Genomic DNA, 121,896 nt, shown 5'->3' with positions numbered 1-121,896 from the left:
GTGTTGTGAGCTTAGTGACTGAAAAAGGCAAATACTGCCCCCACATAAGAGGGCCATTGTCTGTGGGGATGCACATGAAGAACGGGTTGACAACAACAGTCAGCATAGATTTACCATCATCATGCCTGATCAGTCTGATTGCCTTAATGCCACCTATAAACTTTGTGTTCTTACTGTCTACCTCGTCTTCTGCTCTTTCAGGGAAAGGTTGAACACTGGGGGTGCTGGAACAGATTGCAGCAAGGTTTCACATATGGTGCCACTCCACTATCAACTGGTCATTCTTGCTGACGTCTCGCTTCTGGTTTTGAATCAGCAGTGTGCAGGTATGAAGAACTTGCCTCTCTTTCTATGTCAATTTAGTGTTTTAAAGAACTTTGGATGAGGGACCTAAATTACAAACATTTAGGAAATACCAGATCACACTCTTTTCCCTTGACTAGGTTCTTGCCCTTTTTTGTGAGAACTACCAATAGATTTCTGAAGCTTGCCTTCAAAACAACCGTCTTCCTTTTTCTGCAGGACATCGTATTTATCATGTAGCATTTATTTATCTACCCACAGATTCTCTTCTTGAGAACAGAAGTGATAGCTATACAAGCCAGATACTGGCTACCACTTAGTTCTGTCATAGCGAGGAGCTTTTGAGAGACCTGTGTGCCAGAGTTCAGTCATGCTCCTCTGTGTTTGAACACGGTCAGTTCCTGGGCATTCACTTCTATCAATTTTATCTGTAGCTTCCGTAATTTCATCTGCTGACACTTCCTTTCATCAAGGCTCTTGAGCCACTTTCTGTGCCAGTTCTATTTTAGGATGAATGGAGTCTGATCACCCTGCTAAGGTATGTCCTGATTTTGATGTATTCTGAGAAAATTGAAATGTATATGCCAGGGAAGAGAAAGCAAGAATGCAAATTGTTGCAAAATCTGCATGGATGATGAATTTTCAACGCATTTTTTATTAACCATAATCCTTTATTAGACCTCACAGAGGTGTAAACTATACATACAAATACATTAGAAAGATACCCTCTTAACAGTAATGCTTCACATTTTGGACCTGATACCAAGAGGGTTGCAAACATTTCAGTACATTCTACAAACCAAAGGGTGCATTAGCCTTTATGTATACAGAGTGACAAAGCCCTTTACTGAAATCAAAGTAGATAAAAGTGAAAATCAGTCAACTACCTCTTCCAACCTTTACCTACCATAAATGCATATAAAAGCCTTTAAAAGCATGAATACACTATTATTTATGGAGCAAAGTTTACTGTTCTAGACAGCTCATAGAGAGAGGGGAAGAGAATGGTTGAGATGGCATTACATGAAATGCAAACTAGCAAAACTTCTTGAATTTTTTTTATATTTGTACATATCAAGAGCTCCATTTTTTGATTTATTGGTTGTTACTAGAAAAGCTTGTAAGTGCTAAATGGGGAAAATAGCGCAACAAAGACATTGTTGAGGTATTTGGGGGATTCTGCAACACAATGATGTTACATACACAGTATGAAATATTATTTGTCATCAAGTAGTGACATTGTATTATGAGTAAGCACGAGAAAATAAAAAAGAAAGAATAAATCCAGTTAGAACTTTAATAGATATTTAAATGGTTTCTAGTAAATGAATACTTAACACTTGTCACTGTTTGGTTTTAATGACTTGAAATGTTAATAATAGGATTGTTCAGTAGTGAAATCAGAAACTCATGTATCCACATTCATGCTTTTGCATCATGGAAACCCCAGTTTTAGTCAGGATACCAATTGAGATCCAACACTGACGAAAGAGAGGACAGTTACTCTTTATGGAAAGGCTGTCCTGAAAACTAAGTGCTATTAATCTCTTTTGTTTAGCATTCTGGAAGGCTTTGCAGTAATTTGGAAGAAAAGAAAGCTTATACACAATTTGATTATCAGCAGCAGGTGGTGCTGCTTCTTCTACTTTCATTTTGTTTTCTGAAATCCTTAGTCTTGATAAACATATTCAATATTCAACCCTAAAGCTCCAAGGATTAAGAAACTGTGAAACAGAACCATCACATTCTGATAAAAGCAGCAAGAGGTGTCAGACTACAGGTGCAGCTGTTCAGAACATTATGAAGTACCAGTGTGCTTTCAGCAGAGCATTTTATGACTCATGTCTGATGAGACTTAGTTTCATCAGACAACTATTATCATTATATACTTTTGAGAATAATTTTTTCACCTTGCTCAGGATTTCTATAGAATTCTGTTGGACTAATTCCTTAGAAATGGTAATAAATGAAAAGATATGATTTATACACTGTATCATGCACATGTCACTTGCATGTGCTGTATTATATTCAGTTACCTCTAAGTGGAAATAATGAAGAGAACCATAATTCTTATGCAGTATTTATATCAATTGCATTTGGAATTCTAGTGTAAAAAAAATAGGATAGAATTCATTGCTGTGCACAAAATAAGGACATTTCACCTCTTTATTGGTAACACTTTAGTCTTTTGGGTTTGGATTTTTTGTCTTTGATCATTGTTAAAGTGAGGGTTTTCTCTCATCATAAGTCAGATTAATGCCAGCAAACCAGGAAGAGTGGAACATTCATTTAATTTTTGAATTTATGAAGTTAAATACTTCACTGCAAAATATGAGTTTCATTTAATCAGCTGTTTATCTAGTTATCTGGCTAAACTTTTTTCTTTAACATGAGTACGTGAAGCACGATTGCATTTGTCAGGATAGTGTTCTTTCTGTTCTGTAGGTATTTTGTTGCTGCTTTTGAGGAATGAAATTATACTAATGAATGGAAAATACAATAAAATGCCATGCCTTCGATTTAGTTTAAAAACGGTGGGGAAAATTATCTCTCAACTGCATTTTGTTTTGTTTCTTCAGAACTTCAATGAGGTGTGAATACGTAGGTATGTTGTATGTTAAATACTCGTGGGAAAGAAGGTTTAGCAGCAGAAGTATCACATTGGTGCTGTTTATGACTTTTGTGAGTCAAGCAAAATAAAAAGTTACTGAAGAACACAGAGAAATCAAGAATTATTATAAATAATTTAGGATATAGGAATTTGCTAAGCCTTTTCCACTTCTGATATAGTTAAGAGTGCTGTAGAGAGGGATGAATTATTCTTGCAAAAAACATATAAATGACAAATTAAAAGTTGAGGTGATGACAGAAATTATCGATCTTCTGTTTATCTTACCCATTATTCTTACTTCGAAGAGATGCTTATACTTAAAAAAAAATCACACTTAATAGAAGTTTTATGGAGAAAAATGAAATAAAAGACAAAATTTTAATAAAGATTTTTATAACATGGCCCTCAGAGTTAGTATTTTATATCTGTATCTAGACAGATATTTGCCTGATGACAATGAAGAGGGGTTTTCTGGTTTAAATACCTGGTCATTTCTTTAGATATGAAAAACAAAGACAGGATCTAAATTGTGACATCCATATTACACAATGTTCTTCTAAAATTAGATTCCAGTTGGATTACTGAATATAATCCATAAGATTTTAAGAGAAAAAAGCAAGCATTTCAAATTTTACTTGACAAGAAAAAGAAAAGCATAATATACACGTGCACAAACACATGCACATTGACATGCACACTCTGTAGCATTGCCTATATATACACATACATATGTACATGTGCTTATATATGTGTATATATATTCTCAGCTACACTCTTTATGCGACTAGTGTAAGATTTCCTAATGTAGCCATCAGGGAGGTCCTTCCTATTTTGGCCTCTGCCAGAATGGCATCTCTATACTGCGTGATGTGTGATCAAATTTTAGACATTCCCATAACAACCTTTGTGTAAAAAAAAAAAAAAAGCCAAAGAAGATTTCTGTATATCAGATACTGCGTGTTTGGGCATTTATAATCCAGTAGGATATTCCAATGCTGTCAGCAGCAAAATGTTTAGTGTAAGAGTATAATGGGTAACAACTTCGTGTTGCAATCTTTCTTTCCTTCTTTCAAGACAAATTTAATCTAGTTGCTTTACTGAATGCCACTTCCACACATGAACTGGATAATTAGTAATCTCATTAAGAAAAAATCTTTATTTTATGTGGAGAAAAAATAGCACTCAAAAGCCTCATCTCCTCCTCCTTATCCTTTGCCCCCAGAATCAAAACAAAACGAAACAAAGCAAAACAACCCTCCCAAACAAACAGACAAACAGTAAAATTATCTTGCAATAGTGTTCTAACTAAGTTTGCTGGGAGGAGCAAGAGGGAGGGATAAACGTTGGTTTTGATTAGAAGTTGGGTGTTTGGAAGACTAACTTCCACTGACCAGTATCCTAAAAAAAGGGACCAGTATATATAGATCCCCCACAAATAAATTATTACTATTCCTTTTCAAACTAAAAATAAAACATTTTAAATATATAGTGATTATACCTTAATCAGAACAACATCAGTATTCTATCTGGCCTACAGGTTTGAAGAATCTCTTTTTGGGCTTAATTTAGCATAGTTTCAAAACAAAAAAAGGAAATGTGAAATTTTGCACATAAGGATGTTCATAGTGACCCCATAAAGTAATAAGAAAAATAATTCACAGACTATTAGCCATATATTTCAACTTTTTCTCACAATTTGGAACTGGTGAGAATTTAAGAAACTCGACAATTTCCTGTTAGGACTAATTTATTTTATCCCTTGTTAAATTCAGATATGCTTGAGTTTTTAGGAATTTTAAGAACATTAAGTTTTGGATTATATGCCATGAGTGAGAAAGTAATCAGGTAAAACTAAAAATGAGTGTTCAGTAAAAATCTCGATCATATCATGCCACTGACCAAGCCAGACTCTACACTGATTTCATAATAGAATGTGGCTTAAAAATCTCTGGAATTATATAGGACTTGCATAATCTGAAAGGCTTTCAGTTCCCTGACTTCTAACAGTTTTCTTCTGTTCTGAATTTCTGACTTGGAGTAAAGATTCAGAATTTAATTTAAAGTGTATGAATTTTTTGTGGCATTTTGACTCTTATTCCTGCCCCACCCACATTGATATAAGATTTCTTTGCTGCTTTTTGAGTGACAAAAAGTTGAAAAGTTATGGCTAGTTTTATTTCTACTTTAATAACCATACCTATGTACTTGTCATTTTCATACATTAAAAAAATATTTATGCTTTCTTTTATATTTTAGTCAAGTACTTTCTTAAACAAAACAATAGCACCACTTTGGCATTGTTGGGCCAAATGAGTAACAGGTAAAGCAAATATGCAAATACACTTTTCTGATCTTGTCATATCACGCATTTGCTTGTTGAATGGAGAGCCAAGAGGACACAGTGCTCAGCCTAAGCTCTTCCTTAATCAGTTTTAACCATTGGTACTGGGAGAACAAGGTGCTCAGGGGGCAACGGAGCAGGGCTCCTAGTTGTGTATGGAATTCACTTCTGTAAAGAAAGCTTACCACTAATTCACCCTTCAGTCTTACCAAAGGAATCGACACAGTAAGCTGCCTTGGGAAAAAAAGGGGGCCTATTTTCATGCATCTAACAGGACTGAATGCAATATCCCAGGCTTTGATTCTCCTGTCTCTCTTGGCTGAATGGTGCAAACGAGCTCATACAAGTCCTTCATGGAAATGGAAGTGTGGGTTTATATCTGCATTTTGAGCAGAATCAAGAATTAATTAATTTTCCATTTGAATTCGTAATGGCTAATTCGTAATACTATGGAGATGAGACTTAAATTTTTCTACCTTGATGAAAGAGAGGTACTAACTTCAGTGGGTTTAGATCTGCAGTGCTTTTTGGACTGAATAAAAATAATGAGACTTAATTCAATTTTTAATTATGCATTTCACTAATATTCTGTGTAATAGTTGGAGTTTTAAGTCTGTTCTAGAAAGCAAAGATCTGTGATCTCTGTCATGTGGTTTACACAATAGGGAAGGTTGAGAAATGAGCTTTTCTTTACCATTTCAGTGATTTATGAGAATCAATAGCATCTGGTAGGAGCCCTGTTCCTAAATATCTGGAGTGCTTTTTAAAATCCATCTGAACCTTTTAATTTTTCTAATTAGAAGTTTTTCAAGACAGTCTGCTTTGTACTTCTGGGAGGGAGATGCTTTGGCTCATGCTTCAACTCCTTTAAGTAGCGGATTTATTGCGATTATTAAGCTAATGCAGCCCTTCATCTTTCACACTAACTGGTTTATCATGTGCTCCCTGCCATATGACTGGAGATTTCTTATAAAAAATGCATTTCCCCACCCATGCATTTCTCACCTCTGTGGGGCTGGAGCTTTCTTACTTTTTTTACTTTCCATTTTGTGATATCATTTATTCTCTAGTAAAGCAAAGTGTTGCCTTTGAAGTTTGCAGCTATTTAGTATTTATTTTAGTTGCCTTCAAGAATTATTCTCATTTGTTTAGACAGTTGTCAAATTATGATGAATGTTGCTGTCTCTGAGTGACATTTTCTAATGTTTTTTTCAACAGGAAAAATACGGTGGCATGAATGTGAGTATGTGAATCCCAAGATAAGATCAAAATTTTGAATTAATTTACAGGAATTAATGCAAAATGATGTATAGTTATTCAGTTAAAAGTGCATCAGTAAAGAAGTTATCTACAAAGAAACTTGCAGCCACAGATGTCTGCAAATTTCTTTTTACACTCACACCTTTCTTCCTTCTTCCCCTTAGAACTTCAGAAGAGACAGGAGACAGAAAGGGTCATGGGGCATGAAATGGAAATATGTGTTATGTCCATGACATCAAAATAATGGCTTGTTCTTAGATTGCGTTGCAGAATTCTTACAGCCATTAAAGAAAAGTCCTTCCCTCTCCATCCCCCCTGCTGAAAAAAGGCCTGTAGGAGCTGTGACAGGTATCAGAATTGCTAACTCTGTTTATTGAAATTGGTGGTAAATAATTTAGGTTAGTTTCCACATCTGTTTCTCTTTACTTCCTTTTTAAACATAACTATCTCAGTCAGTGTGAGCTGTGACATACTCTTTTTATTCATTTACTGTTCTACTTTTACATTGCTATGGCAGCTTATTGTGCATAGAAACATCCATCTCACAGAAAGCAGAGGGTTTAGAGAGTTGTATAGGAATACATTGCACTTGTTAAAAATACAAATCACAAATTTTCTGTGGGAATAGAAAAGGAACTACAATAATTTGTTTGACTTTTACGACCTTTACTGCTTGTTTCCCAAGGGACTATTGAGGAGCTGTACGTATGCAGTCTGGAGAGAACTTTCTCTTGTGTTTAAGTCAATAATTATCGACTCCCTTGGTTGCAGTAGAAAGTAAGGCAGATTTGAGCAGCCTTCAAAAGGAGATACTTCCTTTATAGATATAATCTACCACTTCCCTAACTGCTCCCTTTATACGCTGTTTTCCAGGCCCCCTTTGGAGCTGACCAAGAGATGCTTCATCCCTTGCCTGAGCCTACCACACGCAGCATGGTGTGGGGAAGAAGTTGAATGGGACCACATTGGAGTTCTTGGACAGGGTGGAACAGTACGTTCTCCTCTGCCTTCTCTTCTCTCACAGTCACAGTTTAGCGCTCACCTCGGGACACTGTTGGCTGCTTTTCCCCCTTCTGCTTGTCTCACCTACACTGGGCTGATTTATAAAAATGCAGCAGAGGACACGGTGTTATTCAAGGTGGAACCACTGCAGGGTCTATCAAAATTACATGGCAGGGATTATCTGGTGATCTCTGTCTCCCACAAGAGCACACGAATGGCAGTTGTAATAAGGGTGTAAGGATGCTATAGTTAATCTCTCCTCAAGGACTCATTCGACACTACTAATTTGGTGATTAGCTTTTCTGATTTACAGAGGGATGCAGCAACCCAGCTTACAGTCAGGTAAACCACACCTGATTGTGGGAAGAATTAAAATGGAGGGGAATTTGAGTACCCCTTTATGGCTGAACAGAATGCTGATATTTTGGGAACATTTAGGTGGACTACTCTAAATTCACTTGAGGGTTGTTTTTTAAATTGTCTTCTCTGGGCCTAGACACCTATAACTTTGTGTTCCACATAATCAGATATCAAAACACCACCCTTCAAATGTCTAAAAGGAAACATGTATCTGAATTTTCTTTTGAAAATGGTAAAGTTATTTTCATGTTGAAATCTGAAGCCATTTTAGTTGATTTAAGCTGAATATCTTTGAAAATATTTTTTTAGTCTTTGGCTTGGTCTTTCCATATTTGCTTTTACCTATTACCATTTTGGCCAGACCCTTTCATGTAACAAACTATAAAATAGCACCGTTGTACTATAAAACAGATTTTTTTACATACTGTTTGATATATGTGTATTGTTGATATGCTAAATTTTACATACTGCATTATATGGAGGAATAAAGAAGTTACCTATACTGTTGCAAAATAATTACCTGAAAGAATTATTACTGGTTTGAGAGCCTATGTATGCTTTAACTGCTTTTAAAAATCTTTTGTCTCACAAATTGCAAAAAAATTGCATGTTTGCAAGAGAAGTAAGAATAAAACTGTCTTAAAACAAATGCATCTATAACCCATATTTTGTCGAAATGCCACAGATGGAATTAATCGATGTTTAAAACTGTATATGTTACCTTACTGCTGCTGTTACTGGGAATGTCAAACTGTGCAAATATGAAGGGATAGACAAACAATGTTTTCAGACACTGTAAAACAAACAGCCTGTTGCTTGTAAAGAAGTGCAAATAAAAAAACACCACTTAGACAAGGCTGATGAATGACTCCAGCAGCCAGTGTTCATAGGTTAATTTAGTGCAATTGGATCCATCAAAGGCCCATAAATTTGTAGGCTTTTGAGGGGCACAAGACTTTTAGAGTTTTCGTGCAGGACATTTAAAACAGGTTAACAAACAGCAATATATCAACCACAGATTTTTGTAGCTCTGGGCTGCTTAAAATGCTCCGTTCTCTAAAGACTTAATATTGGAATGTTTAGTTGCATTGTTCACTGGGAGAATGCCCATTGGTTGAAATTGCATCAAGCTTTTTAAAACAAAGGGTTTTTTTAAGTCTTCCAATGTTTAACAAATAATTTATTTACAGCAAAGTATCCTGCAGATGGCACATTCATTCTTCATTCTTGTGGACGGCATGTTCTTACATTCTGTAGTTTCTGTTTCCTGTGTTTCCTCTACTTGTGTTCTTCAAATGCACTTCCTGAAAGTTTAGAAAGAAACATTTATTACAGGTAGGTTTAAATACATTGTATGATCACAAAACTTTTAAGCGCGGGAAAACAGTTGTCTAGAGTGCTGGAACTGCTGGATAATTGTGCTTTAATCAATAATTCCATTATCTACAGAAAACTTAACTATGCAGAACTTCTGAACCTTAAATTCCATGTTCTCCCAGACATACACACTTTGACTCTCGTCATTCTTGATCTTGGTAGAGGAGATGTGTGCTTCTGGAACCTGGATGGGCTTAGGTATCAAAGATTTCTTTTCTTTCCCAAAGACATTTGCAAAAGCAGGATGTATAGGGGCCAGGGAACTTTCAAGTTGTAACCGCAGGATTTATGGAATCTCTTGGGCTTTGGTACCAGGTATTTTCAAAATTGCCCTAACTACATACTGCATAGCTGGCATATCAGATGTGTTGGATTAGGCCTTGAGGAGGAAAACAGTTGTGGGTTCACTGTAGGAGCTGCAGCTATATAATTTGTGTTTTCAAAACAGACAAGGTGATGTGCCAGGCAAATTAAGAGAGCTTTGGAACGAATAACTCCCTCCGTTCCCTGTTATCCCACGCACAGGCCAGTCTTCTTCAGCAGCAGTGATGGGGGTGGTATATACATTTCAATCTGATTTCCTTGTTTGCCACTCTAGTAAGTATTAGCCAGGCCCAGGACTAAAGCCAGATTTTTAAAGTTGACTCTTTGTGTTTATAATACTCATCAGAAGTGAAATTCTTAGTTAAGTGAAATTATGGGTGTTTTTCCAAGAAAAGCCAGAAATTAAAAAAAAAATCTCTGTAAAAGTTGAAGCCATATGTACAAAGCTCTACCACTGCATTAGCTGTTATTTAAGCCCAAAGAATAAGGAGCCTCTAAAATCTAAAAAGTAATAACATTTTCTTGCTCTATTCAACAGAAATAAAATGGAAGCTGATTTGCTGCATTAGTTTTGTGGGGGTTTTTAGTGATTTCCCATAGGAAATACTATTCTACATATAATGTTTCCATTTCTCTTCAGTACCTAGTAAAAATAAAATCAGAAATTAAATTAAAAATAAAAGAAATCAGAAACTTTCAAAGGATCATAAAACTTGAACTCATAGAGAGCTTATTAATTTTCACTGGATTTGTATTGGCTTCTGATGTGTATGAGAGGAATTATTATTTAAGTATGTAAAAAAATAAGGCAGTACTAGTAATTGCTAAATTAATTATGCCACCACCAAGTATAAAACATTGAGCCTAACTAGGATTTATTTGACAAGCCAAAGTTTCTAACAGCAAAATAGTCATAAAGGAGAAATGTTTTTGTTAGGAATATGCCATTGTAGACTAGATTGATCATCTGGTCACTTTGAACTGTTCAGAAGGATACTGGCTTGTCCTTATCCCATTTTGCTAATATTGTTGTAGAATAGCATCTATCAAATACAGAATCAGAAATGTCAACAAAATTCTGCTTATCCTTAAATTAAAATATATTTTGCTTGTCCTTATCAGTTTCTCTTCCAGCTTTAACAAAATGACTTTTGCTGTCTTTACTTTTTCCTAAGTAACACCTTAGTTTTCACCCTGAAGACACACTTTGAGTGAACGCTTAAATTTTCACTGATTTTCATTAAAATCATCATTGCAGCATTTCACAGGAGTCTGCCAACACTAAGGATCCTGCCTTCTTCTACAAGTGCTTATATTGGTAACAGTGAGCTAAGAAAATAGGAATTTCTTTAATCATTTGCCCAGGTTTTGGGGTTTGGTTTTTGGGTTTTTTTTTTCCTACACAGCAGCAAAACAAAATATTCTCCTCAGTGCTGAACCTAGGTGCTTTTCCTTGAAGAGAGTTTACCAGCATACAGGAAAAGCTATATGCTTCATTTTATTTGCCAAAAGTCATATATTCTTGAAGATTACAAACTCTTGATCTATAAAATGGACAGTGAGAGCCTTAAAATATAACAACAGCCATTTTGCATTGCAATGACTTTCAAAGTATATTTAGCTTAAAATTAACTACATGTTTCCCAAATGATAATATAAATTCTCTCCGCTACTGTTGTCTCACTTTAAAACGGCTTTACCATTCAAATAAAGCAGGTACTAAGGTGCAGGAGTGTTTCATTTACAGATTTTAATACTGACGTGTAGGTGGAAAAAGAGTTGTCATGATACAGACTAGATTTGAAATTGAAGGAAGATGGCAGGTTGCTTTTAGAACACTTTCTTCTCCAGAATCAGCATTTTGTAGCATGCATGCCAGAAAATGCTTTGACCAACATAACACTTTTTTTTTTTTTTCAAGTATGGAGTGCTGGGACCACTGGGCGAAAAACCACAAACCCCAAAACCAGGTGTGAATGCCTGAATTAGGTTCTCAGACCTTAATTTGTACTGGTATAGAAAAGTTTGGTTTGTTTCTAAAGTCTTTGAGAAGCAGGTAATCAGAAATAAAACTGCTCTGAGCTGATATTCAGACCCAGACAAAGACAATCACACTTTTAAGATTAGAGATGCAAAATGTGAGCAATATATAAGTCAGCTAAAGAGCAGGGAAGCAGACTTCTAGCCCATCACCTTCACCATGGATCTTTGGAGATAAGGCATCATTACCAGTAGGATAACAACTGCCTCGGTGCTGGTAATGGTCATTTGACTGAGGTGGAAGGGTATTGGGAAGCATGCAGCAGCATTTTTATCCTGTTAGGGCAGACATTCAAACCTCATATTGGTATTGAAAGTTCCCTTGCTCGACTGGTAATAAATGGAAATTCTAATGTTTGTAGTAACAGGCATGATACCTTAGCTGTGAATTCCCTGGAGTCTCTTTGAAAGCTTTCTAGTTCTGTGGGCAGTGTGATCACTGACATAAAAACAGGGCTGCAAAGCAAGCAATGGGAGAAAATAATTCTCCCATTATTTTCCAAGGCCAAGTCCTTCTATCTGTTACACCTAAAAGTTCACTCGTTGGCTTGGTAATGTGGCATGGCTTCAACAGAAATTAGGATTGGTGCCATGTTTTGGCTGATGAGTGTATCTGAGTTAATACTGAGCCAATTGCAAAAGAATCTGCCAGTCTTAGAAAAATTAATGAGAAATAATGCAATACTTTTTTTGTTTTCTTAATGGCATTTTGTTAAACTAAAAATACTAATGTCTTTTCCCTTTCTCTCTTAGTCCCACTCAGTATTTATTTAAATTTTGAAGATTAGATAAAATCTGAACAGTATTTTTGAGAAAATCCACTTCCTATTCATGCTTTTTGGTGTGTTTATATTTATATGTATTTTTCACATATGAGGCCTAAAGAAGAAAAAGTTCTGTGAATCTGAGGAAGAGAAAAATTATTATCTAGATATGTATCTCTCTTGTCCTTTTGCTCAGGTTGCAAGGGGGTGGCATGGCACTATGTTCATGAACAAGTTCAGGTTGTGCCAAGATTGGTGTAGATTGGATGGCAGGAAAACTTTTTTCACAGAAAACATTGGCAAGCACTGAAAAAGGCAGTTGTGGAGTCATTATCCCTGTAGTTATTTAAAATATATGTAGATGTGGCACTTATGGACAGGGTTTACTGTTGGACTTAGCAGTGCAGAGTAAATGGCTAGATTCAATGTTCTTAGAGTTCTTTTCCAACCTGAATGATTGTGAGATTCTTTTTTACTGGATTTTAAAATCAGCCTTACCAGCCTTCATATTCAGAACATTGTTACATTGTTTGTGACACTGCTTCATTTGAAAAGGCCACAATCTTCCCTCGTGTGTATGTGGAAATTGCACAATTGCTTCCTTTGGTAAGGCAGTTGTTTTTCAAAGAGCTACTCAACAGTTTTCCAAATTGCTGTTAAAATTTAATTCACTTAAGGTTAATTGACTAATTTTTATGACACCATGACACTGAAGACAGGACTTAAACTCCCCTTCTTGCTCTTGTTTTGCACTTCAGAACTCTAAATACAGTGTAAAACTAGGAGAAAACGTTACTTTGCTTTCCAGCAGAAATACTAGAACTGTAAATAAGAAAAGATCCCTACTCCACTGAACTGAGACCATCTACCAGATTGTGCCTAGTAGGAACCATCTGCCCAAAGAACTGGGGAAATAGACCACTTACTTAAGCACTAGAAATACTGAAACAGACCCCCAAATCCTGGATTTGTCATTTTAACAGATTACAAGGAGATGCTGAACAAAGACTGTCAGATGTATGGAAACTGATTCTTTATGAAATCAGAGAGGAACAGATCTGTTCAGCATCTTTTATATTGCACTTCATTCTCACCTTTACATCTTGCATCTAAATATGAAAATTTTGGTGAGATTGTATATATATATATAATCATAGATGTGTGTGTATATATATATTCACTTTCTATGAATAAAATATAGATCTTGTATATAACATATATTGAGATAAACAAATTGTTTAACAGAAAAATAATTTTACTTAAGTGTATTTATTATTTTAGTTAAAACCAGCAGCATATCAACGATATGAACTATCTAAATACATTAATCTTGGGAGAGTTTGTCCAAAAAAAGTTTGAGCATAGTTTCTTTCCTTAATGGTGGCATGTACAACTGATTGCAAAAAGAAAAGAGAAAGAAAAAAACTAAATATGTACCAGTTTTTCCTACTGAATTCCACTTTTCTTCCCTCCCGTGTACTTTCCTTTTATCTATCATAAATGTGAATAGCAGTTTTTCCTACCTGTTCTGTATTTTAATTTCCTCAGTCTAATTTTCTCCATCCACAGATAAAAATGAAAATTTGTTCGTATTTAACATCAGATTTGTTATTTTATTGCCAAGTTCCTATTGAGAAGCGTTTTTGATTTCTTTTATTCTGTTCAACATGCTCCCTTTCACATAGAATTTCTTTAAAGGTGCTTTCTTTAATATTAATTTGTCATTAATTTAATTTTCTCTCCCATTTTCTAAAAACTCCATCCTTTATTTGTGATGCAGTACAAAACATTATCTCAACCTCTTTGATCTTATTACCCCACTTTTTTTTTTTTTTTTTTTTTTTCCCTCCTCCTTGTCCTTTTACTGCCCTTCTCACCCATGATTTTTTCCCTTTTTAATTTCTGGTATGATTTCTTCAGCAGCTATGCTCTCTCAATTACATACTCCCTCTATTTTTTCCCTTCTTACAGTACCCCTCTTGAGTGCTACCTCCCCCGATGCTGCAGAAAGATACAAGGTCTTTCCTGTCTGCAAAAAACAGTGCTCTCCTGCCTATGATTTGAACTGGGAAGAGGAGAGCTGCCTAAAATGACATCATTCCTTAATCCTCCAAGGAAAGTGGTGTGGAGATCCATCAAAGAGCTGGCAGGTATCTTGTCTCCTTTACTCCAATGTTTAATCCATCACCTTAGCAACAAGCATGGGAAGGAGCGCACGGATTCCTGGCCAAGCCTGTTTTCTTCTTTTCCAGCAAGCCTTAAGTTTGTGTGCCCAGATAGGAATAAGCCCAGAACAGCAGTTTCTTGTCTGCAGTTGAGCTCCACCTGAAGAAGTCTTCACTTGTTGCCCTGTGTGCCCTTTGAGGTCTCTAGGTGATACTTCCCAGGAAAGATCATACAGACAAGAGTTTTTGGAAAACTCTTGAGGAAGAAGGGGGGAAGGATTCCATTCTATGGATTGACTTATGGAAAAGAATGGATGCTGGAATGATTACAATAGTTCTTTTCATAAAGTTGATATTAAGGATTTTAATATACAGCACTGGTTTCCTGACTTCCTATGAAATCTTAGGTTCCAGGTCTTGTAAGCAAAAATTCTCAGATAACGGCAGGAGTGGTGCCAACATGTGTGTAGGACAGACAGGGTCAACAGCAATAAAATAAATCATGGGAGACTTACAGCAGAAGACAGAGAATAGGTAAAACAGATGTTCAGACCTCAAACAGGAGAGACAATTGAACATGAGCTTAATTGTAGCCTAGTCTGAGACAGGTTTTCTGAACTATAGGCTCTGCTGATACGTTTATGTACAGTTTATCTGGCATCAGAGGAACAAAAATCTGGATACTCAGAACTCCGTAACTATATAAATAATATCAATCAATATTGGAAGTGGCTTGGAGAATATACATATTGAACTTTAAATAGTTAAAATGAAGTATGCGATGATTTTAGTGACTATCATTTAATTTAGTTCTGATGAAAAAAGACAAAAATAATGAAGAAAAATTATTTCTTCATTTAAATGTAAAATTAATAGCAGAATGTCTGATCTTCTATTTGAGCACTCTATCTCTACTTAAAACGGGAGGATGAGTAAAGGATTCTGGATAGATGACTTGTTAAACATTCAGTGTTTAATTTTTCTTTTGAAAGAAGTCTTGGATGGTATTTATGATTGGATGATGTGCCTATTTGTCGCTTCCAACCCTATGGCAGGATAAGACCTCACAACTACTAGTTTAGCAATTCCATGTTTTATTCAGTGTTCTAAAAGATGAGATGGAACACAACCACTTCCTACTTATTTCCCACCTTGACAAGTATTTTCCAAAGTTCTGCTAAATGTAGTAGGCAGAACACATCAATTGTTTTCTATGTTACCAGCCTTGACAGAATTTTCCTTCCCTAAAATACTTAGGTGTTTTTTAGTTGTTTCTTTTTTTGTCAGTCTGGTTTGGTTGTTCGTTGGTTGTTGTGAATCCCAGCCTGGCTTACCTTTTGTGCTTTTGGCATGTCGGTGTGGCGCTGGGCGCGTACGGACCGTGCGGATTTAGGCGGTTTTATTGGAGCACAATACATCTCCAGCCTCCTCAGATCGCAGCTCTGGAAGCAGCATTCATCCACTATTCCCTTGTGGTGTAAGCGTCTACTGCTGGATCCATACCCCGTGGGCTTACCTTTCGTAACACAAAGGGAAAGTTTTTATGTTAGAAAGGAAATGCAAAGATCTCAGTAGTAGTCATATTATTAAGATGTATTATGTTAACTGAATCACCAGCTGCAGAGGCTGCCTGTGTGTATCTGTTCTAAGATACTCCTCTCAGATATATCTTTGTGTATTCCTTTCCAGATATTCCTGGAAATGGACAGTTTTGGTTTCTGTCTTTGTGTGGTTGCTATTTAAGCATTTGAGCAAATCTATGCCATCTTAGAAAAGTATTATTAAAATATTTTCCTGAAGTGCATTAGCCTCAAAAATGGAGAGAGAGGAAGTTGAAATCTGACATTTAGACACCTTACGAAGGAAATTTGCCGTTTAGCTTTTGTACAAAAACTGATTGTTGGTCTAACTGAGGTAGCTTGAGTATAAAAAGTATAGATCACAACTGTATTGTAGAGAAGTATTTCCTAATAAAAAAGGCTACACCAAGGTACTGTGTGAAGTCAGAGCGTGTTCCAAAGGGGAAATAAATACTGTGTACCACTGCACAGGCTGTAAGATCTGCAAGCTCAAAGTGGGAAGCAGGAATAGAAGTAACAAAGTAACTGATGAAATAGGAAGGTTAACGGAACAGATAAAAGCATAAGAGTTCTATATTCCATAGATTTGCACAAGATAAGAAATGAGACTGATATAGCATGGCTCTCATATGCTTTGCATTTACACCAGGCATCTACAGAAAATACTTAATTGGCAAATATTTTGCAACTTTCACTCAGCTCCAGTAAAGGTCAACATTTTCATTCATACAGTTCTTACACACTTGTATTTTTCTGTCTTCCCCCCCACCTCTGGTTTATGACTTCCTTAGTAACTGCTGACTTCTCTGCTGTCCTACGCAGAGATTAAAGGCCCATTATTTCCTGGGATTATTTGTACACAACCAAGTCAGATGTGCAGTTGCTCTGTCGTGACTACCGAGAAATGAAGGAACAGTAAATTCACAAAATTTAAGTAGTTGCTTACTTAGTACATCCATTTTAAAATTCTGGTAGAATTTTATTTTAGACAGTAAAATTCTGAAAAGATTAAGTGTTTTGTTTTGACATTTTCAGCATTAAATGTTTCCATTTACAGAATGATCCACATTGGTTCAGAACTGAAAATATGGGGAAAAAAAAACAAAACCCAAGCATGCCAAGAGCCAAAAAATGAAGTAACTCAATTCAGTCAGCTCTACCAATTTCTCTTCTTGCTTTTTTTTTCTTTCCTTTTCTCCTTCTCAGTTATATCACTGAGACCAAAAATATGTTATTCATAGAGTTTGGCATGAGTTTACATTTTAAGAAATAATCAAGTTAAATGAAGGGTAAGGATAGCAAAAAAGTTGAATATTCAGTTTCTCTTTGGGAAATTATTGCCCCTTATGCTTTTACAGCAAGTCTAGGTTGATATCCATGTGTTTGTCCTGCAGCTGTCAATTTGAAAAGACATCACTACGTTTTGCTGTTCCCTGTGATTAAAACATGTATCCAGTGATGAAAAAGCCTTGAGGCCTTAGAACACCAGTAAATTAAAAGACCCCTAGTGGTACAGTATGTCTCACATTTTAGCCAGCAATTCAGCCAGTTAAGAATTAACTATTCCTTTGTAAACTCAGAAAACAGGTTTTTCAGATACCCTTTTTTTTTTTTTTTCCCCCCCCTCAGGGACCATAAATTAAACAAAAAGAAAAAAGAAAGCTTACTTTGCCTATTGCAATCCACTGAGGGCCTCTATATTGCCTGGTAAATTATTTGTTTCATAGGGCTAAGCAGTATAACAAGCTAGCAGTAGATTACAGTAATATTTTGGTTTCTCTGTGTGTGTTATGTATATCACTGAAAAGTATTACAATACTAAGATGTGGAGTTTGGTTTGTTTTTATTTTCCCCAGACTATTTCCCCTCATTGAGCTATAATATGAAATGCAAGTTTTCCTTGGAGATTTTTCCTGAAATCTGTTAATCTGGTTGGTTTTACCTAATACTTTTGAAACTTAGCACTCCTGAGAGAGTGTGGAATGTCATTACTTTGCAGTATACCCACAGCTGTGCCACATTTTGTCTTGCTCCCATTTAAAGCATGGAAGGGCAAATTCTGTTCCTTGATATGCAGGTGTAACTCTTCCTAAAAGATCCAGCTGAACTGTAGATACAAGTACTGATTAGTTAACCTTCTCTTTCTTTTATCAGTTTGTCAATTTTTCTTAAACAAGCATACCCTAAAAGCTTCTGTTAATTTTACCCTCCAGTATCCAAATTTAATAATTTATAAAGTTGATAAAATACCTTTACTCACCTATGTCTGCTGCCTGCTTTATTCAGTAATCAGAAGCAACATTTTTCAATGCTGTCATAAACGTGTGTATACAATTAATATAAATCTGAATCCTGGAATCTTTCTGGTGAAAATCTCAGGGTACTTCAAAATAATTTTCAGTGTAGCCAGACCAAAGATATCCATGTGTTATTTTTCTTTCTTACAGAATAATAGTTTTATGAAGGATTATATAATGCCTAATAGCTCTTTAAAAAGCCTGCATGGTACATGTAACGAGATGGGAATGGAATCTATCACATCAGTGATGGTGTCAGCTATGAAATGTGACATTAACTTATTTGTAGGCTTAAATATTCATGCATCATGTGGCATAATCTTTATATGAAGATAACATTAGTATTGAGAAGTCAGACTTTTTTCTTTCAAGAAATGTTTTCCCAAGGCTTTCAAAAAGACCTAAGCAATCAAGTATACTTAAAATTTGTGTGATGTAGAAATTGATATTGCTGAAAGTGCTTTACAACAGAGAGAGCAAGTTAACAGAAAAAAAAAAATATATTCCTTTTCAGGAACCATGACCACAGTCATGATTGAGAAGTATCTGATGACTGAAGTAATTTTAAAGCAATAGATTTTAAATTGCTGCTGACTTCTTAAGTGCTGCAGTATACAAAGAGGCTATCACAGAGAAAGATGAGATAAATAATTACAAGGAGATACCACCACTTCTACAGATGTTATCACTGTTTGGCCCATCTGTTCTGGCAGGACTGCAGGATCAGATGGTCCCAGTTCATCAAGTTACCAAAGTATGCGCTTAGATCTAGGCAAATGTTCAAGCTCCTACATGGTGTGTTGGATTAAATTATATATTAAACACACAGCGCATGCCTGAGTGCTCTCCTCCATAGGGACTGATATAACTAAGCACTTCAGTTACTTTCTAGACATAAATTCATATTGTTAAATTAATGGCTGATAGTTCTGCATTTTTAATATAATTTGTCTTTTTTTTTTTTTTTTTAATGGTATTGCCTTCAGTATGGACTGCACTTTCTGTGTCTCTACACTGGGAACCCATATCATTCTTTCTGACATAATTTGAGTGCTGCCTTCCAGCTGTTATCAAAAGTTTCTTATATTTACTCAATCTTCAAAGTGCTGCCTGTGCGCACACAACAGTCTAAGGCATTCCTTTTTGCTGATGTACACTGAATTCCTTGGAGATTTCTTTCCTTTTTTGTCAGTTGATAGCTCAAAAGAATTTCATATCATTTTGGTCAAATTTTACTTAATAGAATATTTGGCGCTTATTTAATCTATCAAATCTGTGGATGTTTCTTTCAGTGTGCGACAAGCAGGTATAAAGTCAGGTCACAGTGATGTCCCCTGGAAGCAGGCTGAGGTATAGGATTCCAATAGCTGAACAGCTGGCTTCTGCACTAACAGCACTTCCCCTTAAATAGTGCAAAGTCAGTGGAGTAATTCAGCAGGACTTGTTTACCCTTGGTTTCTTTCTGTTCTTCCTCATGCCTCCAAAATATCCTACTGCCACTGGTTCTTCTCTACCAGTGGTTTCAGTGTGGGAAGAACTGGTGTATACGGACTACGGAAGTTTCAGATATCAAGTTATCTAGGCATTGTGTGTAGAATCATAGCCCACTGTTGTAGTATCAAAATTAGATATTACATGAAAAATAGCCCAGGATAAATCGAAAGCTAATCTACTCTAGGAAGGAACTGGGGTTATGTGTTCTGGGACTTTAATGTGACTTTTTGTCTTTGCTGTTGTCTTTTTTAGCGAAGCAGTAGAACTCAATAGTGCCATGTAGACTCTAATTCAGATATCTATCATAAATCTGAAAAACAGTGGACTTGATCCTAATGTAGTTTGGCTGCAACTGCAGCTTTTAAAGTATGATGAAAGGCCATTGACCTATTAGAGTGCTGTAGTCTTGTAGCAAGAAACTCAAAATGTTTCCATCAAAACATTGGGATAAGGTACAATTTGGAAGCACTGACAGCAGCCTGCAGTATCAGGATGTATGGGAGCATCCTGTAAAGCAGCAGGTCAGTCAGACAGGGTTTTCCTGTGGCCTGCACAACAGGCTTAGAGTTTGTGGTGCTATATTACAGCGCAGTAGTTGAACAAGCGCATCCTGTGTGCTAGATCCAGACTGGGAGCCGGTGGTTGGAGAGGTTTTGAGTTGCACGTGCTGTGTGCCTTATGGTGGCACAGAAGGCTAGGGATGCTGAGTTTGAGATTCATCTTGCTCATCTCTGTTCTCTGAAAATTAGGGATCTAGTTTAAGATAGTGAAATCAACAGGCAGGTGTGTATGGAGAATGAATTGTTCCTGTATTGAATGCTTTGCATGAAGTTATATTTATTCTTGTCCTCTTAGGGAAACAGTGGTCAACTACAGATAAAGCTAATTGATCTAGTCTTAGCATATATGCACAGCTGCTCCTAGGAAACTGAACTCAAGGAAAATCAATTAAATTAAAAATTATTTGTCCTAGATTACAGAATATATGCCCCTGGTGGAGTATAAAGCCATTCTCTTTCATTCCAAATTTAACAATTAAATATAATGATAAATTGTTCTAAAGAACATGCCAGCCAGTGTGCTGCTTAATTATGTATCTCCATACCTCTGACTACATTCTGTATGTTAGTCTAGTACTGTCTATTTTTGTATTATAAATGCCTGCATATGCAAAATAAGAGACAGTTGATATCACTTTTCATCTCCTTGTAATCAAAGAAATGGATTAATGTTATATTGATAATACTTTGTGAGGGTGGTCTGGAATTTCTTATCTGTATTTGAAAAATTATGAGTCAATGTTCTATCAGCAGGAAATAAGTGGGTTTTGATACTTCCATGAAGTGTTAAAACAAACAAACAAGCAAATAAACAAACAAACAGATAAGTCTTGGGGATTGTTGTAAAGACCCTTACCAGAAATACCTCAAGGTTTAAATGTGCAAAGCAGGCAATCTGATTTTCATGTAAATAAGTTGCATGCATTTTGAAGTGACAATATTTAATATTTAGTTTCCATTTTCCTTCAATGTTTTGGTAATGCAAAAAATTTATTATGCTTAGACTGTTTTTTGTTTGTATTCATCAAAATGAGCATATATTAGCATTTATAAATGCTCAATGAATGGATGCCCTAGCTCTGAAATCTAATTTAATATGCATGAGAACGGAGGATAAGATTTCTCAGTATGCACAAGTAAAATCTTTATGAAAGCATCTGCATTTGTTAATATTGAGATACTGCACTACTGTTACTGCTTTGTGGAATACTAGATTGTATTAATTACTGAGTCCAATGCAAGAAGATGTTTGCTCTTGGCTCTGAAATCCTAGGCAAGTAAGACTGGGAAAACATGGAGTTAGTATTGATCTGTAAGAGAAATCTATCAAGACTCCACAGAGGGCTTTGCCTGAATAAGTGAGATTTATAAACTTCACTTTTTGAAAAGAAGATAGCTCTGTGATATTTCAAATGTAGAGTAAAATAAATATTTCACTTTAAAAAAGTCAGTGAAACAAGTGTAGCTTTATTCCTGAAGATCTTAATTTGTAATTTGTATGACTATATTCATTTAGTCTGTCACGTAGTTGAATATTTCTTTTTCATTTAGAAACTTTTTTTCCTTCATTGTAGAATTGGGAAGGAATTCTTCTCTTCCCGTAAACTTATTTCCAAAGATCAGCACTTGTAACATTTTCCTCTCACATACAGGACTGCTGTACTCTGTCCTTGCTATGGAATAGCTGTTTTGGAGGCTGTCAAGTGTATTAAGCATGTGATAGAGCCATTATGCTTCACACAGTAATTTTCAAGCCATTTGCAATGTGTGAAGAGAAGGCACTATGGTTTTGAACGTTGTGCTGGGATATGAAGCGGGAAATTCAGTGTTTAGATATTTTTGAAGAAAAAATTTAAAAACTGGAAAAAGAATGGGAAACAATATAAAGTCTTATTTTCACACCAATTCAGTGCTCTAGAGGGTGAAAACCTTGTCGACCTAGCACAATTTGCAAGCCTACATCAGATTCCAGGGCTGGAAAGTGCCAGATGCTGCCAAAAATATATATACTTTGGCAAGGGAAATGCTTTGCTGAAGAAAAATTCACTATTGCAAGAAGAGCCAGGTTGATCAGGGTTTGGGACAAGACAATTAGAAGTCAGTAGGTCATTGTTACATCTCAGTATTGCCCCTTAAAATCCATTGAGTAGGGCAATGATTATACAGACACCCATACATAATGAAAATACATCCTCTCCCCTTCTTATACATGCTCTCACAGGAAATAATTACTGCTTACTCTTGTGGGTGATGGAAGTAGGCATAGTCATGATAGAACTTTTCATACCCTTCTTATCCCAAGCCAGTGTAAAACTGCATTTTATTTGGGTTACCAAACTAATAACAATGAAACCCTATAACTGGGTGAAATTGTAACATTGCTGAAGTCACTGGTAAATATTTTAGTGCAGTCAGGGTTATGTCTTGATGAATCAGATGCTAGCAGTTACTTATATGTAACCTGATCCAAGGTCTACTAAAATCAATGGAAAGGTTTCCATTGTCCTTTTTCAACATGCTGGTGTTGAATGCTTGCTTTTTCTTCCAGCCTTACAGTTCAATGAGTAAATATTGTCTTAGAGACTTCTAGAGATTGCATGGAATGGATGTGATGAGATTCCTTGAAGGAGGTAGGAAGAGGATACTGGTGTACAGTGTGAAGCAGAATGACTGATATGTGGTTAATGCCACTGACCAAATAACAAGCTGTACTTTGCTTTGCACTTTGTAATCAGAAATTTCAGCTGTATGCTGAGAAATGAAAACAAATAGCAAATGACAAACATGGTGCTCTTGCATTTTGGTATCACCATCTGATGAGAAGCAGAAAGTGGGAATGGCTGTTCCAAGTCCTGTCTAATGCGTTTGCCATTGTCCAGGAGTGCACATATTGACACACATTACAATTTTAATTTTTATTGTTACAGAATAGTCCTTACAGGAGGATAAGTAGGTGGGCACAGGCCAATGTCACCTACCAGAGAGGTAGACAGTTTTCATTCCCTTATTAGAAACAAGTACTGGTTGACAGCAGCTGAACTTGTGCCAACAGTGGGCCCAGGTGGCCAAGAAGGTCAGTGACATCCTGGCTTGTATCAGCAACAGTGTGGCCAGCAGGACCAGGGCAGTGATGGTCCCTCTCTTCTTGGTTCTGGTGAGGTCACACTTTGAGGCTGTGTTCAGTTTGGGCCCCTCACTACGAGAGAGACATTGAGGTGGTGTCCAGAGAAGGGCGCCGGAGCTGGTGGAGGGTCTGGAGCACAAGTCTGGTGAGGAGCAGCTGAGGGAGCTGGGAATGTTTCACCTGGTGAAAATCAGGCTTAGGGGAGACCTTATGATTCTCTACAACCACCTGAAAGGAAGCTGTCATGAGATGAGTGTTGGTGGATTTTTACTTTTTCCAAGTAAAAAGTGATTGGAAAGGGGGAGATGGCCTCAAGTAGTGTCAAGGGAGGTTCAGGTGGGATATGAGGAAAAATTTCTTCACTAAAAGGGTGGTCAAGTGTTGAAACAAGCTGATCAGGGGAGTGGAGGAGTCACCACCCCTGGAAGTGCTCAAAAAACCTGTAGGTACTTTCTGATATGGTTTAGTGGGCAAGGTGGTATTCAGTCAAAGGCTGGACTTGATGATCTAGAAGGTCTTTTCCAACCTTAATGGTTCTGTAGGTGTGGCAATAGAAGAGGAAGTAGAAGGGGGAAAGAGGGTAAGGCCACTAAGGGGCTGGCTCACTCCTTACTGACACCATTAACTTTAGTGGGTTTGCTCTAATGTGCTCTAAGCTCTGTCTAGTAAGATCTTATATCATTGCCAAGGGCTTTGCCTGTGAAAAGCATCCAATGTTGTAAAATGATGCAGCAACAGAGCCTAAGGAATAAACAAGATTCAGTTTTGTACTTGTGAAGTCCTGAATCTTCTTTAGACTTTCAGTTTTTGAACTTTCTGTACAATGACATTAATTACTCTAGAAGTTACTTTAAGCATAGTCAGATGACTTAATGCTTTTGGTGAAAGTCCAGCATGTAGTTTTCCTCTACAGCCAACACTTTAGATGTGAATCATTTCCCAGAAAAATTATTTTTATTGTCTGCTACTTTTGCCATATTAGGATGCTTTAGGATGCTTTTACTTGTGAAGATTGACTTGCAAGATTCCTGATTAGAAAGTACAAATTAACTGCTACATTCAGAAGGGAAATTAAGACAGAAAGATTAAGAGGCAGATTCTTTTATCTTCTCTGATGCTAAACAGTACTTTATCCTAAATTATAAGAGCTATTTTGCAGAGAAAGGTAAGAACTTAAATTGAGTAATATTTATGGAATCAATTATTTGCACAGGAGAAGGCCATGTTGGTGCCAGGAACTGAACCTACATCAGCATAAGCACCAGGCTGTAACTATATACCCATCTTTCTTTAACTATATTTCTGAGTCAGTAGAACGTGTAAAAATACAATCTTGAAATCAAGCATTCATTTGAGGTCATGATGCTCCTGTTAAATTTGTCAAAGGAGATAAAAGAAAAGTGAAACTTTCCAGAGGAGTACATAGTCATTAAGGAGTAAGGATGAGGTCATTGGGATGAGAAAGGGATGGTGCATTGTGGCTGGAAACAAAACCAGAACTAAAACTAGCTAAAATAATTGTTTTGTTTGATTCATCTCACACTGGTTTTCTACCAGTTGTAGCTCCACCCTTAGTAATTTAATTTTGCAAGTAGGCACTAGGAAAATCAGTTCTAGTGAAAGGAACATAAAGGAAAAAGAAGTCAGTGCTGAACAACAGATGAAACTATGCTTGCTCTCCTTGTCCTTCCAGCTCACCTTGTTATTGCTGAAGACATGCAGGGAGATTATAAGGGAATACTGGTATAGTGCAGGGAGAAATTAGCTCCAATATAACACCTTAAATACCAAACTACAGTTTCTGCAGGATCCTTGAAAATAGAAGAGCTTGTAAGCAGTAAAGCTGTTTCATGAAACAAAGAGGATGCAATCCTTCTTTTACGGGGCTGACAATGCCCTCTGCAGTCACAGGTTTTAAAAGAGATAGTAGTTTGAGTAAAATTTTTTTTCAGTTCTCACTTGCTAAGTTTCAGTGGTCTTTTCAGGGAAGTTCAAAGGTTTTAAAAGTTAATTTCCATTAAAAGAGAAGTTTTTCTATGTAACTAGGATTATTCCTTCCTTTTATTATTTTCTTTCCAACCTATTTAAATTTGATTAATGATTGAAACTTTTGCTTCAGTTAGATGTTTTTGAATGGCTTCTCTTATTTTGCAGCCTTGCTGTCCTTTTGCTTTATAAGGCTTCTGCTCTGAGCCATATGGGAATACTCTAAACTTTAAAAGGGCTGTGGCAATTTTGATCTGACCTTTAAATTTTAGGTACTCACTGACTTTTTTGAGCCACAACATCCACAATTATTTAAGCAAGTGAATCCGGTTCAGCAGAAAAACAGTAGGGTGAATAAGCATTCTCAAAATTGTGTAGATTTTTAAATTTTTCTTATAAGTGCCATAATGTGTAAGCTTCATTGTGACTATAAATCCTAACTGTTAGATGCACTTTGCAAAATCATTTTTCCCAGTGCTGGGTCAATGTTTTTCACATCATGTCATCCACTTCATCAGTTTGAGCCTAGCCCTGCTCAGGATGTATGGTGGTTATTAAAAAAAAAAAAAAAAAAAAGTGTTGTGGAAAAAAATAATTGTCTTAGGCATCATTGGCCAGTGGAGGGCTTACATGGTATCAGAGCAAATGAGAAAGTAGAACCAAATAATTCCTATAAAATTCATTTCTAAAAGATCTCTTTTATTGCCATGTTGGTTATTAAAAATCACAGCCCTTTTTAATTCTCAGCTCTTTGACACTTATCACTCATTTTTTGTCCCTTTACATGCTAATAAATGTCAAAATCTAGAGGACTTTGAAGAAATCTTTTGATCATCTGAAAGCAGAGATTCTTGGTTTTGTCTTGGACATAGGCATCAGTATGAATATCTATGGTGTGAGCCTTTAGTTCTGTGGTTATGAGTTACTTAGCTGTATTTTAGATTAAGAACCCAGTATTCCAACTAAGAGTTAAGATGTACAAAGGAAAACTTCAGGCATATCCTGTTGATACCCAGAATTTGACTTAATAAGATCATAAATATTTTCAAATAACTAGGCTTAAGTAGTTAATCCTATAATTAAATCTGGTACCGTTATACATAAACTGAATCAAATAGCATAGAAAACAAAGTGTCCACACAAGAAAGTCACCTAAACACCAGAATCCTAGTGATTTTTCGTCTTCTTCTGATTTAGTACAACTAAAGGAGTTGGAGAATGTCCAGATGAGGTTAAATAATTTTTCAGATGTGCAGTTGAAGTGATTTTCATTTAATAACGTATCCAAATCAACTTTGTCATTATCCACTCAAATGTCATTGAAAAAATAATACTTGCAACCTCCTGGACTATTAGTATTTATGCAGTTTTAGTGAGGATATAGATGCCAGCAGTACAATGTTTCTTTCTTTTAGGTCTTCTGTAGCAAAACCTTTTCGAGTTCTTTCCATTGAGAGTGATTTTTTTAGATAAAATATGACCAATGCTCTCACTGAAACTTCGGGCAAAAGGAACCCCAAATTAAATAGAATTTTTTGTGGTTTGGGAAAGTTGGATTAATTTTTCCCCTTTTGTTGTTGTTGTTTTTTAATTCCTCTAAACTTCTCATTGCTTGCCAGAAAAGGAGGTGCAAAAATAACCCAAGGAGGCTGTGCAGCCGCTCCAGAAGTGAGAAGTACAGCAAGTTTAGTGAGAGTGGCTGTTCACTCTTTTTCCCCATTTGTGAAATTTAGAAAAGTTTCATGTCTGCATCCAGGATAAAATCCAAAATGGAAGCACAGTGAAGTCACTTTCACAATTCTTCTTGTCTAAAATGGGTCTGAGTTTTCCCTTATTTTACCTAAATGATTGCCTAATGTGAATCTTTTGCGATTTGGCTTAATTATTTGCAATTTCTCATCATCTGTTAGTTGCTTATGTCTCTCACTGTTCCTTCTTGACTTCTTCTGATACCACTTCATAACTTTCTAATGAATTTCCTAAACTCATTCTAGCATTCTAGGTGTTATTTGTTTATCCCTCTAGCAGTTAGACAGCAGGGCATTAAATACATTGCAATCAATTTAAACTTCATAGTTGTTTTGACTTTCCATTCAGCACCATAAAACTGCAATGCAATCAACTGTGAACACTCTAAACCCACAAAAAACCCAAACTATTACATATTGTTTTCTCTATGCAGCTTCAGAACAGTATTGCTTTAAACTAGATACATTTAATGTATGTCTCATTTAGAATTGGTGACGATAAAATAAACAACATCCTTACTTGGGTTTTTTGGGTTGTTTTTTTTTTTTCCCCCTAATCTTAGTGATACAAAGCATAACCCAAAAGGTTTTTATGCAGAAATAGCTGCGTATTTTGGACCTGTGTGGGACTGAATACCTTTCTTTATGTGTCTGTCTCTCTCTCTACTTGCATGGCTGTGGTCTTTTGCCATACTACCACTTGCAAATAGATCTGAGCACTGGAATCTCCTGGATGTGGTTATATTATAGAGCAAACTCACTATGTCTCTGGAAGATTTGAATGATTCTGTGATAACTGATAAATTTTATCCTAGTACATAAGGTTTATGAAAAGGCTTTCTGTCCTTTAAATGGTTCGTATCATTTGTTCTTAAGGTCACGGTCTGTTGAAAAATTTAATCAAAATGTTTATCTGACAGGGGCTGAAGTTTATTTCTACATTATTCTCAAGTTTTTGGATCCTTTTTTCAATTAAGTCTGTCTTTATGGTAAGTCATACATTAGCCCTGAAATCACATTATGACATATATGCGTGTTTGTTTGTTTGTTTGTTTGTCTTTGGGGCTGAGATTCAGGAGGCTTTGTAATTGTTGAATCTCGTGGGCAGTGTGTGCTGTTGAAATGCCTGAAGACTGGCAGCGGCATTGTTTGTAGCCATTGTTCTCCTGTGTTATTTGTGTGCAAATTATGGGCTTTATGTCCATTTCTTATTCACACTAGAGGGCTCCTTCACACTTGCTTAGTAGTGTGGCAGCATCGACAAGTCAGAGCAGGGGAAACACCCTGCAGTGCAAGGGCTTGCCTGCATTTCAGGACATAACAGGGTCCTGTGTCTTTCTCGCAGAAATTGCTTCTACATATTGTAACACTGTCGCCTCATGAGCAGTGTCTGTGATAATTTTCTCTGCTTCTTCCACATAAGGTGGGAAGAACAGAAACACTACAGAATTATTTCTGAACAAAGAGAAGTTAAGATTTGCTCCCTGTTGAGCTTAAAGGTACTCATGAGAATAATGTCACAATCCAGCCAGCTGATAAACTGGAAATCTTACCTTGAATGTTTCCTAAAATTAGGTAAGATTGTTGGAGACTATTGAAAATCACGTGAACGTGTCCTCCTGCCTTTGGAGTAAAGGAGTTGATTTAATTTCAGTACTGGGGACCAGTGTTTTTACTTTACAGGTTGAGGAAAACGCTTGTGCTAACTCTGCATGTAGCAGTAGTCTTTCCTGTCAGTATTTGTATCTTGGACTACAGTAGGTCAAATAACAGAAAAAACTAGAAAATTAGAAGAAAGCTTTAGTGTTGGAAGAAGGTACCCCCATGTGGTAGCTACTCTTGACCTTCTTTTAGAGTAGAATTTCAAATCATTTTGGCCTGTAAATACAGCTCTGAAATTTGAAAACTAACTTGGTAGAGAAGATGTGTAAATAGGGAAGTAACATATTTCTCGAATAACTGTTCTCTTTTCTGTTATCTCTCCTCCTTTTCACAATATTAATAGTTTTCTTAATTTTCTATACAGAAATTTCTTAGTGTTAATCAGATTGGGCCTTTTTAATGTCTAATTTAAATGAAGTATGGAAGAAAAACCTGAAATTTACTGACAAAATAGCTGTGTGCTATAGTTCAGTAACCTTTTAATTTTCTAAAATAACTGAATTCTCTTCAGTGTGAGAAGCTGTGTAATAAACAGCATCTATTCAAGTAAAATATTGGAAATTGTTCCCGAAACACTGAGTTGTGTTGGTATTTTAAAACATTGCTACTGTTTTCCACAGCTTCAGCACTTAAGCTGTGCCCTGCTCTTTGTCAGTTTCATGCTTGGGAAATGTCACTGGAGTGACAGCTGGTGGAGTGAAGGCAAAGAGGGGAGAAGAAACGCTGAAAAAGGCAAAGGGTAGAGACAAAGCACTGAAAAAATGCTTGGAACATGTTCCTGTATTGTAGGGAGAAAGGATGCCAGAAATAAAGAAAACAGCACGTGGGTTTTAATATGCACAGTGTGTTCCATCCTATGTAAAAGACTGTTCAGTGCTGGTTGCATCCATGCAGCACATTTGTCAGGACTCCTTGCTATTCTTCAATAATGCAACAACTAGGAAGATTATCTTTCTCCTACTCCAGGATGACGTCACTGCACTGATAAGTAGGACTTAGAAAAGGTTTATGTTCTTAGCACTAGATTTAAAGAATATAATGCTTCTTTTAATATAGTAATATCTAGCCCTACTAAGTTTCAATGCTTATCTTGCAAGATAATTAGGAAATTCAGAAATCATTTCTCTGGTTGGAAAGGAAAAGGGTGGGGTGATCTAAGGATAAATAAGCTCTCTGCTGTAGAGTTCCTCTGCCACTGTATCATATCTGGCAGGTCTTTCAAAGTGGTATGTTGTAAAAATTGCTAAAAATGAAGTCTTTAAAAACTCAAAATATTGTTAAAATTTTGTGTTGAAGTTGGTAGTAGTTATTGAGTACTTGTTTCCTAATAGAACAGACATTTTTAATTTATTATTTCACATTTTAAACTTTCGCATTAGACACCATACTGGATCAAGAGAAAGTATCTGTGACATGACACTTGCTCTTTCCTTTTAATCAAAAGAAAATAGATATTATTTTACCATATCATGCATCTTGCTCAGGTTAATTTTGACTCATTTACTTATAGAAATTTCTGAAAACTCTCCGGATCTCTTCATGGACAATTCATTCATTACTGTCTCATTGCTCTTGCACAATTATATTAAGTTGTATTTTGTGGATAAATAAAAAGAAAGATGAAGAGTTAGCTCTTCTGGATGGGCTATACAGCATCTGCTAAGGCTCAAACTGGAGTCAGTGGGGGGCAGCCCAATCCCTAAAGAAAAATTCATCCTGACTTATTGCACAAAGTGCATATAAGTGTTTGAGAATTAAATACTTCTGCAAAAGCAAACTAAATATCCAGTATCATCAACTGAGCAACAGAACACAGTTTGGTAATCATACACACGAATTCTGATTGGTTGGCACGGTAATATTGCCACTAATTGTTGGAGCAGGTAATGACACGTAATCTTCAGATTGCCTGACATTTTCTGGTTTAGTCTCTGCCTTAATGCTGTTACAACTTAACCAAATTTTAACAGTCTGGGTTTCAGGTTTTGTGAATTGTGCATGTTCTATAGGTTCATGAGGTGTTTTGTTTTCTTCTTGTAGAGGAGTTAGAAAGAAAAAGATGCAGCTAAAACCATAGAGTCATTTCTGACTGTAAGATTGGAAGGCATACAGTTTTGCCCCTGTTAAAATATAACCCGCTCTTCCCTGAAGTGTAGGCCTGTTTTACTGAATAACCTTTGTGCTTCCACCACGTGAAGGTGGAATCTGGGGAAGAGGCAAAAAGGAATCATGTTTTGAGTTGGAAGGGACCTTAAAGATTATCTAGTTCCAACCCCCCTGGAGATTACTTTGGTTTAGATGTTTTACTTGTTATACTCCTCTCTGTGATAATTTCAAGGAATTGTCATCTAGCAACTTTCCTGCTGTTTAGAGTGGCTGCTGTCATTTGTTACTGCTGCCATAGGTGAACCTGCTGTCTGATATTGACATTTCCCCATCTAAACATTGACATGAGGTTTCTCTTAAAGACATTTTTCTTGGAATCTACTGGTATTGAAGTTAAACAAGGTGTGGCTGCTTTGTTGTCAGGTGGGTTGGTGTCGGTGTTTCTGTAGAAATGCTTCACAATCTGCACTAACCAGGACTGCAAAATCGATATTTATGTATCTGTCCACTGACATGCAATGGCTACTACATGGAGCTGTCACTGCCCAACTCAAATCTGGTGAGAAAAATGTGACAAGGTTGCATGTGCTGCACGTTTGTGAGAGAACTGTCCTTGAAACCTGGTTCAAACATGATTCACCCTCAGAGGAGTCAAAGTCCTAGTTCAGGTAAGGTAGCTGCCAAACACAGAACTTTGTTAGCAACTTTTAAAGGCTCCTCTGTCTTAAATTATATTTTCTTCTGATTCATCGTTTTCACCTCTTTCTGGATGAGATTTTTCTGCCTTTTCTGTAACACCTTTCTCTTATTGCTAATTCTCACCTTCTTTTCTCCTTGATGCAATTCTGTTGTATAATGAATGCTTTTAAAGGAATTGTACCAGAGTATCGACTCCTTTAAATTCATGATGGATATCTCAAAATTCAGACTAAGGATGTTTTTCCTATTCTTTCTACATTAAGAATACTGGAAACTTTTGACCAGGGTTTCTATTAAATTTGAAAGAGTAAAACTTTTCTCAAGTGATTTTTCCAAGTCAAAATTACTTAACAATTCTGAAAAATCATGCCTTCACAGCTTATCAGCACAGTATTGACCCAGAACTGACACATGTCCTAGCTACAGGGAAGTCACTGACCTGAGAAAATTAACCTCACGGGAATATTGATAGAAATGGGACTAGGAAAAGAGCATGCAAGGCAAGTGTGCTCTTCTCTGAGGTAGTTCTTTTGATTTATTGGCAGAATGTTGTGGAAAATAAAAGAAATTGCTTACTAGGCTCTACCACTTTATTGAGAGGATGCGAAGGAAGTGTGAAAAGTGGAATGTGGGGAATTAGAGTGAGAGCACAGTATTTTGCTGCTGGCAGATGTGTGCTAGGCTTCACCATTTTACTGGTGTGGTACAATTTAGTTGTTATGACACATTCAGGAAGAAAAACAGAAAACACGAGCTGGAGGCTTGGAGAAAATTAAATGATGATGACTCAGAACTTACACCCTAAAGTAAAATGAAATTGAAACACTGCACCAATTTGTTCAGAAGAGAAATCTGATGCAAACGTGAAAAAATGAGCTTCTTTCAAGTTATTGAAGCTTTTCACTGATCTTCAGATGAGGAGGGTAATATTAGAAAGTTAGCATCAAGGTGAAAGGCAAGGATGATTAAACAGATAAACTGCAAACTGAGCTTATGGTTTTTGCTGTCATTTTGTTTTCAAAGTATTCTTTTTGTTCTTTGTGCAGTCAGCCCCACATCTGCTTCTGCTGGAAACCAAGGAAAAGTGTTTCAGTGCCTAAAAGTGTTATTGTTTGACTTGTTTGGCTGGAGTCTCAAGTAACCTATGAACTCTGTGCCATATTCCTGCAGTAAGCAGAGGGCCTGCTGGGGTGATCTACTTAACTTGCCTTTAAGTTTTATGTAAACTGTTATAACATTGTTTAAAAACGGTTTGCAGGATTCTCTGCAGTAATATGGCACATATTAACTTCTAGACTTAAAGTAGTAGCCAATTTGTATCCCTTAAGTAAACAGATTTTTTTTTTTTTGTATTTACTGAAATGTCTTCCTAAGTTTGATAGCCTATTACCTATAATTTATCATCAGTACTGCAGTGTGACACTTTGCTTAAAACTTTAACCCTTGCAGTATTTAGATTATATGGGAGGTTCTAAAAAGTAGTATTTTGTTGGACCTGAATTGTTACCTGACTCTGGAGATTTCAAAAGCAGTTTTAAAAGGTGAATAAACATAATTGCCTCATTTTCACACATGGTGAAAGCAAGACAAATACAGATAAAATTAGTTGGTTCAAGGTTATGTAAACCAGATAGTCCCATAGCCAGAAATAGTCCTAGCCCTCCCATCTGCTCACTCTTTATCTGTTTTCTATCTAAAGAAACACTTTGTCTGTTCTCTGAAATATAGAAGATAGGAGACGGTTTACACCGATTAGGCTTCTCATATTAGAAAGTCTAATTTCTGAATTCCTAGAATGCACTGAATGGGACTAATAATTTCGTAGTGCTGGACTCCTACATCTGAACATCTCATAATTTCTTTTTTATGGTTGCAAAATTTCTAATTAAATTTTCTATATATGTGAGAAATTGGCTAGCAACAAGATCATCTCATGCAGCATATCAATCAAGTGACTGTGGGTTTGATTCTGTAAGTAATCTGTGTCCAGAAGTCATGTGCACTTCAAGTAGAATTTATAATTGCCTGATGTTGAACGGCAAGATTGTGGTCTGGTTACCAGAGAAATTCAGTATTTTTATTTTTGCCAAAGAAGCTGTAATTCTGTCTACTCCAGATGATGATGTTGCATGGAGCACATCATCCCTTATCTTCTGAAAGCATATCCTCAAATCTCACTGAATGCAGGACAGCCTAAAGGGCACAGTGAACTTTTATTTCATATTTTTTCTGCATCATAAAGACGGTGCTAGTGTTCTGCTTGATTATCAGGAGGGCAAAGGCTACATTATACCACTGCTGCTGTGATCACAGAAAGGCACAATCAGACCAGCTAGTTCCTCTGGCTTATAGCTCCAACATGCTGATATTCTAAAAGGACAGATAATAGATAACCCCAGCTACTCTGCACCACATGTCACCAGAGGCAAAGGGTACGTGTCATTCCCTTTACTAGTACCTGGCAATGCTGAGCTCTGTTTATCACCAGCCACTTGGCAACAAGGACTATTCTTGGTCAGGACTTTGCTGTTGCCCTGCAGAGCAGCTACTCTGGAATTTCTGCAGCTCACAGGAGCGAGGAAATTTCTGTTGTTTCAGTGAGAGTAGGAATAGGCTAACGATTCCCTGGAAGGGCACTTAAGGTTGAAATAAAGGAGAGGAGGATTACATTGCCGATTTCTGTTACATGTTATTCTGTATTTCTTGTAGTTGTTGAATCAAACCTGTATTAAATTCACTTGGGCTGATATGTGTGCCATTTACTTAGCAATTCAAGTGTGTGGGGGGGGTTGTGTGTTTTTTGTTTTTGTTTGTTTGGGGTTTTGGTTTTTTGGTGGGGGAGGTGTGGGTTTTTTGTGGGTTTTTTTTTTTTGGTTTTTTGTGTTTTTTTTTTTTTTTTTTTTTTTTTTTTTACTGCATACATTTTGGTGCATTTTGGCCCAATTTTAATGTTAAAGCCCAAGTGTATTGCTGTCCATTAAAATGATCACCATTAGCTCTCTTTCTAGACTATATCATTGTGAGTTAGGTTGGTGATGAAACATGTTCTTACTGTGTCTGTTGTCTGAATCCAAACTTCCAGAGTTAATATTGGCTTAACAAGCTTTATATTTTCTCTTTCCTTTATTAAAAAAAAAATACAAAGAGCTCATATTTCAAAATAAATCTGAACTCTACTTTCTTTAACAGCTGACACAGCTGAGATTTGAAGCAGCTGAATGCACATATAATGCATTTTAAGAAGTGACATTGCTATGGTTATGAGTTACACAACAATATGATGTCAGCCCTCTGATTGGTGCCATGGTATTTAGCAATGCCACTTGGACAGGAAAGTTCACACACAGAAGCCTGTCCAACAGTTCTAAGAATTTTATATCTTTTGAAGTATTCAATATATTTCTTTATGTGTTGAAGCACTGGCCTTCCAAAACCCTTGTTTTCATTTTCCAGCAAACTCAGTGAACTTGGGGTCATTGGATTGTTTGCTTTCTCACTGGCTGCACTGAAATCAAGCAGCCATCAGCTAAATTACTATAGCTTGAATGTGTCTAAAAAGAATTCAAAGCAGACCTTTAAGACAGTGTTATGACTGTGCTTTTAACTTAGCATGAGGATATAATACAAACTTAAGAGATTGAGGTCGTTCAAAGGAAAGATGGATTTTTAGTACTGGCTCAAAACTATGGCACTTTCAGATTTCAGCTACATGCTTCAGTTTTCTGTGATTCTAGTTATTCCTGCAAGAAAACAATCCGCTTTTGCTACAAATTAAGTTTTAGTTTTCCAAGCCATCTCTACATCTCCTGAGACTATAGGAAAACACAAAAATGAAAATTTTAGCAAGATATTATCACTCTATACTGGCATTTTAGCGATGATAAATTATCAATTCATTGGTCTGGAGGTAAAATAAAAAGACAAATTTAGGCCTATTAAGATGAATTTGACCAAAAAAATCATATTTATCTGTTTAGGTTGTTCAGAACCACCAGTTTTCCTAGCAGAATTGTTGTTGTGAGTTGTGTAGAGTTGTATAGAATATAGTGATGCAGAATGGAAAAAGGTGGAAGGAAACCAGGTGATATACCAACTTCCTTCTGATTCAGTAGAATACTGTTCATTGCAACCAAGGCTTGGTTTGTGAAAAACACTGAATTTTTATGGTGACTGTGGAGAAATGCATTGATGGTCTCTGCTAAACACGCCATAAAATCACTCAAATGGATGCTCATCCCGTTGGTAGTTTCAACTGACTACCCATGTGGATAAGCCTAATTCATGTCACTACTGAAGACAGGAAATTGCTGAAAGTTTAGGAGGAAGCTCTGAGCTGGCAGTGTGCCCTTGCAGCCAGGAGGGCCAATGGTTTCCTGGGGTACGTTGGGAGGAGTGTAGCCAGCAGGTCAAGGAAGCAGATCTTCCCCCTCTACTTAGCCCTGGTGAGGCACATCTGGAGTGCTGTGTCCAGTTCTGGGCTCCTCAGCACAAATGAGGTGAGGAGCTATTGGAGAGGATGCAGTGGAGGGGGACAAAGATGACGCAGGGTCTGGAGCATCTCTCCTAAGAGACACTTTGGGAACTGGGTCTGTTTATTCTAGAGAAGACTGAGAGGGGATCTCATTAACATTTATAAAATACCTCAGATGTGGGTGACAAGAAGGTACCAGACTCTTTTCAGTGGTGCCCAGTGACAGGATGAGGAGCAAAGACCATAAACTGAAACATGGCAAATTTCACCCCAACATGAGGAAGAACTTCTTTCTATTGAGGGTGGCAGAACACTGGAACAGTCTGCCCAGGGAGGTTGTGGAATCTCCCTCTTTGGAGACATTCCAAACCCATCTGGACTCGTTCCTGTGTCACCTGCTCCAGATGACCTTGCCTTGGCAGGGGGCTTGGACTACGTCATTTCCAGAGGTCCTGTCCAACCCCTATAGTTCTGTGATTCTGTGAACTCTGAGAAGTGTTAACACAACTAGAGTACTTGATGAACTTTTAGTGTGAACAGATTTAGGGCTTTTCTGTACCACCTTTCATGGGGTCCTTCATTAGCTGAAAAGAAAATTCAATTATTTTATGTCCTTTCTTAATTGCTTTTAACCTGTTCATCTAAAATCAGATCTCTTGACCAAGAGATTTCAATAATTTAAAACTTCAGATTTTTTTTTTCCATTGACTTCTGTTTATCACCAGACACTTGACAGCAAATATTGTTCTTGGTCAGAACTTTGTTGCTGTCCTGCACAGGAGGTGCTCTAGAACTTCTGCAGCTCACCAGAATGAGGCAATTTCTGTCACTCTAATGAAAGCAGAAAGAAGCTAATGAGCTTTTGGAAAGGTGTTTAGATTTGAACAAAAACAGAGGAGGATTACATTGCTTTTTCCCCAGCTCTTTTGACAAAAGGACTTTGTTAGTTCAGGTAGGATAGGGTATATGCTGAAGCTGATTTTGAGGATGGGGCACACTTACAGCTTTGGTTTTGTCTTCGTCCTTCATTGTTCCCTTTATAAAGGGAAAGTACTATTTCACTCTATAGCTAGGTTAAATTCATTGACATTTGTATTCTATTTTGAACATGCAAAGTTCTAGTAGAAATATGAAAAATATTTTAGGAAATAAAAGTTCTAGCCATCTCCAGTTGGATACACAACCACTAGGGCCAAAAAACCTTACAAACGTTCAGAGGAATAGATGATTTCCTGGGATATTGTAGTGTATAATGCATTTGAAGGCTAAAATCACATACTTCTATGATAAGCACTTTAGAGCAGTTTATGAGGAAAATATTAAATCTTATTGTCTGCAGTGTTTGGATCTTGGAAGTCAATAAGGCATGAGACTACCTGTCACCGAGACACACAAAGCAATCACATGCAGACAAGAGATTTTCACAGAGGTTCTTCTGATCCAGCTCCCAGCTGAAAGAGCGGAGAGAAGAGAGCCCCTTTGTTTATTCTTTTACTTTTTATACATTTGTGGGTCGAGCAGAAGATTGGCTTTTTGGGGTTTCCACCCCTCAGCCTCAGTGGCCAGACGAATTGTCAGTTACAATTGTTTTCAGGTTAGAAATATGCAAACAAAGGACAGAGAATGAAAAACAAAGGATTTGTTTATATTACTTCTGTGGGAAAGGTAGAAAAACTGCTCTAATATTCTACAGTAACTAAAAGATCTAACTCCATTTATGAAAATCAAAAGGCTAATAAAGAAACTCAGAAAAACCAAGGTAACACTACCCGTTATGTATTGAAAATGCTGATTCTTTTCCTTCTCCCAAGAAGTGTGTATTCTGTGTAACCATGGATACGATTTTTATGTTAAAGGCTTTAGTAATTTAGTGATGAGCTGTGTATCATAATGTAAAATTTATAGGTCTGTGACCAAATTAAGACTAATAGTCCCTGATTTTATGGAATTCCTAAAGACCCATCTTCAGTCACTGGTTCTTCCATTAAACACTTCTGTTTGCATTGCAGCATGCTTAAAAGTGAGTTTAATTTATAAATTCTGGTATTATTGTTGTTACACAAGGTAATACTTTTTAATAATACTTATTCCTTATATTACAATGTATTTTGAATTGCAGCAAATTTAGGTGTTGTCAGTCCCACTGCAGGGGAGACAAGGTCTAAGCCACAAGTTTCTGAAACTCCTAAATAAGACATCCTATGGAAATTTGTGAGAATTTAAATTCAGTTTTCCTGGTTAGAAGATAAAGAAAATTATAAGATACGCATTGCCTCCAACTTTCTGCAGTGATTATAATTTTTTCTCATGTTTGATTTTCATACAGTATTGTTTGTGGTGCATGTTTAGGCTTTGGCATCTTGCAAATGAGGTAAGTAGAAAGGTAGCACTTACAGTACTTATAACCACTGTCTGTTCCTGAATGCCTCTTAGAATATTTATTCAAATTCAGCCATCATTATTTTTAGCTTGCTTGGGAAATTATTAGCTTTCATCTGATGCCTCACATAGTTATGCTAGAAATAAGAAGATTTCATACTAAGCGTATTAGTGTGTTTAACGTCAGAGAGGAAGCAAAGTCATAATGCCAATTCTTATTTTGAAGAGCTTTTAATAGTGATAGCTTTTTCACAAGTAGTCAATAAGGTCCATAAGCAAAATTTAGACAAGTAGCTGAGGACCCTGGCTTGTATTTCCAAAGATGCTGAGGCAACTAGAAAGACAGGCATATGCCTAGAAGGATTAGAAAACCAAACCAAAACAAAGAACCTGCCTAGGTTCACCTGTCATTGATCTAGGCAGCTATTGGATACATGACTGCTCTGGAAAAATCTCTTGAGCGTCCATCTGCCTCTTCAGTGCCCAAAAACCTGATTCATAATGTCTTTAGGACCTTCAAAGGTCTCACTGGCTATTCATGAGGCCCATTCTGATTTCTGAAAATAGAGTAACGCTTCTCAAATGTTAGTTTTCAATCCTTTACATGTAGCCATCTCCCTGCCAAAAAATCGAGAGTAATTTAGGCACTTTAGCCAACAACTATGTACAAACTTTGACAAATTAGACAGATGGCCAATCACCAACTACATGAAGTTTAACAAGGGTCAGTGCTGGACCCTGTACATGGGATGGGGCAACCCTGGTTGTGAGAATAGACTGGGGAACGAGAGGCTGGAGAGCAGAAAGGGACCTGGGGGTCCTGGTCACTGGCAAGTTGAACATGAGCCAGCAGCGCCCTGGCAGGCAGGAGGGACACCCATGTCCTGGGGTGCATCAGGCACAGCATGGCCAGCCAGGCACGGGAGGGGATTGTCCCCTCTGCCCTGCCCTGGGGCAGCCTCACCTCCAGTGCTGGGGGCAGTTTTGGGTGCCACAAGATAAAACAGACATTAAACTGTTAGAGAGTGTTCAGAGGAGGCCATGGGGATGGTGAAGGGCCTTGAGGGGAAGCTGTATGAGGAGCAGCTGAGAGCAGTTTGTTCAGCCTGGAGAAGAGAGGACTGAGGGGAGACCACATTGTGGCCTACAATGTCCTTGTGAGGAGAAGAGGAGGGGCAGGCACTGATCTCTTCTCTGTGGTGCCCCGTGACAGGACTTGAGGAAACAACGTGAAGCTGAGTAAAGGGAGGTTGAGGTTGAATATTAGGGAAAGGTTCTTCACCCAGTGGGTGGTTGGGCACTGGAATGGGCTCCCCAGAGAAGTTGTCATAGCACCAAGCCTGACAGAGTTCAAAAAGTATTTTTACAGTGCTCTCAAGCACATGGTGTGACTCTTGGAGTGTCTTCTGCAGGGCCAGGAGTAGGATTCCATGATCCTGATGGGTTTGTTCCAGCTCAGCACATTCTGATTCATTCTGAAGAACTGAATGGCAGATGATCTTTAAAATTACACTGCAAACCTTTCAGGTTAGTCTGAATGATGTTAAAAATGAGGAGTTTTTTGATGTGCTTGTACCCTCTTCAAATCAGAAGCAAATCGTATCTATTGATTGCTGAAAAGAGACTTTATTTGCTGTATTTATATGCAGAAAGAAAAATATCAGAAGTTCAGCAAGCAGTTCTTAGGAAAAATAGGTGACTAGTAAGAAAGCAATGGGAATCCAGTCAAGGGAAAATATTTGTGGTGTAATGACACTTATGGCCAAAAGACCTAGGAAAATCAATGATCAATGTTTTCTTTAGTGAGAAAAGCACAGAGAACTCATGAAATAAAATCCCTGAGACTAACTCCCACTATCCCCAATGAACCGAGCTAAAGCCATGTGAAGTTAACAGATAACCTTGAGTGAGTATCCATGGACTCATAATTTAGGATTATGAAGAAACTCCTTGGCAGGGCCAGCTTGGATTATTAACATTACTATTTTCTTCTTTTCTGGCATCAGCTTTGTCCCTTCTTTGTTATAGTACATATCAGATTTTCTTTAACATTGCCACGTGAAAAAGTAAAAATACACCCTAAAAATATTACATCCTAAAATAAAAAATAAACAAGGCACTTCCACCTTTTTCATAATTCCAATATAATAATTTTGCATTCAAAATCTGTTGCAGGTTATTTGATTCTTGATGGGGGCAAGGAAAGCCTTATTTATTAAAAGAGGTTTGTTCTTTTTCACAGATCTGAATTTCATCTGTTTCATATCAGAGTATAAACTTCTATTTGAAAAGAAGAGCAGACAGTAAGAATATCACCACTTATGAATTCTGCTCATTTTTATTAGTCTTCATCTTAGTGATAACAGGAAATAGTTGTACTTTATTGCATCAAGTCCTACTGCTTTCAAAAACTAAAATGAAATGACTATGAAAGAAAGATTAGGGGAGTTGACTTAATGCCATTGTAGCTTCAGTTGTAGAATTTCATTCCATTTATTTCACAAAAAGACAAGGGTGAAGTTCTGCAAAATATCTTCCTATTCTTTTTTTTTTTAATGAATAGATTTTCTTGACCATTCCACTTTTTAAAATGTTTGTATCTTGGAATATCTATATTATATCTAGTGTAGGTAATTCCTGAAATAGTGGTGGAACTCCTTAAGTATATGAAATAATTTTTATGTCTCATATGAAAACACCTTTTATGTCTTTTAAATGCAGAAGCAAATGTGAAGTGAGAGCCTCATTTCTACCCCATTTTCCTCAAGCCAAACCAGCTGGGAATAGTACAATGCACAACACTAAGAGCACCTTGAAATAAGCTAAGTCACATACATATTTATTCATAGCAAGTATAAATAATTTTTTCTTGGTTTTAGTGCTTGTTTTTACTCTGCTTCAAAAAAATACATTTACTGAAAAAGTATTATCAATGTCCGAAGAAACTAAAGAACGGTTCCTGTAGCCATAGATGGTTTGAAAATTTTAACTACTGTGATTACTGTTCCCTGCAAAGGGATCTCTTTAGAGAAGATCATGAAATGCGAATGTCTTTGAAGTGGTTCTGTGCTTTTCTATATTGCCTTGGATGCAGAGGGGTACTGGAGTGAGGAAGGTAGAAATGCTTCGTGGTGTTGTTTCAACTCACCAAATGGTTTACTGCTTCGGGTGGGATTCTTTCTTATCTCAGTCACATTGTCACATTACTGCTTTTATAGGTGAGCTCATTGGGTAAGCAGTAGCTATATTTTAAATATTCCAGCTGATAGAATAGTTTGGGTTGGAAGAGACCTTTGAAGATCACGTAATCCAACCCCCTGCAATTAGCAGGAACATTTTCAACTACTCCAGGTATCTCAGAACCCCATCCAATCTGACTTCGAATGTTTCATTGACTATCTCAAAACTGTACTTTAGCATCATTCTGTGTTCTTTCTCCATGATGATACCATGATAGAAGGCACAGTCCTCTAACAGAGAAAATCCTTCTCTAATGACAACCAATATTTAGCTGTCTCTGTAGGTTATAGATATTATTAATGTCTTGATTTCTTAAAAAACTGCTGGAAAATGAATATTCATAGGAATAGAAATGATCTTGTGTGAACAGTAGTGTAAGAAACTGCTTCATTATTTATGCAGGGAAAGGTGCACCGTATTTTGCAGGAATAAGAAATGAAGGAGTTTTACTTGCTATAACATGTAGCAGTATATTCTTTCTATTATATCAAGAAAGAAAAGATAGATAAGCTTTTGCCTTGCGCTTTTACAGTGCCCAACTGGAATGCTTTCTTCGACAAGATTCACACTTAGACTAAAGCCAGGGAGTTTTTAAGAGCTAGAGGAGCAGCTCTAACTGGTGTTACCTGCGTAAGGCACTTTCTGGGTCTTTGCTTAACTGTGTAATACCATAGCAGCTAAAATAAGCTTGGGTTTGCTTTGATCTAAAATGGGATCTGTATGAGTGCATCCTTACCTCTACATGGAAGTTCATTGTGTGGTTTTAAACAGATTTATTCCACCAAAATTTAGGCTCCTAATGGAGGGTCCTTACTCAACTGACTTAATGAGTATAAGAATACAATTGCTACGGCTTCCTTGCTTAATGTGGTGGAGAAGGAAAAGTATGTCCTAGGGAAAATTCATAACTTAATGAGAGCCCTGAAAATTCTTTAGTCCTCTCACTGACTGCAGGATGAGCTTGAGTAGACTCCTAACTAGAATCCTCATTTAAGTGCCCAAAAGCAGATGGACTAAATCTGAACCAGAATCTCCTTATTTCAGGTCACACTCTCTTCAGTGTTAATCATTCACCAAGTTCATTCTGCATGTGGACAAATCAAAATGATGTATGTCTAGAAAGGCCTGAATTTAAGTCTTTTGTCTGAAAAGACAGTATGAAAGGAACAGTATAGTCAAAAACATAAAATACAAATGAGATCTTTTTGAATACATCTATCCTTCTCTATATAAATCATGGAGGTATAATAACATCACCTATTCTTCCTACACCTCTATTCTCTCTTGAAAAGAATGAAAAAAAAATCAAAAAAAAATCACCAAAAAAACATCATAAGGAATGCTTTTATATTACTGAATTCCAAAATATAAGTAGGATTGTAATACAAATTGGTTCAACTAGTGCCTCTGTTTTTCATTCAGTACCCATTGATTTAGAGTAAAATGCCAGACACAATTAGAAAAAACCCCAGAAGTGTTCTAAAAGCAAATATATATTGTGCTTTTGTATTTAATCTTAGCTATATATTTCAGAAATAAACATGGTTTTTATTCAGGACATGTATTTGCCAATAATACATTTGATTAAACTAGGAAAATTAGACATACTATCAGTAGCTTGCTCCCAAATTACACAAGAAGAAATTAGATACATTTTCAGTAGCTTGCTCTCAAATTTCTACAGTCTATGAGTCACCAGATTCTTCCTGCCAAACTAAATATGTCTGTGAAAGGCTGGAAACTTTAATGGAAAGAAACATAAAACTTGAAATACGTAGGAAAAACCAAGGGTTTTTTTTAATGGAAGACCTGTTGACTAGTAATTCAGGAATTTGGGGGATGTAGAAATGAATTATTGCAACATTATCATTTGTCCAGAGAAGTTTCAAGGTAAGAAGTGTATTCAATTTAAACCTGCTATGTTAATCTAAAATCCTTATTAGCTTTCATGTAATCTGAAGTAATCAATGAAGATGTACAAAAGGAAGCTGTAAAACCTTCATTATAAGAGTAGAAGTTCATATCCAGTTTTTTTGATAGGGCTGAGTTAAAAGAAATCTTCAGTATAGTTAATGCAAGTCTGAAAAAAAATCTCTTGTAAATTTAGTTTATTATAGGTGGTCTGGAACAGCCATCAAACACAATTAGCAATGTACTTATCTTTTCAGATCCACAAGCAGAATGACATCTTCCTTACAATATTCCCCATGATGCTTAGACTTTTTATACCTTTGCATAAACCATACATTTAAATTTTTTCTTTAGAATAAAGAGTTGTGAAATACAGAGCCTGTGAGCATAATTTAAGATTTTATCCATTGCCTTAGAAGCATATGGCTGTTAATGAACCTTCTTTTTGAAGTCAAACCAATTTTCAGTAGTATGTTTTACTTTGAACCTGCTGTTTAAAGGATTTGGGGGTATTAAGAGTTTACTTTTGGGGGGATAGAAATAGTGTTCCTAGAATATTTATTTTCAGAAAGAAAACAGGTCACTGAGCTGGATTGAATCAGAATGGTCTGAGCCAACCCCTTCTTTTTTATGCATACTCAGCCTTGTGTAAATTTCTGCCCAAAACACAAAGACACAAACAATATAAACAAATAGTTCTGTATAAAAAATGTCCTATGATTTCAGGTTTGTGTGAGTCATCATTTCCCAAAGGAAGTGCTTTAACAGGACACTCTTTCCCTACTTCCACACTCTTATGGGCACATAAGGAAGCAGAAGGGCCTGCTGTCTGGAATCATCCTCCTATTCTAGAGATATATTACATAAATGGGAAGATTGGGATCACAGCTGAATTTCAAAATAAGATGGGAAATATTTAAATATGCTGTAGACTAAAGGGGAAAAAAAAAAAAAGGCAAGAGACCAAGAGAAAAATTAGCCATGGAAAGTTTCTTTGATAAAAGAAAGCTATTCCAGTTTTCACTAGCAAAGGATTAAAAATGACATTCTGCTTTGCCTAGTAAGACTAAGGACACTGAAAACAACATTTCTCTGCATATGGGATTCGATCAGAAAACACAAGTATCTCAGTATATCAGACTAGGGATTTTTTTGTAGGAATTTAAGTAACTTTCCACAAACTGGACTCACCCACTGGACACTATACAGTATGCCCCTCCAAAGACTATGGATGCGTTAAGAGTTTTTGTTCTCAGAACCTCATTTACTGATGCAAACAGGAAATATGCCTGTCATTGCTTAAAAGTTAGACCCAGGATTTGGGCTTTATCTTTCATAATGGTTTTGTACTAAATGCACCACACGGAAAGTAGGAATTAATGTCTTTTCCTTCTTCTTGACATTGAAGTTCCTGTGGTTATTACCAGAGATAAATTTAGCATAATTTCTTCAATAAGTATACATTTGTGGTATTTATTTTGTATGGATTTCTAGAAAAATTACTTAAGTGTTGGTTGCCCCTTGCATTTGTTGTCATATTTTTGAACAATTAAGCTTGTATCACCGAGAAATAATGACATTAAGATATAGTTTAATAAACAAGCCCAGATCAATCCTTTTTTAGCAAAGCTCTGAGGTGGCTTTAAGTGTCTGATTTTCAATGATGTGAAAGGGTTTGAAACATGCCAAAGAGCTAAAGTGCTGAATAAGCCCTGGAGTTTTGGCTCTGTGAATTTCTGCCTTTGAAGGAGCACTGCGTATAGAATGCCCTTTATGCACAGGTAGAAAATGCAAAAGATTTTCATTAACAGAGCATGTGGTTCTGCCAAACTGAAAGTCACAGCTTTGTGACTCCTGCTGCTGTTGATCAAGAATCACAAATGCTTTATTGATACCAGAACAAACACTGAGGTCCATACGCAAAGGTTTTGGCTGATTGCATAGAGCATGTGCCAGAGTTGAAGTCAGGGAAGGGTTTTTCTCAGTATTTAAGATTCAGTGGAAAAGTAAGAGGGGCAGCTATGCCAAGAATTAATGTTGATCTTGCCAAAAGTTTCTTTGAGTGACTTTATCCAACATGAGACTAAACAATGTATTAAATACACATATAGCAGTTGGGGAATCAAATGTCAAGTAACAGCTTTCTGTTATTTGAGACCAAATTTGAAGCTTGGTTGAGTGCATAAAAAAAGAGGTAAACTTCACAAAAAGCATCTCTAATATCGACCAGCTAATAAGGACATATATAAATGGAACTTCTAGAGAAAATGTACTTATTTGGTTTTGATAGTAGGCACTTTTTGCAGAAATGTTTCTTGTTGAAATTTTGATCAATGATTTGCTTCCAGTCACTTCATTAAAATTATCATGACTACTGCAGTCTCTCTTAAGGAAAAGGCTGAAAAATTATAAAACCCTTGGTGACTTGAGAAACTAGCTGTAGAGGAGACTTGTTTGCAGGGACTATATTTAGTGTATATCAGAGGTTAAATCCTCCTAGACTTACTCTGCAATCCATGGAGAAAGAAGACAGAACCTCTCTCTCTGTTATTAAAGAGGTAACGTAAGATTAACTTCACCAAATGAAGGCTGGCCTTTATGAACAACTCTTACCCTTACTTAATGTAGTAAAAAATGAGAAAATTCTTTCCAAGACTGGCTTATTTTCAGACAACTTCCTTTAGTGTTTACTACCAGGACAAAAAAGCACACATCAAACTTGTGTCAGCTGTTTGACTATACAGTGATATCATTGCAGAAGTCAGAGCTGTTTTCTTTCTTATATAGATACATCAGTAGCTGTGCCTATAGTTCTGGTTCCCTGAGCACTGACTCTGCAGACCGGGATAAAGCACATCTGAGCTCCTTTCCAGTTAGCTTCTTGTAAGAAGTAAGGAACCTAGGGATAGATAGAGGAATACACTCAGATCTTCCATAGATACAGTATTTGGACATGAATGGGGCATGTAGCCAGACCAAGGAACTTAAAAACACTCTCAGATCTTGCTGTGTGAACACAGCCAAGATGACCAGCATTTGTTTGCAAAGATTTGTAAAACTGTCAGTGACACCAGAGTCTGTGTGTGTCCATGGCAGCTATTCAGCGTGCCTCTGCTGGGCTTCTAACATTAACATTCCTTTCAATCAGGGATGCAGAGAGGAGCTAATGACTCATAGCTCCTACAGGTATGGAGTACTTAAAGAACTAAGTGCCATGCCATCTCTTGTAATTATGCTGATAGGTTTGACAGGCCTAGAAACTTTAATAACATCTTAAAAGCAGACTTCCTGAAGTAAACAAGAAGCTCTTAACGAGAGTGAAACGGGAGAAGCAAAACGTAATTGCCTATTGCTCTACTGCTTGTTTCCTCTTTGCTAAGGCTGCAATTCCTCCACACACACCTTAGTTCTACAAAGCAATGTGATGTCATGACAGCTCTCATTACTCAAAATCATGTTCATGGGCTTATCCTGATTTCCTGATGATTATAAACTAATAGTGTTACATTGTGCACAGTTGGGGATATTCCCAAGGTCAACACACAATTTTGATTGTCTTAGTGGACAAAAGATATAGTAAAAATCTGCAGTAATCCCCCACAAAGCAGTTGACACAGGGAACATTAAGCTAGATGCCAGGAAAGCCCATTTTTTATGGGATTGACTGCTTTACACATGGAAGCATGTTCTAGATCATTCTTTGAAGAATATCAGAGGAACTCCAGTGTCTCAGGTATCTAAATTCATCTCTTTTCTTTTTTATGCAAGTGATGGTTCAGAAGATTCACCACAAGACTATAGTAGTGTTTTTAGCAGCAAAAAAGGTGGAGTTTTAATTCATGAAGTTGATTGTCATGGTTTCAAGTAAGTGTTGCTACCTAACTTGGGCTTTAGAAATTAGAAGTCTGAAAATGTCTAAGGAATTAAGGAATCTGTTTCTTTATTGGTACTTGTGTATTTAGCAAGACTGCTATGCATTTACTGTAAAAGGAAAAGGTATCTTTTTGTTCCTTAGAACAAACTACTGGATCTCATGGTAGTAATAGCCCCCAGAAAACAGCATGAGCAAGAATGAATGATTGTTCAGAAAATTCAACATTTATGAAGCTTTTTTTTTTTTTTGACTAATCTACAAAATTAATTCCTGTGATAAGACTAGACTATTCCGAGGAAAATTTTCCCCCTCTTAGGCTTTCACTTCTGTAAGTTTCCTCTAATTTCTCCTTTAAGTTTTTGCATCATTTTCTGCTCTCGGCATTATTTTGTAATAAGCATACTATGGTAGACCTTTCTGGACATTAAAACTCAAGTGAACATTGAAGCCATCCCACTTGGCTTCATGACTGGATCCAGAGGTTTTGAGATTGGAGAAACATTGAGAAAAGCTGTGTTTTAGTGTAGTCACTATTATAGCTGCGGCTAGGTTCTCTGTCACCTTCTCCTAACAAAACCTAACACCCAGGAACCTGAGGGGCAGAAGCTCTCCTAGAGATGTCCCTAGATTTCCTTTCTCTGGGAAATCACAGGAGACAAAAAGCTGTCTGAAGAGTAACCAGTGCTGGTTGGAGATGTGACCAAGGAAAAAGAGTAGATGCTTAACTTGGGGATTTGTGCTGTGTTTCACCCTAAAAAATTTGGAAAATGCTCCTTATCAGTCTATCTCAAGTCAAGAGAGAGTGGTAGAAACGACATTTGACTTTCTCTTGAAATCGGCACTTCTCTTTGTGTGTGGTAAGCAGCTGGGGCATCTCCTCAGAAGCTATAAAGAGTTTCCTTTTATAGTTAGAAAGTTGGGCAGTGTAGACGACATAAAGGAAATTTTTTGTCTTCTAGTCCTAGCCATAGATATAGCCATGTGGTTGAGAAGTACAGAGTTTCAACAGAAAGTAATACAATTATTTCTATCTTTGCTTCCACCCACAACTCCCAAGGAATAGTCAGAAGCTTTGACCTTGACTCTAAACCAGGAATTCCAGCTCAGCCAAAAGGTATTCTTTATATTTGGAGTCTCTAGTGAAATACAGAGAGATGGAAGAAAAAAAAATTCCTCACAGCTATTTCCTGTGCAATTTAAAGGCAAATACTACCATTGATTACACTTTATTTAAAGGAAGCAGAGTATGAGAATAGAGGGCTTAAAGTACTACTTTTATTGACATATTATTTACAACAAAATAAAAAAACTATTGCGTTTTTACCTCTGCAAATAATGTGGCATTCTTAAAAATTCCCAAGAAATCAAGCAACATTTTAAAATTTTAAGAATATGCTGCATTCTGTAGTACATTTAATATGAGGGCCTCAATTTGTTTTACCAATGTTACTGGGCTTATTTCTCTCTAGTTTTGTTTTAGATTGAACTCTTAACAAATAAGAGGGGGAAGGTTGAAGCAGATTAGATTTCTTCTTCACAAATAAGTAGCCAGGTAGAGCACACACATTACTTGGCATCCAAGGGGCCACATACATATCAGCTTCATAACATTCCTGTTGAATGATGCAACTACACTCTATTGATTACAACTGTGCAAGACTTTCCTAAAACAGGGTGGTCATTCATAAGTAAAACCTTCCTTAGTTTTCCATGTCAAACAAGGTCAACGTTTGTGGGGGTGTTACGTTATTTCAAGTGAAAACTCAGAGTGTCAGAAAACAGCAAAGAGTAGAGACAAAGTCTATCTAAACTGACAGCAGATAAAGGTCAAGATTGCAAAGGTAATGATCTCCTTTGAGACATTGGAAGCCCATCCTATTATTTTAAATTAAGGATGACCTAGCTTAGGGTAGAGATTTGAAACAGATTGTGAAACATTAGAATAATTGAGATTGAAACCAAGGAGAGTTACTGCTAATGATTAGCATATCACATGACCTCTTACCTTGAGGATCACAAAGTACACCTAACAGTAGGTCTGATTGCTGGGCAGTAACAGCTACTCTTGTGGAAAGCAAGCATGAGAGGCCTCTGAACCAGCAGCAAACATTTTGCTGGTAGAGAAACAGCTGAGATACATACACAGTAAAAGGACAATTTCTCTGCTGCTCTAAGGATGTATTGTCTCATTGTTTTTTCGTGCAGAAAAAAGAGTGGGAGATGGCAGTCTTTACATGCACTCCAGCAATAAAACATTTGTAGGATGCTCACATAATCCCCAATTCTGCTGCTAATAAATGCAACAGACTTTGGTGTATAAATGAAAACCTGACAAGTTTGTAGGATAATGTATGTATGAGAGAGTCCAGTAATTTTAATACTGTGTTTAGCACCAGAATACTAAGCTAAACAGCACTCTGGAGTAGGTGCTTATTAACAAGTGTTGAGGTGTTAAATGCAGAAAAGAAGGCTTCTTTTGTGGATAGTGGATTACTTTGCATACATAAAACTAAGGTTTCAAAAGTGAACTTAAATAAAATGTGCCAAGAAGATAGTGAAAATCTCTGCAATTTATATGTCGAGGAAATTAGGATTTTCTGTAATTTAGCAGTACAAGAGTCTGAATTTCTGTTTTTATTGCATGCCAGGAGAAAACATTGAAAGCAATGACTCCATGAATAGAAATAAATAGGAATAGGGTGGGTATGATCAGAAAACCAAAAAACGATAGCTTAGAAGACAAGAAGCTTCAGTCATGAAGGAATATCAAGAATATCAGAGAAGCACATATTGTTATTAAAAGTAAATGCTAGCTTCAGAGGCTATAGGAGCACAAATTCTATCATGTTTTGAAAAAAATATATTAATGAATGTATTCAGAATGAATATACTCCTAGCTAAAACTTTCATTGATTTTTGTTGTTAAGTGGCAAATACCTGAAAATCAGAAATAGATTTCTATTACATAAAAGTTGAGTATTTATTGATCCTCACTATTGCAGAGTTAATTTTAGCTATTGCCTGTACTAGTGTTAGTCTTTCTTATCTTAGCACGCATGAATTTTCCTCCACCAGTATTTAAATGAAGCAGGTGGATACCTGGATGTGGCAACCTTCTACTTGCTGCCTTTCAGCTCTTCTTTTTTTCAAACCAGATGTTGAAGCTTAGTGTGTTTTTAATATGACACAGTGTGTAGTTTAACTGTTTGCTGGTAGTCTGACATAACATGCATGTGTATCTCTGCCTAATGAGTGTCTTGGGTTTAGTATGTGCTCTTCAGTGACAGGTCAGTGGAAAGCAGGAATAGAGCAGGTGGAATAGCAACAGCCGGAAAGTGGTGAAAAACAGTAACAAGTTTGAAACTGAAAATTTGTCAGAAACTCAGAGAAGTTGAACACAGGCAAAACTTTATTCTTTATTGAGATTTCATAGTAACTGAAGACTTCAGCATCTTCCAGATATAGGATACTAGTCCTAGTTAGCAGCCTGGATGATCATAGCTAAGCTTATTTACAGCAGTTGCAGACTCCAATGGATTACATGAAAGTGTTTAGCAATTAAATGAAAGAAAGGGTGGACTTACTGAAGTAAAAGCCTCTGTCTCCGCACACGAACTGAAGAGCATCAACCAGCTCAGCACCACAGAGTGTTTCTGGGCCAGCAGCAACAGAACTGGTTAAGGTAAGCAAACACAGGGCAAGGTAGAAGAAATGGATGTAGGACACAGTGTGCATCTTCACCTGACAAGGAAGCAGAAGCAGTGTCAGAATTTCCCCAAAGAGTCTTACAAAAATTGACTCCTGCACCCTTGTGAATGAGAATGAATATGTACTGTGATTTCTCGGACAATAAACATGGAATCGGGAAATGTCTCACCATGATTTTGCAACTGCCTACATGTTCTAATCCATATATATTGGAAACTGATTATTTATTCTGGTGAATACTCACAATCACATCTAGTTAGGGAACTGTGTAGTAACTATGACTTATATTTGCTTTTGGAAAGCAAAATATGGAAAAGTGGAAGAGACAAAGGGAAGCCTGGAATAATAGGAATAAGGAAAACAACCTTGAATTGGTTTGTCTCTGACCAGATAAGCTAAGAGGGAATATCACAGGTGCCTGCCAATGTATTGTGGGAAATAGGGGTGGCATATGACAGAGGAGAGCTATTTAAACTAAACCCCACACTGTCACAAGAATAGAAAAATCTAAACTTGCTGTAAGGAAATTTGGCCCAATAGAAAAAGAGCTCATTATTAGCACTCCACAGTTCTCCAGCCGCCTTAGAAAGGAATACCAGGACGAACCAAAAATGTTGCAAAGTTCAACTTGCCAAAGTTACAGGAGTTGATGTGAGATCTTCTGTAGCAGAAGACCACATTCAGTGACTCTTACAGTAACCTGCTACTAGCAGGCAAACATTTTGGAAACATTTGACAAATTAAGATGAGCATGAGTTTTAATCCATTAAAGATTTGTATTTTTACTTGTTGCAAGAAGCTATACTTCATTGACCTTCATTATACCCTCTTAGGCAGCTGTGGCCATGAGGTTTACGCAGAGGTGATAATTCTTGTCTCATTTAAGTTTGGTTACAAACTATCTTTTTCCTGTACTTTGAAGAAAGGCCAGTTCTCTATGGGTGTAAAATTGCACCAATCCATTTATCCACTTCCTTTTGTATCCCTTTATGACCACCTAATTTCTTGCCCAACATGCAAAGAAGATAGCCTTTTCTTTTAATACTAGGAAAAGCTATATATGTATAGCAGCAGGACACTGAGTAATGTGCTTAATGCACATTCTGAACTTATTTAGATCACTTGCCAAAAAGCAGTTTTGAAAGGTGTAAATCTGCATTTAATTTCATCCTCTTTCAAGGTTAACATTAACATTGCAGTCAGGTAAGAAGTTACAAATCTGTCTTCCACATACAGTTAAACTTGGCTTAAAACTGCTTTGTATTAGCAGTTTTGTACAAAGTAATTGAAGTAAAATCATTAATTTTCCCTAAAGTTTATTTCAGGGTTTCAGGGACCATTTAGTCTTTAATATTTCTACACTGAACTTTTGAAAAAAAAAAAGAAGTTATCTATTTTCTGATCAACTGGGATCTGATCCAGTGGGGTATTGAGCCTTGTTTAGTCAATAATTTTTAAGAATTCTTTTTTTCTTGGCAAGAGATCTTAGTGCCTTGCTGGATGAGCCCCTTATTTCTACTGTGACAATAACGAACAATTTTAAATCCCATGATATATCATAAAAAAAGAATAATTATTTTCCCATTCACAAGTGTCTTTAGCCAACTTTGCCATGCAAACCCCAACAAGCTCAAATGCATGGACATGACTTCAATGGCAGATGGAAAAAGATCAGATTATAAATGAATGATGACAACATGAGGCTCTATTTCCTGTAATGATTCCATATCTTAACAAAAATTTCTTTCTTCCTTAGCCATATTTTTGAATTTATAAGATAAATATGATGCACCTGCAGTTTAAGATGGTTCCCAGTTCTGAGGAGGTAAAGCAGAAAGCTGTTTAGCACACTGCCTCAGAAAGCTGAAAGACATTACAAATACAAGAACATTATGTATTTAACAATTTGTTCTTGTATAACATTCGGTCCAGAAATAAACATAAATTTTAGACATTTAACAATTTTTATTTTTCAAGACTTCTCAGCTGGCTTACATTTTCAGATAAATATCAGCACTGAACTATGACAAAACAGATTATCTACTGTTTTTCCTTTAGTGGATGCCAAAAAAAGGCTGCATAGTATAAACCACAGAGAATTTCTAACTTTATCTCCAAATTTAACAACAGTCAAGAACTTTCAAACAAGTAAAAACTTTGTAGAAAAGAAAATAAGCTCACATGTTTCTAGGGGTCAATCAATTATTTGATAAATTAAGTACTGTTTCATCAAAGTAAATTCCAAAACACAGTATAAATCTTTAACTTTACTTCATCATTTTAATTAAGCATAACATTAATTGATTCAATATGTTTGTGATAAAATCAAAGTACCCCTTTATATCTGAGGGGAATAGTCTTAAGAAAATACAAAGTTGTAATCCAATGTTGCTTCAGGTTTTCTACAATCAAGCAGAGTACTTACATTATCCCCAATTTGACTAGAAAGTTGAGAGCTTAAAAGAAAAAGCATTGGTGTGTGGGTGGAGTTTTTTGAAGCATCTAATTACATTAGGAAATTGAATACAGGTTCAAGATGAGCCTGGTTAAGCACTTCTTTTAGCTGCATAGAATGACTGACCATATTTTCACAGCTGGAATTTCCTCTTTTTTCAGTAAAATAGCCAGCTTTTGCTACATTCCTCTATTAGTAGTCCAGAAAAGTAGCACCACGAAGGAATGTTATATATGAACACTCTACATCTCATTTACTTCTTAATTCTTCTATGTAAGTCCCCTTCATTTAATAAACTATCACTTGACACAAGTTGTGCATAAGAATTCTTCACATGCTTGGTCATTTTAGTAACATGTAAGAACATCTGCAAGAATTATAAGTATCTTGAACGAGGCAACATTTTTTTGGAGAGCATAGGCTACAACAAGAAATCAAGAGTTATATATTCAAAATTACATTTTATTCCAGAGGGGTTGGGCCAGATTACCAAGCCATAGTAGAAATGTGCAATTATTATGAAATATCAGTATCCACTAGTAATTGTTAAATAAATAAAGCATGTATACTCTAGAGTGCATCAAGGTTTAAATACTGTTAACTTTGAGCAAAGAATCTGGGCTACATGCTAACCTAAATCGATATGTTCCATTGATTCCAAGGAAGCTTGGCAGGATGCAGAGCTGAGGAACTAGCACATTACTTTTATGTCTCTTAGTGCCTTGCTCAATACTTAAAAAACCCCAACCCTTCATCTCTCAAGTATATTGGAAAGGATGCCCATTTATACATTAAGGGAATGATTTCATCCCTTGCAATTACAGACCTGTAATTAGGTCATTAAGGAATGAGATAAGTGTGGTTTTAGTGTAAGACCAATTAAAAAAAAATAATTAGGCCCTAAACAATTAAAATAAGATAATTCTTTCAGCTACATAAAAGTCCTTGCAAAATATTAAGGGAGAAAAAGTTCTTGAAGGATATAAATTTGCAGATAAAGGAAAGTTGGACTGAAGCCAATTGACAGAAACAGAGGTCAATGCACCTACTGAAGTCAAATTTACCTTAAGGCAGTTTATGTTACTGTGCAGAAATTATAGGGTCATAACATCAAACTTCACATGCAAACTTTCCTGAAAAAGCCCTCCCTAGAAGGGAAAACTTGGAGATGAACATGTAAGGGAATTTCCATTTTCTTTATGTACAATTGCTTAAGCTGTACAAATATGCAAGGTCAGCAAGAGTCGCAGCTGGTTTCTAATGTAGAAAACAAACTGAACTTCTCATTTACTTTTAATTTATGAAAGCAAAAATCAAGTAAATGCCACGATGCTGCCAGAAAACTGCTGCAGTGACAACATCCCTTAAAAGTTTCCTTGTGAAAGCATGAACATTTTCTCTATAATTGTGTATAATAAAACTGCAGAAACTTAACATGTGAATAATACCTTTTTCCTATAAAACCCTGCACCTGCAGAAAACAGCTAAAAGTTCTTGTATTCAGAAGCATTCATTAACAATATAGACAATGATGTAAGTGGACCTTTTAATAATGACATCTCTGAAATATTACAAAGTTCTCTGAATAGAAGTGAAATCTAAGACATGTATTTGCAATAGTTTTCCCTCACAGTTATCTATGTAATTGCAACTATTACATACAGCCATTTTCCAGATCACATAAAATTGCATGTTCAGCAATTTATAAATAATCCTCAGTTCTAAAATAATGTTATTGAAAAGTGCACAATACTCCTCTAGCCAGCAGCAGACAATACACAGCAAAATAAAACTAAAAAAAATATTTGAAATAGTAATAAAGATTTACCTTCAAGAAATCACACAAGCAGCACTTAACTAATTGTGTTGAAAGACTGTTGATTTTTTCCATTGCTTCTTGAAAGTGCAAAGTCTGGAAATGAATTTGTTAGCAGTAATGATGAGAAAAAAGAAATCCAGAGAGATGTGAGATGTTGAGAGCAATGTCACATTTCAATATTGAGGACTTTATTCCATTGCGCAGGCTCTATCTGCTCTGATTTTAGCAGTGACAGTGAGATTTAGCAAACAGAAGAGGGATTTAGAGAAAATCCTCACATTTATCTACATTACACAGACACTGTAGACAGGAAACAGCTGGGGGAGCATTTGCCTCTCTCTCTCTCCCTCTTCTGGCAAAGTTACCGAGTAAGGACTTTTTTGGGCATGGTGACAAATAACATCATACCTTTGCATTTTAAAACTAGAGCACAGAAGCATATTTTTTTCCCTTTAAAAGAATGTGAATTAGTGACTGAGGGGTTAGCAGACAAAAAGAGCTTGTGCTGCCATGAAAAATAAGAAAATGTATTCTGGTTAACTTTCAGGTAGCTGTGCATGCATTTGTATTTATGTCTGTGTGTCTGCATTTCAAATATATAAAAACTTAAATACGTATGGGCAATATTTGTATATATGCATACCTTTGTGTATGTATATATACATACATTTTTTTTTGCATAGGAGCATAGGTATTTTATTTATATAGTACGGAAAGGCAGGCAGGCAGTTATCTACCTCTTCCTTAATGTGTCTTTACGTTATTAAACTTGGCACGCCTATATGCTGAGTACCACTTAAAACCTCCAACTCTCTCTGCGATTAACCCTAAAATAGCAGTTTGTAATTTGCTAAAAATAGCAGAATTGTTGAGAAAGTTGTAAATAGGGCAAAATAGCTTTGTGATCTTTCAACAACCACATAGGAGAAATCATGTAATTTCCTAGAACTTACAGTACTATGAATATAGTAACACAAGTAGCCCAGTTTGGGGGGCTTCCATGATATTTATCTTAAATCTGCTGCTGTAATTATAAAGTGATTATCCTCCCCCTTTTTAGTAGTAATCTTCGAATTTCTCTTGATACCAATTTAAATGACACGGGGAAAGAGAGAATTCAATTATTAGTTCTGCAATACCTAACTTGTGCCTTTTTATTTTTCCTCAATTATGAGTATATTATAAATAACACCAGCTGGCCAGCAACATGCTCTCACGGGTTATGATGTCATTCAAATCCCTCAACTGTGTTAGTGGCTTGCAATGTGCTCCAAGCCAGCTGTTTTTCTATTTATAATGTATGCTTGCATTTTAATACTTAGCTATTGAGGATAAAGTTGTGATGTTGTTTTATAGATGCATTTCGTACTTGTTGCCCTTTGGGCTTGGAAGATGGCACTTAAAAGTAGAGGACTGAACAAGGCTGCAGCTCCAGAGACCAAACACGTCACAAGCAGTGTATGATTTCCATAAAAGCTGTTTCAGAACATTGCATTTTAGCCCTGTCCGCTTCCACTAAGTGAGAGTTGTATGCTGAGGTGCTAGCTGTACTTTATTATTGAAAATTACAATTGAGATCATGTCGGCCCAGATTCGTTCTTGGTTTTCAGATCCACCTTGAACTGTAGGGTGCTTGCCAGGCAGAAAGGACACAATTAGTTATTTGTACCCTCTATGAATGCCTAACACTCTGCTCTGTGTAGTTTTAAACAGTGTATGGTTAGCTAAGCTGATTAATCTTTGGAAGGGATTTCTTCTAATGTATCATAATGGCAGAAGCACAGGGCACTTTGAGGTAAGTTTGCTTAGTTCAGATAATACTAATATTTCAAGTATTCTGATACACATTTGTACCACAGGTACTGTGTTTTAAGGTTCTGCTCTGTTTTATTCTCCCCTTTGCATTTTAGAAGCCATCGAATGCACATACCGTGATGAAGCCTACGGCAACCCATAGGACATGTATCACTTATTCCAATAGCCTTAGAGAAGAATGTGGGAAGACAAATTAGAAAGTTCTGATAATCTTTTTTCTTTTCTTTTCTTTTTCTTTTTTCTTTTTTTTTTTTTTTTCTTTTACAGTACTACAGGTGGGTGCCCACACCCTTCTGCCTTTTTCTTCCTAAATAAGAGAAGGAATACACTCCTTCATAACCTCCCTGCTGCCCAGGCTTCAAATGCCCTTCTCACTCCTCACTGCTTGCTTTCTCCTAGGTTTCACCAGGCGTCTCTTGGTCGTGAGAGCAGCATGCAGTAGAAGATTCAGCTTTGGGCTGCCAGGGTAGTCAGAGAATCATAGTGTCTCTAAACACCTGGTAATTCTGGTTCTTTCCACAGAGCCATTCTCAACACCTTTCCTCAATGCACCTGACCAGCCTAAGGTTCTGTTGCACTTCACTTCTTTCTTCTGGTTCTTGTTTTAAAGTGGTATTGTGAAAAAGCAGGAAAACAGAAAAGATTCAAAAAAGGTTTCCATTAGGGATTTTTAGTCTTAGTGCAGTGCTTTTCCTCACTAAGAAGTTATTCCATTTTTTTAAACAGAAAATTAAAAATCCCTTAGGTCATACTGATCGGGGGATCACTAGTTTCCTAAAACATAGCTTCTGTCCTGGTGGTAATATTCTAGTCAGTATAGCAGTCAGTTATCTATTGGAAATTGGTTCGTTTTTCCCTTGTTAAATATAGTAACATTTTAAACCACTTAGAATAAAGTACTATATGACTGCATGCTTATGCAGTTGTTTACATTCCCTTAAATAGAATGCTCCTGTAAACTACAGAGTTTATGGCAGTTTTCAAAGTATTTATAAGAGATATGCAGATCAGAGAAGTTTTCTAATTGCAATGCTTGTAGCTATTCTACATTAAAAGCAATAGCATATATATCCTTGTTTAGCTTCTTAAGGGTAACCTTCAGTATTATAGCAGCCACAAAGATACATGAAATGTGTGAGAGATGGAATCAGGTATTTAGGAATTTGTGTGTGCTGATCCTCATCTTTTGTACTTTAACACTCCAATGATTTCACTAACGTGCTCTAATGCTATAGAGCCCATGTATCGGTTTTTCCAGGGGCAACTCTGTTTTATAGAAGATAGCAAATACACAATTATCCTAATTAATATATTGTCCCTACTTAAATCCTTTCTTAAAAGGTAGGAACATTGCCACAATGCCTGAAAATGCCTGAACCAGTGTGCTTTTGTCTTGCATTCTCTGTTAGATCACTCTTACCAAATGCAATTATTAGTCTCTGTCGTTTGGTGTTTTTTACACTGGGATTACAAGTTTTCTGATAGAAAACCAAGGCAGAACCACTAGTAGATAGAACCACTGTAGTTGATATCACCACTATAACAGATATTACTGAGAGGGTGATAGGGCAGAGAGCATGGTTTAGGAGAGGATTGAAGAAGGCGATAAACACAGTGGCTGGCAAACAGCTGTTCTTCATTATATAAAATAGCAGAAACAAGATTGTCTTTGGAGGAAGGGATGAAGGGGAGTATTTTATTAATGTGGAATTTTGCGTTGAAGTTAGTGATTAGTCAAGTATATAGTGGAAAATTCCTTTCATCAAATTAAAAGTTGGGAAGTCAAGGAAAAAATCATTTTGCTAATTGATTTGAGCTAAAGAATTTCTTTTTAAAAAAAAGCCTCAAGCACCTTTTGTAATGATGATCTAAGCGGCATCATCACTAGATGAAATACAAGTAACAAATTTGATGACAAGGATGAGGGCATGCAGTCTGAGCTGTCATTACTTTGTCAGTATTGAAGAGACACCAAGGAGAAGGCAGTGCCATGAAAAACAGTTTCTCATTTGGGTAAAACAGGGAGAGTGCAAGCTTCATGATTAAGTTTTAGAGAGGATCACATAATTTGAAATCCTTTGTACTGTCTGATCAAGAAAAACGTGAGCAGGCGGGATGTGTGAGAATGTCCAGAATTATGGTTTATAGGTAGCAGCGGTAGAAAAAATTCCTCAAAACGGTAACAGCTCAAAATTAATCCATGGACTTGTAAACTGATGGTGTATGGTAAAAATGCTGTGATGAATAAGACAAAATTATTTCAAAATTTTAATGTATAGCATTAATTAAAGTACTTACTGTTTTGAATATCTTTATATTAACATGGTGTTTTCCTTGGTTTTTGAAACAAATGTGCTGAGAGTAATATAAAGACAAATGCTGATCTTCTTTTCCTACTCAAATGAAATATACATTGACTATTGGATATAATGGTTCACATTTTGAACAATTAATTTTTTAAAAATTATATTATGGAAGTTACACATTAATTAAGTGGCATGAAATGAGCTATAATTGTGACTGTAAAATATGAAAATTAATATTAAATTAACAAAACTAAAAAGCTCAAACAAAATGTGTTTCAACATTTTTGAAAGCTTTTTGTTAGGGTGTTTTTTAAAAAAAATTCTGCTTTGTGGGAAATTTTGAAATAGTTTGTTCTGATTCAGAATAATCAAAATACCAACATTTTCCATTAAACTGGAAATTCCCAGTTTTAGCTGTTTGTAGGCCTGCTCTCACTTTCCCAATATTAAGTCCTGAATAGGTCATCTTTGCTCAAAAAAGTTGCTTACTTTCTCATTCCTAACAGCAGCAAAAAGTCAGAATTAGGACAGAAAGAAATTAAGGAGATATGACTGCATAAGCTCTATCCTTGCATGCATAGAACGAAAGCAAAATAAGTGGGAATTGGGATGGGAAGCAATTAAGATATATGTGTATGAAGGGTGATTTCTATGAATGATTTAAGTGCCACTGTCACAGACAGAAAGAGGCATAACCTTAGATATTCCCATTATTACTTAGACTGTTTTCTCCACATTTAGGTGAAATGTAGAGACATAATTTTTTCCTGAGTCATCATTAGCATCAAGGCTAAATCTGTGCTCATAGACTTTTATAAAATAAGGTCTAGCACATATGTTTAATGGTATTTTGCTTTTTCTGTAAGTTAGACACATGAATGTCAATGCCTATGTGTGGTTTTTTTTAATTTGCTGACTTAGAAAAAAACTGTAAAGAGAACTGACTAGTGTAAATTTTATTACAAGCAGGTTGTGTATGTCCATACAAAGCAGTGAAAGAAAATGGCAAAATTGCCCATCTGTCTTGGCCTGAAGAGCACTTGCATGAGTTAGACACCTCATAAACTACTCCATATTTTACTTATAAGCAAACTCTATTCAGAGATGAAATAAGACATCTCTAAACAAACAAACAAACAAATCTGCTTTGACCATTTAAGATTTATTTAATTTACAATTAATCTGGAACTTCTTGTATGTGTTAGGATTATTTCTTCTGGGTTCACTTCTCTTCCATCTCATGATGTAAAATTCAGAAGGGGCTTATCCTATTAAATTTATACAGTTTTGTGGACTGAAGCCAATGTATTCTGCCCATTCAAATACTGAGCTCTGTCACTGACATTTTTCTGTCTATTTTCTTCAAATAGAAGTTACAGATGAACCAGTCATCTCTAGTTTGACTTGTTGATATAGCGATACGCTGGTTTATTTTGAACAAAACATTAAAAGCTAATGGAACAAAAAATAACCCAAACCCATAAACAACCTCATCTAATTCTGATTCTTAGATTTTGGTCAACCATGCTTTCATCAAGAAACTTCTGAATAATTTAAGTACTAAAAAGAACCCACAGAATGACAAAGTTGCTCCAAATAAAAGATATATTGACTCTGATTCATGAGTGCTTCCCTGTAACAGACTTCACTGCCATTTTGAACAGAATTGTCTGATCAAATGGCCAATTCTGATTTCCTTTCCCTATTTTCATCTTAAAATATGAAGTACATTAAACTATAGCAGAATTATCTTTACCCATGCATAGATTTTGTGGTTCGGAGCAGTATCTTCTTTGTAAGCTTGATGTATTTTATACCCTTTACTTATATCTGCTTTGCTTAGATAATGTTAGTTTTGTCATTGGAACTGGGTTTAGGTTTTCTGGAAGGCAGTGGCAGCTTAGGCCATTGAGACCAATTTTGCAAACCTGGGTTTGCTGTTCTGGGTTTCAGGGCATCCTGTATGTAAATGAATTAGAACAAGCAAAAATGCACCTTTGATCTCTAACAGATCTTAAATATGGTTACAGTGAACTTGGCTCTTATTATAATTTCTACCTTTGAATTACTTGAGCCACTTGAGTAATTTCTCCAACCAGTTCCATGTGTCCCAGTCTGTGAGATAGGAAAAATAGTTACTTTAGATACTTTGAGACTCATAGAGGGAAAGCAGAGCAAGCCATATTATGTATTTTTTGGAAAATGTTATCATGGCTGAAAGAACACCTCTGTGTGTTTATAGGAAGTGACAAGCTACTGTGTTAGCCTTGCACATTTTATGTCTCTGTCATCTTCCAAATGTGTTAAGCACAGCTGGAAGAATTCCCAACAGATGCTTCCTTTTACTTATTTTCTTTTTTTTTTTTTTTTTTTTTTTCTATTACACCATTCACAAGTGTTCTTGTCAAAGACCTGCTTCACAAAACTTTTTTTCTGGAATGATTTTTGTATGATACAAGTACAATCAGGTATGATAAATGTTTATGCTTCATTACTACGCTGCTTAAAAAAGCAAGGCTGTTATTTAAACTTGAGTAAGAGAGGAGAAAAATCTCTAAAAATAATGAAATATAACTGGAAAGGGAACTGAATCCCGTGAAGTGGTAAACACCAATGCCTAGCTTCCCTATTAATTAGGATGTAAGGGAACAATTTATTAACTAATACTTACTCTAAATATGGACACATGACTGGTTTATAGTTCCTGATTCTACAAGCAGACTCATGAGCCTGACATATTTTCCAGCCTCTGAACCTGTCTCTGAGTTGAACCATGCCCCTGTGCAGGAAAACGCTCCACCTTTCTGGCAAGGTTGCTGGCTGGGGTCCTTTTCAGTGGTAATGAGCATCTGCAATGCTGATAGTAGTTATCCTTTAAGATTGGCAAGATCATTTTGAATCTTATGCATGCTTTCTGTGATAGTTCATACTCTCTTTCTTCAATGTTATGTAGAATTTCAGATTAAAAAAAAAAAAAAAAGGAAAAAAATCATTAATATGATAGGTTTTGATATATGAAAACAGAAAGAAGTAAGAAAACATGTTTTAACTTTGTAAAAGAAGGGCAAGTCCTGCAAGGAGTATCATGGGCTAAAAGTTTAAATGATGAAGAGAAATAAATCTTAAGCTATTTTCTTTACTTGTTTGGAATTTTAGCTTTTCTCACAAAAGACTAAGAGAAAGAGAGCATATTTACTTTGTATTCTGTGTTATCTGTTTAAACAGGACTTTCCTGTTTCTATGTCTACTTTACAGCTCTCATATTTCAGTTTCCTATTTTTCTTGCCTTTTTTTTTGTTGTTGTTGTTACATATCAAAGATTATTATTGCTTCTTTAAAAAAATATGTGAACATTTTTTAATGGGCAAGAGCATCAACATTTTGGTAAAGAACTGAACATTTCGGTAAAGAACTGAATATTGGTGCAGTTTTGAGACCATCATACATCATCAATGTTTCAAAACACTCTGAGATTTGAAAAGTCTAGCAGATTTTATCAGTGGAGAAAAAAATCTTTGCTTAGTATTTGATTTTAAAGCTCTCTCATTCTTTATAAATTTCTATTTCCATTCTTTTTCCTTTTGACATAAAAGAAAGCATACATGCAAGCACAGTATCTACCTGTATTTTGCAATGCTTGTATTTATTTGGGTTTTTTTTATACTTTTCTGTCTTTTGGTGAATGATTCATATTTTAACAGACCATTTTTTATGTGGCTATAGTCATTGTAGTGGATCTGTATGGAACGAGGTCATTCAGAATCATAAGTGTGAACCAGATCAGCTGTGAACACAAGATCACATTTCAGCTAATAAGGCAGAGCAGAATTCAGCGTTGATGTGGTTTTGTGCTGGTTGCAGAAGGAGACGTGGTATTTCATTCTTCATAACACTATAGGGGTGAAGGCAATTGTTATGTGAGCTGGCATGAAGACTGCAGGTACAGAATTAACCTGTCAAAACTCTAACAAATTTTAACAGGCACACTGAGTTTTGTTTGAAGCTTTGTGTCATGTATGCTAGGAATAATTTTATCTAGAATTAGAAGCCCTAAAATTCAGTACTAATAATTGAACTGTGGACTCTAGCAAGATTGGAACATATTGACTTGGAATTGGTTGTTTGTTTTGGTTTGGTTTTTTTTTTAATTCTAGAAATATATTTATACTCTTTACAGAAGATTACATTAGTCTGATAGGTGCATTAAGTTTTTTTCTTTTATTCTAATATTTGCTGATAATTTTTATCGTTTTATTCTACTCTTATTCCAGAAACATTGTTTACAGGGAAACAAAGAGTGTGACAGGTACTTTTCTGTCTACTTTTTGTTGTGATAGCTATATATGATTCTAGTCATATTGCAATACATGAAAACCTAATGTTCAGTTCATTACTGGAAAAACATTTGTCTATTTTGCCAGTATTTCTTCCATCATAAGAATGCACAACATTGCTACTGCATAAAAATAACATCCCTTTCACTCTAAATTAAATAATGGGATTTTATGGTTGAAAAATCAAGCACGGGATATGGTAAGAATAGGACACTGTTGCACCTGAACCCTTTCACCTGCTCCCACTGTGTATTCAGCTTCTTTACTGAATGAAAATTGAATGTTTTTGGGGAAATACTCTGTAGCTAGGTAATAGAATAAAGAGTATGGACTCAAGGTTACCTGAGTGAGCACATATTCGGCATTTCCAAAACCACTTTCCAGGCTTGCAAAACATCCTTCTGAATAGCAAGCATATAATTTCTTGGGCTTTGAGCATGTAACTCGCTCTTTTTCTTCACAGTTTACTCCTCCTGCCACAAAAATGGTATCTCATTACTATTTACTAAAATTATTATTGCTTCTCTGTGGGTGCACACGGCATGTAGTGCCCAAGGACTTGAGAACCATCCTCTATTGTTTTGTTCAGTGCCATACTTACCAAGAATATTGGGTTTGGGGGCTGTGCCTACACTTCACTGGGCAGACAACGCAGGCACCACCTTTTTTTGGAAATCAGAGCAGAGAAGGTCTCACAGCATGCTCAGGTATTGGCTTGAGGCTTAAAATGCATATCTCAGCTGGGGAACTCAGAAGTCCTTCTCAATTTCACTGTCCTTATGTAATCACAGGAAACTCACTGACTAAAGATTGCCTGAGAAACAACCTCCTATAATTTTTATGTGTCTGACTTTTCCTGGAGGCAATCATTTCATGACCTTCAAAATCAAAAAATTCAATGTGATCCAGATGCATTGTGTACTAATTACTTGTATTTGCTTACCACTACTGGGTTTTCCTGGCTCTCAGGTGAGCCGAGAAGTCTCGAGCAATCTTCATTCCAAACACACAGAATGCTTTCATAGCTCAGCAAGCACATGGCCTTTGCCTATCTCCCTGCTATACATGACAAATCAACCAGGGTGTTCTCATGATACAGCTGAGAAGCTTTGTCAAGGAGGTTTGTCTCCTAAAAGCAAATGGCTTGACCAACAATTTCTCTCATTACAGGTGTGAAGGCATACACTGATGCCAAAAACAGGTGTTAATGACAGGTACTAGGTCCCCCATATTTTACTTGTCATTGCTGATGGCTGGTTTTTATTTTCCTTCCTGTCTTTCACTGGAACATCAAGCTGTGCATAGTGAAAAAAGAGCTGTCATGTTCCACTTGGGTATTATACAGGGAGATATTTTTAACATTCTGACATAATTGAATCTAATGACATCTGTATTTGATTTTTTTTTTTTTTTTTGTCATGTGCGCCTCTTTTTAAAAGGCATTGTTTGAATAACAGGTGAGACAGAGTGGTTTGACAAAAAGAAAAATAATATTTTCTCTTAATTCAAAGTGGTTGCTGGCTTCCTTACTACCTACAGAACTGTTAACATTTTTACATGTCAGCTAAAATACTGGTTTTATGGGTAGTGAAATCTGTCCTCAAAATGACTGCTTGAACTGGTAAGTAATCCTAATACTAATGAAAATGTTCTCAGAATCTTGTGTTACAATACAGTATTTTAAATATGCATATGTGTACACGTCTGGCTTGAGTTGATTGTGTATTATAAGAACCAGCTGAAGTTCATGATGTAACCATGTTAACACTTTTTAATAGCTTTTTGAGAACACAACACAATTGTGTTAATGATAATCAGTTAAGGACTCTATTTGTTCCAGATGTTACTTTTCTAGGCAAAAAAAATAAAATAAAAAAAATTTTCTTCTTTATCCCTGCTTAATATCAGGTAGTCAGAAAAGTCCTAAAGTAAACCTAATCTCTTTCTTTAGATAACATACTACTGAGCCATAGCTTGAATTAGATATGTGAATACAATTGTGAAAGAAACATAGATGCCTAGAAAAGCGAAAAAGCGCCTTTTTTTTTTTTTTTTTTTTTTTTTTTTTTTTTTTTTTTCCTTTCTTTCTTTCTTTTTATTTATCCTTTTTTTTTTTTTTTTTTTTTTTTTTCTGGCATGGATCTTTAGTTCCCAGTGGCCTAAAGTCCCACACCACAAATCACTATAATTGGCATGGTTGGCAACTTCTTCTCTCATTGTCAAACAGATCTTTTACAGTAAATTTGTAGGAACTCTGAAATTAAGCTAATACCAGAAGTATCAAAAGAGAAAAAAGAAAGCAAACCACACACAGATTCAAACATACCATTGTATGACTGACTTTTGATAAACTGTACTATTAAGTGACCTATATTAACAAAAAAGAAACATTTATTTATTAGTTGCCTGCATTTCAAAGGGTTGTCCAAGATAAACTTGACATTTAATGCCTCATCAATAAGAAGGGTAGATTTTACTAGACTAATAATAAATAGACATTTCCAGGCTTGTTACTAATGTTAAATAAACATTTATCTTAAAGAATATATCTACAGGAAAGAAAATATTCTGGAACTTTGGAGGTGGCAATCATTATGCATGTAAGTCTATGCTGCAATAGAAGCTGAAAAATATCTTTAGTCATTACAGTAGACTGCAAGAAATACCTTCTTCTAGGACTTTTCATTCCTACATAAAATAGGAATAGGTATGATGGCCCAGAAACTCTCCTGCACAAGGACAAAGAAAGGAATGAAGTTCACTATGGGTTCTAGATTCCTACAGTTATTTACTTCTCTGCATTGCTCCAGAGGATCTCCACAATGAAGGTATCTCAGGCAGAGGACATACACAAGACCACAATGAACGTGTGACTGCATGAGGTGACCACAAGACTTTCAGCCACACCATTCATGTTCACAGGATGTCCTTGGCATGCAGTCACCTCTTGTGAGGATATTTCCTCCTTTCTTTGCTCTATGCCATAAACACTGTGATCTATCACCCCGCTTTTCATAAATGAGCCTTCTCATTGCTGCCCTTCAACATTTCCATTGGTCCTTCTGTGACTGTGTTTTACTGGTCATGGCATTGAAGAGGAGGGAGGAAGGAAGCAGGAGGCTCTAAGGAATGAGCTGACCCTACTGCCCAGAAGGAAAACAGTATTGTTCTGCCCTGGCACTGGTTATTCTGGGCCTTCTTTGTCAGTATCCCTGGTCCTATTCAGTGAGGTGACTACCAGGAATTTAGCTACATGGAACAGGTGCCACATATTTGCTGAGATTTCCTCTAATTTAGTCAAAAAACAAAGGCATTGCCTGGGAAGCAGGTGGACTGGCAGTGTGGAGAGTGCTATAAGGATCACTCAGGACTATAGAGCTCTTCAAAATGCCTGTGGGGGGAGTATAGATTGTCACTGTTTATATGAATACAGGGAAGACCTTGACCTTGGTGGATACTGCTCTTGCAAGGTAAGGGAAATATACCATCTGCATCAACATATATTGGGCATTAGGCCAAAGTAATAGTCTCTGCAAACAGCAAAACCTTTTTTTCTTTTTGGTCAAGCATAGAAGTCACTTCTGTTTTGCAATTCCACTTCTGTTTTACAATTGAAGGTGATTTTAGTAGTCTTACACGGAGAAAAGAGTTGTAAAATATAGTAAAATCTGAAAGATAGGCCTTGTTTTTCTTAATTGTTAAATGCAAACCCTCTTCTGCAAAAGGCATAAAATTATTTTTGCCAATACAGACAGAATCTGTTTAAAAAGGCTACATGTATTTATCATAGTCAGATTAAGCACTGACATTTTTTAGAAGCACTATAACATGTTTATGCCCTTGATGGGCTGCCTTATTTTGATGTTTTTATAGCGTTAGCAAATTTTGCAGTTCAGGGGAAAACAGAAAATTGAAATACCAGTCATGCAACAACAAGGTTGTTTTTTTCCAAAGTATTTAAGAAAAAAAATTTGTCCCCTAACAGTCGTATGTGTTTGTGAAAGAAAAATGGGCAAAGAGTGAGTGCCACTAGCCTTCTCTGAAGGACTGTTGAGTTCTCCACTGAGTGTTCATTAAAAAAATATCTGTTATCACATTTTCTGTATGTGACTCTGAACAGAATGTCCTGCCTAGGGAACAGTGGCCATGTAGACATGAGAGATGTTCCACTGCCTTTAATTGCATCCTCATGACCGTAGACCTGGATACCTGGTTCACTGGATTTCCCCTCCCAGGGAATGATGTACTCCACTTCCTCTTGCTTGTCCCAAATATCATGGTCATACCTTCTCTTTAAAGGGAAAAAATTCCTGCAGCGAGTTTAGTCCATTCAGCAGGGTTTTGGAAAGGATGTATCTTACATAGAGCTACAGGGGTTAAGCAGTCTTGACATGATATGGGGGCAGGATGGGCTGTGCTGGGTGAGGCGTGATGTTTTGGAATACTGGGGTGGGCTGGCAGGAATGCAGATCATCTAAGCTGTGTAAGGAATTCAGAGCATGCTGGAGGAAAATTCTCTTAAGGTTTTATTTCTTGACATTAAAACTGCAATGCTCTCAGTTTCACATAAAGGAGATGTGAAGTGCTAGACAATGTGGGCAGTCAGAGAGTCTGGTCTTGAGTGTGTTGCTGAAACTGTAACAAGGCAAACTGTAACTGCAACACAGCAGTTGACTTGACTCGTTCTGGCCATAGCCCTGGCATGGGTGTTTTAACATGTGCCAAGCTGATTATAGTCTGCAGGAGACTATGTGCCAACTGAGAATTGCTGGAAGGCAGGCCAACATCAAAACAGTTAGAGGGTAAACTGCTTGTTGACTTTGTGAGTGACTTCTGGGAAGAGGGGCAGCCTCTGGCAGCCTCTGAAATTGCTGAGAATGGAAGGAAGTAGTGTCCTCTCAGAAATGCAGTTTAGGGTGGTTATGAGAAAAAAAATAACCCTTGAGCTTCTTTGAGAAAGGAGTTGTGGGAAAGATAAAGTGAGTGCATGGACTCAGTGTGGGGGAAGGGAATGAAGAAACTTGCTGGGTTTGTTAGGAAATTCGTTTTGCCTTGTTCACTCCAGTTCAGTCTGGAGGACTGGGACCCTATATCAACCAGCGAAGTCAGGAGGGTTTGGAACACGTTGGTTACTATTTGCCACAGAAGCCAAAAAGAGAATGTATATAAGTACAGGCTTTTAATAAAAATGGGCATACATCATACAGATACCCTTGTACTTTACTCTTTCTGCTGGTAATAGGTTGACCAACACTCCTCACTTTATCCTTGCCAGTTTTCTTAATAGGGACTGAAATTCATAAGTTATTTCCTGGCTTTTGTCTGTGCTTAAAATCACTGCAGGTGGAGCAGGAGTGGATAGGTAAACTTGTGACACTTAAATCCAGACATTTATTAATGATAAATTGCATTTAGTTCATTAGATCAATCTCTCTGAGCATTTTTTTTCTTCTGCCCTCAATTCCCTGTATCGCTAGAACCAAAGGGAGTTGTAGTGTCTGCATGTTTTTAAAATAAACAGAAAAATCCTTGATGGTGCTGGACTAGATGTTCCTGATAACATGTTGCCAATAGAAAAGTTCTCATCCTTGAAGAAAGTTTTTCAAGTGGTCATGACACTCTCAATCGCGTAAGCCTCTCTACAGAACAGACATTCGGTGCCCTCAAATGACTCTTCAGACTTGGCTCAGAAACAGGCTGACACAAAAGGGGCTAATTAACACACACATTTTCATGTGGAGGAATCTGGTTTCCAAACAGATTTTTACCAGTAATATAGCTGACAAGCTGAATCTGCTAGGACTGTTTCTTCCGTCCAATTTGAATGAAAATGGGAACAAGGGATAGGAGAAAGAGACATTTCATTCCAGTGATGGTACAGACGTGATGAATTCATTTGAGCCCAACTTCTGTCATGTTATATTTTTTCTTAAATGGAGCAATGCACAAAATGTAAGAGGCAACAAATTCAAATTAAGATAAATGTTGCATGTACTTTGTACATATCCACAGAAATGAGGGTATGAACATTTCAGGAGTATGTATGCATTTATGGAGAAGAAACAAAACAGTGTTAAAAGGTGGTTCTACATTATAGCACTGGCACATTATAAACTCCATTTTTCACTTCCAATATAGACTTCAGATCCTGTAAATCCCTTATAATGGTTGCAGCAGTATAGCCCTACTCTGCACAAAATATTTTAAGACTGTCTCTGTGTCTGTCAGACAATTGTAACAGGACTTTGAGGTAAAACAGCGCAATGAGTAGAAGTCAAACACTTCCTCTACTCTCTCACACTCCCCCAACACCAGTTAGGTGAACACATCCTTAATGTGCAGGGCCTTCAGCTCTCCTACTTACTGTCACATTCTCTCTATTCCACCTAGATTGATTCTGAACCAATTATTTTACTGTCACCTTCATGGGAAATTATACATATACCTCTCTCCCACCGTGAAAACAACTAGCAAGTGTTGATAGCTAATTGCCCCAGACTAATCCACTCCCTGTATCCCTGTATCTGGCTGCGTTGTAGTGGCTTCTGGTAAAGGGCTTTTCACATGTTTCGGTAAAACTCAAATTGTAATGTTGTGCCCTTTGGATTAAGATTAAAAAAATGACTTTTTTGTCAGTTCATCAAAGGAAAATTAAAGTTCCTTAGACATCAGTTACACTGAATCTGAACCTTTAATCATACTGACAAGAAAAGATAGAGAATTTGAGCTAAAGAATGTGTTCATAGCCTTAATGTTGGATGGTTGGTATTTAACTCTGTGTAAACTACTGACTTTACTGGGAAGAGTTTTAACTCACCCAGGTTATGTACTTCTGTATCATTTCAGTTTAAAGTATTCTACCCCATATCACTCTATATGTTTATCCCATGTGATGGTTTGGATCACTCCAAAGACTGTTAGATAAAATTCTGGAAATTCTTCATTCACAAACCTGTTTGATTTGCATCCAGCAATGCAAGGAACTCAAGCAGAAGTTTAGAGGGAAAAAAAAAGTTGTGATTCTTAATGACTGCCTGGGCAGTCTTTATTCCATGTGTAACTCTATTTGCAGTATTACCAAATATTAATATACTGAAAGCTGTTATAAATGAGTGCTGGACCAAATCCCAGAAAAACCTTTAGGAAATGCTTAATGAAAAAAAGTGTTGAACTTGAGGCTTTTCTTTGAGAAAGTAAGACATTGCTAAGTGGAAATTATATGTAAACAGAAGACGATCTGATTAATACATGAATTACAGTGCAGTTATTTCAGATTACAGGCTTTTCCATATCTGACCAGTAGAAAAATGTACAAACAAGTTATTCCAGAAAGAAAATCTCCTGGACAAACAGCTGGGGGTAATTATGAGACCGTGACCAAGCCATCAACAGTGTAGGTGTTACTTTCAGTTTGGAGCCAAAGGGAAAAGGAGGCAGTTTAAAAAGTGCTCTGGGGAGGAGTAGGATGGAGCTGTAAATAAAATAACAAAGAGGGGCAACCTTAAAAAATAGTAGTAGCAGTAAAGAGTGTACAAGGAATAAAAATTATGCATGTTCAAAAGAAAAACAGATTTTTAGAAGCAGGAAAGTGGAGAAATAGCTTAGGAGTTGTCCAAAGGCAAGCTAAATCAGATGTCACCCCCTCCCCCACTAAACCTAAATAAAATATATATCTAATTTTCTTTTCTACTCTTCCTAGAGTGGGTTTGTTACACCTTTCTTTCTCTTGTCCTATAGTTTTCTCTCCTTCTATATAATTTGCAGCACATCACAAGTTTTGTAATTCCCTTGTGTTATGTGCAAACTTTTTTTTTTTTTTTTTTTTGCTATGAGGGATGTCCAATCATTGAATGCCATGGATGTATCTTCTGCCATATAACATGAATAGATTGACAGATACAGTCATCTACTTTACTTTTCTCATGGCCTTTACACAACAGAACAGTGTTAAATTTAGTTTTACTAATAGCTGAGAGGACTGGAATTGTCAGTTCTACAGTGATGTAAGATTCAGAGAGAGATTTATCAGTGTTGTTGATCCAGAAAGGGTAATTTTTCTTTCTGAACCCTTAAAAATGTAAGCAAGACTGACTAGTTCCAGACCTTGGAGGAACTATGAGATGAAATTCAGTCTCTCATTCAGAGCCAAAGAAAATAATTATGAGAGAAGGTCAATATGCATTCATACAGAAAATAGATAATGAGAATCAAAGAAGCTAAGTCCTGTCACTAAGTCTCATCTGAAACACCTGGTGCAAGCAGATAAGTCGCTCCCTAATTTTGTTAAAACGTGATTAAACTACAGCTGAATTTTTGGTTGATTTTGAATTATAGGCTTTCTGCTATGTGTTTTACCTTCAAATTAGTTTATTCTTTTTCCATTTCATAAATTGCATGTTCAGGTTTTGTAACTTGCTTCTTGCCTTTGGACCTACTGGTTAATGCTCTGAAATTCTGATTTATAATTTGATTGATACTAGGAGACATCAGGTACACCATGTGTAGGGTTTGAGCATTTTTTAGCCTAAGTTCTTGTAGGAAGCACCAAACACCAGAAAATCTTTGGACAAAAAAAAAATCTTGAAGGCTGTTGAACAATATTGTGAACTACAAGAAATAAAAAAGATGTAACATTAACTTGTTATGTTGATGTGGACTGAGCATGTATTCCACTGTTTGGGAGGTGTCAAGTTGAACATGCTATCTTAACCACAACCCTTTATAGTGGCTGAGGTCTAAACTTGACCCAAGAGCATGTTTAGCCAGATGTTATTTGCGATTACAGGAATTTGGACTGACTTGCAGCTAAACCACAAACCTGGATGAATGAATGTTGTTCCAGATGCATTATCTCATAATCCTAAAGAAAATAACATCTCAGATGAAAGGACTATAGAATTTTACTTTGCATGAGCTTTGAAAGCTAAGGCTAATCCTGAGATCATTGAAAAGGTTTAACCTACCACTGCATGAAATTTTAGCCAAACAGAACTTAAGAGGTCTAATACTTTTGGAATCCCTTTGAATTAGTAAAAGAATATTCAAAATTAATTGAACTGGATACAGTGGTCTTGAAACTTATAATAATTTCTCACTTTAAAACATTTCAATACATTTTTATGTGTTTGTTATTTTACGCTGTGCTAGTAACATCTCAATCATGCATGGAATATGCTTCATTGTGGGGAATTCTTTACACATACTATTATGCAGAAAGATCCCAGAGATAATATAATTCAATAAACATAGAATATTTTAGGCTGGAAAAGATCTTTATGATCACCGAGTCCAACTGTTAACCCACTGTCAAGTCAAAATTCGTTGACATAAAGACTTGCATTGAATAAAAGGACTGGGAGAAAGCAAATGTTTTGGGAAGATCTAATCAATAAATAGCTACTGTATTTTTGCCTTTCTGCCCAACCTGGAAATGAAACTCAAGATAATTTTAGCAAAGAGATAATATAAAAGAGAATCTTTAATGAAGGTCTTCGGAGGCAGTTATGGAAAGATGTCCACAAAAGCCCACCCCTACAGGGATGAGTATACATTTATATGTTTCAGAAAATTAGCATAATTGATAAAGAGCACCAATTAGGAGGACAAGTGTTGATGCAAGTTTCCCCCAGGTCAAGCCTCTTCTCTGAAGCCCCTTTTTAGCACTGAAAATTTTGTCCATGAGAACGTATCTCAAAGAGTTGTTCTTGACCTCGGTTCCCAGGCAGAACCAAGATAGCACAGGGGCCTTCTCCCTCCCAGGGCTTGGAGCTCTGGAATTTATTTTGTCTCTCAGCTTAGAGAAAGGCCATGGAAAAGTACTGGGAAAACTAGCTGCTACTAATACAATGGGTGACAGACTTACAAATATATGTGTGACAAATACAGAGAACATACCAAAGAAAAAAGGCAAAACCCAAACGGCATTGGTACATTTCTAATCATATGCTTATGTCTATATATTCAATTAATATTGTCAGTCTTACTCTTCTATGCTTCAGAAGACACTCCAGGTTACTAGTTTAGTTACTGGCTTTAGCTTAAGACTTTGGATGAAATCTTCTTCCCCAGAAAATATTCCAGAAGACATGAAAATAAGCAGGGCTTTCAAATAGACATGTAAGACCTGTATGTTCAGTGCACAGCTGAAGATCCACTGTCGTCAGTACTATGCTATCAACCTGGATTTCAAGTCAAGTTATGGTGTGTTAAGATGCTGTCTTCTGTCAGCTGAACTATTGCAAATCTAAGTGGGTCTTCTCAGCCTCTATCATGAGCAGAAATGAGTTTCAGTTTTAGTTGTTTTCATTGTGGACTGATCTAAGTTGCAGTAATTTCCCATTGTTTCTGGCAAAGCGAACTGGCAAACAAAAATAATGTGTTCTACAATAATTTATCTAGAAACTTGCTGGTGTGTCTGAGTCTTTATTGAGAGCTATCTGAGATATTCTAAAAAAAAGGTATGCCTGGTAAAACTTACAGGGCAAGCTTATTTACATGCAAATGTAATAATTAACAAAACTAGGCCCATTTTCTTAATGGTGGAACAATGTGTTGGATTACTGGAATAACAGAATTAAAACAGGTAAATTAACATGTATTTCCCTAAAAGACTGAGTACCATGGGTTGATTTCTTTGGTGTGGACAGAGTGGTTAATTGTTTTTGAACTCCAGTTGCCCAAAGCAGCCAGAAAATGAATGCATATAGAGGTATGTGAAACCGTGACATGAGCTAAACATACAAGAATTGGAAATCAGTTATGCTGAAGATATTACTGTTAATATATTAGAAAAAGATATTTGGGTTTTCTCACAGTACATATACATTTGAGATGTATGTATTAAGGTAATTATGAAGGACAACGTACTAAATTAGGCAGCTAATTCATACATGTTTGTGTGAAAAAAATATATTCTTTTATCTGAAATTTGACACTTTGTTATAGATACTTTGGAGTGTATGAAAGTATCTTTCTGATGCTGAACAGAAATCTCCAATAATGGCCAGCAATATTATAATGAGCATCAGAGATTTGAGTAGCTATTCCTTCCAAGTATACCCTTTTGTAGGAGAAGTAAGAGTCTGCTGACATGATAATCAATTATTTCCTTTCCTTCTTAAACCTGCAGCAGCCAAGTAGGTCTCTTCTCATTGACTGTTTACATAGCTAATAATTTTCCACCATGGACAGTATAAGATAAATGACATCTATTCAGTAAAATAAACTTAATTCTGCTTGTGTTTCATGATTTATTTAAACCCAGGTGATGGTCTTATCATCTTGTGAGGAATAGGGAGAAAAAGCAATTACTGGCTTTGCAAAGAATAGCCAGTGCAAGAATCACCTGAAGTAGATTTAAATTCTTTAGCTGTGCAACATAAATCAGAAAACACAGCTGTCACACAATTCAAGGTTTGTTTTCTACATATAAATTAGCTACAGGAATGCTTTGATAATGTTTTCTAAGTGTGGTGTAACGCTGCTGAGGAAATAATCATTTAAGAGTGCTGAGGTAGCCGCCATCCAATGTCATTGCAAGGCTGCTCTAAAAAAAATCTCTGAAAAGTCATGGCAGTTGGGCAAAATTCTCAAGGACTGGCAGACAGCAAGAACACTCCTGTTTTCAAAAAGGATGGAAAAAAAAGCAGCTGATGTTGTCTATTTTGACTTTTATAAGGCTTTCAACACTCCTGGAATTTCTCCTATAATATCTGCATAGACAAACTGGTGAAGTTTGGATGACATAGTGAGATGGACTGAAGACTAGCTGAACTGCTGGGATCAAAGGCAAGTAGCATGAAGTTGTACTGGAGGGCAGTTGTGATTTATGTGCTCCAAGACTGTCATAGTGGAGCTAAAATGGTTTAACATCTTCACTTTTGATCTGGATAAAGGGGCAGAGTGCACGCACAGCAAGTTTGTAGATGATGCAAAATTAGAATGATGAATACGCTAAATGGTTGTACTTAATTTTGGAGAGACCTTGACAGGCTGGAGAAATGAGTCAACAGAAATCTCATGATTTCTAATAAAGAGAAATATAAAGTCCTGTACCTGTGAAGCTTCATGGTTTAGCAATGGTGTTCTCCAACTTAATTCTTCCCACTGAAAGCACTCCAAGATACGCATCTCACATTTGCTCCTTGCAACAGGCTGTAAAGGAGAATCATGGGCACAAAAGGTAAAGATTGCAGGCTGAGATAAGAAAAATTTACTGGAAGCATCAATGAAATTAGTAAACAAACAGTAACAGCAACAATGTTAATGACAGTGGGTAGAAGAAGAGAAAATGTTATTGCTCACTACAGCAGCACCTGACCATAGAGAGCTCCAGATGGCTCCTGCTGCTACACTCTCCCACTGCTCCCTCTGGCTCTAATGGGCCTACCACACAGCTCCCTCTGCCATGGGTTACCCCACTGGAAGGAGCCCCTTCTCCCCAGAAGAGATTCCCTTCCCCACCTGGGGTGGCTTGGAATAATAACTGGGTCCTGCCCGTTCCCCCTTCTGGTTGCTGTAAAATACAACCCTGTCCTGGCCAGATCCAGAACAATGGAATAACCTCATTCAGCAACACAGGTAGGGGACCAACCAGCTGGAAATCAGCTTTCCACAAAAGAACTTTGTGCACTGAGGATTCTGGTGGGCAAGTGGACCATGGGCTAAGATTGTGGCGAAGAAGGCCTGCCAAGTTCTGGGCTGTATTTGCCAAATAATTTCCAGAGGATGGAGGGAAGCGTCCCTTTTCCTTTTTCCACTCAAGTCCCCCTGAACTCCCTTACATACAACTCCCCTAAATACTGGCATATACTGTTGTACATACTAGTAAAGGACACGAAGATGGCTTAGGGACTGGAGCATCTGACATGTGGATGAGGGACAGAGAACTAGAATTGTTAAACATATAAAAGCCTTAAAGGGATATTTTCAAAGTGGAAAGGGGGGAGAAGGAGCGAGAATGAAGTTGAGTTCTTCACACTGGTAATTCCTGTTAAAAGATAGGAAGCAAAGGAAATCAACTGAAGCACAATACATTTAGGTAAAACATAAGAGAAAGATTTTCAGTGTGAGTGTGTTCAAAGACTGGAAGAAGTTGCCCCCAGGGATTGCAGAGTCTCTGTTCTTGGAGACATTCAACCTCCCCCACCATGGACAGAGTACCAAACAAGGATCTTTAGTTGACCCTACTCAAACCAAAAGGGTTGTGTGTAAGGGGAGAGCAGCTGATATTTTTAGAGGTTTGATAGACAATATCTTGATTCCAGTTCCAATGTTTCTATCATTCTGTGGAATGACTTTTAAAAACTACACTTTCCATGCATACGTCACAAACTATGAAGTCTAGGATGTTGGTGTACCACCGTCATGACTTAAATGACCAAAACAGTCAGAAAATGCATCTGATTAAGCAAAAACATTGTTTTGTGGACCACAGTGGACAAGAATTTGACCATTTTTCTGAGACTGTGACAAATTGGTTGTGTACACAGGTAGCAGAGAAGTATGGCCAGGGCGTGTCTTGTAAAGAAGCCCATGAGAAAGTTTTGACAATTGTCTTGGCATTCAGTTGTTTACAGGAAACCATATGCAGGACATGCAAAGCAAAAGACTGAAACAGTTAAGCATTCTTCACATTTCATGAGACTATATTCCTCCAGAAAAAGTAGACCACACATTGATTTATTAATAAGATTGATAATATTTTGTCTCTTAATAAATAAGACTTCTGCTAAAGTAAAACCTCCCATTCCCTGTGAAACACCCTACAGAAACTGAATTTCTGTTTCAGAAATTGAATAGAGCTACATTTCTAAGTATTAACTTATTTGGGATAACATTTTTTCTTGTATGGAGACAAATAGCTGTATAAAGCATAGTATTATTACTAATTTGGCTCAAGTCACAATTATGATGTTCCAAACTAGACAGTACTTCTACAAATACCTGGCACTTTTTTTTTTTGCTGTCTGAAGTTTTATATGTTTTAACTTTCATCAGTAAATGTGTCACTTATCCAGAGGCTTTATCTGAAAGTCGTAGTTGGCACACACTCCATTATACCAAATAATACTAAATAATTATGAAGAATGGAGACTGATTATTAATGCAAAATGTCTTGAATAAGCAAATGAATAGAATGACAAAAATAGATTAAATAATTGAGTCTCAGAAAGGATGTTAAAATGTATGTCTTACATAAATCAAAAATGAAGTGTGTACGACACAGGATGAGTCATCCTGTGAATAAGAGGAAGATGAATTCAAATGTTATTTGCCAGTAGTAATAGATGGTACCACTCTAGTTCTGTCAATCTGCTAAATAATAAAGATGGACCTGATACAGGAAGTCAATAGGACTTTTGCTTGGCTAAGAAATGTAGCACAGAGCACTAAGAAGGTAATGAATTTAAATATGAAATATCTGTTGTGTTGGCCTATATTCTAATCCTGCCTCCAGTGAATCGACTAGCTAAATGTTATTAGTGAACTGAGAACAGGGAAGTACCCCCTCTTCTCTGGTAAAAATTAATTTCTTTGTTAGATGGAAAGCAAAATTTAAAGTAATCTGCAAATAGCCTATAAAATGTTGATTTTGATCAAAGTAGTAACATCTTAACAGAATTTTTTTGTAATGTCCATTAGTGAAGGACAAGGCAGAAATGCTGTTAATTTTTGAATCAGTAGAAATATAAATTTTTATCATATGCCAGAGTATGAAAAAAATAGCAAACCTATATGACAAGAGAATTTCAAGAATTAGCATTTAAATAATACTACATTATCAAATCTGAATTGTATAAATAGTTATTACTACAATCAGCATTGACTATTTCATTATTCCATTAGAAAATGTAAGTTTAATATCAAATGGCATTTTTCCATATGAATTTCTGACTATGCATAAAATATCACAGATGAGGCTTGAAAGTTGCTATTGTTTTTAGCAGTGTCCAGATTGGATCAGTTTTTAAATGTCTCCCTCTTTGCTCTACGTATTAGGCTGGAAAAAAAATAGGACAATAGCTGCTATTTTATTGCTCTTACTAATCTGAATTCTCAGATTTTTTTAGTTTGTCTCTGATAAAGGGAAAATAAAAGAAGAAATAGTGGCACAGTTTTAGTGCGCTAAGAGTAGAAAAAAAAATAGAAAAGTCAAAAGAGGCTAGAGAGACAGAGGGGAAATAAACTTGGCAAAAAAAAGCACAGGAAGGTCAGAACAGGAGAGAAAGCTGGGAGGAGACAGATGTGCTTGGGAACAAAAAGGGTAAATGCAATTTCTGGAGTAGAGCGAAGCCTTGGACTCATTAAAGCAGAGAAAAACAATCAAGAAGGAGACTTTGGGGAGCAAAGAGAGCAATCACACCTTGGAAGGAAAAAGAGAAAGAAACTGGGAAGTGGGCCTGAAAGAGGAGAACAGGGGAGAATTGAGAAATGAGGTTTTGGGAAAAGAGATAGGGCTTTGTTAGGATGGAGTTAAGCAAAAAATATTGCTAAAGGCTCCAGCTCTCTGAAATGTCAGCCAAGGTGGCTGTCTGTAAATCCCTGGGTTTATTTATTTGTCTTGCCACAATATATAAAGGAATTTATTTAGTTAGTGAAACGCATTTTTCTTGCATTCTGCAGAGTCTATTCTCCCTTTGGTGTACATACTAACAGGAGATTGTTGAATAAATCGATGGGAGAACAGATGTCTTTGAGTAGTTTTCAATTTGCAATCTTTTCTTGCTATTTAGAATTTTCAAGAATATGCAAACTTTTGGAAAAGTTTGCGTAGAATATGCCTAATTCATGCAGGCTAGAAACACAGAATTTTGTACTTAATTGTGAAATAGAGGGCTGAAAAATGGCTAGATGATATAACCCTGAATTACTAATCACTAACATGGTTAGATTGTCAGTGATGTTATTCCACCAGAAAGTGTTCCCCTAAGTGAAAAACAGTTGTACGCTCTACTCCAAAGAGTATCTTGGACAGTGAATTAAGCAGTCTGGGTGATTAATGGATTCGGTGAATGCTGGAATAGATTCATCAGTCTTTGATTATAGTGTTCAGAGCAGTAAAGAAGTTATGAAAAAAAGAGAGGAGTTCTACTAACAATATAGTTCTTCCATTTAATATATGAAGTTTCATATAATTTGTCCAATTATACAATCAGATATGTCACATTAGGAGAAGAGTCTGCTTCCTTTGCTCATAACAATTAGTATGTCACTTTCCAGGTGGGATACCCAAAGGCAGCAGAAGGCCTTGAAGAGTAATACACTGTTCTTCATACAAAGATGAAGAATAGGCAAGGAGTTTAAAAGCTTCAGTCTTTTCCCTCTTCCCTGTATATCAGCACGATGCTTTGAAAAGTTTCCTTCCTTCTTTAATCCAATTGTTGGCTTACAACAGTGAGCTGCAAACTGAGCTAAACCAAAGCAACCTAAACCCCAATGAATTTGCAGTGCCTCATCTACTAATGCCCACATTTTGTCAGGGGTTTCATATGTTTGTACCTGTTGACAAATTTATAGCTGATCTACTCTGAAAACAGAAATGAGGAATGCAAAATATTTTCACAGCAACTACAAAAACCTATTTTTCTTCTAATATGATGTGACTTTTGTTTAGTTTTTGGATAAGGATATTAAGAACCATATATTAAAGACTTCTTGTACTTGGGAAACACACCTTGTTTGGGATCCTTATGGTCTATTTTTGTCCAATTTAGTAAATATATATATACATGTATATGTAAAATTTTCCCTCATTGAGTGTCATATTGACACACACATGCATGAATTAGTCTAAAAAGACGGCAGATGGGTTGCACAAATTCTTTTAGGTTGTTGTGATGTGGGTAGAGAAGACAGACTGTTCCTGAAAACTACAAGGATAGGGGTTCTCTGCCATGTCATTGAAGGAACGAAAGGACAGACTCAGTGATGTTAGATACAGGAATTGTCGAGTTCCATGTGTTGAAGCAGCTGCCATGAACAAAGTGGTTCCTGGCATCTGGTATAAATCATCTGCTGGTGGCTGGTACATGGACCCATAATCTTCATATCAGAAATAGGGAAACTTTGTAGTCCATTTGAATGCTGTCTGTTACCTTTAGCAGGTATCGCAACTCAGGATGAATAGGATTCTGAACAATTCATTTAGACCTTGGCTGCAGGAAAGATTATTTTCCCTATTTCGACTAGTCTAGAAAAGGTGGATGCCATCCTTGTTTTGAATTTTGTCACTTTGGGGTGCCCATCTCAAAACCAGAAACCAGACTGAGCAGCTTTTGTCATGTTACGAGTGTTCAATGCACAAAAGAGGCTGGTATCAGTGGACTTGCCTTGTGGCTGACCTCTGAGAGACTGCATCCACAGCCTCCCACAGGTATCCCAGTGAATGCTACAGCTCCAACAGGTCAGAGAATTCTGCCAACTTGCATCAAGTTTACATTAAAACAAGAAAGGAAAAATAAATTTTCAAACCTTTCAAGTGGAGAAACATTTTTTGAATTAAGATTTATTACTTGGTTTCATAATCTGTTACTTGACAGCAGCTGGCTATACAAAGTGTGGAGTCTACTGGATTAGTTTATATAACAGATGGTTCTGTTTTCAAATTTACTCCAAATGTTCAGATGCTTTAGTAAATTAATATTTCCCATCTGATAATAGCTCACAGCTTCAGCTTTAATCTTTGGTCTTTCAAAAAAAAAAAAATTAATAAAGACCACTGGAAATCATTGACACTCAATTTAAAAATGATAGCCTGGGGAGTGGCAGGACTGGGGCAAAATGTATAAGAAATTGCAGTAAGAGTATTGGACTGAGGTTTAAGCTGAAATCACAGTGTATGCAGTGTTAGTGTATACGTCTCAAAATATTTTTATTGGAAAATTTAGAGACCTGTTTAATGTCTTAGTTGTGTATGTTTTATAAAAATCAGTCTCAGAAGATCATAAAGTAAGACCAGGACAATAAATCCATTAAGCTTCATGAAAGTTCTGTAAAGCGGGTAAGATTATCATTGTAGTGCAACACCTCATTGCAATAAAATAATTGTAATGAACGCTTCATCCCATATATTTTTTTGTAATCGTTGGAAGAAAAAGAAAAAATAAATCCAAGACAGCTTTTAAACACCTGCAGGCAGTACAGTGTTGTCTGTTTTGTACCCAGTAGACATATGGAAATGTTGTATGTCTGCATGTCAATCTTGTATCAATTTTCAACAATTTTCTTTCTTTGTCTCAACTGACATTTTAAAAAACCTTAATAAAAGATGTGAGGAAAATAGGAACTGCAAACAGCAAAGATGCTGTTCCAACATAAATTTACTCTCTGTACATAGATGTGATGCAATACCAGTTTATATTACATAGTACTTTTAATTAGGCAACCCACTTCCACAGAACTTCAACCTCATTAATGACTAGGACAAATGGTGTTCATTGAAGAATGGTCTTTATTTGGCAGTCCTTCACAGTCTCATTTTTCTATATATATGACCATATAAATTATTTATTATGTGCCATCCAAACCCTGTCCTGAATATAGAAATCTTACTGTGTACAGAAATATTTCTACTGGGCTCTTGCATTAGATCCATTAATTAGATCCATTAGCCAATGGATCAGTTAAAAGAGAATATGTAACTGTAGACAGGATTTCAGAACCCTGGAGTTACATGCTCAAACTCTACGTGTGATGTAAAGGAAGAGTAAAGGTATTTCAGAGGGCTGTATGCGTTGACTCTCACTTTGAGTAGACTGCTGTTCAGGGATGACACATAGAGGGTTATTGAAAAGAAAAAAATGCACTTAAAGTCTTTCCACTGTGAAATCTTAAAAATCTTACTCAAGAGTATGAGATAACACATCCTTGCACTTTGGACAGAAGTCTATCCCTCATCCTTGGTGAATTATCTAGAGTAGAAAAAAAGAGCAGAGAACACTATTATTTCAGAATTTGACTAGAGGTGGAGGCAGCAAAGGATTTGAGGGTACTCTTACCATGAAGTTGGTTGTGCAACAGTTTACTGGTTAAGCATTCACTTGACATTTTAGAAAGCCATGTTTCATTATTTTCAATCTCACTCTGATACAGGAATATGAAGTGTGCTCAACAGCCATTCCACTGTGCTCTAAAGCAAGTTTTTCTCAATAAGGTAAGAAAGACAATGTGAACCAATATTTTTTTTATTTAATGGCTAAAGCATGCAGTTGAGAATGAAGGAGGAAATGAGTGAGCAGCTGCTATCCAAAATAGGGAATATCTATTTTGCTGTTTTTTCCTATGAGGAGGCCTTAAAAAAACATGAAAAACCTGCAATGGCGTGCAGGGCTTTCTGATGCAGTCCTGCTGTTGCATGGAGACTAAAGCTTGTCCAGAAAGTTTATGAACATCATCATTTCATGTTGTGGCAGAGTTTCAAAAGGAACCAGTGCTTCTACCCTCCCTTCCTTGCATTCCCCAAAGTCTATTGTGTGGAAGCTTTGAGTATGACTCACCTCAGAAGAAGGAGAAAATTGAGACTGTACCTCCTACATCCCCAAGGAATGCCATATTGACTAGACTGTTGCCTAACAGGGGGCACCACCTCCTTGGTCAGTTAGGTTTTGACAGAAATCTGTGGGAGTAAGCTTTTTAAGAGATAAAGATGGGAGTTTCTGGAGCCAAATCAGGCTGAGGAAAGCATTTAGATTGAAATAATCCCTAATTACAATGATATATCCCTCAGTGAATAGGAAGAAGTAGAATTTTAGACTCTTGTTACACTGTGAGGTTATTGAGACTCTTATGGAGATGAGGTGATTCCAAGATCAGGTTGAAACAGAGGGGTGTTATAGGAGCTCAGAATGACTTCATCTTAGTGACAGTCCTGTCCAGTATGGACTGTTTTTATCACAGAACAGTGACAGACTATAGATAAAACAGTGAAAGAACATGAAGTGGCCAGGCTGACAGTTTAGTTGACATTATAAGAACAGTGTAAGTGAGGAGTAGAGCTCATCCTGAGGCCTCTTTGGTCTCACTGATCTCAGCTACAGGAGTAAGAGCTCAGTACACTTGCTGTGTGGTTTTATACTGCACAACAAAGGGCAATGTTGTCCACTTGAAAAAATTTCAGATTCTTTGACTTTCCGAGCTGCACCTAGGAGCTGCAACAGAATCAACTTACCCAAGGGAAGCTTTAACTATTCTAGCCATGAGGACATCCTTCTGCCTCATGCACATTTCAGTCTCAGTGTTAGGTTTTATGGCAGAACTTGGGTAGCTCTCCCTATTCAACAGACAGCCTTGAGCACCATGCACTAAATCAGACCTGGCTTCACTTGGAAGAACTACACTGCCATGGACTTTGGTTGTACCTATGTATGCACGAGGAAGGTGCATCACAGCTTCCTAAAGCATTGCATTTGCAATGCAGTAATGCAGGAACAAAATTCAGACAAAAAAATCACAGAACATTCAATCCTGCCATTTATGGTGGATCCTCACGTGTGTCCTTGGTGGGTCTGGGTTCTTGAACACAGCTGTTTAGCACTTGAGCTGACAAAGTAATTTGTAGTAACAGAAGGCTTTTATCTTCCACTAGGGGGGAATGGATACACATACTTTGCTGGTGAGTTAACAAATCTTTGGTAGCTCATGAACAAATTATGAGGCTTGGGGGTAGTAGGTTAACTGGCTCTAAGGCAAGGATTAAGAAAGTCATAGCCTGAAAACAGAAACACACCCCAAGAATGATGCCTTGTTTCCTTTTATCTGTCTGTATTTCTGTGAGCTTTTGGAAATGCTTAGGTCAATTTCTTTTTTCTTTTTTTTTTCTGTGATAAAGAGGGGGGGGAAAAGATGAAAAAGTAGGGCTTTAAGGAGAACACCTTGTATTGCAAGATGCACAATAAAGGTGTATGGATAGGTGAAATAGATAACTTTTGGGTGACTGAAAGCAGGGTTATCAGTTCAAAAACCCTGAGCTGCCCTCACCATAGATACCAGCTCCTATGCTGCACACAATGTCTCAAAGCTCCCTCAGTCCATTCACGGCAGTCAATAGCAGCTGACAGGGCAAACCATCCCAGCTGTTTATACATCCAATTACTGTTGATGCTGCAAAGGTGACATGACCTCACATTTAGTCAGAGATCTTTCTAAATTCCCAAACAGCGATGTGAAGATCCCAGTTCTTGCATCTTTGGTGGCTGAAGCTGGGAGAGCTTTTGAGTTTGGGCCTTCAGTCCTGTGATGTGCCAAGGGCCCCTGGCTTCCCAACAGCCTTATATATGGAAGCTCTTCCGACGGCGTCTCCTTGGGCCTCAGTTACTGCTCTCAACTTTTAACTTCCCTATGTGTGTTTGTTCTTCTATTAATGCCAGTTCTCCACCCTTTCCTACCCTCATAGGAATGAATTTTCATTCACTGTGGGCCTTTCCAGTTCCCACCGTAGTCAGCAAGTGCTTTGCCATTGACTTCCATGCAAACAAGATTCGGCCTTTCCTATTTTTTCTCTCTTCTCTCACTCACATCTGTCGCCTATCTATTCTTATGCTGTTTCTCTAGGCATTTTTTTAAAACTCTGTGTCCAATATTATAAATTTCATAATTTTTAAAATATTTCTCTGGCATCTTTATGCACTGTAATCTGAATCCTTTGCTTTAAACCTCCCTAAGTTTTCACACACCCATTCCCTTGTCCCTCTTTCATTTTGTTTCTTTTCCTGCTTTTGGCTTTCCTATTTTAACCTCTCTGACTAACATAGGAAACCAAAAAATAAACGAAAGTACTAAGACTTTCATACAGTAGCTGCATGAGGTAGTGCTTTGAATTCATCAAAGGGTATTCGTTTTTCAAATTTTAATAGCCTGGGTAGGAATCTTGTTCATTATTAATCTGTGTTAGAATTGTAATGAAACACTGTGGTGGTGGTAATTAAATTTCAAGACAGATGCTTCATAAATAAAGAAGCATTTCATAAATATCAAATTATGCCACTATCTTAGCATGTGCAGGTTGTCTGTCATTACAGAAATGTGATAATTATCTCTGGTTATTCATTACAATTTAAGAATGGATAAAGAATAGAAAATGTAGGCTTGAAGGAAGAAAATACCTGTAGCACTGAGGTTGTACCTTAACTCTTTTATATGTGAGTTTTAGAGAGGTTTGTCTTGTTAATTCAGTGCTCATTTCAGCATGGAATATTAGTATGTAGTTAAGTAGCACCTGTCTTCAACAGTATTATGTTGAAGAATTTAACTGTATGTTTCACTAACTGCTGAATAGCCCTTTTTCTTGCAACAGGCTCTCTTTGAACACAACCTGTTTCCACTGGTGTTCTCATAGATATGGCCAACTTGAAAACTCATTTCTTTGGGTTTTAAAAATATCTTGAAGTGAGACTGATAGGCCCGTAGTTTCCAAGGTCCTCATTCTTGAAAATTCCTCTAGCATATTTGCATATAAATATAGCAGTAGACTCATCCTTGTATTGTATCTACATTGATATTTTGTGTGTGCAGAGGTGTGCTTCACTGTATAATTCCAAATCATGTGGTAAAGTCCAGTCAACCCCTTTGTAGATTTAAATGCAAATCAAGTAGTTCTGGCATTTAATTTTTACTAATCACAAAGTATCTAAACTTTCTCAGCGTCTGATCTTTTCATCCTAACCTTATTTGATCTTAATCCAAGTAACCGGCATGATTCAGTATTCTCCCAGGATATAATATTATAGTTTGCAAAGTGATTGTTAAATGCATTAATAATTTCAATGGGATCATTAATAACATCTCTTGTCAGCAACCTAGCTCGGATAATAACTTTCATGTGACTTGCATGAAATAATTTTTTTTTTCTGGGAGAAAGGGTATCCCTTTCCAGAGGTTTCTAGATGTCTTTCAGTTGTTTTCCAGTGGCTGAAATAGCTTTTAACTCTGGTATGTCTTGAGGTTTATGCACTCATTTCTAAGAAAATGTGATAATTGGTTAACCAACCATTCCTCTGTAGTTGTCCTGATTGCTTAACCAAAGAACTCCACCTATATTTTCTGTAAATAACAGTAATTACACATATTTTTCATAATAATGTCTTGTTACAGAATCACTTAAGGCAGCAAATGTTTATTGACAGAAGTTATATTAATCTAAATATAAATAAATCTGTAAATAAAATAGTATAGCAAGGACATTTTGAGTCTCATGGACTGAAAATTAATTTGGCAGAATTTCAGTTTATAAGAACAAAATATTAACATTACAGGTATTTTCATATCAAGATAAACACTGGATTTCAACAGGTAGGTCTCTGGCTGTTGGCATATTGTAAAGAAAGCCAAAATGCAATGTAACTTGGAAAGAGATAGTAATTGTCTTCATCTCCCTGTTTGCTCCTGCCAGTCTGATAGATTGCTGTATGGCAACATTCATCTTGCATATCACCATATCCTCCTTGAATGACAGCAATGTATCTCTGTGCATCTCTACATTCCCTATATTGCTGTCTCCTGTTTACTCTCTGTTTGTCTCTGCAAACTACTTGTTTGCCACAGTTCAAGTAAGGATCACCCTTCTTTATCTACCTTGTTATAATGTGCAGCAATGGAGTCAAGGGGCAAAATGTCATCCTTTATCAAAGGAAATAAGTCAATACAGAAAATTCAGTTGTGGAAACAACATTTCCTGCTAAAATGATGAGAGGGAAATCCCTGCCAAATGTCGATATAACTTACTAGCAGCAGTTCTGTAAGAAATGTCTGCACTGTCTAGTGTAAGCAAGCCAGATTTCACTGTCTTAGGAAAATGAGAAAGTCCTTAGGTAAAATGCTGTCCTTCCCTGAAACACATTCTGGTCACTCTTCTCTGCTGTCTCCTTCCATCTGATGCATCAGTGTTGTACAGCTAAGAGCAAGATTTATCGTGTGTTATCAGCAGCAGTCCCACCTTTGGGGCTTTTGCACTTATATTGAAATGGCAGGTTGATCCGTAGCTGTAGACTACAAGGTTACTGTGGCTGGTGTTCTTTGCGTAGTGAATGAAGCCTATTTACAGGTGCAAGATCATTGATTTAATGTCCCATCCCTGGCAGTGTTCACGGCCAGGCTGATGGAGCTGTGAGAAACCTAGTGGAAGGTGTCCCTGCTTATGGCGGGGGGTTTGGAACTAGATCACCTATCTAGTTGGTTGGCCTCCCAACCCAAACCATTCTATAGTTCTATGATTCTGTAATTCTGCGTCTTCTTTCTAAACCGAGAAAATTTAAATAACATTTTTCAGAAGGATACTGTTATAATTGTACTTTTGGACTGTTATCTTGTATCTCTTACTCTTCAGTCCATTCCCCCGGTCAAGTTAGAGACCCCCATAAGAATCTTCATCTTAAGTCAGCAACCAGTGGGTGCAACTGAGCTGGTCGTAGAAGCTGGGAAATGCAGGCATTCCCACAATGACTGTGCCATTGTGTGTATTGGCGTGAACACCACTCTTGGAAATTTGCCCTATTGTGCTTACACTCTTCCCTTACCTTTTCCAGAAAAAAAATTTCACCACTTAGTTGTTGCTTTACTCTTCTGAATCATTTCACTGAAGTAATGCCTAAACAAAATATAGGGGTACACAATTAGCTAGAGACAAAATTTTCCAACAAACTCCAGCTCAGACCATGATTAGTAGAGTGGAAAGAAGGATATTCAATCTGGCCTTGTTTTGCACAGTCTCTATAGGTGTTATTTATTATTAAAGTACTAAGCAAGACTTTAATTAAGCATAGTAGCTTCAGTTCTGTGAAGTTTTGTAACCTATAAATTTAATTCTTCTATGCATGCAGGCAAACTGGGTATTTATCTCTTCTATTCAGATGAGAAGCTGAAACTTATGTTGTTAGCATTACAGAATCATAGAAATTAAAGATGGAAAAATTTTATTAGATCATCTACAGTAGTAGTTCATCATCTTGCCAATACAAGCATTTTACTATAGAACAATGACTCCTTGCCCAAAGCCGCAGAGAGAATCAGTGTCAGAGCCAGGATTAAAACTCAAGGAGTTTCTGGCTCCCTGTCCTCTACTCAGACGGTGAGAGCATTCTGCAGAAAAGCTAGATGGTCCAAACATTAACGAAAAACAGCAGGGATGATTTGATTAATTCAGTTTTGTTGCTAAAAGGCCTGTAGTGTTTTTGATTAGCTTTTGGGCCCTCATCAGGCTTAGAGGGGTGTGTGTGGTAAATTTACTTTTACCAGTATGTTACCTACAAGATCCTGAAGTGATATGTATTCTTGAGAAACATGGAATTAAAACTCTACTTCCAGAAAATCCTATGAATATATATGGATCAGCATCTTTGTGATACGTATGTCAGACTTAATCCTGTAAGCTATTGAAGACAAGGGCTATATTTTCAATATGTCCATACAGTGCCTTAGTGGACACTCTGAAAAGTACTGTGATATGCATTATTAATAATAAAAATAAATACTTATTTATTGGACATGAGAGCTAAAGTTAGAAGTGATTTCTGAGGGGTAGATTTTTTTGTTGATAAGCAGCTGCACCATGAAAATTCCATATGCTTAACTTGCAGGGCTATGTATGAATAACAGTTATTCTGCATCCCATACATATTTTCAAGGATGAATAGTACATGGGAGGTACTTAATATTTTTATTATTACACTATAGCACTCAGTATATGTATTTTATAGATGCTTATGTAGACCTACAGAAAGATCACTTAAAAAGTCAGTATTTTCTACACAGCTTGGTTTTCACTTCCACACCAGAGCTTTCAAACACTGGTTTCTACAATAAAAGTATTAATACTGGTACTGGAGAAACTGCTTAGTATTACAGATTTCAGATGTATCTCATTTTAAGCTCTTGTTTTCAGTAGCTAAACTTTAACTATGTAAGAAAATTTTCGTTAACATGCATCCACCTCAGACAGGATTTTCTGAGAAAATTTCTAAGAAATTTAGAAGAAAAATTGCAACTGTTTTGGTGATATCTGAATCTGGTATCTGTATTTGTAACAGGAATAAAAAAATTATTTGCCAAAGGGGGATCTTTATGTTGGATGTCTGCTTTCTTTCTCTTTTGAACAAAGTTTTCAGGATATTCTGAGATGTTCTGGAAGCAGGTTTTCTTCACCTTTTTCCCACTTAAAAATGAAGTTTTCCACTAGTTTGATTGTTTACTCTTGAACACCCATGTTTTTGCCCTTCAGTGCTCTTTTGGTCCTTCCCCCATTGTCAGATGACTTCTCAGACACTAAAAAATGACACTCAGTGTTGAGTTTTGCATTGCATTTTAGCAGGAATCTGAGAGTGAGTGGTTACACGCTGTGGCAATGCAGAAGATAATGAGAATCAACTCTGCATGCAGCTTAGGTTGTGCTTTCACAATCACTTGAAGATGATCTAAGTAGATGCTTCTGCCAAAAATGGTGACCTCACCTATCCCCAGACAATGGTGGCATATTCCTTCTTGACTTTGAAATAACTAATCCAGATGAGGACTACTAACTTTTCATCTGAATTAGCTTCCTAACACTCTATCCATGAAGACAATAGTACAGAAGTACAGAAGGAGTAAGGTTGCTAACCTATGACAGGGACAGGGAATGTTAGCTCATACAGGTAGCAGCTGGAGTTACCTTTAGTTAGTACTAGCAGTCATGTCCTCCTCACCTTTCCATTGATGATATATAATCTTTAAATTCAGTCAGCAGCCTGTCAGTTTAGAGATCAGTCAATAAGACATGATTGGTAAATGTCAACAACTTTTGAACATGCCACCTGAGATTTATCTGCTACTTAAGAATTATTAGGGAAATTCACAGGGATTTTGTTGTATACCTGTATTTCCTTTATTGTGTTACTGACCACCTGATTTGCACATTTAATTTGGCCATGGAGGATGGAATTAATTTTATTTAAAACGTATATAATGTAAAATTTGGAAACTGTCCCAACCACCTGGACTTCCTTTAATCATCAATGAAATGTTATTGGGACTATTAGGCTGGGACGTCTATAAGTAATCTGTCATCTGGATTAATCATGCTCTAGAAATGCTCACCTTGCTCTATCAAGTAAATAAAAAGTTAATTCTCTGCAGATGGATAGTCACGTGAGAACATATATGTTGTTATATGAAATGAAACCAATCAAAAAGCCTAACCATCTAACCTGGTACACCCAAGGACTGGTTAGGCAAAGAGAACAGAAAGATAGGGTTTCCTTAGGGGAGTATCCATGCTAACATTAGTGCCCATCACTTGAGTCTTACCAGTGCAACACTGCTGTACCTTTCAGTTCAGACCTTCTGGCTTGCTTGGAGCTGTAGTGTCCAGGCTGAAGGTAATTAGATATAAAGAATAAATTCTTCACTATGAGTGTATTGGGACACTGGAACACATTGCCCAGGGAACCTGTGGATGCCCTGTCCCTGGAAGTTTGCAAGATCAGGTTGGAGTGATCTAGTGGAAGGTGTCTCTTCCAATGACAGGGGCATGGAAATAGATCATCTTTAAGACCCCTTCCAGCCAAAATATTCAGTGACTCTTGGAGATTGGGCAAGAGATACTGAAATTGCTTGGAAAATTCATGATGCAGCTGGGAATAAATGGGGCTGAAGGCAAGAAGAACCAGTAAGAACAATTAACAACCAACTCACTTGCTCTTCTAAACCACGGTGCCGTGCAGCAGGGTGTGTCAGCCCCATTCGTGACTCGTGGGTATCAGAATAGAGCGATGTGATGGATGTTGCCATTTCCCTATTTTTCTATTTTAAAAATATAAGTATGGATTCAAAGTCAAGTACTTGAAAGTGAGAATTACCATTAAGTTCATCCCTAAATGATCATCATCCATGCAACATTTTCTGTGAAAGAGAGATCTCAAGTGGGAATTTACACTGTTCCTCTTCAAGGTGAGAATATTTCCCTGAATTTCAAGGTTATACAGGCCTTTGGAAAAAACTAAAACCACATATGCCTGGAAAAATGAAATTAGTAGACTCTTCCCACATTTCAAGTGGAGGAAAAAACAAACAGGCAAGTATGTGTAAGCCAGTCGTTTGCTGCTGTACTGCTGCATGCAAATACCTTGAAATTATTTATATATATATATATATATATATATATATATATATATATAAAAGAACCCCACAAACTTTAGGGTTAAATAATCATTACAAAATATAAATAACTTTCTAAAACCTTTGTGAGTATTTTTGTTTGTTTTAAACTAAATCTGATGAATGCCACTGTGTACAGTAGTATTGTCATGTTTTGTTTGGTGTTATGTGCTGTGGACTAACTGAATCAGAGGTCTAGCTGCACAGTGAAAATTAGTCAGATTTTAAGTATTTGCCAAATTGAGGTCAAAGCAAGTAAAGTTATCATAGAGTTCAATTAAATTATGCTTTAAATATAAACAGTAGATACGTGTTAACTTTAATTGAGTAATATATAAGAAATAAACAGCTCACTTTGCAGCTGGGCATTGACAACCTTTGGCAGGTAACTAACAGTAGCTTCAGAGAGATTTAAGTAATTAGGTTGAATGCTATGCATGGCAGCACGGGGCATGAGAAGAGCTTCAGCATATGAGAACGAGGAATGATCCCAAAGAAAAACACATATATGCATTTCATAACCTGTGAATTCTCTGGCTTTAGTTGGAGATCATGCCATTGTTTCTACATAGCTCTGATATTCCACCCTGTGTCAGTGCAAAGCATTGTTAAAGTTTAATACTACAGCTGTGCTGTTCAGTTTTTTAGTTTTCTTGGCACACTCCACTGAGGAAGAGGCATGCTCAGGGCTAAAAATGAAAAACTTAATTGCTGGTCCAAATTCTGAGTCCCTCAACTGAGCACAACTCCCACTAATTTGAGACAAACTTTTGTTCAATTGAGTGCACAACTTGAATCATTGTCCCATGTTAAGCTCTGGTAGCTTAGTCTCATTTCAAGATACACAGGGAAAACATCTTAATCCTGAGAAGCTGAGTCTAAAAATGTCTTACTAAAACCCCTCTTCTAAAACAGTTTTTATTTTCTAACTACCCTTTGATTTAATATTCTCAGCTGCTGGTAATGCTGGGCACTTCTGTACTAGCTGAGGCTTTGGTTTTGGGTTATCCCGTGGCATCGTGAGAGAGCAAGAGTAACATTTTGGACTGTTTTTCAATAAAACAACAACTATTTGGAAATTACTTGCATGTTCTTGCAAGATGATTGTTTTTACTAATCCAGCTAGCTGCCTCAAATTTGCTGTAACTTCAGATGAGCAAGCCACTGGGAAACTTTGTTGTGTCACATTCAAGGATGGTTGCATTTCACAGATGGATAGAATGGGGGGGCTCTCCCTCCTCTTCTGTTTATGACAGTCACTTAGCAATATGTTCTGTAATATTTCTGGAAGAAGGAAATAGTGCTGCAAGAAATATGGCATAAAAGACTTTTTTAAGGCTCCTAGTCTGACTGCATGCATGGTTGCTTAGTTCTCAAAGCAAAAGCACCTTATGTGAGAACTATTATTAACATTTTTATTGTTTAAAGCATTTATTATGAAAAGAATTTAAAGGAGAAAACCAGCGAGCTTCTTGACAGTTGTCAGCTTTTGTGACAATAAGGGCAAGACTTTCAGAAGTCCTCAAATTTACTTTATACTATGCATTTTCAAGTCAGAAGGGAAAGTGGCATTACCTTTGATGGAATTTAGATCAGAAGGAAAAAAAAAAAGTAGAAATTTCAGAGAAATAGAAAATTTCAGCTTGAATTGTCATCTGTTGGTCTCATGTATTGACATTTATGGGAATATTTCCATTCTGTTTTTCATGTCTTGTGACTGAGGTTATCACAATCTTATTCTAAATCTTGTCTTAATAACCTTAGTGTTAAGCCTCTTTTGATGGATTTAGGAAAAACAGTTTAAGACATTTGTTTTTCATTCAATGGCTTAAAGTGGTGAATGACTTCACCATAACACTGGTGAGTTATTTGTTTTTATCTTGATAATCCAAAACATGCACCTTATTTTTGTTCTCAATTTGTCAAGCTTCAATTTACAATTGTTCACTCTTGATATTTATCTTCTTTATTAAAAAAAAAAAAAAAAAAAGAAACAACAAAACTACTACCAAAACTATTCTTATTTAATCATTAATAAGCTATTATCAGGTCATCTAGTTATCCTTGGACAAATTGACTAGACTGAGCTGTTCTGTTCTGTCATTCTATGACTAATTTTCCATGCTATGATTCACTCTTACTTTGCTTTCCTGAGCCCTGCACAATTTTTAACATCTTTGTTTTAAGTCTGGACATCAAGAATTGCACCCACTATTCTAGTAGTGGCCTTACTGGTGAGAATCACACGTAAAAATCACTACAAAATGCATTATTCAAATTCTATTGCCACAGGGGCCAGATAGTACCTAGCTACCATGATAGATATAAAAGCTGTAATAACATTCCATCCCAACCTTTTCTTTGGTTTTGGTTCCTGTGGTTCTATCCACTCACCATGCCCATTTAGCTCTGGATTTTGGTTGTTCCAAAACTGTAAAGTGAAACTCATCTCAGCCCACAGTTCTTCCCTTTCTGCCCCCTGAATTTTGTGCTGAAACTATGCAAAAATATGCATTTTTGTTATTTTTATTTAAACAGCAAAAATAGTTTGGCTCGGCTGTGCTGAAAACTGGGTCATGGCTTGTTCAAGATATTTGCAGCCCTTTCAAGGAACATTGGTTGTACTTAAGGCTTGTAAGGATCTCAGAATTCAACAGTTTTAGGTGGCAGGTGAGAACACTGTCCTGAGTTAAAGGAATTTGCTTTTTATTGTTTCAGAATATGCTGTTGTAAGATAACTCCTGTTCATTTTCTTCTGGTGAGTTAGTGATTGAAGTTAAAAGTTAAAATATTTTTGTGTTCAGAAGGTGTCACACTGAATTTAAATTAAGTTTACTGCATATGAAAATCTCTCCATAAGGAATTAAACTCATGTCTGTTTTCAAATAACTCCTGTGCCTGTGATATCATGAAAACACTGCCTTGTACAAGCTGGACTCAGCATGGTTGGGCTGAGGGCTCTCAACAAAGTCAGGTTAGTTCAATAAGGCATCGTGCACCAGCAGAGCAACAGTTACAGCATGGAGGAGGTCCTCAGCTTAAAGCAAGTATAAGGTCATCCAACAAGAATGTTCAGGCACAGGTTGAATTACAGAAGCTTTTTTAAGTCTTGGTAGCTGACTTTGTGTGTCCTCTCAGACAGTCAGTCATAAATTAATAAAACCTAGCTTAAATCTCAAGGAAGAAGTAGGAGAAAGGTTATATTGCTTTGCATGTGAAGGAGGCTAGCTGACAAGACAAACATGTCACAGAATTTCAACTGGTATGTGCTAACTCGATTGTCTGTATGACAGTAACGCAGATTGCTGTTAGAAAATGTATCTCTTGTGGTGTGTGTTTAATATTAGGTATTTTCTGGTAAATGGACTCCAATTCATCGATTTCAATAAGGACTACAAATCTTTTTGGCAAAATAGGCTGGATTTTCAGCAAATACGGAGCAAACTTTTCTTTGGAGTGGAACTGTGTGAAGTCTGCCTATTTCAGCTTTTTTTTTTGTTTTTGATCTGATGCAAACCTATAAGCTTAAATGGAAAAAAAAAAAAAAAAAAAACCAAAACAAAGGTTCTATTCTTCAGCAACTGTTCAGTCTAGCTCTGAAAGCTGAATCAGTCTGGATTTATGGGAAGAGTAGGTTGCATACTTTATCTCTAAATGAGATGGGAAGAATTATATCAGCTTTGTACTTCCATCATTTTCACTCTGAGCATTGGTGACAGAACACCAGCTAAAATAAAGCTGGCAGTTCATTTATGTTATTTTAATGAATAGATGGCAGCATGTTTACAAGAATTCAGTTTTTTCACGGAGTAAGGAAATCAAACTTTAGGCATGTGCTTTGAGATGTTAGTAATCACCACAATTTCAGATTAGCACTGAGAGATTTTAAAAAGTGCATTTCATTTATTAAATCTTCATGCTATGTCTTGAAATTGAAATACAAAGTACAGCCCAAGAAGTATGGAGCTATTGGGCATGACTGTTGCAAAAAGGCATGGAATCACAGGTTGTTGAACTTTTCACATGAAGAAACATGGAATTAAAACTCAGCAAGTTTTGAAAATTATTGCAAATTCTAAACTCATTCCAGCTCTTTGAAATACTTGGGAAACCTTAAAGTAACTCAAGGTCTGAATTTTTGGAAAGTGTGAATCAATACCTGAGTGAACAGAGGGGACCAGACGCCACATGATTCTGCTGTGATGAAGTCCCTGATGTCTCCTGTGAAATGCAGTGGAGGGATTGAAGGGATTTGCAGTGCCAGGGTATCTACTGGACCCAAACAAGTTGTTATTGACTTCCTTAAAAATAGTGTAGAACCAGAAACCAAAGTTCTGTGCATGTTTTGTTGGGGTTTTTTTTTGTTTTGTTTTGTTTTGTTTTGTTTGTTAGTTTTTGGTTTGGGTTTTTTTGTTTGTTTTGGTTTGGGTTTTGTTTTGTTTTGTTTAGGTTTTTTAAAATTACATTATTAAGAGTGTGGAAAAATTTTGAGTCACTCGAGTTAACAAGATTTAGGAAAACCTTGAGCAGATGCCCCTAAGTCAGCATAAAGGTACATTTTTCCATGTAACTGCACCTCAGAATATAATACATCTTGAAGACAAACTAATGAAGTATGGCATATTTGCAAGGATGCAGGAATTACTCATAATATTTACTAGAATGATTTAAAGGTTGGCCAAAATCCAGTTGGTAAAAACACTGAATATTTTTAAACTTGTGATAGCAAATATACAAAATCTTTGGGTGTTCCAGAAAGCAGTCACTCTTAATTTTAGTGAGCATAAGACATAGTTATAGCTAAATAAAACATATGCATGTGTTTCTCTCTTTCTCTTTCTTTATACCTTCGACTCAGACTGATACCAGTCATATTTTTCTTGGGTATCAGACAAAAGTCTCCCTCAACTCACTCTTGTAGTTATTTTTTTACTTCAAATTGTTTCTTGAGCTCATTTCTTAACTGTTTTTTTTTTTTTCTTAAGTGTCCTTTTTTTGAATCTCGTGACTTTCCTCAGATGATCACATATTTTCCACTGGAGAATCACTGCTAATTATCAATCCACTTTGCTTCACTGGTGTTTTGGCTTCTTTCTTCAGCATATTCATGTATCAGTCACTGTGATCCAGAGTTGTGTATGTAACACAGGGTAGGCCACCACTCCTATGAGTTACAGCAGACATCTCCAAAAGAAATCATCAGTCTGAAGTCCAGAAACATGGATCACAAAGTTAATCAAGTAAACAAATGTATATTCTTAACGTTTAATGAAGAGGTTTATTCGTCATATAGACTTTTACTCCATGAGAAGGCTTCATCAGCTCCAGCATAACAAGCAAGCCCTACCCAGCACAGATAAATACCAAATTTTGGGCCAACCCTTGTAAACCAATACCATCATGTTTCAGGTAGCTCTCTTCATATCTGCTATAATTCCTAAACAAAATGGGGTGAGTTGAGGACAGAGTTGCAGCCCTAACTCTGAATTTCCTGGCTTTTGTGGGCTTAAGTCATACCCTTAATGTTATTTGAAAGTATTTTTTTGTGGTTTAATATATACTATAACTTTTTCTTTTGTGACAACTGGATTTATACTGGCTTCATCCCTAATACCACTGGAAACTGGAAGCAGGTCATAGCATGAGCCTGTCTTCCAAATATTTTAAACAGAAAGTCACCATTCGGCGCTCATCACTCTTGTTCTCCAATAAAAGTTCAGTGTTCCACTTCAATTAGAATGATACCTCTTATGTCAATACCACATCCAACTTGTAGACTATTTGTCCTCCTGAATATTGAAGGTGAACAAAAATCTCCTTATACTTTTCTGCTTTCTGTTTTACTCATATGAAAAGACCTGTGTTTATTAAAAAAAAAAAAAAAAAAAGTATTTTTTTTTTTTTTTAAACCAAAAATTATTTTCTTGTCTTTTAATTTGATTTTCCTTGGTTGATTCTATGGTCAAACATTTTTATGCTACATACTGCATTCACATTCACCAAAATCTGCCTATCTCACCAGTAAATACTATTTAATATCATCATATTAAAACCATAGTCCTCTGTTGCTTGAGTAATGTTACATCACATAACAAAATAAGTCCATGTGCAGTTGTTATGAATGACTTCTCAGGTCACAGAGCTGAAGTGTATTGCTGGAAGTCAAATAACTTTCATCAGAATGCACTTCCTCCCCCATGTGTACACAGCATTAAATAAAAGAAAAATCCTTTTCACGACAATTCTGTGTAGCACTGACTGCCTACAGAATAAAATATGTACAAACCCACATGCTTCTTCCTTGAGAAGGAACCTGATGGACCTTTTCCAGCATTTATAGAACCAAGAGTCATGAGAAACAAAGGACTGGAGAAACCTGTGATAGAAAATGAATGGGATCAGTGGAAGAAATATTGTAGAAGGTAAGATCTTGAGGAATCCATGTGTCCCTATACAAGCAGACACCAGAAAGTTCCAAACCCAAGGGTTACCCACCATCATGCCATACAGTTTCTTCTGAGGGAGTGATCTTATGGCCCCTTCAATGCAGCACAGGTGGGGGCTGTCACTGAATCAGCAGTTTCACCCTGCCCAGCCTTCTGACAGCACATCCCTGTTATTCTTCTTTACCACTGAATGAACTCCATCATTCTCATTCATACACCATTCATTCATGCAGCCTCAGAGAGAAGCTGGATAAGAGGAAGAATTCCATAGACAAAGAGGTCAGAAAAAATCTTGAAGAGCTGATCTGCTTGCTGTCTGATCAAAAAACTTTGCTGACGTCATTTTTGTAATTCAAAAGATTTTGTGGTATAGCCAGGAAGTCAGTAGACACTGACTTATTTTTGGACAGGCAACTGTTGTTTGCAATTTGTTGTTTCTTACATTGCCACATAGGTGTAATTCAGCATTTCAAAGCAGTTTGAGAGAAGCAATTTTAGAACCCGTGGTTTCCAGGCGCTTGAACCTTTGTTTTGCCAGGAGAATATTGTTAGGCTTGTTTTCTACTTCATGCAAAAATTAATAAGATATGATTTGCGACGGTGGGCATTGTGATGAGTATACAATTTGGGGATGTGTTAGAATCTGTCTCTTTTAAGGCTATCTGCCATTATTTTTAAAATTTTTTAATTGAATAATTAAGCCATAATTATCACTGTCACATAAATGGAAGGTCAGATTTTCTCCCACTTTAAGAAGCTGAAACAGTGTCAGCCTTATGCCGAATAGTCAAAAATAAATTCTAGAAGACATTACCTCTACCAGCCACTGTCTAAAAGGGATTACTCAGAACACTGTGTAAGGTCTATATTTGCAGGAGAAATTCCTTTTACACAGATTTGTGTCTTGGATCAATACTGTCTAATTGCATTAAGGAGCACTTAAGAAAACTTCATTTTTGCAGCTGTCTTAAGCATTTCCTTCATTAAACTAAACCTGTGTAAACCCTCTCTTCCTTTGTTTGACATAGCTTTCACTTTGAAAACAATCTGGAATAAGGAGGAGAAAATCATTTGGGAAATTTTAGCATTCGGCAGATTAAGTGTTAATTTTTTTGTCCTCTTACTGGACCCCAGTTTTTCTCACCTGTTAGAAGATCCACACACCCCCTTATATTGCTTGTACCTTTCTGACAATGCAAAGACGTCAATCCAGTTTGGCTTTTTTGTATGGGAGCATTTAAATATGTTTGGAGATTTTCATGGTGAGCCACATGGCCCATTTCTTCCAACTTCCTTGGTTTTTGGTGACTAGAAGAACTGTGCACAGGGTTCTTGAAGCCCCAGGGTGGATCATTGTTTTTCTAGTAATTGGTGTAAACACCATTAAATTTAAGTTATTAATCTGTATGGTTTTAGAGAAACAACAAAAGTTCACAAGACTGAATTTGTCAAAAAACAGGGCAACTTTCTGGTAAAGGGGACATCTTCCCAGATTTTCAAAGTTTAAAAAAAATCTCATCAGAATGACAGAGGTGATTTTGTGGCAGGGGAATAGTAGTAAGGTCTTGCTGCATCTCCAGGTGGCAGATCATCTCTTATTTAATCTTGTTTCCATTCTTTTGGGCTGGTCTCTAAGTAGCAAAAGAAGTTTACTCCCTCAAAATACAGTACAGTACAGAACAGAGGATTGTGTCTGTCTATGTATGGACACACATAAGTGCACAAAACCACAGAGGTTAGTTTTCATTTACTTTAAAATGCGTAAGTGTATTTGGGAGATGGAAACTAAGAAAATTCATAATATAACTGAATGTAGTCCAGGAACCTTGTAAGATTTGAGAATAGAAAGCAGTTTTCCAATATTTCATGTATGGAAATACCAGATGAGTCAATGGGTGTTCTCTGAGTTAGGAGCTTCCAGGGCTTCTCTCTCTATGTCAGCAGCATTGCCTTATAACCTGTTTCTTAAAGGCCACCCAGTATCCACAGCCACCCCTGATTTACCTGGAACTTTGGGTGCCCCTGAAACTGGGCTTAGGGCTGCCATGGTGCTTCTGGAAAGGCAGTCACGCAAAAACAGTTTAGAGAAATTAACATCTGGCATTCAGGTTAATGTAAGACTTGTTAAAGGTGACAATTCTGGGTAAAAAATTACACTAGAGATTTTAAAACATACAAACACCCCCTCCCCCCACCCCCAAGAAAATCCTCCAACGAAATAAGCAAAACAATCCAACTAAGGAAAGAAAACCTGACTTAATCATCATGTAATAACACTGTGCTTTTAAAATGCTTTTGACCACAAACAGTTTGGAGCAACCAACTGCAATCTATTAAATTTCAGCTCACAGGGATTTTAGTTTTTCCTGAACTTTTTCTGATATATTATATAAGCATTTTTAGGAAATTTGCAGTTCTTATTGAGTTTAAAAGAAATATCTAGCTTTATATGGAGAAATCAATTAATATCCATAGATTCTAAGGCAGACTTTGGAAACTGAGGAAATTTTTCACTACTGATTGCTAGATAAGTTTTTTTTATATATATATATATATATATATATATATATATATATATATTCCTTCTGGGACTTATTTCATTTTAGCTTAAGGGTAAAATCCAGCTTGATTTATGCAAGTGTCATTATGTAGAATGCTGGAATTTTTATTACATTTCTTTCTTTGGGATGAATAAAGTAAGCAGAAGTTGCCTTAGAGAGTGTGTCTATCCAGAGCAAGATTTTTTTCAATATCTAGTTTATATGGGAGAGACTTTTTACATATAATAATTCATGAAGGACAAACATGTAAGTAACATAGGCAATATTTAAATGCTATATAGGTATTTATAATTACAGTAATTCTTTATCCACATAGATCTTTCAGGAGTTTCAATGAGAATTGAAACCCCTTCATCTCAATGGTCATGGAAATAATTATTTTTGCAAATGACTGAAGAAAACAGTCTATGTTGTTTGAGTAATCTGTTTTGGAAGTCAGGAAGCAACGAAATCTAATGACTAAAACCTTCTTTCAGAGGCAGTCCATTATCAGGTATTCTACTTTTGTAGGGTTTATTAAATATTTTATGGAGAAGTCGCATTTCAAATGGTATCGGGCTCTGTTAGGATGGTGGTTCTTGTATCAAGGAATAGACATGTGCTTAATGGCTAGAAGTGTTCTATAATGCTTCTTGGAAGCTGATTGAAGACAATTAGTGTTTGCTTTGGAGCTATGATGATTTCAAGTCTTTTTAGAGGATTCATCTAGCATCCTTCCTTTCCCCACCCTTTTTTTTTTTTTTTTTTTTTTTGGCTATGCCAGATATAAACAGCTGAATGATTTGTAATACGAAATTTCTGAACTAATTTTTATCAAAGTTACCATCAAAACAATTTTGAGCAGTGTCAGAAGAGGTGGGGATGTGGGGAAGAAGAGATGTAGGCCTTTCCTTTCATGGAGGGAATAGTGGCCTTCAGGTAACAGGTCTGAGGTGACAGGATCAGAGAGAGAGAAAGGATCTGCTTGGTGAACCAAATATCAATAGTCCAGTATATGGATGAAGAGGCAGTAGGAGCAGGAGGCAAATTTAGCATGGGAACTCTGGTTTTGGTACCTGATTCAGAGAAAAGCCATTTTCAGTTTGGTCCTTGTAACTAACTGATGGAAGAATTAAAAGAAAATATAAGTGTTGGGGGGAAAAAAAATTACTTGGTAGCATCTCTGCCTACACATTTTGCCAGGAGAATACTGCTGGATTTGGTTTCTATTTTGTGCAAAATTGATAGGATATAATTTGCAATGATGGGTATTACGTTGAGTATGTAATTTGGGGATAGGTTAGAATATGCCTCTTTTGAGGCTGTCTTCAACCAATAAGGTTTGATAAATTGGATAATTAAGCAATAATCGTCACTGTCACATAAATGGAAGGCTAGATTTTCCCTCACTTCAAGAAACTGAAAACCTGAAAGAGTGTTAGCCTAATGGAGAATGGTCAAAAGTCGTCTGTACTTTGCCTTCCACTTGAAAACAAAAGAAATATATTCTTGAAATTAAGAAATAAATAAGCAACACAGAGCTTACACAAAACTCTCTTGATTTCAGGGGAGATGCTCTGCATAACAGAGTGAATGAACCTTAAGCCTTCAGCTTTCCCATTTGCTTTTCTGGTGATAAATTCAGAGAGAGCTAAGTACGTCCAATACAGAGTCTATGAACAATCATGAATTAACACCCTACACAGCATAACAAATCCATATATTCTGTGAAAAATCTTGAGCGTATACTATAATAAATTAGCAACACTACTGTAATTTACTATATTGATAAAGTAATTTTACAAAAATTCTTCTAGAAATTAAGCTATTCTTGAATTAGACTTTTTCTGGTAGTTCATGGAGCTTTATATACTGGAGAATGAAGCAAAAAAGTTGCTTTACATTTATTTGAAAGCAGAACTTTTCAAGAGCATCATACTAATTCTGTAAAGCTTAGCAAATATTTCTGAGATTTCCAGGAACCAACTTCCTGTGTAAAAAAAGTGGTAAAGGAACATATTCTACTGGTACTAAGGTTACTGGGGAAAGTTCATGGACTCAGGGAGGTTTTCGGGGTGATTAACCTCAGGTGCTGTGGCTGATCCATAGTATTTTTTCTCTGAGAAATAACTCATGCTGATCTGATTAGATTAAAGAGGTCCAGCAGATCATGTTCTTACAACTGTCTGTACCAGCACTTGCGGAAGCAATATTGTATATTTCAACATAGAACAAGGCTCTGTATTAAACAAAGAGACAGGTGGAAAGGCCTGAATTTAAAACGGCTCTCCGATACTTTTCTGGGTTCCTCATGAAGAGGATTATTGGCTGCTGGATAAACTAGATCTGCACAGATCTTCATTGCTTCATGAATTGTTGTCTCTGAAGCTTTTATTGTTCTGTGTAGGTGATTAGCACAAAGATGACTCTGCACTAACTAGTCCTGATGTCGTCCCAGAGAGAACATGGGTAAAAGCTTCTCCATGAAGTTAGTCTTTCATGGATTGTCTCAAAAACTGGCTCAATCTCCTCCTGAATGGAGGAAAAAGAAATATCTTATTATTGATATTATTGAGTCATCTCATATGAGATAATATTGAGTCATTTCAAGGTTTTAAGACTTAACTAGGACCACTGAAAGAGACACAGTGGATTCGAGGTGCAATAAACACAGAAACTGTAACAGAGATCCTCTGGGACACACCAGTCTCTGAGAGTTTTGTGAAGAAGAAAGATAAAAGAAAGGTTAAATTGGTCTTCAGTGTGCTGAATGTCTCTCACATTTTTTTATAGAATAATATAACTGAACTGTGCTTAACTCAATTTAAAATTTTACTTTATGGTTGACCTTTTCCAGCTTAATGATGCAGTTTCAGTGATAGGACACAGGAGACATGTTGGTGACAGTGATTAAATTGAAAAAAAAAAAAATTAAGAGAAATTATGTATATTATTGTCTAGCAGAGAACTGAAACATTGTTTTCCTAAAAGCCACATGAATTTGTTTTCTAGGTGTTAAAAAGGGCGTTGGACACAACAGAAAAGGACTGGAGGAGAGAGCTAGGTTGTAATAGTTGTCCTTTGGATAGCGTTCATACTTATTATAAAATCTCCATATGACTTTTAGATGAAAATAAACATTGAATTTGCAAAATAGTGCCAGATTTAAATAGTGTTAAGGTCACACTCCAAGTAAATATTTTTAAAATGTGCTCCACTTTACGGACTTTAATTACTGTCTCTTTCTACCTATTTCCAGATGTTACCTCAAATCTAATATGGATAAATGAAAACTTAATCTTTTCCCTGTTAATCTCTCTTGCCTTCTTTCTAATCAGTGTGAATAATGCTAATCTGTTTACTCATTCCCCAGAACCCAGGCACAACCTTTGGGTTGGGCTTGAGTCCAGACCTTCACACCTAGGCTCTGCATGTCTCTTTGCCATCTGAGACCTCTTTTCTGGGCTGGGATAAATCAGTTTATATACCCTAACTATATATAGACAGCAAAAGTAAGTAAGTAACTATAGACAGTTTAGATCAGATAAGTTTTTAGCAGGCCACAGTTGGATAAAGTGAATACCTAGATGAGACGGTGTGGGCCTGCATCAAGGATTTAGCAACATGTAAGAATAGAAAAGGTGGAAGATGAAAGACAATCTGGAGAAGGAACTTTAAGGCATAGCATCATTTTGAGACGTCTCAGCAAAAGGCTTGTTTTTATTCTGTCTGGAGTTTATAAGAGCTGCTTCTTTGCTGCCTTTTTTTTTTTTTTTTTTTTTTTTTTTTTTTTTTTTTTTTTTTTTTTTAGTTTCTGAAGAAAGGCAGATCCCTGACTTTTGTTCTCTTCGAAACAAGAATTAAGATACATGCATTGGAAGAATATTACTGAAGTTACCCAAAGTATACAAAAAACAATGAGCTTTGAAGATGGCATTGAAAAGCACAATTTTTACAACAGACAAGGAATGCTGCAGTAAATTAAATCTGAGCCAAAGGATTCTGTTAACTCTTGCTAGTGGAGGCAGTGGGCTGATTGTGACAGCTGATATTCTCTTCAGTCCCTGCACACTTGGAGCTGTAAAAGCATGTTACCACCTGGGAAGATTATGCTGGCTCCATGGCCTACAATCAGGCTCTTTTTCCTATGATTTGGAGAACTTCTTTTCAATCAATTAAGCACCAGTGCAATTCTCTCCTTTTCTTGACACTTGAAGTGAATAACCTGTCAAGCCAAATGCTTAATTTTCTAAATATGAGGTCACTTGGCATATAAATGGCATGGATTTTTTCTTGTTTCATGTCTATGACATACAAAGTCTAAATCTATGTTTAATCAATGGAGGGAGAAGGACTCTAATATGCTCCTGTTTTGCATTTGAAATATTCTCTTACATCCCTGGGTGAAAAAAACACAGGGCTTTCAATAATAACTCTTCCCTTTTTGTTTCCTTGTTTGGGTTGATTGGTTGCTGCTTTTTTTTAATTATAAAAGTGGAATATTATTTTTAAGCAGGAAGTAATTTAATTTTTTTGTTGTTGTTTGCTTATATGGACTCCAATTACAACCAAAATAGATTTTTATTTATTTGAAGAGGGCTATGAATGTTCATTAAAAAGCTATTTAGATTATCTGAATGAGTACTATATCTTCAGGCAGACAAGGCACATAAATTTATTCCATATTTCCAAACTTTTCTACTTCTCTGGCAATTTGGAATACAAAATTCTCACCTGCCTCTTTTTGGCCTTCATCACACATCAAAAGCCCAACAAACACTACGTGAAATCTATTTTTTTTTTCTTTTTGAATGACTATTCAAATGAGCTGTGTTGTCCAGATATCCAAAATCTCTATGTGGTGTTCACTGCTAAGGATAACCCAATTTCAGGAAGACTGAAGGTAATAGATTTCATGGGCATTACTTAGGTAAAATTACCACCTAAGTGAAATGGGAATACATCACATGAAAACCAAACAAAAGGAAAAGATGTCTTAAGCCCAAATGAAATTAGAATATCATTTATAGTTTAGTTTAAAACTAAACTAAACTATAGTTTAAAATCAAGGTGAAAAATTGAAAGAAATTTTCAGGAAACAAAATTTTCCATTTTGTTTTACAGAAAATGAATGGATATATTCCCATTCCTGTGGAAAATTTTAGAGGTACCACATAATTTATAATTGATTTTCCACTAAACTGTTGAAGAATCATTTTTGCTTCTGTTGCTAAAGTGCAGCACCAGCAAAAAATCCTGCAGAACATCTTGGCAAATTCTTCAGAAATTACCTCCACCTCAAAAACCTGAAAGTATGATGTTTTTTAGGTTTTTTAGGGCTTCTTGGTTTGTTTTGTTTTGTTTTGGGTTTTTTTTTGGTATTTGAAAAAGAAAATGCTTTAAATGTGTGGAATACATTAGTTCCGTTATGTATTCCTATTCAGTACAGTCATAGTATTTAGTACATTTTAGCTGAATATTTCAGATGACACTTTAAGGTAAATTTTATAGGTTTTAGATTTGAAATTTGATACTTCCTTTTTAGAGTGCTTGGATCTAATCTGTGACTTTAAAGCCATACTTGAGCAAGTGTCAAATCTGCACTTGGTTTGCTTTTTCCCAGATTTCCAAGAGTCTGGATATTAGGAGTTTTAAATAACCATCTCATGAGTTTTATTACTGTATAATGAGTCTCTTAGCTTTGAGATGCTGCTGAATTTTCTGTAGCAACAAAAATGCTTTATTATCTGGAGAGCAACTTAAAGAACTCAAAAATTTCATTTAGTGTGTGAGAATTTTGCCTAGAACTTGAGTGTAATAAAAAGAGCCATTAGAATCAACCTTAATTGAGAAGTTCACTAGAAATCAAGGAGAAATTTATCCCTTCACCTGAAGCACGGATTTATCTGCACTGTTTTGGTGTCTCCTATTTGATACGGACAGAAGTAAGATTACATTTTTACTGCTCATTATTGTAGTCATGCTGTGTAGGACGAAGTCTTCAGCAAAAGGTGAAGGTTCTTTGGAATGAAATACCCATTTTACTGCTGATGTCAGGGAGATTTGCATTTTGCCCTTAGTTTCCATAAAAAACAACCTGGAATCATTCCTGGAATCATTGTAATGATTTAACCCCAGCCAGAAGCCAAGCCCCATGCAGCCTCTTGCTCACTCCCACACCAGTGGGATCAGGGAGAGAATTGGAAGGGTGAAAGCTGGAAAACTCATGGATAGAGATATAGACAGTTTAACAGGGAAAGCAAGAGCTGTGCACACAAGCAAAGCAAAGAATTATATTATTTCTTCCCACGGGCAGGCAGGAGCTGAACCATCTCCAGGAGAGCAGGGACGTCACTCCAAACATCCCCCCTTCCTCTCTCTTCCCTCCACTTTATACCCTGAGCATGATGTCATACGGTCTGGAATATTCCTTTGGTCACTTTGGGTCACCTGTCCTGGCTGTGTCTCCTCCCAGCCTCCCGTGTACCCCCAAGTTCCTCACCAGCCAGGCAGTACAAAAAGCAGCAAGGGCCTTGGCTCTGTGTAAGCCCTGCTCAGCAATAACAAAAACACCTCTACACTATCAACCCAGTGCTCAGCACAAATCCAAAATACCAACCATTGTGATGAAAAATAACTCTACCCCAGTCAAAACCAGCACACCAACACACTACACAGATTTTTCAATCCTATCTCTGTAGCATCTTTTGCAAAATTACTTACGTAGTAGATTGTAGAGACAGCTAAATTAAAGGGTTTCACTCGTTCTCTCCAGTAACAGATATTAAGCTACCTTTTATTTCCTAGAGCCCTTGAGAATATATTTTAGTTTAGCTGTGCTATTAGTTCTGGTCATATCACTGATACGAGAAAGAGTGTGTAAGATTAGTTTCACTGTCGATACTCTATCTATACATTTCACTTGACACTGGTGAGGTTTATAGAGACTCCTTGAAAAATATTTCTGCCAGTACTTTCTGTTGCTACAGAAACATCATGTAGCTTGAAAAGTACTGCTTAGGAGACAGGTACATGCCTTTGTTTCCCATATCCTAACAGCTAATATGTTAGATCATGCATATTATATTTCTAAAACCTGGTTTTAATCAAGCTTATTTTCAAAATGCCCATTTTTATCTGTGTCTGGATACACAGCCTAGACTGGATACTATCAAGATTTTTTGACTTGAAAACCTTCAAATAAATGCTGGAATATTAACTGAAAATTCTGAACTGAAATGTTATTTACCTGAAAATATCATTACCACGTGAGGTTCAAGCCAGTCTTGACTACTTTCTACATGTGTTTTAGGTCTTCAAATTATAACCAGTTCTGCCTTTCAAGGAGAATATTTCTAGTTTAGATAGATTTAATAAATTGATTCCTACCTTTGAAGTGATTATTCAGTGACTGATACTGGAAATTAAAATTAAACAAAAAATCCTACTTGACCTTTGACATAGAATTTGGTGGGGGTTTTTTTTGTTTTGTTTTGTTTTTTGTTTTGGGGGGTTTTTTTGGGTTTTTTTTGTGATGATTGTTCACTTCTTAAGCTCTAAATACCCATATATATAATGCAGATCAAACGAGCTTCACCTTATTTAAGGCAGTACCTGTCTTTAAGACGCTAAAGGGAAAGTATGAAATCTGACTTCAGGTTAGCAATCTATTATTGTATTGTTTCAGGTTTAAAAATAATTTTCATGCACTCTCTGGAACCTGAATTAATGACTCAAGGTTTCTTTACTCAGATATTTTTGCTATGATGTGCCATAGTGCCTTTTCTCAGAGCAAGGGCTCCTTCACCCAGGCTAGCTCCGACACTGCGATCAGTCAGGGAACACTCCTCTGGATTTTGGGTACCAGAGGAGCGGCCAAGGAGGTTTTCCCTTATCATGGGAGAGACCTCGCTGAAGACGGAGGAAGTTGCCCTCAGTTGGAGGGCAAAGTCCAAGTTGTCTATTCAGTCCCCCGCGGGGCCATCTTAACCTTAGGGGATCTCTCCAGCCCGGGGCGGTGAGCTCCGGGATTAAATACAGGGGAGGGACTAAGGGAGGAGACAAGCCAACATCCAATGAGGACAAGGTGGGAGTGGAACAGGGTTGGAGGGACATTTAAAGAAACCAATGAGAACATAAAGGGAGGAACTTTTTTGGCTCCTGCCCTATCACTCGATGTCCTTACCCAAACTCTCTAGAAGCCTGGAGGAACAATCGAATGACAGACAGGGCTCGTAGGAGGGGACTGGGAGAAATATGGGAGGATTGACAGGGAAGAGAGGCAGGGACAAACCTTAGAACATAACATTTCTCAGGAGAACAGGGGAGTACAGAACAAACCATTACAACAAAAATAAGTAACAAAGCACAATGCAACAATGGTGGATTTAGCTGTGAAGCTTCTAATCCTGGTGTTTATAAGTGCGATGTGACTTTATTTCCTGAAACAACATTAGAAGATTTCTGATTTCTGTGAATTACTTGTAATTATTCAGAATGCTAATTCCAATTCTTTACATTTACTGAGCTGACAGGCTTGATGGATACCATAAAAAGGTGCCTTTTTTATTTATTGATTGTTTAATTTGGTAATAATAAAATGCTACTTTATAATTAAATTCATCTGTAAGCTCACAAAGACAAAACTATCAAGGAAACTAGTGGGAAAAAACCTCTCATCCCTTCCACCTCTATTTAAAAAAGAAATTATATCCATTTTCAAGTTAACATATCACAAGGGAAAATTACTGTGTAACATCTCTCTCTCAAGGAAAGCTCTTCAGTCAGTTAAAAAATAATGGCCAAAGATTTATTCCTTAGACCCTGAAGATTACTTCAGTACATGGAAAAAGAAGAGGATGCAACTACCTTTTTATCAGCTGAGTATTAGCCTCATTTTAACAATTTTATTAGTTCCTTTTAGTTACTGTTAATTTAGACTTGTTGAAGAAGGGTGATTGAGATGCAAACTTTTCTGTGTAATTTTTTCTGGCTTGGGTTTTTTTTTTCCAAAAAAGAAGAGAGAAACTTTAGAACAGGAATTATATGCTGGAAGGCACTTTTGGCTCAAATAAATGCACAGGTTTGGAGTAGGAGAATGCAGTTATGTGTAGGACTTAAGAGTGTATCATGAGATCCTCAGCTGTTTTAATATGCCTTGGACAGATTCAAATGGATGAAAATAATCCTGGATGTAAATGTGTTGATATAAACTAATCCATGCTGGCTTTTTTTTTTTTTTTTTTTTTTTTTTTTTTTTTTTTTTTTTTTTATGTAGTTTGATAAGTGTAAAAGAAATGGTAAATACTCCAGACTAAGTTGTCTTCCCTTCTTGTCTCTCATATTTTCATCTGTTATGATGTCTCTGAGCTGTACAAATTCATTCTAATTCAAATTCATTTTTCTTTCTTTCCATTCTGATTTCACCTTGCCTTTCACCTCTATTACTCTTTTCCATCACAAAATCTGCAAACACATTCTGTCTTTTTGGAGCCAGTGATTCTCTTTGACCCAAATTTGTACCCAAGCTGCTATGAACAGCAAGATGAAATAAGTATCAAATAATACAATATTCAGTTTTGCACTGTGATTTGAAAAGTGGAAGAAAATTATTAGTGTTTTGAACAGCATGGAAGAAATTATTGTCACTTAGTTACATGCTGCAGAAATTTATACAGATAGCTGAAGCTCTTTTGACGTGTTGACATCATTATATGCAAGAAAATTCTGACATTTTCCATTATAAGAGGATTTTTTAAAAAATTGCTTTTAACTTTGCTAGAACTAAACTGCTGGAGCTGAAATTTCCTTGTCTGACCAGAGCTTGTTTTTTTTAGGTTTAAGTTTCAGTTTCACAGAAGATAAGTTTTACACATCATCCTATACTTGTTGCCATGACAATGATGATCATAAGTGTAGTCTTTGGACAAGGGACTTGTTATGTAAGAGAAAGATGTTTTGAGTTTTAGGGATAGATCATTTACTTGCCCTTGAAAATTTGTTCAGTTTTGGCTAGCTTATAAATTATTCAAGTAGTCTTAATTTGCCCATCTTCAGTGGAGTTTTGTTACCATTTTTTCACACACGTTTTATGAATATTCCCTGTGTCTAAGGCAGGTTTAGTTTGCTCAGAGAGCAGATGGGCAATTTATACTGTGTGAAACATCTTCAGTCTCATTGAGGAAATGTCTGTTTCCATTGTTTGCAGGACACTGCATGAAGAACATCCACACCATGCAAAAAATATTTTGTTTTCCATGCTTGCTTGTAATGCATTTCACAGAGCAAGTGCAGTTATTCTTGCCTCCACATAGTGCTGACCTGCACTGCTTCTGATCCTGGCTTAGCTAGGTAGTTTAGGTATCTGCATTTTCCTCCCTCACCTGCTGTAATTATATTCACTGCCTACCTGTATTTGCCATAATCTTGCTCCCAAAATGTCATGGAGAAGCTGGAGTGGAGGAAAAGTGTTCAAAAGAGAGCAGAGATTAAGGTTGATCCTTCCTAGCAGACATAGCTTTAAGCTTTAAGCAATTTGCTTTAGCAAATCAGACTTTTAACCAAGATCTTAAAGGTGGTACAAGGGCAGTGGTTTTAAAGTGATACATTTAACTTGGACATAAGGAATTTTTGACAATTACAGTAATGAGACAATGGAACAGGTTGCCCAGAAGAGTTGTGAGTGGCCCATCATTGGAAGTGCTGAAGGTCAGGTTAAATGAGGCTTTGAGCAAACTGATAGTGAAAGATGTCCCAAGGGGGAATGAACTAGATGAGTTTTAAAAGTCATTTCCAACCCTCGCTTTCTCAGTTTTTTCTCCTGCCATTTATTACATTAGCTCGGGTTTCAGATGACTGTGCTGTGATTCTAAAAGTTGTGATTCAGATGAGGGCCAATAGACTACTTCAGGTATGACTTCTAGTTTACAAGACAGAATTCAGGAAATTACACTAAAAATACTGCAAGGGTGTTATAGTTGAAAAGTCAAATACTTCAAAACTGTGACAAACTGCTCTTTTTCAAGTAGAGCTGTATGAGTATATTACAATGGTGCTTTTAACTGTGTTTTTGAATGCTAAACACTTTTCTTTGCTCCACTGATGGAGCAAAGTTCTTAACGAATGGTAGGATAAATGCTGAATATTTTGGCTGTTGGACAAGATGGATTAAAAATGTCAGGAAGCAACAGGTGAGAAAACAAGAGAGAAGGGGAGTGGTATTGCTTTCTCTTCATTTCACTGGCAGAGGGCAAGGGATAAACGGGGTGCCAGGGAAGGGGAGCTGGTATTGGTTTTGCATGGCTTTGTCTAAGACAACTGCGTTGACCCATTTGATTATTCCATGTGGGTCAGAAAGGTACTCTCAAACAGGAAGCCTCTAACCTCTACTGAAACAAGAGCTTCTGTCCTTCTTTTCCTTTTTTTTTTTTTTTTTTTTTTTTTTCTACTTTAGTGAAATGATGAATCCATCCTGTGTTTATGCTTTTGGCTGAAGCACTTATTCCTAGAGCAGTTATGCCCTTCCAGCCTAATGATGAGCCATTAACACCCCATGGCTTGCACACCCTGTCTTAAAGGTCCTCACAGCTGGACCTCCTCAGTCCCAGCAGCTGCTTCCATCCTTCCACTCGAAGTGCATTCAGGAGCCAAGCTCTCTGCATGCCGGTTCCCCAGCAAAGTCAGAAAGGGGCCACTATTCAACAACCCATGGACCAGGCATGTAGCTTTAAGTGACAGCCAAAAATTTGAGTGGGAGGAACACCTGAACAGAAAAGTGCCAAAAAAGTTTTCAAACAACAAATTTTTATTCCCTGAGAGGGCAAACATGATCCAGAAGTTGCCAGGAGGTGAGGAGGGAGAGAGATTCGGGAGGGCGTGAGTGAATAGGAAATAGAAGAGGGATCAGCGTAGCAAATATGCCCACCACTGAGATATTCCTTAGTAAGATAGCTTGGTCCACTAAAGACTAAAACTCTCAAAATGCCAGTGTAGTAGTTCTCACACACCAAGATGGTTGAGAAGACTAGAAAGGCCCCAGCAGATGCCTCGCTGTGTATATCCTGCTGACAGGCCTTACTTCCCTGGGCCAGTTAGGAGCATAGGGGGTGTTTGTGAGTACTGAGGATGGAGTGAGACCTCACCTGGAGTACCGTGCACCGTTCAGATATTCCCAAAAAAAGAAGGACATGGAACTCTTGGAGCAATTCCAGAGGAGGGCCATGAAGTTGATAAGGGGACTGGAGCATTTTTCCTCCTAAGACAAACTAAGAAAATTCGGTCTCCTCAGATTGGAGAAGACAAGGTTGCACGGAGGCCTCACAGTAGCATTCTGGTATCTTAAGCGGGACTACTGGGAAGTCAGAGAGGGACTCTTAGGAACTGTAGTGATAGGACAAGGAGTAATGGGTACAAACTGAAACAGGGGAAATTTAAGTTAGATATTTGGAAGAAATTCTTTACTATGAGGATGGTTAGCCATTGGAACAGGTTGTGGCTGCCCCAACCCTGGCAGTGTTCCAGGCCGGGTTGGGTGAGGCATTGACAGCCTGGTCTAGTGGCAGGTATCCCTGACCATGGCAGCGGGGTGTGGGACTGGAGGATCTTTAAGGTCCATTCCAAACCCTTAGAATTCTATGATTTGATCCCATATCAGGATTCAGCTGAGGTTTCTTCCCTGCTGTCTCCTGCAGCTGGCCAACACATAGTGGCCAAGGGAGCAGGATTCTGGAGGAAGACCAAAAGTGTCAAAAGAGGCTACTGTTTACACAATTTCTCCCTGCTCTCAAGGAATCACCCATTCTCTCAGACCCAGTAGCTGTTGTAGAACTAGCTATGGCAATTCTACTGGGGAATCCTGCTTTGGGAGAAATGGTTGGACCTCTCCCAGTGCAGGCTGACAGGTGTCATGTCTTTGGAGGCTATGGGGACATGTTGAAGGTTCATGTGATAAACTTCCCCTTGGCATTAGGGAAAACAGCATTTTAAAGTGTGGTGGGAGAAAAGAGAGGGTAATGAAAAGAGTCTGAGTACTGGGACAAAAATACCAAGGTCAGGTGAAATAGGTGGGATGTTGAGGCAGCAGAAAGGTTGGGTAGATGAAGAAGTCCTGTTGCACAGTCTTGAGAGCTAGTGTAAAATACCCACGTAAAGGCATGGACAAATTCTGTCATTTTTTATTGTATGAGAATTGATCCAGGGTTTAAATATCAACAGTACTAGGGCATTCTGTTATTGTATGATTCTTTGGTACAACCTGGAAGACTTCACAATAATGCAGTCACCTCATTAGCAGTTGTTTTGCACTGGTAGGTACGTTGGCTTCACAGTCTGAACTGATACCTGGTAAGTAAGGATAGGTGGGATATTCACTTTAAATGCCACAACAGAACCCTGATTTAGATTCATACATGTTACTCCTCTGTCTGTCCACAAGGCCTGTTGGTTGATCTGTTTTACTACCAATTTTTATCTCATTTCCAGGTGGATGTTGCTTAGTTTATTTAAACTTACCCTTACATTTTCTAAGAGGCAAGGGTGGAAAGAAACAGAACATCTTATTGGATTGGTTAATGAAAACTATGCTTATATTTTGTAACTATTTGAGTTGGTACTTTGTTTTGAGTTTCAGTTCATTGTTTCAAATTCCAACTAGCTGTCTTTGACCACTGTATAGTACTGAGATGTGAATTTCATATATTTATTTTAATGAAGCTATTTTCATTAACACCTTTGTAAGGGTTATATGTCTATTTTTCTTGTATTTGTAATAATCAGTGAGATTCTTTAAGGTAATTTTATTTTTCATTTGATTTTATCTTCTAAGGCCAAGTAATTAATTATTTTACTTTCACTATTCAAGTGTCTGCAGTTCACATTTTGAATCTGAGATAACCTTTAAAAATCAGTATTTTTGCCCTAGTAAATTTCTTTTTTTTTTTTGTTCAGAATAACGAAGATTAACTACAAGATTCTCTCAATGACAATGCTGTCAGTTTTCCAATATTCTTTAATTTTTCTATTGAACTACCTGTTAATGTTTGCCAGAAAAATATACTAATGGTTTAGAGGTTTCCTCAGCTAGTTGATGTAAGACTCTTGAAAATAAGAGTTTGCAAAAGTTTAATTCTCACAAAGACTAACTCACATCCTCCTTTGTTATGCATGGCTAACTATTTGATCTATCAGTAATACATTCAGAAGTAGCTACAGAACTGGTTTCCTTCCAAATTCCACTGAAATACGTACTGGACATTTCTGCTTTTCCTTGATCCCACTTCACCTTCCCACTGTCTGAACCTAGCTATTGACTTATAAATAATTCTCTGAGTTTATTGCTTCTGGAATAATTTTAATTGCCTTATTATTTAAAATTTGTTGATTTAGTAAAATTCATTCACTCATTTGAGTTACTAACCTTATTACCCACTTACTTCTACTTGTGTTTTAGAGTAATTTTGTTGGCTTTTTAATTCACTCTCCATGTATACATGCACATACATGTACTATATGCTTCTGTATGTATGTAAATTCAAAATTTATGTGATTGCTTTCACCAAGATCTTCTTCACTCAAGTATATACTTTTGAATCTGAGGGATCTTGGGTTCTTGGGCATCCAGCAAGATGCTCCTGAAAAATTCCCAGTTGTTTTAACACTTCTTTATTTAAATGGATTTTCCCAACTCTAAACTGAACTGTGCCTCTCAGTTTCAAAACCCTCCAGGTTTTAAAAGATCCAACAGGAGATATTTCAGGTTGGTGACATATTCTGTTTGCATTAAATAAATCAAACCTCATTTCATTGGGCAATTTTTCAATTTTTCAATTTTTGTAAAAGCCATTAACTGTTCCTTATTTATCCTAATGAGGTCCATTACGGTGAGTAATTGATAATGGACATTACTGAGTTACTTGATATCCCATGCAGGATTTCTGTGTTAAGAAAAAAGTCCATTACTTCTAGAAATTTCTGAAGTCTACACAGTCTGAGAAAATGTTCTGCAGGATGAAAGTCACTTTAGGTAACAGAATTTTCCTTTCTGCTCTTAACAACCAGATTTTTTAGGGGAAGCTCCTCTACTTTTGTAAAATGTGGTAGTCTGTTGAACAGACCTTCTAGTTTGATTTTATTTAGCTAATTAGTACTTTAACCACAAACACTGTGGAGCCCACTTAGTCATCTATGACTTTCTAATCATATAGCAGGATATTGGATGCAGAATATCACCACCACCTTATCTTATTTTCCACTGTAGCTTTTATGGAACACATTAGACATGAAATACAATCCTCCAAAACCCATTGGACTTACCCCATCAGGTTTCTCTATTATTAATCACATAATTTCTTTTCTCCTACATGACCATTTCCAGCTACCCCTATTGACTCTCCAGGCTCCACACAATAGTACTCATATTACATCTCAGCATACTTACTTGCTTTTTTGTTTTATCATAAAAAATGATGTTTTTATTTGGCCTATGTGCTTGGATATGTATGTCTTGTTCTGTCATCATGATTCTCCCCTTTCAAGTAGTTTGAGTAGATTAAGTCTTCCTGACTACTTCATCTGTCAACCAGAGCACTGGTACATATTTTGGTGAAATTAAAGCAATAATACCATGCAATCTTTTATTTCTATAGAGGTTACCCTGCTGTTTTATTGAACCAAAATCTTCTCTTACTTTGCCTACCACCCCTACTATTGAACTCTATTATCTTCTGCCTGCTTTTTAGTTTTGCTTGGAAAAAAGGAGTTTTAAGTTTTTAAAGTATCAGCTGGCGTAGCTTTTTTCTACTTTTCTCAGCTGCCTGATCGATCACGGTTTTTAATGGCTGAATATTACCTGAAATAAATAAATAAATAAATAAATAATCATGTCTTCAAAGCCTTTTAATTGCCTTTAGTGTTTCCTGTTGGATAGGACAAATCATCCTGTTGTCTGCTGTGCATTGTGGAATACATCTTAGGCATACCCCCAAGATATTTCTGCTGCACTTCTGTGTACTCTGGTTTGAGCTGAATGTCAGCTCTCTGAATCAGCCCTCTGCTAAATTAATAGATTAGTTCTTACAGGCTGTTCTTTTCTGATGCCTCACACACTATCGGGTTGTTATTTGATACTTCCAGCTGGGAGTAATAGACTCTAGAGACTCTCAAAATGTAAAGTGAAAACAGACTAATATTTGTAGTTTCTCACTTGACTCAGTTACTTGTCATTGGGAAACTAGAAGATCTGCTGTCATACTGATCGAGCTGATCCACTGGGGAATCCCACATATGCACACTATATGAACTTCAGTATCACAGATTTCTTCCCCGTTTAGGCTACCAGAGTGAACTTCATGAGGTAAAATAATTTCTATTCAAAAGGAAGAATACAGATAATACTAGATTTGTTGTTGGTCATAGAAAATTATTCACTTTGTTGACTATTCATCTTTGTTGTTATAGCAAAATCACATGTATACAGCAAAACTTATAAACACTGCTGTGTGTATTGTGACGGAAAATCTGCTGCTAACTCCTCTATATTTCACGGTGCATGTATTAGCTGGATTTTATTCATTGTTCAAGTCAATCCCATCTTGTGTCAAGAATTGTCAGTAGAGGTCAAACACCAGAGGAGGAGCACACACCTCAGGCAGTATGTGTGAAAATCAAAGATGCATTCCTGTAATTGTTCATGAAACTTCCAAACAGGAGGTTTTTTACTGGGCCATATATCCAGCTCTTTCCTCTCATGATGATCCACTGCTTGAACTCTGCCTTTGGCCTATCCCCGTTTGTCGCCCTGGCTTCTCTATGGCTTGGTTCTACTCCTTGTTGTGGAAGCATTTTGAAATCATTACGCTTTTGTTTTCTGAGAAGCAAGATTTATAGGGAAGGTAATATCCTTTATTAGAATGTTTGGTTCATTTGGAAAAAAACAGGCATTCTTGTGGGGTCAGAGTCCCTTCATTACACTTGTTTTCTGCCTGCTTGGTTTTTCCATGTCTGAAAGCACTGCTTAGAGAAGGCAGGCCTGCTCATTTTGTTCTTTTTGGTTGCTACATTTTCTTCCAGAGTAATAGAGAGAACACATGTACTTGTGTTATTTTGTGGAGACTTGTGTTCTTTTGCGGAGACTTGTGTGCTTGTTTTTCCAAAATCCAAAATAAAAATAATAAAACCAATTTTAGGCCAAACATCTGTATTTTGGCCCTGGTGTATGGAAACCTCACTGCCTCCAGGTTTTTTGGAAAAAGTCCTGGACTGATATGATCAACTTCTCTTTTTCTTAGAGGAAAAATAAAAATCTGCTTTACCAGTTACATAAGAGGCAGAGAAAAACCCTATGGAGAACAGCAAGATATATGTATTGATTTAAAAATGACAAATAGAAACATTCCAAATATTTGCAAATTATTTCTTCTGCTGCTTGCACCCCCAACTAATGGAAAAACAATCTGTATTGAGTAAGAGACTGTAGATTTTGAATACTTTTAAGGTCTAATGCAGTCCTGAATTCCAGACCCATGCAGCTTCTCAGCTATCTAGCAGAGTGTACATGAGTTTTAACTGATTTAAATACCAATATATTTTTTGCTTGTGACAGCATGGCCTCTACATAGTGGGCAAAGAGTTCTTACACTCTTCTAGTAATTCCATTCCATGCTTTTCTCACTCTGTTTACTTCTCCCTGAAATGACCATGACCTTCTGCCAGATTTTCTTGAAGGTTATGTTAATCTTTGTTGGCAAGAGAAACAGTAGCTGGAGCAAAAAAAGTGAAAGAAGATGCCACATGAGAATGAACAGCATGCAGAGCGTGAGAAGTTTCTGCAATAACTGGAACTGGAGCAGCCCTGTCAGCATGCAGTCCCTGGAGCAGTAAGTAGGGATGTACACACTGGAATGTTCAAGAATGAAATCATAATTAATATTCAGGTACTCAGAAAGGCATTTTGGATAAATCCTTTGCTAAGGCAGGTGGGTGCCCCTCAGGTCCTTTCTATTGAGTTTTGTGTATCTCACACAGCCCCTCATTTGGCCCCAACACTAATTTTTTTCACATTTTAATCCAAATTAATTTGTTTGTCTCCCTGAGAGTTCAGTGTAAAAGCCTTTCATACATAAATGGAAAATGAGTTTATGTGCAGGGTCAGACAAACTTCCCACAATATTTTCTGACCTGATGTCAAATACAAACATCTTAAAACATGGTCAAAATTTAACTGGCTTCTGTTAGATTTTTTTGCAGCTCAATATATTTAACAACATGGAAGTATTCCTATGGAGTGGAGGGAAAGGGTTAATGCCACTCTCTTTAGGGAGCTGGACTTGCTACTGCTTCCTAGAAGATCCCAAGCACTGCAGTTTAAGCCACTTCAGGCTCCTGAACGTTGCAACATCTGTAACATGGTTCAGGGCCAAAATGCAAACAGTTATGTCACATCTACTTTACAAGATGGAACGTGGTTTAACCAAGTTGAGGGGCAAGCATGCTGCAAGGAGGCCCCACAATATGTTTGTTTTTGTAGAACAGATGAACCCTAAATTAGTACCAGATGTCAGTACTAGGTCTGCTGTATGGGGAACACAGCAGGGAACAAGCAATTATGGTGAAGCCACTGTGAGGCCATATTTAAGGTTGCATTCTGTTTTACATTGACAGGGAGAACTGAGTCTTTTTATATTATATTAAATCACCATCTTGCTCCATTCAGCATTAGTCCATGTGTGTATCTACTGGGGGATGATAAAGTGCCTTCTGCACTCAAACTGGATTTCTGTCTGCTTTTGGATTGCCTGAACAGCATATATATGCCATATTTCTATTTGTGCTCTGCACGGAGATTGTGAAGAGTGGTGCAAGCTTCTTCTTTCTTGGTTAGTTTCAACTGCTGTTGGCTTCAGATGTAACTTTGCTCTCATCACAGGCTGCAATGTTTTTGGCCTTGTGATCATTTTTCTGTCATTTTGCTTGTTAGTTTGCTCATTGGTTACTTAGCAATTTTCTTTGTTTTCCTAGACTTTTTTTGTTGCCAAGAGCTTTCCTCTTGGCAAACAGGGAAAAGAGGAGATTTTCAGTTTGAGTTAAGCCATGTGGCTTCCAATAGCCTTTTAGTTCCCTACCTCAGAACACTTTAGTCCCATTTCCCGCATGGTTTTTTTGTGACAAGGTCTTGCACTTCCCATCACATGTGTTGAGGGCATGTGTCAGGAAGAATCTGTATTGTCTGGAAGACAATTGCTTTCAGAAAGAATTCTCTATTCTGGAGATTCCACTAACTTGAGGTCTTTCACTTGCTCAGATAAAAGAAAAGATCTTCAGTATCATCTCTTGAAATTAATTGGGAATCTCTGAGGGTTTCTTCAGACACCAGTGGGGTAATTCAGAGGGTAAGGACTCCATGTTTGGAAGACCTTTTTTTTCTCATTAATGTCTGCGTAGTTGTCCTTTGGTGCAATAGAGTACATGGGGAGTTCAAGGAAAATAATTTAATCCAAAGTCTTCAAATAAATGTCTCTTGTTTCTTCCCTGCTTTTAAAATTTCATTATTTAGGGATCCCACAGGCTCCATCTGTAGAAGTATAATGCAAGAGGCCATGATTTAGAATTTGGCAACCATTTTTTACAATCCACAGTGTCTAGCTGAAGCACACACCTTTGCACAGTTTGCATGACAACCTATATCCTTCAAAGCAGCACTCAGTCATGGCTGAGGTTATAGTAAGGGGAAGGGGGTGTTTGTAGAAAACAATATGAATAAAATCACCTGGTTTGGGGTAGCTATAGTGTGTGGCTATGAGGGCACAAGTTTGCTCTCAAGAGCATGCCATTCCTTCTAAAGGACAGAAAATGGACTCTGGGATGGTTTATTCGCTTGTGCAGCTGTAGCTGTATTGGTCCTGAAGAGGTTCAGGTGTATGTTTTTAAGAATAACTCCGTGCTGAGCTCCTGTGATGACACAAAATCATCAGGAATATCAGGAAGCCTTTGGTATTCACCTACTGGAGTAAAAATCGTATCTTCTGAGAACTGTTGATCCAACTGTATAGACCCTTCTGGTCACTCCATGACAACACAGAGACTAACTGCCATTCAGAGAAGGGTCTCTACGCAGTTTTGCCCACTGGAAATTATTCTTCTAGTAACATATACTCCTTTTACAGGACCAGGAAATCTCTTTCTTTTGATAGAAATTAATTCTATTTTTCTCTTCACTGTTCTCACCATAACTAAAGAGACTTAACGCTGTTGTCCCTACACACTGCATGTGTTCATTGGCACTGGGACCTCCCTTACTACCACTCAGCCTCCTGGTTTATGACTTCTCCTTGAACACACTCCTTAAGTGAGAAACAAGTCTTGTGGTATTCACAACCACATAAATAAATCTGACTCCTCAGCCACTCAGAACTGTTAAAAGGTGCTTTTTTCATTTGAGAGTCTCAAAAGAAAGAAACTCATCATCAGTCCCCTAAGGTCAGAGTTTTCTCTTCCACATGCCTACAGATATTTTTAGCCTAATCTTTTCCACAAAGGGCAAACTCAGTGGTACCTGTCAGGGGTCTGGGTTGAGAACACAGCATTGTAACCTGTTACCCATCTTCTTCACCCTAAATGTTCTGGAGTTTATTTAAAGATAAATGCCACCTAGTGAACTACGGTGCCCTGAATCTACTATCT

At 36.8% G+C, this 121,896-nt stretch overlaps 1 protein-coding gene and 1 long non-coding RNA gene across 4 annotated transcripts; both read right to left on the bottom strand.

The window, feature by feature from the left end:
* Positions 1–8,760: 8,760 nt before the first annotated feature.
* Positions 8,761–55,978, bottom strand: IGF1 (insulin like growth factor 1). 3 transcript variants are annotated; one of them, XM_040063358.1, is made up of 4 exons: positions 55,670–55,978; positions 51,263–51,419; positions 15,882–16,063; positions 8,761–9,181 (listed from the first exon to the last, which is right to left on the bottom strand). In XM_040063358.1, the coding sequence occupies exons 1-4, from the start codon at positions 55,730–55,732 to the stop codon at positions 9,122–9,124; spliced, it is 462 nt and encodes a 153-aa protein (XP_039919292.1). In that variant the 5' UTR covers positions 55,733–55,978; the 3' UTR covers positions 8,761–9,121. The 3 variants fall into 3 exon arrangements, with proteins under 3 accessions (XP_039919292.1, XP_058276201.1, XP_058276202.1); XM_058420218.1 differs by having other exon boundaries at positions 55,700–55,765; XM_058420219.1 differs by lacking the exon at positions 55,670–55,978 and adding an exon at positions 53,179–53,257.
* Positions 55,979–63,275: 7,297 nt separating this feature from the next.
* Positions 63,276–65,188, bottom strand: LOC120752338 (uncharacterized). Its single transcript, XR_005700674.2, has 4 exons — positions 65,059–65,188; positions 64,717–64,777; positions 64,458–64,588; positions 63,276–63,673 (listed from the first exon to the last, which is right to left on the bottom strand). It is a non-coding gene; the product is annotated as an uncharacterized LOC120752338 (long non-coding RNA).
* Positions 65,189–121,896: the final 56,708 nt, after the last annotated feature.

The sequence above is a fragment of the Hirundo rustica genome, chromosome 4 (genome assembly GCF_015227805.2).
Source record: "Hirundo rustica isolate bHirRus1 chromosome 4, bHirRus1.pri.v3, whole genome shotgun sequence".
Taxonomy (NCBI): Eukaryota; Metazoa; Chordata; class Aves; order Passeriformes; family Hirundinidae; genus Hirundo; species Hirundo rustica.
This window is presented reverse-complemented; position numbering and strand designations above follow the sequence as displayed.

Excerpts from the sequence above, each read along its gene's own strand:
- IGF1 (XM_040063358.1), bottom strand. The coding sequence starts at position 55,732 with ATGGAAAAAATCAACAGTCTTTCAACACAATTAGTTAAGTGCTGCTTG. Across the intron at positions 51,420-55,669 it reads GCTTGTGTGATTTCTTGAAG|GTGAAGATGCACACTGTGTC; the intron begins GTAAATCTTTAT and ends CTTCCTTGTCAG. Across the intron at positions 16,064-51,262 it reads AGACAGAGGCTTTTACTTCA|GTAAGCCCACGGGGTATGGA; the intron begins GTAAGTCCACCC and ends GTGTTACGAAAG.